General features: G+C 36.5%; 9 protein-coding genes and 3 long non-coding RNA genes across 64 annotated transcripts in view; 5 read left to right on the top strand and 7 right to left on the bottom strand.

Annotated features, from left to right (window-relative positions):
- The window catches only part of LOC127964104 (HLA class I histocompatibility antigen, alpha chain F-like), a 3,567-nt gene extending 950 nt beyond the window's left edge, over positions 1–2,617 (top strand). Inside the window, exons 1-5 of the mRNA XM_052564269.1 lie at positions 1–102; positions 299–586; positions 835–963; positions 2,207–2,254; positions 2,379–2,617. The exon at positions 1–102 is cut by the window's left edge and continues 950 nt beyond it. Of these exons, the coding sequence (XP_052420229.1) occupies positions 1–102; positions 299–586; positions 835–963; positions 2,207–2,254; positions 2,379–2,401 (590 nt within the window). The 3' untranslated portion in view covers positions 2,402–2,617. The remainder of the gene's footprint in view (positions 103–298; positions 587–834; positions 964–2,206; positions 2,255–2,378) is intronic.
- A 9,195-nt stretch (positions 2,618–11,812) lies between these two features.
- On the top strand, positions 11,813–13,359 carry LOC127964175 (major histocompatibility complex class I-related gene protein-like). The gene is made up of 5 exons (XM_052564327.1): positions 11,813–12,062; positions 12,285–12,557; positions 12,668–12,958; positions 13,081–13,279; positions 13,338–13,359. The coding sequence occupies exons 1-5, from the start codon at positions 11,819–11,821 to the stop codon at positions 13,357–13,359; spliced, it is 1,029 nt and encodes a 342-aa protein (XP_052420287.1). The 5' UTR covers positions 11,813–11,818.
- A 16,263-nt stretch (positions 13,360–29,622) lies between these two features.
- On the bottom strand, positions 29,623–34,682 carry LOC127964032 (major histocompatibility complex class I-related gene protein). Its single transcript, XM_052564170.1, has 8 exons — positions 34,524–34,682; positions 33,094–33,351; positions 32,588–32,866; positions 32,111–32,401; positions 31,860–31,969; positions 31,621–31,648; positions 31,368–31,418; positions 29,623–29,705 (listed from the first exon to the last, which is right to left on the bottom strand). Exons 1-7 carry the CDS (start codon positions 34,570–34,572, stop codon positions 31,402–31,404), a joined length of 1,032 nt encoding a protein of 343 aa, XP_052420130.1. The 5' UTR covers positions 34,573–34,682; the 3' UTR covers positions 29,623–29,705; positions 31,368–31,401.
- Positions 34,683–35,584: 902 nt separating this feature from the next.
- Positions 35,585–36,529, bottom strand: LOC127964174 (hereditary hemochromatosis protein homolog). Its single transcript, XM_052564326.1, has 2 exons — positions 35,928–36,529; positions 35,585–35,745 (listed from the first exon to the last, which is right to left on the bottom strand). Exons 1-2 carry the CDS (start codon positions 36,196–36,198, stop codon positions 35,585–35,587), a joined length of 432 nt encoding a protein of 143 aa, XP_052420286.1. The 5' UTR covers positions 36,199–36,529.
- Positions 36,530–37,107: 578 nt separating this feature from the next.
- Positions 37,108–46,202, bottom strand: LOC127964030 (gastrula zinc finger protein XlCGF26.1). 7 transcript variants are annotated; one of them, XR_008154985.1, is made up of 5 exons: positions 46,097–46,120; positions 45,552–45,677; positions 44,980–45,048; positions 44,815–44,878; positions 44,403–44,695 (listed from the first exon to the last, which is right to left on the bottom strand). XR_008154985.1 is itself a non-coding variant. In XM_052564167.1 (3 exons), the coding sequence occupies exons 2-3, from the start codon at positions 45,634–45,636 to the stop codon at positions 39,263–39,265; spliced, it is 1,827 nt and encodes a 608-aa protein (XP_052420127.1). In that variant the 5' UTR covers positions 45,637–45,677; positions 46,097–46,202; the 3' UTR covers positions 37,108–39,262. The 7 variants fall into 7 exon arrangements, 3 of the variants coding, with proteins under 3 accessions (XP_052420127.1, XP_052420129.1, XP_052420128.1); XR_008154986.1 differs by lacking the exon at positions 46,097–46,120 and adding an exon at positions 46,019–46,029; XR_008154984.1 differs by lacking the exon at positions 46,097–46,120 and adding an exon at positions 45,765–46,011.
- A 9,838-nt stretch (positions 46,203–56,040) lies between these two features.
- On the bottom strand, positions 56,041–69,767 carry LOC127963988 (uncharacterized). Its single transcript, XR_008154969.1, has 3 exons — positions 69,633–69,767; positions 56,575–56,666; positions 56,041–56,492 (listed from the first exon to the last, which is right to left on the bottom strand). It is a non-coding gene; the product is annotated as an uncharacterized LOC127963988 (long non-coding RNA).
- Positions 56,787–76,011, top strand: LOC127963982 (uncharacterized). Of its 47 annotated transcripts, none has more exons than XM_052564118.1 (6): positions 56,787–57,074; positions 73,440–73,559; positions 74,352–74,427; positions 74,599–74,667; positions 74,777–74,945; positions 75,025–76,011. In XM_052564118.1, the coding sequence occupies exons 1-6, from the start codon at positions 57,072–57,074 to the stop codon at positions 75,152–75,154; spliced, it is 567 nt and encodes a 188-aa protein (XP_052420078.1). In that variant the 5' UTR covers positions 56,787–57,071; the 3' UTR covers positions 75,155–76,011. The 47 variants fall into 47 exon arrangements, 24 of the variants coding, with proteins under 24 accessions (XP_052420078.1, XP_052420079.1, XP_052420080.1 ...); XM_052564119.1 differs by lacking the exon at positions 73,440–73,559 and adding an exon at positions 60,229–60,348; XM_052564120.1 differs by lacking the exons at positions 73,440–73,559; positions 74,352–74,427 and adding exons at positions 60,229–60,348; positions 61,141–61,216.
- Positions 69,006–69,584, bottom strand: LOC127963989 (uncharacterized). The gene is made up of 3 exons (XR_008154970.1): positions 69,541–69,584; positions 69,405–69,458; positions 69,006–69,209 (listed from the first exon to the last, which is right to left on the bottom strand). It is a non-coding gene; the product is annotated as an uncharacterized LOC127963989 (long non-coding RNA).
- Positions 76,012–80,282: 4,271 nt separating the features above from the next.
- Positions 80,283–84,757, top strand: LOC127963987 (uncharacterized). Its single transcript, XM_052564122.1, has 7 exons — positions 80,283–80,653; positions 80,762–81,106; positions 81,201–81,318; positions 81,397–81,488; positions 82,422–82,694; positions 82,859–83,035; positions 83,656–84,757. The coding sequence occupies exons 4-7, from the start codon at positions 81,431–81,433 to the stop codon at positions 83,859–83,861; spliced, it is 714 nt and encodes a 237-aa protein (XP_052420082.1). The 5' UTR covers positions 80,283–80,653; positions 80,762–81,106; positions 81,201–81,318; positions 81,397–81,430; the 3' UTR covers positions 83,862–84,757.
- Positions 84,758–111,872: 27,115 nt separating this feature from the next.
- LOC127963541 (uncharacterized) lies at positions 111,873–113,607 on the bottom strand. Its single transcript, XR_008154857.1, has 4 exons — positions 113,323–113,607; positions 113,169–113,234; positions 112,349–112,485; positions 111,873–112,230 (listed from the first exon to the last, which is right to left on the bottom strand). It is a non-coding gene; the product is annotated as an uncharacterized LOC127963541 (long non-coding RNA).
- Positions 113,608–124,867: 11,260 nt separating this feature from the next.
- On the bottom strand, positions 124,868–128,684 carry LOC127963539 (hereditary hemochromatosis protein homolog). The gene is made up of 6 exons (XM_052563507.1): positions 128,516–128,684; positions 126,901–127,158; positions 126,418–126,696; positions 125,909–126,199; positions 125,495–125,617; positions 124,868–125,019 (listed from the first exon to the last, which is right to left on the bottom strand). Exons 1-6 carry the CDS (start codon positions 128,562–128,564, stop codon positions 125,015–125,017), a joined length of 1,005 nt encoding a protein of 334 aa, XP_052419467.1. The 5' UTR covers positions 128,565–128,684; the 3' UTR covers positions 124,868–125,014.
- Positions 128,685–132,306: 3,622 nt separating this feature from the next.
- Positions 132,307–143,844, top strand: setd1bb (SET domain containing 1B, histone lysine methyltransferase b). The gene is made up of 18 exons (XM_052563481.1): positions 132,307–132,454; positions 132,588–132,733; positions 132,893–132,991; positions 133,514–133,778; positions 133,931–134,052; positions 134,169–136,181; positions 136,293–136,448; positions 136,598–136,685; positions 137,055–137,230; positions 137,351–137,441; positions 137,636–138,058; positions 138,908–139,126; positions 139,950–141,110; positions 141,270–141,436; positions 142,588–142,713; positions 142,866–142,985; positions 143,152–143,289; positions 143,404–143,844. Exons 1-18 carry the CDS (start codon positions 132,412–132,414, stop codon positions 143,575–143,577), a joined length of 5,727 nt encoding a protein of 1,908 aa, XP_052419441.1. The 5' UTR covers positions 132,307–132,411; the 3' UTR covers positions 143,578–143,844.
- Positions 143,845–144,179: the final 335 nt, after the last annotated feature.

The raw sequence follows: 144,179 nt of genomic DNA, 5'->3' as shown, positions 1-144,179 counted from the left end.
GGATTCATGTGAAGTTTCTGTATGAACATATTTATCATCCTGTTTGCATGAAGACTTTGCGGGCATTCCTGGAAAAAGAAAAGAACACTGTGATGCGAAGATGTAAGTTGGAAAATGCGAACAGCGCCGGATTGAAACTAGAAAACACACTTGTGCTGCGCCTTGCATTGCATTGTGCCGGGTGTATTATAGGGCCCTAAATGTTTAGGATATTTTACAAAGACTCTTATTACCAAAGAAATTATGCATATAATTTTGTCAAATAACTGTCTACTCTTTCTAACCTTCCTTTCCAAAGTGAAACCCAAGGTCAGACTCTTTAGAAAGCCTCTTACAGACTCTCAAGGGCTTCAGATCAGCTGTCTGGCCACTGGTTTTTACCCCCGGCACATTAACCTGACCCTGTTCAGAGATGGTCAGCCTGTGGATGATGATCAGATCACAGGAGGAGAGACTCTGCCCAACGGAGACGGAACATACCAGATGAGGAAGAGTTTGGTGATCAATGAAGAAGAACTACATGACACATATTACAAATGCACAGCAAACTACCTAGACCTGGACAACAAACTGGACATTGCTTTTGGTAAAGAAAACTAGCAAACAATCTAACTTTTTTTTTCATATATATACAATGTGGTCAGTTCACGTTTATTTGTATATTGCTCATCTGAGGTCCAACAACTAAGCTTTCTCCAGCTGTAACAGTGCAAATCTGTTTCTTCATATAAATTGTTTCCTCATGTAAGTCAAAATCTAAATCTCAAAAGTTTAAACTTTTATTTTCTGACTGATTTTCTTGTTTTTTTTTGTTTTGTTTTTTTTTTACCACAGATGAGGATCTAGAAAAAACTGACTTTGGATCCTCTGCTCTGTCTATAATTATCAGTGTGCTGCTGTCCATGTGTGTGGCTGTTCTCATCATAACTGCACTCATCCAGTGGAGGAAGAGACGAGCTGTTGGTAACTGATCTGTAGAAAGTTTTCATTCTTAAAGAGCAGGTCATATGGGTTTTTGAAAAATATCTCTATTGCGGTTTAGAATGTAGCTATCCTTAAATGAAAACAACCTGCAAAGTTTTTAATCAAGAAAGTGCATGATAAAGATATTTTCTCTCAAAAGAGATTGAGAGTTGTTTCTGAATCGCTTTGACGAGTTGTCCTATTTTCGAATCTTTTGCCTGTTACCGGTAAATGTCACTGGGACACATTTGTATAATCCCCACCTGTCCGCAAAATATGAACAGAGTCTGACCTTCCCACAAATACTTCCGTTATTAGTGTGTTTATATGATGTTGAGAAGACGCCGTGTTCAAGGATACCAAAGAAATACAATTACAACCTTTTGTTGTGTGCATGTCATTTTACCAAGAACTGCTTTTCTAATCTTGGCTTTTATCTTCGCTGATTTATAATCTTCTTTCTAAGATTGGACTAATACGTTATGTACATTTTCAACTGAGTGCTTTAAAAATGTTTTTGTGCTGATATGTGATGTATACCTAATGCAGCTTTAGGATTCCAGGCACGTCTAACTGAAGTAGTTCTGAAGTAGTAGTAAACCTATTCCTAAGAATGTGTTAATTATTGTAGACTGATGTTGTTCTAAGTACTTCTTTTAATAATAAAGAATGTAGTGTAGCACACAGACTTTATAATCATTGTGAAATCGGTATTTGTCAGTCGTTTATTATGTGTGACGTCACAAAGGCACCATTTTGAAGGTATCATTGCATTGAGCAATGAATTGAAAGTGTACCACTATATTGTAGCACTATATTATTGTTTTTTTAAGGTGTTTTGTCAATGGTAGCGATAGCTAACTGGCTCAATGACTCCTCTCTGTGCCAATCACAACAGGCTTGGCCAGCTGACCAATCAGAGCAGATTAAGTTACAGGAAGGGAGGGGTTTGCTCCAAACTTGCTTGGAACTAATCATCTCCTAATCATTAGCAAATGACTCTAATATTAAATGTATATTCTGAGAAAATGACAATGTTTTCTGACCTTAGATGATCTTAATCCTGTTGTAGGGGACTCCAACACAATATTAGGACACTTTAAAATACCATATGACCTGCTCTTTAATGCTTTTAGAGAAAAGCAACCTAAAGTTTATTGCACCTGGGAAAAAAATAACAGGCTATAGAAGATCAAATCAAATAAAAAAGTTAACCTTTATCATGGTGTAACTCTTCTTCAAGGACCAGTCTCCAGTACTTCACATCAAATTGGATATTCACCTACTTCAAGTAAGTTTCATAGTGTTTATTTGAAATGTATAAAAATAACTTAATACAATGTTATTTCTACATTTAGCAACAAAATAAATTAAAATCACATTATATCTGAACTTTAATTTGTTTCTCTTTTTAGTTTCAGAACAAGAAAAAAATTGAAAGATTTATGGCCTCAAATAAATATCTTGTACAGTTTTATTTCCTGCTACTGCCCATTCAGGTCTTGCAAATGGGTTGTCATTGCAAATGTCATTACAGCAACCATCTCGATATTTATTTCATTAGTACTGAAAGACTTTTTGAAATTTTCATGATTGCATTATGCATGTCTTATTATAATACAATTTCAAATAAATTTTTCTTTAAATTGTCAAATTTTACTTGCATGGATATCACTTGCATTCATCTCAGAAACCTGAAATTTTAACTGTGCATATAACCAACCACTGTTTTTTTTAGTATAACTTTATGCATAACTAACTCATGGCAAAAGAGAGATATATTAAATAATCTAATAATATTTATGTATATATATGATAATATTTAAATAATCTTGATTTCAGTCAATATTTCAGTAAATATGTCCATCATTGTGTGTGTATTTTGAGTGGTAGTTCCTTTCTGCAGGGTTATGGGGTGGCAAAGCATCTTCATAGGAATACACACACACACACACACTCACTCACACACAGAAAGGGCATATGGTGTCTAAAGGAACTGATGTTTGGTTTTCTCTTTTAAGTGAGCATTAAATTAAACGAATTGGACTTTAAAGAATATTTACCAGCAGCTTGTCTCTTCCTCCATATGATGAGAGCATGATGAAAACAAACAACACATATAAACACCAGCACACTGAAAACTACAGACTGACTGAAGGATCCTGGGTCAGATTCAGCCACATTGGAAATTGAGATGGGTAAAAAAATAAAATAAAAAAAGTAACATTAATAACCGGTAAATAAGTACTACAGACAGATTGGACAGTGGAACTGTGTTGGCTAAAAGGTCCCCTTCTTCGTGATCCCATGTTTTAAACTTTAGTTAGTGTGTAATGTTCTTGTTAGAGTATAAATAATATAAAGCCCAAAGTGCAATGCCAAGCGAGATATTTTATTTAACAGAATTCGCCTACAAAAAACGACCCGTTTGGACTACAGCCCTCTAGTTCCTGCAGTAATGACGTCACTAAAACAGTTTTTTTACTAACCTCCGCCCACATGAATTCACAAAAAGGGGGGCGTGGTCTTGTGCTCCGACGGAGAAGAAGGAAGAGCTGCGTTGAAACGCTGTTATTTTCATCTCAGAGTCCAATCATCTTTGTTTGGGCTTCCCAGGGATGCTGTACTTGGAGATTAATGGTTACAATTGATGTTTAACTCTGTTCCCGAAAATTATGATCCACATGTAAAACTATGTGCAGCACCTTTTGCTGAGGAAAACTTCCTCAATCTCAATCAGTTTAATGCCGGATTCGCACAAAGATTATTCTTGAAAGATGAAGCAGTTCTCTCTTTGTCTGGAGAAGGCGTTGTTTATGGACCACAACTGGTAAGTGTATATTATTATTTAAGTTGGTGCGTTTAACAGTTTCTGTAACTTATTACACAAAGGGCAACGCTGTTTAGCTTTGTTAACTAGATGTTAAAGGGCTGTGCAAAAAAAACGAATGCGATTTTCATGCGCATCTCGTCAGCAAAAATGCTCCTGTGATTATAAGTACATCTCCAGCACGTGTGTTCTAGTCCAATCACCTTTCCAGGAGGGCCGCGTGCTCTAAGCCGCTGTTGAATCACAACACAGGAACCGCTGGCCCAATCAGAAGTCGTTACGTATTTCTGAAGGAGGGACTTTATAGAACAAGGAAGTCATCAGCCCGTTTTTGACAGTGAAAACAGCGGTATACAGATAGGTTAATTATGTGAAAAATACTATGTTTTTTTACACGCGAAACATGAACACATGTTATATTGCACACTGTAAACACAATCAAAGCTTCAAAAAAGCGGGAATAATGGGACCTTTAATAAAGTAAGTAGTTTTGTTTTGCTATTAAAGGGGTCATATGATGCGATTTAAATTTTTCCTTTCTCTTTGGAGTGTTACAAGCTGTTGGTGCATAATGAAATTGTAAAGTTGCAAAGACTACAGTCTCAAGTCAAAGCAATATTCAAAGCAAAAGCACTTTATTTGCCCTTCAGAATGTAGATGCATTTAGGAAGCTTTAAAGGGATAGTTCACCAAAGAAATCATAATTATGTTATTAATAACTTACACTCATGTCGTTCCAAACCAGTAAGACCTCCGTTTATCTCCAGAACACAGTTTAAGATATTTTAGATTTAGTCCGAGAGCTCTCAGTCCCTCCACTGAAGCTGTGTACGGTATACTGTCCATGTCCAGAAAGGTAAGAAAAACATCATCAAAGTAGTCCATGTGACATCAGAGGGTCAGTTAGAATTTTTTGAAGCATCGAAAATACATTTTGGTCCAAAAATAGCAAAAACTATGACTTTATTCAGCATTGTCTTCTCTTCCGTGTCTGTTGTGTGAGAGAGTTCAAAACAAAGCAGTTTGTCGTATCCGGTTCGCGAACGAATCATTCGATGTAACCAGATCTTTTTGAACCAGTTCACCAAATCGAACTGAATTGTTTATACGGTTTGCATATCAAATACACATTAATTAATTAATACGCAGTTTTTTACACCGAGTACCTCCACAATGGCCGCGCATCCGGGTTACCGCCCAGAACGTGACGTCGGTGAAAACCCTCTATAAATATATTATAATTATATTAATTCTATTTTTATTAGCTAACACGCAATCCCTATCTACAGGCCTTGCTGTTCTCATATCATGTATAACTGTGATGTTCTACAAAACAACAAGATTTAAAAAAATTTTTACTTACTACTATAAATTAGATAATTTACTGAAATCCGTTTTCTCTCTCCATTACATCACCAGTGTAAGCTTCATGGTGAAAGCTTCTACATCAAAGCTTCTACATCACTCTTGCCAGCTAGTTAGGGGTGCTCCGATCACGATCGGCCGATCGTTATGCGCATCTCATCAGTAAAGCCGGTTTTCTAATCAGCGGTTAATTCCATCAGGTGCGTGATTTGACATAGAGCAGCTGTTACTACACAGAGCCGTTGTTAACTGAGAAGATGCGCAAATCCACTTCATTTTCAGCGTTTTTTTGGCGCATCTTCTCAGTTAACAATGGCTCTGTGTAGTAACAGCTGGGGCATGTTCAAGTTCAAAACGGTGCGCAACGTTTTACTATGGTTTCCGGATTGAACGTCATGTTTCCTGGAAACGGCGTGCACCGGTGTGCAACAGGGTTTGAGATGCGTTTTCTCTTGTTTGGGTGGGTGTGTCAGAACTGCAGTCCAATCAGCAGCAACATGTATATAAAGCACACGGTATTAAAGTGAACTCGCACAATGGCTTCAAGGAAAATAATGTACAAATGTGTTCGTTGCAGCTCGCAACAACTGAGGATATTAGAAGACATGTTTGTCGTAAGTTTTATTGTAAAAATATAGGATATCAACATAATGATGTAGTTGTTTATATTTTTAGCTTCAATGCAAGTGTATGACATTTGGTATAGAAATAAACAATGGTAATTAAGTACTTTTCCTAAAATGAGAAAGAAAATACAGAGTATTAAAACCATATGAACTACAAATAAAGTTAGTATGTGAGGCTAAATAGATGGCTCCGAAAATTCTTCACAAAGAAACCAAAGAATGGCCTTCTCAGCTGCCATAGTTGCAACTCTTGCCTCATCAGAACAGTGTGTTCAATGCATCACCGTTTCTGTTTAAAAAACGTTGTGCAACATTTGGTCGGGGCTGAACGCAGCCCTGCTCTATGTCAAATCACGCACCGGATGGAATTAACCGCTGATTAGATAACCGGCTTTACTGACGAGATGCGCATTAACGATCGGCCGATCTTGATCAGAGCACCCCTAAGCGTAGTCCAATAAACATTTATATTAAGTTTATCTTGTGGTTTATTTAGTGGTAAAAAGTAGGGGCCGTTTCATCCCACTCTACCCTATGTGTGAAAACAGATTTATTTTTATTTTTTTATGCCACTTATGTCTTATTTTAAGGTTGTTTATGTATTTTACTGATCAGAAATTTATTTGCAGTTCATGGAGAAAACATGTTGGCATATGAGCTCTTTCAACTGGTTTAATGCACACATGTATCAATGGACTTATTAATGAAATAAAAAGCAGTAAATTAACTTACCTGTATTGATAACTGTCAAGAATATACATATACAAGTATAAGCATCATTTCAGTGATTAATCCTGTTGTACAGACATTTTCTCTTAGCAAAACATTATTGCCTATTGTTCCTTAGCAGCAGTTCAAAGTTCATTTGGCACGTTTTCAGCAGGGAACAAATTGAAGTGTTTTTCACCTACATGTGGAAAGCAGTGGGACAAACTAGCCTGCTAAATGCAAATTTAACATACTGTATGTTCTTTGCAACTTACTAAGCTAGTATTTTCACAGTAAAGTGTCCAGAAAACACTCATCATCACAATAGCAAACCCTGAAACTTCAACATTCTGTAACAAAGGACCTTAATTACTAGGGTGTACTAACAGTAGGCGTTTTATCAGAACATTAAACAATTCGCCGCTTTTTCCACCTTGCTCCAGAAGACATAAAGTATTGCTTAATTTCAACATAGTTTACCCTTCCCATAAAGTCATCTGAAAGGCATGCTTATTTTCAGTTAATTGCAACAAAAATTATTTAAACAAATGGAGTAACTAAACATCCCTTTTGCACATTTAATGACAAAATATTAAAGAATTGAGTTAATTAGAAATAAGAATTATGTTTAGAAATGTAAGATGAGACACAGATACACATCTCAGTGTTTTTCCAGCATCTCACAACCCCTGTGAACTGCAAATCAGCTTTTCTTTCATGCGTTTTATCTTAAGGGGAGAGTGAAAACGGCTCAATAATTTTTTTTATTGAGCACTAAGGTGTGTCATGTTACACTAGGTGTGAAAAACACACATACAGCGTAATTACTTCTCCAAAAATGATGCACTTTAAATTTTCCCTTTCTCTTTGGAGTGTTACAAGCTTTTCATGCATACAGAAGATATGTAAAGTTGCAAAGACTACTGTAAAGTTGCAAAGACTACAGTGTCAAATCCAAAGAGATATTCTTTAAAAAATTTAAGACTTGTCCAAGCCCCCCTAAAATGGCTCATTTAAACATTCCCCCATGTATACGTCAGTATGTGGGAAGATTTGCATAATACTGCCCAAATGTTCACACAAATAAAGAAGTCATTACTTTGATTCTCACTGTATTATTGTTGCTGACGCCACCATGTTGTGGAGATGCTGTGTGTTTCATTGTAAATGTGAAACTACTTTGACCTTCCAAAATAGGACGATATCTGCTTTGTCATGCCTGGAGCTGATCCATGCTGGTCGCTGAGGATATACATCAACTTTGCACTGTGGTTCGCCAGATCGGCTTTCACTGTGGACTAAATGGAGTCCAGCTCGGGTCATCACATGTGGTTGCCACAAGCACACCAGCTGCTCCTTTGTCGAATCTGCTAGCTGCGCTGTTCTCAAGTCCGCCGGCCGTTCCTCACTAAAGGCCGCAGTCTGTGACACTGTGTGACACATTTTATGGAGGACTGTTTCCTGAAACTGCAGAGTAGCCTACAAAGAATCTGTACTCAAAGGCTGTTCTATAAAGTGGAGCAGTACCAACTTTGCAAGGACAGTGTGGTGCTTCTGACTCACAGCCTGTAATTACGCTTTTTATATTTAAAGAATTTGACATTGATTATTCAAACGCAAGTTTTAAGCAGTGTAGAGTAGCACTTGTAGTTTGACATTTCTCAGATCAAAAAAGCAAATATGGTTTTATGTTTACACGGGGCTAGCAACGCAATGCATAAAAAGACAATATAAGCCATTATATTCCGTAATTATGTCCCACTGGATGAAACAAATTCCTTGTTTGTAATGGGTTTTATTGGTTTTGCCTCATCGTGCTGGGAGACGGCATCTCAGTATGTTACTGTAAATAGCGTAATATTTCCATCTCACACTTGAGTTATTTAGCTAATCACAAGGCACTGGATAGCTGTCCAATCAGTGTATACATCGCTTTTCAGACAGATGAGCTTTGTAAAAATTTAGGCCTTTCAGAAAGACAGGGCATAGAGGAGCAACAAAAATGTACAGTATGTGGAAAATGTTAAGTGTTTTTTTAACCTTAAACCACATGAACACTTTGCATTACACCAAATACACCACATAATGTTATTTTTAGCAACGTTATATGACCCCTTAAAAGTCAAAGTGCAAACTTGATTAAACATTAACTCTTAACTTTTTTAACTCAAGCAACACTGTTAATGTTTAATTAGCCTACTATATTTTGATTGTTTACTTTTTGAATTTTGATTTTTTATGTAAATAACAAAAATAACACATACTTGACACAAATTGTGTAACTATAAGACATAATGTGTAAAACATTTCAACACACGTTCTGTGTTAGCAGGAACAACACGTTGGTTGAGTTAAAAGTAACATAGAATGCGTTTTCCTTATTTAGACAGAGATTTGTTAAAAACAAAGGTTGTATTGTTTTCATAATCCTTATCATAAGCCTAAACTTTCCTTGTCGTTTGACTGCATCATTTAGTTAATAAGTTATAGACTTCAGGGCTAGGTGTCAGAAACTGATTTGGGGAAGTACCACTTTTAATAATATGAAACTGAGCAGGCAGATTTGGTTACTTCAAAGACAATAAAAGGTGTTTCTGAAATAGGCGAGCCTAACTATATGAAAATATGCAATACTTTTTTGGAAAAAATGGATTAATTTACTCAGTTAATGTTTTTTGTGTGTGTCTGCTGACATGCTGTACAGTCACCAAAGCAGGTAAGAAGAATTAACAGTTATTTTCCTTTAGAGCATCAAATATATAACACTTTTCATTTTTAAATAATAATAAATAAAAAAATACAGTAATTAAACACTGAAAGCAATGCTTTTAAGTGTATATGTACATTTGACTACTTTAGTATAGCATTCCAAATGAAATTGAATTTAAGAGTAACCAGGGACCACGTGAAACTCGACTAATAGGCCTTTATTTTACATACACACACATATATATATATATATATATATATATATACACACAGTTTATTGGTTATGTAATGATTATTTTTTTGTGAACAATTATACACAAGTTTTATCAAACAATTGTTTTATTATATACAGTAATTATACAATAAATCTCACATGTTAGTGCTTTAGGAAGTTATAATATGAGGCTTTACTGTTATGATGATAGCTCTAAACTTCTTGAGGATAAAAGTTTGTTGTCACGCCCTTGGACTCATTATGTTGTGTTTTCCCTCCATGTGTTCCACGTCTCATGTTGATTGTCTCATTCCATGCACCTGTGTTTAGTAATTATCCCTAGTATTTAAGTACCTGCATTATTTATTGTACTTCTACATTGCATTATCTGGCTCTGTGTTCATCTTCAGTTCTCTCTTCACAGCAGTTCAGTCAGTGTACTGTTTGAGTGCATGAATTACTCTGGGATATTGGTTTGTTTGAACTCAGAGGGAGTGTCAGCCACATTAAAAAAGTTAACAGTTTAAGTCATTTGTGGATTATGCTTAATGGAGCCGCAAACTGTTTCAAACTATTCCGTTTGATTCGGTGAACTAGAAGATGATCCAGTTACATCGAGTGATTAGTTCGCGAACGGGATATGACTACACTGCAGTGAACGCGCTCATAACAGACCGGAAGAGAAGACAATGCTGAATGAAGTCGTAGTTTTTGCTATTTTTGTACCAAAATTAATTTTTGACGTTTCAAAATATTCTAACTGCACTATGATATCACATGGACTACTTTGAAGATGTTTTTATTACCTTTCTGGACATGGACAATATACCATACACACACTTTCAATGGAGGGACAGAAAGCTCTCTGACTAAATCTAAAACATCTTAAACTGTGTTCCGAAGATGAACCGAGGTCTTACAGGTTTGAAATGACTCTAGGGTGAGTCAATAATGACATAATTTTCATTTTTGGGTGAACTATACCTTTAAGAAGTAATTCGATACCACATTTATTTGCTTTAATACAGCATGTGTCAAACTGCGCTCCTGGATGGCCACTGTCCTCCAGAATGTAGCTTCAACCAGCTCTTATGGATCTGCATGAACATTTCTAGTAATCCTGAAGAACTTAGCAGTGTCTGAAATTGCCCCCTATACCTTGAAATAAGTCACTATTTGAGGGGACAGCCATTTGTAGTGGTATTACCCACAATTCTACAATGTACTGCAATTACAAGTGTACAACCAATGTATACACAATGGCTAGAGAATGCACATAAGGCACTGTGAGGACTTTGCTGAATGAATTTCCACATTTTGCTAGAGGATGGCACCTGCAGGTGATCCATTCATCCATTTTCCAAACCGATTGTCCAATGTGGGTACAGCGTAAAATCATACAGGTATACATTCCTTTTTTAACAATTATCAGAATATTTAATGAAGGTTTATACATGCTAGTTAATCTATGACAGAGATTAAAATAAACCTTTTAATTACTACCAGAGCTACCAGTTTCAAATGATTATTTAACAGCAAACATAAACTCTGTAAAAAACGGCAGCTCTTCCCATGCATTGAGTGCCAGAATTTGCTGAATAGGAGGTGATTTCAGACACAGCCCTTTATTAGCTGGATCAGGTGGTAAACCAAGAGGACAGTGGTTTTAATTCAAAATAATGTGTGGGTACAAGCATTCACTATGGGGTACTTCATTATCTTAATAAATATCCCCATCATTTGCATAAAGATTTTGAAACCCTTTACAAACACCCACCATCCACAGGGCTCGAAAACAACAACAATACAACACAAAAATAAGAAATATTCCCCGTTTACACAAATTCTTTAAAACTCCTTACAAACACCCAGCATAAACCCTAGATACGGCATATAAGGTGAAATTGTGCAGTTGTAATTCAACATACTGTTGTGTAGTTACAAAAATTTCCATCTTCAATCATAAAATTAACATAATGCATCAAATTAAATCAAAACCATGGCAATCTGTCTTCAAAATACAAAAAACATTAACAAAGTCAAATCACATACAGTACAACACATCCCAATCAGTTAACTTTCATTGGCATGGCCCAATGGTTAGATAGTCAGACTTTTAACCCAAAGGTTGTGGGTTTGAGTCTCTATTTCTATACTATTTAGATCTAGCAGATCTATTTAACGAAGACCAAACACATTAACATTGTCATGTACAATATGCCAAACCCTCTGAGAGTTGTCATGATTGAAATATATGTACAGTAAAGTGAAAGTGAAGTGACATTCAGCCAAGTATGGTGACCCATACTCAGAATTTGTGCTCTGCATTTAACCCATCCAAAGTGCACACACAGAGCAGTGAACACACAGTGTTTGTGTTTATCCACAGGTTCTCACTCACTGATGGCCTTTGCAACATATATTGTTGGACGAACACAATTTCCTGAGTTCAGTGCTGTGCTGATGTTGGATGATGTGCAAATAGGATATTATGACTCGATCACATGGAGTGTTGTACACCGCTGTCCGAGTGACTCAAAGTACCAAAATGAAGAGAAAAGTGATGCTGATGTTGTATTTCTCGATATGTATAACAGCATGAAAGCACGAACAGTTTATTTTAAGAAGAATCTAAATCAAACAAATGGTCAGTGCTGGCCAACACATATTATACATAACTTTGATAACAAACGCAGAGTTTGTACATCATATTTTGTTATTTCTTGAAGAGATTTTGATGTATAGGCAAGAAAAGTATTTACTAGAGATGGCTATGATTACAAGTATTTTCAATCTACATCTTGTGATTTTTGTCAGTGAAGACTAGTAAGTCTTTTAAGAAACGAATTATCTTTCTGTTCATTTGAAGATGTACATGTTCAACAGAGACTTGCTGGATGTGAACTGTTGGATGATGATAAACCAGGTCTACTGCAGAGATGGGATGCTTTTGATGGACAAGAAATAGGAGAATACACCTTTGACACAGAAAAAAATGTCCAGACAAAAATAATATGGGGACCATGGGGCCAAATAACAAGACTTCATATGAAGTTTCTGATTGAAAATATTTATCAACCTATTTGCATTAAAATTTTGCGTAGGTACTTGTACATGAAAAAGAACAGTGTAATGAGAAAAGGTGAGAGAATCAACCCAATTAATATCAGAATAATTACTTACTCATGCAATGAACCCAACATTTTAATGTTAACACCTAAGCAGTAACACTTCTCATTTTTCTCTGTATAGTGAAACCCAGAGTCAGACTCATGAGGAAGACACTCACCAACTCTCAAGGGCTTCAGATCAGCTGTTTGGCCACTGGTTTTTACCCCCGTCACATTAACCTGACCCTGTTCAGAGATGGTCAGCCTGTGGATGATGATCAGATCACAGGAGGACAGATTCTGCCCAACGGAGACGGAACGTACCAGATGAGGAAGAGTTTGGTGATCAGTGAAGAAGAGCTACGCCAGGAACATAAATACAACTGCACAATGAAGCATCTCAGTCTGGACAACAAACTGGACATTATTTTTGGTAAAGAAAAATGAATAAACAATCAAAATTGCAACAGGTTTAATAAAAAAAAAAAAAAAAAAACACCTATAACTGTCCATCATCTTACTATTTTTTTATTTATTTTTTCACCACATTGACAGATGTGGCTGAATATGAGCCCGGATCATCTACTCAGTTTGTAGTTTTCAGTGTGCTGGTGTTCATGTGTTTGGCTGTTCTCATAATAACTGCGCTCATCATATGGAGGAAGATACAAGCTGCTGGTAAATGTTCTGTTCAGTCCAGTTCATTCCTTGAGAGACCTGTTTCAAAGTTCACTGTATGCAGTTTCATGTTTCTGTATAGTGTTACTCTATATTCATCTTTTACATGGTTTAACTGTGTCTTTCTTATTCAGGATTCAAGAAGTCACAAAGTGATTACTCTCTTACTGCATGTGAGTACACTTTTTATGAAGTAATATGAATGCAGCATGTTGGTTTATTTTGGAAATTACTACCATTTTTTCCCCCTTCATTTCAGCTTCCACCCATGATTAAACATGACAAGTGAGTCTGTTGTCCTACGTTAAAGTCAAGACAACATGCAAAACTTTGCAACATAAAAATGGGCCTATGTGATCTGAAAGCATATTGTTTAAAGTGGCCCTATTATTAAATTTTTAAGATTCAGACCATCTTCTCGTTTGTTATTGACCATTATAAAATCTTTGATATTGTTGATATTTTATGAATTTTATCCGTTTTTATAAGGCTTTCTTTTGTATGGTGATGTGTCATGTTTTGTCTGTTCTGCAGCACTTTGGTCAGCACTCATTTTGCTTTTATGGTGCAATATAAATAAATAAACCTTACCTTGATACAAAACTATTGTATTCAATCACAGAGGACTGTGACTGACTGCAATGCATCGTAATTTGGAATTTTTTACAATTCTGTCATGCTTTTGTTCTATTGTACATATTCTTAAGATACCTTTCACAATGTTCTGCAAAAAGGAGTCAGACCTGATAGTACAGAAAGAAAAGGTTTGCATACTATCATAACATACAGATATGTTACACTGAATCAATTTTCTTAATAAATAATGAGTTGACTGTTCCTTTAACATTACAATTTATAGCTTTGCAATGAATGTGAATGCATCATACATATTAATGAACAATATCACAATATCGATATAAAAGGCACCCTCTATAGTGCATATTTACCTGTTAACCCGATGCTTTTGGCTAGAAACCTAAATGTTCTTACATTATTATAGTTTTACCAAGCTCTGCTATACTATTTAAGTAGTTTGAAATTTAAAAAGTATGAAATATTTGCAAACACAACACATCTTAGACATTTGAAAAATAACTGTATAACAGTGCTGTCTTTAGCCTGTGGACTGTACCCTTTCTGTTTTCTGTGTGGTGGCTTTTTATTTTCACTGTCAGGGAAAAATCAAGGAACCATGTTAGAACTGGACCAACTGGATGTCTAAGATCAGCAGCTGTATCCAGCTTATCTGATTGCATTCTTTTAATTGTAGAGGCAACATAATGATTAAATTGGCACACTTTATAATGGAAAAAAAAAGTACAGTACAGTGTTGGTAAGTGTCTCCTTTCTGAATCTTTCCACACTATGTCAGAAGAACACTGATATCCGAACAAATCAGACAATTTATGACTTGATCCGAACATTGTTGAAACATGAGAAGCCAAATTCCTCAAAGAGGCCTGAAGCAACATGGCTGATTGTAAATCTGACACTAGAGCCAGCCAGCCTAAAGCAAGCCTATCCAACCAACCAACTCTTTCACAGCTTTGACAGCTTGCAATATTAAAGGAGTCAAATGATGCGATTTCAAGTTTTCCTTTCTCTTTGAAGTGTTACAAGCTGATTGTGCATAGATAAGATCCCTGAAGTTGCAAAGACTAAAGTCTTGAAGACTCTGCCACACCCGCCAAAACAGCAAATTCAAGCAATGAATTCACGCAAAGTAAGAAGGTTTCAGTAACCCCAGTCTTGAAGCAGCCATGTCAGGGAGATGCTGTGTGTATCTAGGCAAAAGCAAAAGCACTTTATTTGGCCTTCCAAAAGTAGATGCATTTAGGAAGCTTTAAGATTACTTACAACAGAACAGCAACACATTTTATGGACGACCTTTTTGTGAACCTAGGAGAAATTTCTAAATTCTAAATCAGATTTAATTATTTTCTATTGACTGTTCAAATGCGGAGTTTTGTGCATTGTGTGTGTGTGTGCGCACATGTGTTTGTGTGTGTGTGCGTGTGTGAGAGAGAGAGAGAGAGAGAGAGAGAGAGAGAGAGAGAGATTGTCACATGAAAGTGGAGTCAGCTGTCTTAACCAGGGGGTAAAACTAAGGACATTTTTAAATGTCTTTACATTTATTTTGAAAGTTGAAGCTCAAGATTATGGAAAGGGTAGTTACATTTCCGACCATAGCGTGTGGTGTTCAGCCAATCACAATGAACTGGGTCAGTTGGCCAACCAGAGCTGACTGCACTTGTCGGAAGGAGGGAATTTCTTTTAGAAAACTTTGTGTTTGAGAGAGGCAGGGCATAGAGAACCTACAATAATGTACAGTATTTGAAAAATAATGTGTTTTTTTAAACATTAAAGCATGTCAACATATTGTTACACCAAATACACAAAATAATGATCTTTAAAAAAACATCATATGATCCCTTCAACACAAAAGAACACTTATTGATAAACCCAATTCAGGAAGGAGATTTACCATTTGGGTGAAAGTAGTGAGATTAAAGGATGAAGAGGACAAAGAACAGACTCCTTCTAGACCTTTTGACCTATGTTCCTCAGAACACCTTTTTATGTTCACAGAAGGACACAGAGACTGCCATTACATGTACAGGTCCTTCTAAAAAAAATAGCATATTGTGATAAAAGTTCATTATTTTCCATAATGTAATGATCAAAATTAAACTTTCATATATTTTAGATTCATTGCACACCAACTGAGGAGGCTGATTGCCTCCATGCCACACCACATTGAAACAGTCATTTCTGCAAAAGGATTCCCGACCAAGTATTGAGTGCATAACTGAACATAATTATTTGAAGGTTGACTTTTTTTTGTATTAAAAACACTTTTCTTTTATTGGTCGGATGAAATATGCTAATTTTTTGAGATAGGAATTTTGGGTTTTCATGAGTTGTATGCCAAAATCATCAGTATTAAAACAATAAAAGACCTGAAATATTTCAGTTGGTGTGCAATGAATCTAAAATATATGAAAGTTAAATTTTTATCATTACATTATGGAAAATAAGGAACTTTTATCACAATATGCTAATTTTTTTAGAAGGACCTGTATAAATGCACCAAAATGATGCTAAAAAAAGACTTATGAACAAATATAATTCCTTAACTCCATATCATGTATGCAATCCACACATTTGGCAATCATGTTCTAATCACTCATTGTATATGCCATTTTTAATAAATACTTAATAGTTGATAGGTTAACATTTAAGTATCTGTGTGTCTTAATATTCATGCTTAAAACACTTCTTCCGATCATTTCTTTTTAAACTGTATCAGATTCTTGTTATAGAAACCTTTGTCAAAAAATATACTCTACAAGAGCGTGAAAATGTGGACCATTTGATAAATAAGAAAACATGTTGATTTATGTATATTGGGAGGAGAACCATAGCAACACATCGAGCTAAGGCAGTGTCTGAATTTGTCAAGATGCAATTTGGGATGTGCCCAACGTCGAGTTTAAAAACTCAGGACACCAACAAATTTGGTTTCTTTTGCCACTGCTTTTTAGTACTCTGTGCTTTAACATACATGCCATTTGCTCCTCTACACAGTTGAATTGAGCTTTGCCTAAAAGACATGTCTCTGAGTCTAACTCCAGCTGTGAGCCAAAATTCCAATCAGCCCACTGACTCACCACCATTCATCAGCCAACATCCAAGACATCACTTCAAATGACTACCTAGCCTCCAGCCAGTCAACATCCTTGAGAAACCCCTTTTTGTAACAATGACAACAAAGGGAATTCCCGAGACAGGCAACAAGTACTGCCAGATTCTAGCTGAACTGATGCGTTTAATTTCTTTCTATCCTAATCTATGCAAAAGTTATTCTATTCCAACTGAAGGAAGGAATAATAGCATTTTTGTATAAAATTTTTGTCTAAATAAGTATGAAGTCATCTTTTGCACACTTGCAGTATGGAATAATGTGATCTCTGTATATTATTTGACAGAAAACACTCAGAAGTTACATAAAAAGCTGCTGTTTGTGACAAATAGTATTATTTATGTTGTTTCACATATGATGAACCATCTCAATACATTGTGCTTTTTTTGTGTGTGGGTTTTCTGAACAGTCTTTGAAAGAAAATAATTCATATTTCACAATAGCAGCATGCATAAAATTATAAAAAATATCTGGTCTATCACAATCTAAAATAGAATCCACAATCTCCAGATTCATATCGTTTCATTTATGTCTATTCTGCATCGTGTAGAGATTGAGAGACCTCGCCGTCTCTTTCATATTTCATATTTTGATTTTTTATCAGCGTGTATTTTGGTTTCGGTTTCTATATAACGTAAACAAGCTCCCCGAAGCTTTTGCGCGAACTTCGGAGCGTCAGCAAACTAATTTATGTTTATTCCCCCAGTACTGTACGGATTACTGTACATTCACTGAGATGCGGTCGAACACTGCACAGTTATGAAAATAAACATATTAGCTTATTGCTAGCGAAGCTTCCAAGCCTCAGAATAAAGAATCAAATGTATGAAAGCGAGTAGCACGCGTATAGGCTTACCAGATGCGCGTCCTGACCTCTCCACGGCGAAGGTGGCCACCCAGAACTTGTTTTATGAATATTATGCATTATAAATCCGTAGCGTCGGCCATTAGTAGTTTTTTCCTCGCGTGTCCTTTGTTTAGAAGCAGCCAAAGACTCAGTTTCCCAGAGACCATTGCGTCTCCACAAGCGGAAAAGAGTGGGCAGTCGCTGTCCAGTTCCAGCACCCCCGCGGTGCTGAATTCACACCTTCGATTGGAGGAACGACTTGTGAATGACAGCCATCATGACAAATAGCGCTTCACAAAAGAGGTCAGACGTCTATACCAGAAGAAAGGCTTTTAGACCCATCAATATGAGTAAGAGATCTTGTCAATCATACAGCTCTTGGAGCGCTTTTGCGCACTTGTACAAAACGCTTTATATCTCAGCAATGGAAGCACGCAGAAACGTAAAAATGGTCTTGTTTGAAAGAAGAGATTCTAATCTAAAAGATTATATCGAGTATATAGGTATGCGTGGCTGTTTGCGGCTGACTGAAGCGGTGCAAAATGTATAAATAATAAGGTGAGAAATTTTACATCGCGATTCTGTTGAAGATCATTCGATCTGTGATTGTCACACAATAAAATGATCTACATCATCAGATTCCTGAGAATGAGAGCTTTCTTGTGATATATGACTTGACTGTTTTGTGAAAAATATTTTAAATACACATTCTTACGAAAACGTATTCGCAATCGTTAGATGGAAATTTATGGGGGGGGAAAATATATTTCTTAGCTTAATTTGACTACTTTATGTATCATAAAACCCCAATTAATGGTATTCTTTGTAAAGAAAACACTCTAAGCTTTCAAATGAACCCATTTTTGGGCAAATGCCATATAAGGAAGGATATGCAAATGAGACACAAACATGTGGCATGCTATTTTCGGACCCGGTACCGGGTCTGCAGAGTTTAAGAGGTTAACATGGTGAGAACAGACAACGTTTATAATAAAGCATGTGAAGCTATGGTTAAAAACATTTGTTCCTGCCACCCGTACCTGACCAATTCAACCTTGAGGGAAAGTTAATATCATGTGATGTTGAACAGGTGACCTGCATTAACTCACAAAGTGCCCACTAGTGGTGAAATAATAATTTTTTTTTTTGGCTCCTACTTATTTTAAGAAACTGAAATAATTTTTTTTTTTAAGAAACTAAGCATGTTTCCTCAGAATGACTTGTTCTCCCATGTAAAAAGTTGACCAACTCACTTCAAAGATACAAGACAATTCCTGTTTCCTTTTTTGCTGTTAATTTAAAGGTCACCTATTATGCAAAAGTCACTTTTACATGTTGTTTGAACATAAATGTGTGTTGGCAGCGTGTATACAACCACCCTATAATGGTAAAACCACAAATTTTTTAATACCCATAAATCATAAGCAGTGTCTTAGAGCAAGCCGATCACAGAATCCATGAAAGATGACGTCACATTTTACAAGCCCCGCCCACAACTGTTAATCCAAGATGGCAGCATGTCCTTTGTTTGTTTGTTAGTTAGGAGTTTGTCTCTGTTTTGATGTTTTTAAAGGATTTTATAACATTTTGTTATTTTTTGAACACGGCAGTCAGTATTTCATGCATTGTTTGACAAACATATGTGGATTGTGGATGTTCCTGAAATTGGAAGATTATATCGCCTAGGGCTAACAGGCCTGAGCCTGAGCCTGCTGCAGCCTCTTGTAGCTAACCAGCCTGGAGTATCTGAGTATTCCAAACTGAGGATTTATGGATAAACTTCGGAGGGCCCTTCGTGCACGGAGACCGGTCTGTGAAGTCCGTGGCCTTCGAAGTTCTTCGGTGGATCTTCAGATCTGTGTCTGGTGAATGTGGAATCGAACAGGAGCTGCTATTCCTCAGAATATTCCATGGAACTGCTCATGCTCGGGAACTGAAGAAGCTCAACCGACAGCAGGTGCGCCGAGAGCGGCGGGAGCGTGTTTGTCCCACCGCTGTCTACTTCTCCCCCAGCGCGATACTATACAGCTCTGCTTTGCAGTCAACAGATTTCAACTGAAAACTGAGTAAAGCCTGTGCTGACGCTTGGGCCTGTTACATCGCACCGAGCCTGTGCTGACGCTTGAGCCTGCTACATCGCACCGAGTCTGTGCTGCTGCTGGAGTCTGCAGTGCTATTTTGGGCCTTGGATAAACTGAGATCTGTACGGTATGGAAACTGCCACTAAGGTCAGCATGTATCCGTCTATTTTTCCTCTTTTCCTCTTTTTGGCTGTACTATGTCCATGTGAGGTAGAAGTCAAACATGGATATCAAAGTTGTCCTTATGTTTTTTCTGCTTCTAAAGTCACTGACTGGGATCACTCTTTTTTTAATGAATTGATTTTTTATAGGAGTCCTGCAAACTATCTTTTACTGGTTACAGAAAATATTCTGACTGTGCACTCTTGTGTCTTGTATGAACCATACAACTGGTTACTGACTTTTTACAGTAGGTCCTCTATCTGGACGAAGCACAAGAAAATCAATTTTATGCCTGTACACAATTCTGTAAAGAAAAAGTGTGTTATTTTATTGCTGCTTTTACTGTCAGGGAATGTTGAATCCAACCCTGGTCCAGAACCTTCATGTTTGAGTACTCCTGATGATTTTAAAGCTAAGTGTGGCTTTGGAATTGCTCATCTAAATGTCAGAAGTCTTCTCCCTAAATTAGATTTGATAAAAATCTGGGTTGACAGATTGAACACTGATATTCTGGTTTTGTCTGAAACATGGCTGACAAAATCAATTACAGATAATGACATTGCTATCAGGGGTTACAATGTTTTTCGCTGTGACCGTCCCAGAAAAGGCGGTGGTGTTGCTCTTTACGTAAGGAACAGATTTTTGGTAACTGTTCTGTCATCGTTGTCTATTAGTAAAAAGCTTGAATGTCTTGCTTTGAAAGTAGAACTTTATGAGGGCCATTCTATCACAGTTGTAGGCTGTTACAGACCTCCTTCAGCAACAAATGATGCTTTGTCCTTATTGACTGAACAGCTAGCAATGTTAAATTTTAATGAGATTCTTCTTGTCGGGGATTTTAATCTGGATTGGCTTACGTCTGTTTCTGATCATTTCAAAGTAATTTGTGATTCTTTTAATCTTACACAGCTGATCAGTGATCCAACACGGCCAAATCTTAAACAGCCAAAAAAATCCTCCATCCTTGATCTAATTTTTACAAATGTTCCACATAAATATACTGCTGTGGGAATATTTGCCAATGATTTAAGTGACCATTGTGTTGTCACCACTGTCAGACAAACAAAACTTATTAAAAGAAGACCTCAAATTGTGTTTAAACGGGATTTTAAACATTTCTGTGAACAAGCTTTTTATCATGAATTGTGGATCTCTGACTGGAAAAAGATTTTTCTTATTAATGATGTAGAACTAGCTTGGAAATTTTTTTATGATGCCTTGTCTGAAATTATCAACAAACATGCACCGTTTCGCAAATTTAGAGTGAAGGGTCGCAACAATCCCTGGTTCTCTTGTGAGCTGTCTGAACTTTTGAAGGAAAGAGATCATGCTTGGGCTAAGGCCAGAAAAACAAAGTCTCAGGTTGACTGGCTGAGTTTTAGACAACTCAGAAATCGTTGTACTTCCCTTATTAAAAAGAGCAAATCTGAATATTACTTGTCTAAAACCACAAGTAATCTTAATGATCCCAAAAAATTTTGGAAAGTTATTAAATCATCCTACGGAAACATACAGACCAATGAACTCCCAACATGCATTATGGAAAATTCACTTATTCTCACAGATAAATCTGAAATACTTAATTGTTTTAACAAACATTTTGTTTCATCAGGTTGTCTATATGAGACATTGAATCCAACTACCAAAATTTTTGAACAAAAAGGGATTTCATCGCCCCCTCTATTAGCTTCCTCGATAGGCTCGTTTGTTTTCAGACCAGTGACTGAGGCAGAGGTCTACAGAGCTCTTAAAGAGCTGGAAACAGACAAATCTGCAGGTCCAGACAATCTTGATCCTTTTTTTCTTAAAATGTCAAAAGATTTTATAACTGAACCTTTGACATATCTTTTTAACTTAAGCCTTTTAAACAATGTCATCCCTATGGTCTGGAAGTCTGCTTTTGTTCTTCCCTTGTTGAAAGGAGGGGACTCGGCCAATCTTAACTATAGGCCAATATCAAAGTTATGTATCCTGGCAAAGGTCTTTGAGAAAATTGTTGCAGAACAGCTTAGAAAATTTATTGAGGCTCATGAAATTTTATCAAACAATCAATCTGGTTTTCGAAAATTACACAGTACAATAACTGCTGCAGTTAAAGTAGTTAATGATATCATTGATGCTCTTGATTGTAAAAAGTTCTGTACAGTGTTGTTTATTGACTTGTCAAAGGCCTTTGACACCGTCGATCATGTCACCCTGTTAAATCGGCTTCATAAAATTGGTCTGTCTGACAATGCTATTGGCTGGTTTTCTAACTATTTATCAGGTAGAACTCAGTGTGTACACCTAGTTGGCATGTCTTCCTCCTTTCTTTCAATAACTAAAGGAGTACCCCAGGGTTCTGTTCTGGGGCCATTGCTGTTTTCTATTTATGTGAATGATCTTGGTAAAAAGGTGTCAAATGCTTTTTTTCACTTTTATGCTGATGACACAGTTATCTATTGTTCGTCTCCTTCAATTGAACAAGCCTTTGATTTCTTACAGTCTGCGTTTGATGCTGTTCAGTCTCATCTAAATCAGCTGAGACTAGTGTTAAATGCGGACAAATCTAAAGCTATGGTTTTCTCAAACAGAAAACAGCTACCCTCTCAGCTTCCTAAAATAAAAACAGCTGATGGAAAAGAAATCCAAATGGTCTCTTCTTATAAGTATTTAGGCTTTGTTATTGATGAAAATTTGTCCTTTAAACAGCATATTGAGCATCTTGTACGTAAACTGAAGCTAAAGCTCAGTTTTCTTTTCAGAAATAAATCATGTTTCTCTGTTTATACAAGGAAACGTTTGATTTCTGCAACTTTTTTACCTTTATTGGATTACGGAGATCTCCTTTTTATGAATGCATCGGACCATCTTTTAAAAAAGCTGGATACTGTTTATCATTGTGCTTTACGTTTTATGACTGGCTGTGGAAATCGTGTTCACCATTGTACACTGTATGCTGCAGCTGAGTTTCCGTCCCTGTATGTTCGCAGGTGGTCTCATTTGTTGACTTTCTTTTATAAATGTATTCTTGGGCTCCTTCCATCTTACCTCTGCAAATACATGCGAAAAAACCAACAACAGTATGCTCTGCGTTCTCAGAGGAACATACATGGTGGTTCCCAGAGTGAGAACAGATTGGGTAAGGCAGCATTTCAGTACACTGCCCCCCGTGCATGGAATGAACTGCAAAAGGACCTAAATCTTTCTGAACTTGTGACATTGGGAGAATTTAAATCTATTCTAAAGAAGCGTGAACTCAATGAACTTGGAAAATGTAACTGTTTCTAAACTTGTACACATTGACTAAATATCATTTGTTTTTTTTTGATGTCATGTATGTTTTTAAATTGTATGTAAATGCTGTTGTCTTGGCCAGGTCACTCTTGAAAAAGAGATTTTTAATCTCAATGAGTTTTTTATCTGGTTAAATAAAGGTTAAATAAAAAAAAAAAAAAAATTTATTGACGCTGCTGTATATATGTAAACATCGAGTGATTTTCTGCTTTTATTAAATTTTTTGTATCATATTAACAGTGTAGAAAGTAGTATAAAAAATGTGGCGTTGTTTTTTTTTATTTTAAATTTCTGTGTTCAGCCTGTTGGGCCATTTTATTGGGCTGTTTCTAATATTTTTACCCAAGTGCTGGGTAGTTTTACCTGCACCCTAAAAATGCTGGGTTATTATTTTTTTATTTAATCCAGATGCTGGGTTCAACTTGTTGGGTTTTTTTGTATTGGGCTTTTTGTATACTTTACAGAAGAGAGTGAGTCTCAGCCCCACTGATTTGGAGAGGCATTATTCAGTTTGCTGTAAAGGCACAGCCCTGTTCCAGAAAAGGGGGCATGGAGCAGCAGCTCATTTGCATTTAAAAATATGTGGACGAAAACAGCATGTTTCTGATTCCATTCAAAATAGGCATTTTTAAAACGATATAATAAATTAAATCATGTAAAAAAGGGCATAATAGGTGCCCTTTAATAAATCGCCATTGCAACAACATTTAAGATATCACAAAAGGGTATGGAGCCAAAAGAGTATCAATAAAGATAAATGCACACACTACATTCACATATGCACACATAGGATTCATACATGCACACACATAATTCATAAATACACACACAGGGTACACAAATGCACACAAAATTCACAAATGCACACACAGAATTTAAAAAGCACAGAAGATTCACAAATGCTTACAAAATTCAGAAATGCACACAAAATTCAGAAATGCACACACAATTCAGAAATGCAAACAACATTTACAAATGCACTCAAGATTCACAAATGCACAGGACAAGATTCAGAAATGTATTTCTGATGCACACACACATATATCTTGATTTACAAACTGCTTGCGGTCTGTGAACTTCACTGCATTTGTGTGTGAATTTTGAGACTCCTCTGACTTGGCTCGACACACAAATGCCCTTTTTTAAACAGGGAATGATCTGCAACCAATCAGATATCTCCCTTGTTTGAGCCAATCACAAGAATGCACCCCACGTGGGGGATTGTTCACTTATAAGCCAATCAGCGAACGACTCACTTTCCTCAGGGAACAACTCACTTTCCTCAATCAGCGAACGACTCACATTCCTCAGCGAACGATTCCCTTTCCTCACGCAGCGAACGACTCGCTTTCCTTAGCGAACGACTCACGCAGCCGGCGACTCACTTTGCGCAGCCGGACACCCACTTTCCGCAGCCGGAGACTCACTTTCCTCTCGCAGCGAACGACTCACTTTCCTCACGCAGCGAACGACTCACTTTCCTCATGAGTCACGCAGCGAACGACTCACTTTCCTCACGAGTCACGCAGCGACGACTCACTTTCCTCAGCGAACGATTCACTTTCATCACCCAGCGAAGTTGAGCGAATGATTCCCTTTCCTCACGCAGCCGCCGACTCACTTTGCGCAGCTGGAGAGTCACTTTCCTCTCTCAGCGGACCACTGACTCTCTCTTCATGTAGGGACCGAATATTATAATTAAAGTGACTTCTATATTGCATCCAAAATAATATTTAGATATATTTAAAATATTCAAAAAGGTGTAAAAAAAATTTGTTTTACTTTCATTAAAATATTTCAATAAAATGAAATAATTGCCTATTGCAAATTTATGAATCCATGGTTAACTTTTTTTCTGCAGTCACAGTCTGGGCTATATGTATTGAGACATTTTTTTATTTATATTTTGTAAAAAAATAATAAAAAATAAACCTGAATTGTAATCTAAACATCTGTATTTCCATACAATTTCATAAATAAGTAGGCTATAATATGTCACACCACAGGCATACTCATGTGATTGGCTTATAAGTAAACAACCACGTGGAGTGCGTTCTTGTGATTGGCTAAAAGAAGGGAGACATCTGATTGGTTGCAGATCATTCCCTTTTAAAAAAAAAAGGCATTTGTGTGTAGAGCCAAGTCAGAGGAGTCTCAAAATTCACACACAAATGCAGTGAAGTTCACAGACCGCAAGCAGTTTGTAAATCAAGATATATGTGTGTGTGCATCAGAAATACATTTCTGAATCTTGTTCCGTGCATTTGTGAATCTTGAGTGCATTTGTAAATGTTGTTTGCATTTCTGAATTGTGTGTGTATTTCTCAATTGTGTGTGCATTTCTGAATTTTGTATGCATTTGTGAATCTTCTGTGCTTTTTACATTTTGTGTGTGCATTTGTAAATTTTGTGCACATTTGTGTATCCTGTGTGTGTATTTATGAATCATGCGTGTGCATGTATGAATCCTGTGTGTGCATATGTGAATGTAGTGTGTGCATTTATCTTTATTGAGACTCTTTTGGCTCCATAAAAGGGGACCTATTATGCAAAATTAACTTTACTTGGTGTTTGCATGTAAATGTGTCTTAACAGTGTGTTGACACAACCGCCCTACAATTATAAAAAAAATCCACCCACTCATCTGACCAATCATAACACTGAATTCATAATTTCTGTCCAACAAACAAGTCAGAAAGGAGAGTAGATTAATGTCAGTGGATATGAAAAATGGTATGTATTGATGTCTTTCCACTTTTGAAACAAGATACATTCTGATGTTCATTTATGTTTATTTCATGCTATGACTAGTAAAGAGGAAGAAAGAGGAGGAGGTGATCGGTTCACAAGCCGCTTAAACTGAGGAGCTACTAGGGGTGGGCGAATCGATCCTGAAGTATTGATATGTCAATATTGATGCGACTGTTGAAAGTATTGATACTCAAATAAAAAATATAGATATTAAGGTTCTTTTATTTATCAGTGATTTTGATTATTTTTTAACAAAAAAAGTATGTGTACAATAGTCCTATGCATTCAATTAGATGAATAACAAATAATTGTGTGGGAGGGATTTTCCTGCTCAGCTGAACACACGCAAATATTGCATAAACTCACTTCTAACAGATAGAGCTGTGTTTCTCAAGAGTAGCTATAATAAGAAAGCATTGATGTTTTTGGGAATGGCAGCCCTGAACAATGCAAAAACATATATGTTTGAGTTATTTAACAATAAACAAATATAAATTGTACCCTAGTTTGTGCAGCGCATTTATTTAAATTTGAATGTTAAACGTTTATATTGCTCACGTTCTATTCTGTATTCTTAATTTAAAATCATACACTCTCCGAATAAAAAGGTTGCATTGTATGCATGCGACAGCCTATTACTGGCAGTCCCTTATGACAATGAAGCATTGTTTACTAAAGTGACCATAGTTTAACTATAGCATTTGTAGATTTCCATGGTTACCACTACAGTAAACATATTTTGACCACGTTAAACAAAATATAACCTAATAAGTTGCAATCAAGGTGTATTGAATGTTAAAATCTGTTTCAAATATAAAGTTAAGCAGGTGTTATTACCCATTGTACTCTTAGTAATTTAATCGTTTAAAACATTTTTGCACTCAGACTGAAGTAGTTTAAGTCTTTGGTTCTTTTAATTGTGATGATTTGGCTAACATTTAACAAAAACCCACCAATTCACAATCTCAACAAATTAGAATATGGTGACATGCCAATCAGCTAATCAACTCAAAACACCTGCAGAGGTTTCCTGAGCCTTCAAAATGGTCTCTGACAATCATTGACACCCTTCACAAGGAGTGGAAGTCACAAAAAAGAATTGCCAATAAGCTGGCTGGTCACAAAGTGCTGTATCCAAGCATGTTAACAAAAAGTTGAGTGGAACAAAAAAGTTTGGAAGAAAAACATGCACCAATATCTGAGAGAACCGCAGCCTTATGAGGATTGTCAAGCAAACTGGATTCAAGAGTTTCAGAGAACTTCACAAAGAATGGACTGTGGCTGGGGTCAAGGCATTAAGAGCCACCACACACAGAAGTGTGAAGGAATTTGGCTCCAGTTGTCGTATGCCTCGCGTTAAGCCACTCCTGAAACAGACAACATCAGAGGTGTCTTACCTGGGCTAAGGAGAAGAACTGGACTTTTGCTCAGTGGTCCAAAGTCCTTTTTTCAGATGGTAGCAAGTTTTGTATTTCATTTGGAAACCAAGGTCCTAGAGTCTGGAGAAAGGGTGGAGAAGCTCATAGCCCAAGTAGCTTGAAGTCTAGTGTTAAGTTTCCACAGTCTGTGATGATTTGGGGTACATTGTCATCTGCTCATGTTGGTCCATTGTGTTTTTTGAAAACCAAAGTTACTGCACCCATGTACCAAGAAATCTTGGAGCGCTTCATGCTTCCTTCTGCTGACCAGCTTTTTGAAGATGATGATTTCATTTTCCAGCAGGATTTGGCTCCTGCCCACACTCCCAAAAGCACCAAAAGTTGGTTGAATGACCATGGTGTTGGTGTGCTTGATTGGCCAGCAAACTCACCAGACCTGTCAAGAGGAAAATGAAAAAACAAGAGACCAAACATCTCCACGCCACACTGAACTGAGGCAGTAATTAAAGCAAAAGGAGCCCCTACCAAGTATTGAGTACATGTACAGTAAATTACCATACTTTCAAGAAGGCCAACAATTCACTTTTGAGGCGTCTGCCTTTGCTAAGCAACCATGACGTGCTCTCTACATGAAGACGCAAAAATTTCAGCAAAGGATAAATGGATTTGCAGCTCTAAAAATCTCTTGCAGTAGCTCTGCTACAAAATTTATTTCAAAATGGCAATCCATATACAGCTATGATCAGCTGTTCCTTCATCTTGGCTGAGCTTTCAACGTTGTTACTGGAAAGGATGAAGCTGATTGGTTAGTTCTTGTCACATGACCTGCGGTGCGTTTGCGGCATTCTGAGAAGGTTGAGATGTTTTTAACTGGATGCGGTGCGGACGCACCTGGAAAAAACGGGCGCGTCGCACCACGTGCGCGTCGCTTCCATTATGAGCATTGGAAATAACTAACTTGAGCGCGCAAAAGACGCGATATGTGAATGGCCCCTTAAAGTAATAGTTCACACAAAAATGAAAAATCTGTCGTTGTTTTTCTCACCCTCAGTGCCACCTGTATTACCTTTAAAAGAAGACATTTAAAAGGAAATGTCTAAGTGTTTGAGAAAAAAAGAAGAAAACCAGTCATAGTAGTTTGGCAAGACATAAGGAGAGTTCAAGTATATTGAGGAAACCCACACTGTCAGGGAGAACATGAGAACTCCAGACAGAAATCCCACTCTCTCAAATGGAACTTCAGCAGAGGCATGAGTGCTCAACCCAATGCTACACACGGAGCCACTTGTGCCACCCAGTGCAAGCAAGCTTACAAGACAAATGAAATAAAAATAATAGTAAAGCAGTAAATTACCATACCTGCATTGATGACAGTCAAGAATGCTAAAAGCTACATCTCTATTAATTAATACTGGTGTCTTCCCTGAACATTATTGTATATTGCTTCTCTGCAATAATTCAAAGCTAATTTAGTGCAATTTCAGAACAGAAAACAAATCAACTACTTGGGGAAGACATATGACAGGCTGAGACAGAAAAAGCATTGCGGCCTAAACAATAAAATAAATAAATATATGAATAAATATAAAATAAATAAATAAAGACTTTGCCTGAACCTAATTAAACTGTTGACAGTAGGTCTTCCTGAATTGAGCAAAGGCCAGTAAATGAAATCAATCAAATCATTGTCACACTGTCACACTCACATTTTTATCACTTTGCTCCAGAAGATATAAAATATTGCCTTACTTCAACATAGTTTACCCTTCCCATAAAGTCCTGTGCAAGGCATGCTGGAACTAGCAATCTCATGTCCATTTTTATTTAAGGGCAACAAAACTTATTCACTTACAAACATAAATGGGTTAACTTATTATCTGTTTAGAAGTTGATCACAATTAAATTAGGATGTCAAAAAATATTAACAAATTGAGTGAACTAGGATTAAGAATTAGGTTTACATCTCTCATGTTTACATGTCTACACATCTCACTGTATCTCAAAACCCCAGTGAACTACAAATCATTAACTTTTCTGTGATGTGCTCTGTTTTACATAGAAAGTGAAAACAACCAACTTAAGAGTTTTTTTTATAGAGCAATAAGGGGTGTCACATTACACTAGAAGTGCCAGGTGTTTATAGTGCACCAACCCCCATGTCAAATGAATGTCTTTGAATGCCCACAAAACAGAAGATGTTTCTGATACAAATACAATGCAGTGGCTCAATTACAAATTTATTTATGTAGCTCTACTAATCAGAGTATAGTGCCAGCAATTTCCAAGCGTATCAGTTTGTTTTCCTGAAAAACACACATAATGGCAAAAAAAAAGTATACCTTAATATATACACACACATACATATATACAGTACAGACCAAAAGTTTGAACACACCTTCTCATTCAAAGAGTTTTCTTTATTTTCATGACTATGAAAATTGTAGATTCACACTGAAGGCATCAAAACTACGAATTAACACTTGTGGAATTTTATACATAACAAAAGTGTTAAACAACTGAAAATATGTCATATTCTAGGTTCTTCAAAGTAGCCACCTTTTGCTTTGATTACTGCTTTGCACACTCTTGGCATTCTCTTGATGAGCTTCAAGAGGTAGTCTCCTGAAATGGTCTGGTATTTTGAATAAATCCCCGGTCTGGTATTTTTAATAAATCCCCAACAGTGTCACCAGCAAAGAACCCCCACATCATCACACCGCCTCCTCCATGCTTCACGGTGGGAACCAGGCATGTAGAGTCCATCCGTTCACCTTTTCAGCGTCGCACAAAGACACAGTGGTTGGAACCAAAGATCTCAAATTTGGACTCATCAGACCAAAGCACACATTTCCACTGGTCTAATGTCCATTCCTTGTGTTCTTTAGCCCAAACAAGTCTCTTCTGCTTGTTGCCTTTCTTTAGAAGTGGTTTCCTAGCAGATATTATACCATGAAGGCCTGATTCACACAGTCTCCTCTTAACAGTTGTTCTAGAGATGTGTCTGCTGCTAGAACTCTGTGTGCCATTGACCTGGTCTCTAATCTGAGCTGCTGTTAACCTGCGATTTATGAGGCTGGTGACTCAGATGAACTTATCCTCCGCAGCAGAGGTGACTCTTGGTCTTCCTTTCCTGGGGCGGTTCGCATGTGAGCCAGTTTTGTAGCGCTTGATGGGTTTTGTGACTGCACTTGGGGACACTTTCCAAGTTTTCCAAATTTTTCGGACTGACTGACCTTCATTTCTTAAAGTAATGATGGTCACTCTTTTTCCTGTACTTAGCTGCATTTTTCTTGCCAGAATATGAATTCTAACAGTCTATTCAGTAGGACTATCAGCTGTGTATCCACCTGACTTCTGCACAACACAACTGATGGTCCCAACCCCATTTATAAGGCAAGAAATCACACTTATTAAACCTGACAGGGCACACCTGTGAAGTGAAGACCATTTCAGGAGACTACCTCTTGAAGCTCATCAAGAGAATGACTAGAGTGTGCAAAGCAGTAATCAAAGCAAAAGGTGGCTACTTTGAAGAACCTAGAATATGACATATTTTCAGTTGTTTAACACTTTTGTTATGTATATAATTCCACATGTATTAATTCATAGATTTGATGCCTTCAGTGTGACTTTACAATTTTCATAGTCATGAAAATAAAAAAAAACTCTTTGAATGAGAAGGTGTGTCCAAACTTTTGGTCTGTACTGATATATATATATATATATATATATATATATATATATATATATATATATATATACACACACACACACACACACATATATACACATACACACACACACATATATATACATATATAAACTCCTACATAATTGTGGTTCAATCAGCCTTATTTCTTATTTCAGCTTGATGAGCGTTCTCCTTGGTGCAACTTTCCAGTGTCTCATCAGGGACTCCGACATCCACAGGAAACAAGTGAGACCAAATACTGTGTGCATATTACCTCATCAGTTTCAGTTCATACAGGCTCATTTCTTTCAAGTTGAATCCCGCACTAAAGTAGAACAAATATAAAGACGTTACTACATAATGTAAAAGATTACACTTAAAAAAACATAAACAGAGATATAAATGCTATAATAATTATTGTATATGTTTTTGACGAAAAAAAAACAACGAAAATAAAACAATATTTACATTTTTTATTTCATCACTTACTAAAATAGTAAAAAAATTATATTAATATGTTTACTCACTTGGGGTCCGGATGTAATGAAACTGAACCTAAATGAGAATGAAGAAGGTACACACTTACACCATAATTAAGTTTAGAGCATCGCTAAACTACACTTAAGACCTAGATAGGGTGAACACAGATTAATTTTTCTTTTTCACTTAAGAACCAAGTATTTTCTGTTGCTTCACCAGTTTACTTGAACATCAGATAAATTGATCTTTAGTACCTTTCTAATCAACATTTACAAGCAACTCGTACCTTACTCCATATAATGAGTGCAGTTATGATGAGAACAACCACAAACACTAACACCAGCACAATGAAAACTACAGACTGCGTGGATGATCCTGGAACAGATTCAGCCACATCTGAAATTGGGGTGACAAAAAAAAAAAAAAAAACAGAAATCATTAAGCTACAGTCATATAAAGTTAGTTTTTGTTATTAAACCTAATGTCGAATTTAATTTCCAAAGAGGTTTTTTCCTTAATTCTTAATTTTTTATTTACCAAAGATAATGTGCAGTTTGTTGTCCAGACTGAGATGCTTCATTGTGCAGTTGTATTTATGTTCCTGGCGTAGCTCTTCTTCACTGATCACCAAACTCTTCCTCATCTGGTACGTTCCGTCTCCGTTGGGCAGAATCTGTCCTCCTGTGATCTGATCATCATCCACAGGCTGACCATCTCTGAACAGGGTCAGGTTAATGTGACGGGGGTAAAAACCAGTGGCCAGACAGCTAATCTGAAGCCCTTGAGAGTCTGAGAGCGTCTTCCTCATGAGTCTGACTCTGGGTTTCACTACAAAGAAGGTCGAGAAGTGTTACTGTTGCTAAGCTGTTGGGTTCATTGCATCAGTCATTAATTTATCATAAGCATGTTTCATATAGTTTTCAGAGTCACATTCTCTGTTAGCACAGCTGTCTGGGTTATATTTTTTTGCTTTTTTCTTAATTATATGTAAGTTGATAAAGTTGATCCTCTCACCTTTTCTCAGCACGTTGTTCTTCTCCATATTCAGGTACCTTCTCAAAGTTTTAATGCAAATAGGATGATAAACATTTTCATACATAAAGTTTTCATGAACCCGTTTTAATTGGTCCCATGTTATCACCCACGGCATCTTTATCTGGATAGCGTGTTTTCCTACATCAAATATAAACTCCTCCATATTTTGTCCACCAAAAGCATCCCAGTAATGAAGCTGACCTGGTTTATCGCTGGCCAACAGTTCACATCCAACAAGTCTCTGATGAACATGTACACCTTTAAATGAATTTAAAGAAAAAGTTAAGATGTATTGTTCTTCAATGCCATAGTACAATATAAGAAGTGACATAATAATAAAAGTGTAAAATGTAAAAGCAAAAAAGCTACATGTACTACAGAGTAAAATGACAAAAATTAGGTTATTGATTTTAATGGAAAAAAAAAAACTACATATGTCATTTAATGTTTTTTTTTTTATATATATATATGACTATAGCTCATACCATCTGTGTGATTTTGGTGCTCCTTAAGATAAAAGGCTCGATCTTTCATGTCATAATACATATCACGCAATACAACACCAGCATCACTTTGCTCCTCTTCATAATATTTTGAATCACTGTGAGATCGATAGACAGGTTTCCATGTGGTTGAGTCATAATACACTATTTGCACATCATCCAACATCACCACAACACTGAACTCAGGAAATTGTGTTTTTCCAACTATATATGTTGCCAAAGCCATCAGTGAGTGAGAACCTGCGGATACACAAGGACAAGCATATAGTATTAGTACAATGTCAAATTACATCACTACTCTAGATACAAATTTACATTCCTGCAAACCTCTACAGAAAGGGACACAGAGGCCAGAAACCATCAAGTTATTTTCATTTGTTTGGTTAGAAAAGCCAAATGCCGTGGTAAGAAAAAATTGCTTGACTTGTCAAAGGCTGTTTACATGAACTGCAATTCAAATCGACAAGAAGGCATTTATATTGAAAACTCAAAAAACGTGTCTCCCTTCTTGGACCATCAAGAGTACCTTTACTGATCCACAGGTTCAGTAGGAGTAGGTCTAAGGTTGATAGGGACAAATAAGGTACCTGCATGGCAACATCAATGTATTTTGGTAATAAAAATGATCATACACTGACTAAGTTGTTATTAGGTTTTTACTGTTTTATATTGTACTACAATACACTGAAGTGCAAATACTCTCATTAACACTAATTATAAAAAAAGCATCTAAACACTTTTTACACTTAATGGTTGCTATTTGCACTTCGTGTAAATAACATTAATGCAAACAGCTTCTGCAAAAAAAAAAAAAACTCAAGCATAAAAACAGCTGTAAGATGTTTAGGTAATGGAAGGTCAAATATCCACCTTTCTCTCACATTACAATAAATCTACGTTTTCTAAATAGCATCATATATCTGTAAATTTCTAAAATCACTTTTCTTGTCAGAATTATTATGAGAGCGCAGGACCTTTTATTTTGACAGCGATAGAACCCAGCGCAAGAGCAGATGCACAGTGACAAGCTCACTTTATCCGTCCATCAAGATAGAAGACAGAATAAAGTAAAATAAATAAAGTAAATAAAATGTGTGGTCAATGTTTTACTTCAACGCTAAAATATATTAAAAGTCACACATACTACTAAATAATTTGGCAAAAACTATTCGCATGACCTTACAAATTTTCCGAAGTCACAGCTTTTTAGATTAATTTGGCACTAAACAATAACCACTATTTTCCAAAAAGAAACATTCTCAAAACTAAACTATATTATTCCCCCCAAAAAGTTACAAGCAAAAACCAAGCTAGTATTTACAGCAAGATTTAGTGCAAAAGCATTCAAAAACTGATTAAGTGTCTGTCCTCACCATATGGTTGAAATATACAGGATAGAAGCACTAACATACCTGCGTTAACGACTGGCCAGAATGACAACAAACACACAAAAGTAAGCATTCTCTCAAATAATTAACACCGGTGGCTCGAAAAAAAGTGAGGTGTTCTTTTAAGAGTGTCCGTTATCAACAGTTTGTTGTTGTTCTTCTTCTTCGTTTTTAGCGTGTAACAAGGCAGTTACTGCCACCTGTCGGTATGCGTGAAGTGTCATGTCTTCAGTCTCAAATAATTTCACACCAATACCAGGGGGCGTCGCTAATGTGGTGAGAAAGGGTGATGGGCGTATGTTTTTGTCCTCAGCTGGTTGACTTTTAATACAGATGGTCTGCTATTGTTTTATTTGTGAAGCCAATTATTATGGGTAGATTTTGCATTCAGACACTGCATTTTGTTTGATTAGCAGAAACCAATCTTGTCAACTCTTCTATCAGCCCAAGAGCGCAAACAAAAGCAAGAAGCACGGTAAAAAAAAAGCAGAATTTATAGAATAAGAGTCGTCTTAATTTTCATTCTGAATTTGTCTGACCAGCACAATTATAACAAGTGTAATTATAAAAAAGCAAGGGCTATGGAAAATTACTGCCCCACAATGTTATCATATGATGTTAAAAACCTGGAGATGGAAACATTGTTTTATCTCTAACGTGTGATAAAAACACAGCACACAACAAAAGATTCTGATTACTTAAAACCATACACACAAACTTTTAATTTTCGTTGTTATCATAACATAACCCAAATGGCATCCACTAAACAAACGCTAAGATATTTTAGGTTTTGCATGTATTTCTTTTTTTTTTTCTTCCTCTTTTTTTTTATTCTAACATAGACTCACTTTTCATTAGAGGCTGAAAATAATAATGATAAAAAAATATAAGTTACAAGTTGCTGCTGAATGCCTATAACTTGTACATTTTTAATTGTAAATACTTAAAAAAACTATGTACACACATGGAGTAGGAAAGTATTTACTCTGTGATGTCTCAGATCCTCGTCCTGAACAAGAAAATAGACGAAGTTATGGTAAACACTACAGAAAAACAGAACTGTGTATGTGAATGTTTAAATAGAATTAGATGTAATGAACTGGATTGAACAGATTATTTACCAGCAGCTTGTATCTTCTTCCATATGATGAGAGCAGGATGATGAGAACAGCCAAACACATGAACACCAGCACACTGAAGACTACAGACTGTGCCGTAGATGATCCTGGCTCATATTCAGCCACATCTGAAATTAAGCTAAGATAAATGAAACTGGAGAAAAAATAATAGCCCATATAAAAAATATATATTTTTACCTATTCAAAGTAGACATGTTTTAATTCATTTTGATTACTAAATATACTGTTTGATTTGGTTTTAATGTACTCAAAAGCTGCATGGCTTGAATGTTTGTTAGTTTTTCATTACCAAATGTAAAGTCCAGTTTGTTGTCCAGACTGAGGTGCTTCATTGTGCAGTTGTATTTATGTTCCTCACGTAGCTCTTCTTCACTGATCACCAAACTCTTCCTCATCTGGTACGTTCCGTCTCCGTTGGGCAGAATCTCTCCTCCTGTGATCTGATCATCATCCACAGGCTGACCATCTCTGAACAGGGTCAGGTTAATGTGACGGGGGTAAAAACCAGTGGCCAGACAGCTGATCTGAAGCCCATGAGAGTCTGAGAGTGTCTTCCTCATGAGTCTGACTCTGGGATTCACTAAAGAGAAGGATATAGAAAAATACACAGTTTTACTGTCACACCAAGACACACTACAGCTTTGTGTATAAAGAACAATGTGGTTCTCTCATCTTTTCTCATCACATTGTTCTTTTTCATTTGCAGGTAATTCTGCAAAACTTTAATGCAGATAGGATGATATACATTTTTATATAAAAATTTCATATGAGCAAACTGTAAATTGTTCCACATTATCCATGTTAATTCAATTTGGAAATTATTTTTCTCCTTGTTGAAAATGAACTCCTCTTTATTTATTTTTTTTTATCAAAAGCATCCCATGTCTGAATTGGACCTTGTTTCAGTAATTCACATCCAGCAAGTCTCTGGTGAACATGTACACCTTTAAAAGGATAAAAACATACCCCACACATCCCAACACTTAGGATATTACATTTCTAAACTCATTTTTTTTCTTCTCTGACCTATGCTACAGTTTAGTATTGGTATTAATAAACGTGATTTGCATAACCATCCAAATTTATATGCATGTTAATGTTCTCACCGTCCGTGAAATTTAGGTGCTCTTGAAGATAAAATGCTCGACCTTTCATGACGTTGTACATATCACGAAATATTACACCAATCTCACCTTTCTCTGCATCGTAGTGTTTTGAAGCATCATGAAAGAGACGGACAGCTTGCCGTGTGATCGAATCACAGAACATAACTTGAAGATCATCCAGACCAGCATCACTACGGCACTGAAGTCTGGAAATGTTGTCTGTCCGGTTATATATATTGCGAAAGCAATCAGGGAGTGGGAACCTTTGGAAAGTATTAATGCATGTTTATTATGGGGTTTCACATGAAACATTTTGTGGTAAACGAGAATAAAGTCGGCAAATAAATTTTCGCTTTTTCGTAGTTTCACTTCCGAGAAGGCCTTTTTATTTGAATAAAACGACAAAATGAAAATAGATGAATGAAACACATCTTACAGCTATATTGTTGCACAAGTTGCAGTATTTTGTAATGAAATGGCTCTAAACGTTTTCTACTTTTAGTAGTTCATATAGCCTTTACTATTATCAACGGCAAATGGTTAAAAGCACATCTGTAAAAGCACAAGAACATCTGTAATCTGACTTACATAAAAATGACTGTAGCTATACATAAACTACCACTGTCTGTGTGTGCAGTGTGTGCTTGCTTCCCAAAACCACTAACACTAAGACCGCTGGGGGCACAATTGCCAAAACTCATCTAAAATATTACTGCATTTTTTTTCTTCATTGTTCTCACTTGTGTCATGTTTACAGTTCTCACTAATAGACATAGTCTATTCATTTTTAACCATTGTTTCAAAGTCGTGCAAATTCATGACTGAAATCCCAAGTCTTTTTTATTTTAAACTTGACATTTTCTGATTTGTCAGATTGAGTCCATACATAGCCTACAGTTTAGGTTATTCTGAATATCAGAGAAAAGTAGAAAAGGCAGAACATTGAAAAAAGTACATTATGAATAGTAGCATGCATATGCATAAATAGTAAAAAAAATAAAAAGTACATGAAACATTCTGATGGTAAAAAAAAACACTTAGGCCTTGTTTAGATGGAATGGAAAGCATTAAAAACATCATTCATATATACAGTTTCCTAGCTTGTCAAACAACACTATTTATTGTATCAACATGCATCACACACATAATAACTGGACACGTTTATAGAAATGATGAGAAGACACAAAAATAATGTGGGAAATGACTGACTCGACAGTGCAAAATTTGAATTAATATTATAAGCTTGCCACAGTGAATTGGGATAATGCATGAAGACGAATTGGGACACTTGTTTTTAATCACTGAACACATGCAGATACACTTTTGGAAGAGGTCTAGTATCCTTGTTTAATTCAGCCTGAAGGTGGCACTGTAATGTTTACTGACAGGCTATAAATCCACTAAAATGTTATGTGTTTGAATGCTGACTTAAAATGTTAGGAATTCAAGAGAGGAAAATGAAGCCATGAATAGTCAACAAACACAAAACAAACACAACAGAAGAGTTTAGAGGCTATTCATACAAGCACATTTAAATGAAAGGATTTACACTCACTAAATTGGTATGCTACTCCACACAGCCCCCTACCTACTCTTAAAGAAGAACTGGTTTACTAGTTGCTAAACTGATGCAGACTAAAATAAAGTCAAATGTGAGATTTTAATATATCCATCTCACTAGAAAGCTACTGAAATACATTAACGAGTTAAATGTAGAATTGATTATACTTATACAGTAGAGACCAAAAGCTTGGACACACCTTCTCATTCAGAGTTTTATTTATTTTCATGACTATGAAAATTGTAGAGTCATACTCAAGGCATCAAGGGCTATTTGACCAAGAAGGAAAGTGATGGGGTGCTGCGCCAGATGACCTGGCCTCCACAGTCACCGGACCTGAACCCAATCGAGATGGTTTAGGGGTGAGCTGGACCGCAGACAGAAGGCAAAAGTGCCAACAAGTGCTAAGCATCTCTCGGGGAACTCCTTCAAGACTGTTGGAAGACCATTTCAGGTGACTACCTCTTGAAGCTCATCAAGAGAATGCCAAGAGTGTGCAAACAGTAATCAAAGCAAAAGGTATTACATATTTAATATTACATATTTTCAGTTGTTTCACACTTTTGTGTTATGTATATAATTCCATATATAATTCCACGTGTTAATTCATAGTTTTGATGCCTTCAGTGTGAATCTACAATTTTCATAGTCATGAAAATAAAGAAAACTCTTTGAATGAGAAGGTGTGTCCAAACTTTTGGTCTGTACTGTGTATAAAGGGTCTATATTTTCAAGTGGATTAATGTTTTGCCCATACAAACAAGTACAACTGCAAAAAAATAAAAATAAAAATAAAAAAATAAAAGGAAAAAAAAAAACCTGGTGATACAGTATCTCCTCCATCCCCACTCATAACCCCACAACAGTATCAGAAATGTCCAGCCATGACACTTTGTAGCTCCAAAACATGACTTAAAACTGATCAAGGGCAGCGACTTTAACACAATTAAGGTGCCATCACGTGACCACCACTTTTATAGTGTCAGGTTTTTCTTCAGCATGGATTTGTTGTTTTCGTTTCAAGTAGGTTGCTTTGGAAATAGGTTTATGGATATGAAATCTCTTGTGCGATCTTAAATTGCACAGCCATTTAAATCTCTTTTTACACAAAGAACACAAATAGGGTCTCTTGTCTGCATGACTTTTCAGGTGTATCTCTAAGTGTGATTGCAAAATAAATTTTTTATTACATTGATCACAATTAAACGGCCTTAGTCCAGAGTGAATGCGCAGATGATTTTTGAAATTGCTTGTTTTTGCAAACTTCTTGCCACATTCAGAACACTGGGATTTCTCTCCAAAATGAGTTTGCAAATGACTTTTCAACTGTCTTAGATAGGCGAAACTCTTCTCACACTGAACACACATGTAAGGCCGGTCTCCAGTGTGAAGCCTCATGTGAGCAGTGAGGTTTCCTTTAAGTGCGAAACTTTTACCACAAGGACAGGAGAACGGCTTTTCTCCAGTGTGAATTCGCATGTGAATCTGAAGTTTAGATTTGCTTTCGCAAATCCTTCCACAGTGATGGCACGTAAAAGGCTTCTCATTGGTGTGAACACTTCTCATGTGACCATTAAGAAGTCCTTTATATCTGAAACTCATTCCACAATGATGGCAGCTGAAGGGCTTTTCTCCAGTGTGCAGCCTCATGTGATAATTAAGGAGACCTTTATGTATGAAACTCTTTCCACACTGAGGGCAAGAGAAAGGCTTTTCTCCTGTGTGAACTTGTATGTGAATCTTAAGGTTTGATTTGCTTTCACAAATCCTTCCACAGTAATGGCACACGAAAGGCTTCTCCTCAGTGTGAATGTATCTTATGTGACGACTAAGTTGTCCTTCAAGAATGAAACTCTTTCCACACTGAAGACAGGTGAAAGGCCTTTCTCCAGTGTGAAGTCTCATGTGGTAATTAAGGGATGTTTCGTGTTTTAGACACTTTCCACATTGATGGCACTTGAAAGGCTTTTCCTCGATGTGACATTTCATATGTGCCTTTAGATTGTTTTTTATTTGGAACCCCTTTCCACATTGCTGGCACTTGAAGGGCTTCTCTCCAGAGTGAATTATCACATGCCTGTTAAGGCGTTCTATGTCTTTGAAACTTTTTCCACACTGATGGCAAATAAAGTGGCTCTCTCTTAAGTGAATTTTCTTGTGTAAATTAAGGGTTACTTTATGTATGAAACTTTTTCCACACTGATCGCACTTAAAAGGCCTTTCTCCAGTGTGAATCCTCATGTGATCCTTTAAGGTTTTGCTTCGTATGTAACTCTTTCCACACTGATCACACTTAAAAGGCCTTTCTCCAGTGTGAATCCTCATGTGATCCTTTAAGGTCTTGCTTCTTGTGTAACTCTTTCCACACTGATTACATGTGAAAGGCTTCTCTCCAGTGTGAATTCTCATGTGGTTTTTAAGGCTTCCATTCGTAGTGAAAATGTTCCCACACTGTTGGCAGGTGAAAGGGCTCTGTACATTGTGCATTAACTCATGTTTTTTAAGGCTTTTTTCATAAGTGAAATTCCTGCCACATTGAGGGCAGATGTAACAGTTTTTAAAACTTTTCTTTCGATATTTGTTTTGAGAGGGCTCCTTTTCAGTCTGCAAGCAATTTTTTTCTCCGTGATGTTTACCGTATGGATCTTCCTCCTCCGTTTCATACAGTTCTTGACTTTCCACTTTCATCACCACCAGGTCTGAGATGGAAAAAAGAAACATACAAGTTAACTCTGTTAAATGGCACAAAGTAAATGACATCAAACTGATATTTATTCAGTGTACTGAAGGTTAATTCTCCCATTATCATATTAATAGCAAATAAGCAAGTCTAGATACCTGCAACAGTTATTTTCATGATAATTTAGATTCACTGATTTATAAGTGATTTTTGGATTCTAAATAGGGCTGTGCAAAAAATTGAATGCGATTTTCATGCACATCTCACCAGTAAAGACGCTCCTGTAATTAGATGTTTATCTCCAGCACGTGCGTTCGGATCAGGGTTGCCAGGTTTTCACAACAAATCCTGCCCAGTTGCTTCTCAAAACTAGTCCAAAACTAGCCCAATCGCGCTTCCAGGAGGTTCCCGCGATAAAAATTGCTTCCCGGGGTTAAAATATACGTTTTTTTTTGCAGGGTTGCCTTGGTAAATTTTGCATTTTAGGGGCTAGATATCACGTTATTTGACATGAAAAACAACAACAGACTTGGCAACACTGGTTGGCATTTACTATACCGAGCCGTAATTCACTGACAGTCTACACAAAATCGACGTTAAAATCACAGGTGATTCTTTGTCGATTTTGAAAACGATTTTGTGTTAGTTGTCGGTAGACTACGGCTCTGTGTAATAACTGCCGCTCCACCTGAACCAGTGTTGCCAAGTCAGCGATTGTTTTTCATGTCCGCGGTAGTTTTGGACTAGTTTTAAGAAGTAACTGGGCAGGATTTGTTGTGAAAACGTGGCAACCCTGATCTGAACGCACGTGCTGGAGATATACTTCTAATTAAAGGAGCATCTTTACTGATGAGATGCGCATGAAAATCGCATTTGATTTTTTGCACAACCCTAATTCTAAATAAATTGCTATTACTCGAAAGCATAATGTGCTATTATAAAAACCAAATAAGCCTTTTTCATATAAAGCTAAAGTGGTCTACAGCATAAATGTAAATATCTCTTGTTCATCATGTATGTAAACCCATATTCCAATGTCTGTGGTGAATTATATGAATCACTCATTGATATTGAATGTATGAACGAATGAGGCATTTACAGGTGCATCTCAATAAATTATAATGTTGTGGAAAAGTTCATTTATTTCAGTAATTCAACTCAAATTGTGAAACTCGTATATTAAATAAATTCAGGGCACACGGACTGAATTATTTAAGCCTTTGGTTCTTTTAATTGTGATGATTTTGGCTCACATTTAATAAAAACTCACCAATTCACTGTTTCTACAATTTAGAATATTGTGACATGCCAATCAACTAATCAACTCAAAAAACCTGCAAAGTTTTCCTGAGCCTCCAAAATGGTTTCTCAGTTTGGTTAACTAGACAGTTATCCATAAGACAATAATTGACACCCTTCACAAGGAGGGTAAGGAGGGTGCAAACATTCATTGCCAAAGAAGCTGGCTGTTCACAGAGTGCTGTATCCAAGCATGTTAACAGAAAGTTGAGTGGAAGGAAAAGGTGTGGAAGAAAAAGATGAACAACCAACTGAGAGAACCGCAGCTTTATGAGGATTGTCAAGCAAAATCGATTTAAGAATTTAATTGAACTTCACAAGGAATGGACTGAAGCTGGGGTCAAGGCATTGAGACGTGTTAAGGAATTTGGTTACAGTTGTCGTATTCCTCTCGTTAAGCCACTCCTGAACCACTCTGACAATGTCAGAGGCGTCTTACCTGGGCTAAGGAGAAGAAGAACTAGACTGTTGCTAAGTGGCCCAAAGTCCTCTTTTCAGATAAGAGCAAGTTTTGTATTTAATTTGGAAACCAAGGTCCTAGAGTCTGGAGGAAGGGTGGAGAAGCTCATAGCCCAAGTTGATTGAAGTCCAGTGTTAAGTTTCCATAGTCTGTGATGATTTGGGGTGCAAAGTCGCTGGTGTTGGTCCATTGTGTTTTTTGAAAACCACAGTCAACCCACCCGTTTATCAAGAAATTCTGGGGCATTTCATGCTTCCTTCTGCTGACCAGCTTTTTGAAGATGATGATTTCATTTTCCAGCAGGATTTGGCACCTGCCCACACTGCCAAAATCATCATAAGTTGGTTAAATGACCATGGTGTTGGTGTGCTTGACTGGCCAGCAAAATCTCCAGACCTTAACTCCATAGAGAATCTATGGGTTACTGTCAAGAGGAATGTGAGAAACAAGAGACCAAAAAATGCAGATGAGCTGAAGGCCACTGTCAAAGAAACCTGGGCTTCCATACCACCTCAGAAGTGCCACAATCTGATCACCTCCATGCCACGATGAATTGAGGCAGTAATTAAAGCTAAAGGAGCCCCTACCAAGTATTGAGTACATATACAGTAAATCAACATACTTTCCAGAAGGCCTACAATTCACTAAAAAAAATTTTTTTATTGATAATGAATTGGTGGGATTTTGTTAAATGATGGCCAAAATCATCACAATTAAAAGAACCAAACACTTAAACTACTTCAGTCTGTGTGCACTGAATTCATTTAATTCACAATTCGAATTAAATTACTGAAATAAATGAACTTTTCCACAACATTCTAATTTATTGAGATGCACCTGTATATAATGTGTAGCATCCATAGGACAATGGTGCCAGCATGCTCACCACAAACCAGCCACAAGTGGAGAGGAGAGAGAAAAATAGAGTCAATTCAATGGATGAGGATTATAAGGAGGCCATGATTGACAAAGGTCAGTGGACGGAATTTGGCTAGGACACCAGGGTTACACACCTACTCTTTTAGGAGTAGTGCCATGGGATTTTAAATGACCACAAAGAGACAGGACCTTGGTTTAACATCTCATCAAAAGGGTGGTGCTTTTTACTGTATAGTGTCCCAGTCACTATACTGGGGTATACAAAAGGGTGAGCACCCCCTGCTGGCCTCACTAACACCTCTTCCAACAGCAACATTGTTTTCCCAGGAGGTCTCCTGTCCAGGTACTGACCAGGCTCAACCCTGCTTAGCTTCAGTGGTCAGCCAGTATTGGGCTGCAGGGTGATATGGCTATGGCCATATATATTGAGCAGTCTGATTTGAAAGCTGTATTTAGTTGTAACAAACCATTTTGACTTGTAAGGCATACAAGTTAATTCTGCTAAGACAACAAATGCAATATGACAACACATAACCAGAGCTATGCACTTTTAACCATTTTTTTTTCTTTTTCTAAAGGGCACCAGATTAAGGTTCTGCAGCCATATTTGTCATGAAAACAATTGTAATAAGCTTGAATTCCTTTTAAATTATAGATTTATTAATATTAGTTTTTATTTATTAATATTATGAGTTTTTACCCCTCTATCTATCTCTATCTGAGGCCATTTATACATTGCATCCTCTTATTTAAAAAAAAAACCCCAAACATACAGCAAGTTATGTAAATTATGTTTTTTATTGACATGGGAAATTATAGCAAAAATGACAATGCTCTAAAAAGTCATTACATGAAAGCATAAAAATTACACTTGACATTTAAATGTAAATAAGTAAATGAAATATATTAGAACAAATAGACACACAAGTACAAAGAGAAACACAGGCAAAGTTCCAATTAAATCTTTCTGCAGTTGCCTGTGATCTCTTCACATTCATCAAAATGAATATTTTTGTAAAAATGAGTGGCAGTTGATCTTTGCAGATGATGAGTCTGTGGGGTGTGACAGCATCTGTTGGAGTAGAAATACTAAGTTGACTTTAGAAATCACACAGTTGTTTAAGTAAAAGTTTTTATGCCTAATTATGTCTCACAAACAATATGGACCATAAATTATGTTTTCTCACTTACCAGCTTAGTGGCGAATAGGAGATAAGTATCATCAGCTGAACAGAGCATGACACACTTACATGTGCTGTTAAAAAAAATTAAGAAAACAAAAACAAGGACAGTATACTGAAACAAGTTACAATTTGAAAATGAACATTAAGACATTTTGATAAGGATATAAAGTACCTGCTGAGAGTATGTTGACAGTCTTGTTTAGCTGGATGGCTTAACTCCAGATAATCGATAATTTGGTGGCTTTGAAAGATATATATTTTTTTTTTTTTTTGAGAGAGAGAGATTATTTCTTTTTCTAAACAATTATTCATTTTAGCATAAAATGGTTCTCCAAGATGATACGTTTCTAAATAAAACTATTCATATTTGTAAAAAACCTTTAAAGAACTATCTTTAAGTGCAATAACAAAGAACATTATATGGTAATTTTCCTGTCACCCTTCATGTTAGAAATTCCCCTAAAGAAAATAAAAGTTCAGCCAGCTGTGTACAGTAAACACCTGTAACATCTTGTAAGCAGTAAATCACCTGTAAGCAGCTTATTTAGTAACCCATTTTCACATGCTACACAAATGAAGCTGATGAAGCTGAATGCATTATGAGAATTTAAATGATTGCATCTTCTCTTCTCTCTCTCTTTCCTTTTCAAATTTATCATTCATTTTTTAAGGCCAACATTTAAAAAACAAAACAAAAAAACAAAACAAACAAATGATAAACAAACCAGTAACTAATAAACCAACCTGTGTCATCCTCTGCATCTTCATTTTTCACTCTAAATGTTTCTGAAATGCTCACGTCTTCAATCTCCTCTTTAATAGATGCCATCTTGAGAACAGCATATATTTCAGATGTTCTGTTTCTTGTTCCTGTATGTTTGGACATTTTGTATCGGTTAATATGAGGAAAACAATTAACAGAAAGAAATACAAATCCGACTCTAAAATGTTATTTACATAAGAATTAATGCGCTTTACTCAAACAACACTAATAGTGGGCCATTTACGAGATAAAACGAACAGGGTTTGTGTTATGCCTTAGTTCAGTTTTCAGACACAAAAATAGAATAATAAAAAGGGCTGTAATGTAACTGAAAGTCAAGATTTTGAAGATTAAAGGAGAGAACACGGTAGGCTAGTTGCCTGTTAACTGAAAACGTAAATGTAAAGCGTTACACGACAGCTCACGTAGTCCATTCATTTAACATTACTTGCAAAATCCACACATCGATTGATCGATTCGTATCGATTTCAACACCTCAAATACTTAGGCGTGATAAAACTCAAACCTTTGTTGAGCCAGAGGAGAGCGGTCCAGCCATGTGATGTCACTGACAGATCAAAATAAAAGTCCCGTTTACACGCTGCCTAAAATCATAGACAGTGCATGAAAATGTATACATTAAATAATAATAATAAAAACATACAAATTAAAACTGTCAATGAAATTCAGAGTAAAATTTAAAGTGTATGCTTGGTAAAATACATATATAAAACATGTTGTCCACTAATGTGTTGAAAGATCAGCCTAAAGCATCTGAAATGCAAGATGCTGTATAACTGAAGCATAAAAAAAAAAAAAAAAAAAAAAACCTGATGTTTCAGAAACCACGCACCGTTACAGGAACTTTATCAATAAATTATCTAAATTCTGCGATTCAGGTTTGGTCTAAACTTAAAGTCAATATAACACATGTTCTTATAACATAAAACATTTTTTTCATGCCATGTTTGCAGATCCACTAAGCATTATTCCAGTTTATGGTTAAAAATAAAAAATAAAGTTTACTGTAAATGTCTGCCTTTTTCTGAATGACCAGATGAGTCCACGTATGTCAGCTGTTCTCAATTCCAGTACTCACGCCCCCTGCTCTACACATTTTATTTATCTTATGGATTCAGACGTTTGTTTGATTCGAATTTAATTAAGTGCCCCTGTAAAAGAAAAAGTGGACATCACATGTTATATTGCCATGATTCCAGTGCAAAGCGTACGTAATATGTTCCATTCAAAGTGCTACACGTGAATTTAAATTGTATTTATTTACAGAGGTATATGATGTCACATTTGTCTGTCAACGTCAAGTCAGCACTTACAACCTCTCAGATCTGGCAGTACAAGTTGAAATCCTAGCGCTCGGACTTGCTACTCTTTTTGCAGTATTCCTGTTGCAAAACCATAAACTCACTTATTATGCACTTGTATATGAAGATTTGAGAGAGCAGAGCCAGGGGCGGGGCTCTGGTGCAAATTAAGACATTTTATTGGTCGATGCCCGTCCAATGAACAACGCCAGCCATCGCGACTTGCCAAGAAAGACATTTGTGTTTTATGCATATGTAACAGTTATTTGAAAAACACCGCATTCATTTTGTCCTTCAGGTATTATCTGGTAGACAAATAATGCAATATATTTTATATGTATATCCCACTGTATATCACTCAACTTTTTTTTTTTTTTTTTTTGTAAAAATAATTAAAAATTTCACTGGGTTAAACTCCTTATTTGCTTGTCAGTAATAAACCTTTTTAAATGAAACTTTTGTTTATTTATTTATGAAGTCTTTAATAATGTCTAAATGTACATTAAACAGCAAAACCTACAAGATAAGCAGTTATGACCAGAAATACTGTTCTGAGCAACTAGTCGATCTAAATACATGCATTTATTAAACATCAATAAGGCCATCTAGTGGTTAAACATATGAAAATTATCTTTCTGGCCAGCAAATTCCTCTAATTTCAAGCGTGCCTCTTTGCACTGGAATTTAAACCTAAATACTACAGTTATTGTAATATAAATAATAACCATACTAGAAAATGTTATATTTCAAATGGTCATTCATGGATCATAATTATTGCGCATATTATTAGTACTATGGTCTCTTCAAATCAACTAAACATGACTGAGCTAAAATGTAGTACAGTTATTTTAGTGGTTAAAAGTTACACTTAATGTGTTTGTTCACATTTGACTGTCAAGGAAGAGAATGAAAATATAATGCTGTTTCACTCATCAGAGAAAGATTCTATTGTAGTCAGCGTAGTTATCCATGCACAATAAATGTACATTATGTGTTAATATTGTGAAACTGCTGTCTGTCCCGATTAATCCCATTCAAGAATATTGACAGCGTGATTAGTTCAGTATTATTGATAGCTCCATGAACCCCGTGACCGCAAGTTTATTCTGCAATATGCAGTGGGATATACATATACAATATGTTGCATTATTTGTCTACCAGATAATACCTGAATGGCAAAATGAATGCAGTGTCTTGAAATCCTGTCAAAACTAAGGAGTGAAAACAGTTCGCAGTGTTTTTCAAATACATATGAATAACATCTTCCGTGAATAGGGTTCCGTGAATAGGGAACGAGATGCTGCGGTGACGTCACCGTATGGGAACACCCTTCGGTGTGACGAATGTCTGAAGCCCTATACCATCCCTCCAATCCTATTGGCCAAATAGCGCTTGGCACCACCCCACGCATGTGTACGCATCGTATACCTGGGTGCCGCACGCTATTTCGCTCAGATTTCATGAACTGAAAAAGAAGAATGCTATCAAGGTATGGAACGGCCGGGACCGCAGCATCTCGTTCCCTATTCAGGGAACCGTAGTTACATACGTAACCGAGATGTTCCCTTTCATAGGTCACTTCGATGCTGCGGTGACGTCACCGTATGGGAACCCTATACCATAACGCCTGACGTACCTGATAGCTAGGATCCAAGGAAGCATCTGCTCAAGCGGAGAGAACCCGGGAGCCAGAAGCCATCCTCACATCCAAACTGTAAAACTTGATAAAAGTACTCGGTGAAGACCATCCTGCCGCAGCACAGATATCATCCATAGAAGATCCACTGAGAAAAGCTTGTGAAGAAGCCACTGCTCTCGTGGAATGAGCTCTAACTGCTAAGGGCAAAGCGAGTCCGTGCCTCATAGGCTAAAGATATTGCCTCCACCAGCCAATGGGAAATGCGCTGTTTTGTGACAGCATGGCCTTTATTCTTGTGTCCGAAAAAGACATACAGCTGGTCAGACTCACGCCATGGGGCTGTTCGATTAACATAAGTCTTTAGCACTCTGACAGGGCAAAGACTCAGATCTCCTGACTCCACCTCTGTAGGGGGTAAAGCTTCCAAGACCACTTGTTGAAAACGAAAAGTTTTAGAGGCGACCTTAGGGACATAATTAGGCCTCGGTCGCAGCAAAACCCTTCACCTGAGCAGTTCATGACAGCCGATCAGCAGATTCGAGAAGTACTGGAGAGCTAGAAAAAACGCCAGTAATTCCAATCTGTTTATATGCCAACTGCGTTGTGTGGCCGTCCAAACTCCGTGAGCTGGGGGCCCTTGACAAACAGCTCCCCAACCGGTCAAAGACGCGTCCGTCATGACAGTCTCTCGGGAAGCACAAATCCCCAGCCGAACTCCGGCTAAAAGGAATTCGGTTGACATCCACTGTTTTATTGACATAACACACCTCAGTGTCACAAAAATCGTCCGATGCAGAAGACAACGGGGTTAAATGTTCTGACTTTTCGTCCACCACTAAAAGGGGCGCATATGAAGTAATCCCAGATGGATTACAGGGGATGCCGCTGCCATGAGGATCCTGTTTGTGGACTTCAGTTCGGCCTTCAACACGATCATCCCAAACCTCCTCCTGCCCAAACTAACTCAGCTCTCCGTGCCCACCTCCGTCTGTCAGTGGATCAACAGCTTCCTGACAGACAGGCAGCAGCTAGTGAGGCTGGGAAAATACACATCCAGCACCCGTACAATCAGCACCGGAGCTCCCCAGGGCTGTGTTCTCTCCCCTCTGCTCTTCTCCCTGTACACCAACGATTGCACATCTAAGGACCCCTCTGTCAAGCTCCTGAAGTTTGCAGATGACACCACACTCATCGGCCTCATTCAGGACGGTGACGAGTCTGCTTACAGACAGGAGGTAAAAGAGCTGGCTGTCTGGTGCACTCTCAACAACCTGGAGCTTAACACGCTCAAAACAGTGGAGATGATCGTGGACTTCAGGAGAGACCCCCCTGCACTCCCCCCACTCACCATCATGAACAGCACTGTGACTGCAGTGGAGTCATTCAGGTTCCTGGGAACCACCATCTCTCAGGACCTGAAGTGGGACAATCACATTGACTCCATCGTAAAAAAGGCCCAGCAGAGGTTGTACTTTCTCCGCCAGCTGAGGAAGTTTAACCTGCCACAGGAGCTGCTGAAACAGTTCTACTCCACCATCATTGAATCCATCCTCTGCACTTCAGTAACTGTCTGGTTCAGCTCAGCTTCTAAATCTGACCTCAGAAGACTACAGAGAGTAGTCCGGACTGCTGAGCGAATCATCGGTTCAACTCTCCCATCTATTCAAGAACTGTACTTATCCAGAGTGAGAAAAAGGGCTGTCAAAATCACTCTGGACCCCTCACATCCAGCACACTCCCTCTTTGAACTGTTGCCATCTGGTCGACGCTACAGAGCACTGAGCACTAGAACGACCAGATACAGGACCAGTTTCTTCCCTCAGGCAATCCATCTTATGAACAGCTGACAATAATGGCGAACACACTACACTTTATATTTATATACACACACACTTTATTTATCTAACACACATACTTAGTATACACTTAAATTTTGCACACAATATATATGTACATACATAACTTCACTTTGTAATATACCTGCCTACAATTGTCATTTGTATATTGTCATTCACTGTCTACATATTTGTATTTTTTATTCTTTTATTATGTGTTTTATGTTCTGTCGCTGTCATTCTGTTGTACTGCGGAGCTTCTGTCACGAAAACAAATTCCTCGTATGTGTAAACATACCTGGCAATAAAGCTCATTCTGATTCTGATTCTGATTCTGATTCTGATTAGACCTAAAAGTCTGATGGCACAAGCTCACAGTCACTGTGCGACCCGCTTTGAAGTGACGCACGCATGAAGCGATAGACTGAGCACGGGAGAGATAGTTTTGCTGTGTAAAACAGATGTAAAAACCTTAGGACCCCAATCCTTGCGGGGGGGGGCGCCAAAGGCGAAGGCTCTTCTCATGAGGCAACTCGTTGGCGGTGAGAGGAGGATTAGCGAGAATGTGCGGGCGCCTGCTAGCGTTCAACCTCCCTTGGCCTGCGAGGAATCAACTAGCGGAAGACAGCTGATTGCTGTTTCGCTGCTCTAAATTTATCCACCACCGAAGTGACCGCCTCTCCAAACCGTCTCCAAGAAACAGGAGCGTCCATAAGAAAAGGAAATATTCTTTAATATCAGTGAGATTTAGCCAGAGGTGGCACTCGACTGTAATCAATCCAGCCATAGAACGGCCCTCTGCTCGAGCAGTATGTTTGATAGCGTGTAGCGCCAAATCCGTTGCTCGCCGTGGCTCTTTCACGGCCTCGGGTGTAATACCCTCCCTTTCATTGAGTTCCTACAAGAGCTCCGCTTGGTAGGCCGGAAGGACCGCCATAAAGTGGAGTGAAGACCAGCCAGGGGCCATGTAGGATTTCCCGACAAGGCTAGACGTGACTCGACATGCCTTAGAAGGAAGGAGGGGGCGAGACTTCCATGCCGTGGCCGAATTAGGCGCGAGATGTTCGGCGAGAGTCTCTTCCACCGGAGGCATCGCTGCATAGCGGTGGATAAAATGTCGTTGTCGTAACGTCCACAACCAAAGGAGATAGCATCGTATGCTTCCGGGGTGGGCAGTAAATCCTCGTTTGAGAAAACGTCTGGTTCGATAAAGCTCTTTTCCTGCACCAGGGTAGGGGAAAGCAAGCGGCGTGGAGTAAATTCCAGCACAGCGCTGTCCTCATAATCCATGTTGCACGTGTCTCCCCAAGCTAAGCGATGCCCGTGCATGATTTAAGACTAAGCACACTACGCACCTTTCATGGGAGTCTCCCTTCGTGATGAACCTGGTACACGGATCCTTACATTTGCGAAAATTCATTGCGTCCGCGAATAGGAGTTTAACACTGCTCGGAGAAACCGCTGAGAACACGAGATGATTCCTAGGGCACAGATGATTCGCTTCCCTGAAGGGATCGACCAATAAAAATTCTTAATTTGCACCAAAGCCCCGCCCCCCGCTCTGTTCTCTCACTTCTCCATATATAAAAGTGCACAAGTGAGTTTTAAAACAGGAATACTGCAAAAAAAAAAAAAAAAAAAAAATTATAAATATATATATATATATATATATATATATATAACAAAAAAAAGTAGCAAAAGTCAGAGCGCTAGGATTTGACCTTGTACTGCCAGATCGGAGAGGTTGTAAGTGCTTACTTGACGAAGCTGAAGTAAAGTGCAAAAGTAAATATGTGGTAAACATTTGTGTACAGTATATCATTTTCTTAGTGTGGATGCCATTCTACACATTTGTAGCTATTAATCTACAACTTCAAATTCAAAACACGGGTGTTTTGATCATTGTCTGTGTGTGCAAATTGAAATCTGCTTTTCACATCAGAGCTGTGAGTTTAAATTTTAACTTAACAAATAAAAAACTTTTAATATGACAAGTTCTCACATTCAGATCTTCAACCTCTCAAGTTTAGCTACTGATTTACCTCCATAAGTTAACTTCAGCAGATTTATCCTGTTTAGGGAGTAGGGAGCAATGAACACTGTGTTGGGACCATGTCAGTGGGAACACATATGCTCGGAGGTCACTTCTAACGAGCTAATTATCTGAATCAGGAGTGTCAAACAGAGACATGCAAAAATTGCATAGCTGGGGTTCGCGAGGACTGAAATTGAGAACCGCTGACATAGGCTACGTACAGTTTTCCGGTGGATGAAGTATCCTACCTGAAAGCCACACTTAAAGGGATAGTTCACCCAAATAGCAAAATTATGTCATTAATAACTCTATAAAATTATAACATTAATAACCCTCATGTTGTTCCAAACCCGTAAGACCTCCGTTTATCTTTGTAACACAGTTTAAGATATTTTAGATTTAGTCCACCTATCTCTCTAAACCACAAACGCCTTCTTTAATCACTTTTGTTGCTCTCTTCTCTTTAACTTTTGACAGAACTCTAAATGTTTTTAACCGATGAGACCGATTAGTACAGATCAAAACTCGACACTTTTTTTAGCTGCATTAATCAGTCAAATTTGCGAGTCCGTTCAGTGGCATTTTTTATGTTCAGTGCCTCCAACGTGGCCGACTTCCGGATTGATAACGTGTCCGTGAAAACCCTCTATTGAAGCTGTGTGAACGGTATAGTGTCCATGTCCAGAAAGGTAAGAAAAACATCATCAAAGTAGTCCATGTGACATAAGAGGGTCAGTTAGAATATTTTGAAGCATCGAAAATACATTTTGGTCCAAAAATAGCAAAAACTACGACTTTATTCAGCATTGTCTTCTCTTCTGTGTCTGTTGTGAGAGAGAGTTCAAAACAAAGCAGTTTGTGATATCTGGTTCACGAACGAATCATTCGATGTAACCACATCTTTTTGAACCAGTTCACCAAATCGAACTGAATCGTTTTAAATGGTTCATGTCTCCAATACACATTATTCCACAAATGATTTAAGCGGTTAACTTTTTTAATGTGGCTGAATCTCCCTCTGAGTTCAAACAAACCAATATCCCGGAGTAATTCATGTAGTCAAACAGTACACTGACTGAACTGCTGTGAAGAGAGAACTGAAGATGAACACAGAGCCGAGCCAGATAACGAACAACAGCCTGACCATTGATACCTTGGAAGAATTACATTTGGTTTTATAGGATTATGTTGAAATTATGGTTTCCTTTTAATCTGCGATTAAGAGTATATGGCTAGCTATCCTTTTTTTTTTACAGCCAGCTTTCCCCTTACCTTTTGGCATGCCCCCTACCTTTCGTTTCGCCAATGAGAAACCTTTTGGAATGCCCCCCACCTTTTGCCAAACCCCCACCGTTTGGCACACCCATTGCTCCAGGCTGCAGCTACCCCTACTTGGGATGAGACAAAACCAATAATATCCATTACAAACAAGGGATTTGTTGCATTTGTTGCAGAGGGGAAATAATAACTTTTTCTTACACATTGCGTATCGTGCCTTGTAAACATAATACTATGTCTGCATTTGTGATCAGATAAACAATACACATCAAGTGCTACTCTACATTGCTCAAATCTCGCGTTTGAATCATGGAAAATTCTTTAAATAAAAAAACGCTCTTACAGACTGTGAGTCAGAAGCGCCAGACTGTCCAAAGAGTGAGGAACAGCCGGGGGCTTGAGTGAGGAACGGCCGAGGAATGTGAGAATGGCACAACCGGCAGATTCAACAAAGGACACGTTATGACCCCGGGCTGGTCTTCGCTTCGTCTGTGGTGAAATTCCAGTCAAAGTCTTTGGACCAAGATACTTACAGTGATTCTCACCAGCCTTCCTATCCATTTCCAAGTCCTGCAATAAACTTTGTTATCCTCTTTTGGAAGGCCAAACAAAGTAATTTTGCTTTTACCAATGAAACACACAGCATCTCCACAACATGGCACAACACAGCAGCAGGAACAATACAAAGGCGAGAATAAAAGTTACACCTTTCTTTGCATGAACATTTGCCGGTGTTATGCAAATCTTTGCACACTGTGACAAGGACAAAGGACAAGAGCTTGTAACACTCCAAAGAGAAAGGAAAATTTTTAATCGCATCATATGACCCCTTTAATGAGGGAGACATTGAGATTCAACCGATTGATTGAAACTGATTCATTTAGGAACAAAGTACTTCACTGAATCATTCATTCGACCGATTCATTCAAAAGGCTGATGAAACTGAAGAAGGAAACACATTATATGTCCTGGGTGTTGCTCAAAGACATTAAACAGTGCTGTGATCTTTGTTTGGAACTGTTTTTTTGACAATATTGAGAAACAACTGATAATATTGTGTCTAAAATGTAAGTTACTTAAAGCTAACTTTAAACTTGTGTAAAATCAATATTACATTTGTTATCATGCTGACATTTGGAGAAAAACCGCACTCTTCATAAATAGAGATTAACTAAATGCTATAAATATAAAAGGCATACAGAGGCATTTTTGTATTGGAGTATATGTATACATTTCAATAGGAAGCATTATTACTTTGTTATTACACACTACAGTTTTCATTATTTTGGTCAGATATTAAAGAAAAGTAACAAAGAAAAGGCAGTGCATTGAGGGAAAAAAAACATTACATTACGAATAGTTGCCTGTCAACACGGTCTCACTCCCAACTCGTCACATATGGACGCTTGGTCAGGACCCCTTGGCGTCACATTTTAACGCACTGGGTATCCCTTTGGCGTTATTTTTCAACGAGCAGGGCAGTCCAATTGACTTCTATGGAACCCTGAACCCGAGCCTGAGGCGCCGAAATTTGACGTTTTGGGTAAGCACGCGCAGCCCTTTGTTTGCTGTGGATGAAAAAAAAAAAAAAAAAAAAAAAAGTTCGCTGTGGATGGATCTAGACTACAATAAATACGAATAGATAGGAATAGGCTACAATAAATGATCTATGCTGAGGCTGGTTAAATGGTGTCCCCCATATCATCTTTATCTGGCCACACAACTACACTGTAAAAAAAAAACATGAAAAAAAACGAGCAAATGCATGGCAGCACAGGGTGCCAAACGTTTGCCATTAATGAAAATAACGGTAAAACCTCATGAACTGAAGTAACATGCTTACACAGCAACAGGAAAAAAGAACATTGACCATACAGTACTATAAAATGTTTAAAACGTAATCTGAAATAACATATTTTGTCTGTATAATTGCAAATACATGCATAGACCATTAAATGTAATGGCATTATTTGACTGTAAGTTCACGTAACATGTTTAAACCCTTATTTAATAAAACATGTTTTAACTGTAAATGTAAAAACTTGGTGTAGCAGTTGTTTAACTAAACATGATTTGAATGTAGATATAAATGACATGTTGACAACATTACTTTATAAAGCATGTTTTGACTGTAAACTGAAATCATGTTTTGATCATTATTTAACAGTTTGACTGTAAATTGAAATAACATGTGTTGACCGTTATTTGAAAAAATGAACTGTGATGGACCATAATTTTGAAAGGGATGTACAGCATTTTGATTTTGATTATGGCTCACAGATAATTTTATATGTAGTTCATGAAATGTATGTTATATGTCACAAAAAGTAATTAGAGAACATAATTTGTATTTTTCCCTCTTTATTTTCTTCTGTTACAGTAGTTTCCATTGTAAATAACAACAATATTAAAAACTTTAAACAGTGCTACAGTACCATCATCTGAACATCGCTTATATGCTTAAAATACAACATTGACAATTCAAATTAATTTCATCATTGCATCTTCCACAAACTACAATTCGAACAGAACAATGGTCTCCAATTCAATCTCCATGTTGATGCCTTTAAAAAATAAGAGAGAAAATGGTTATATATCATACATCACATATCTATATTCATTATCATGTATGATCATGTTACTCTTTTTATATGTTCTTGAGTTTCGTACATAAAAAAAAATATTGTTTTTTTACTTCAAAAATGTTTTTGTTCATTAAATATGTAATGCACATTTTATGATGGTCCATGACACCTTACTTCTTCAGACAGTTTAGTGATGTGACCTCACCCACTGACAAGGCCAAGGGTGCACTGCAACAGCAGAAACAACGTAAATACAGTAACACTTGTTGATTACAATTTTATATTTAAAATTACATGCCAGCATATTTACCCAGTATGATGACCTCACAATGTCGCAGGAAATTTCCCCTTTTGCTTTCTATGGTAGACAATTTTTGGTGTGCGTTTCTGCACTGTTTTGACCTTTCTTGTTAAGTCCCGCCTTACGCACGCCATTGGTCAAACTGCTTCTCAATCATTGGCCTCGGCCCAACGGCATCAGCCAAGAGACAAAGCAGCAGCCTGTTAACTGCAAGTGGCACATCATGGCTCCAAAACAGCGTACAAATACCTCAAGGAAAAAATCTCTGTGTTTTTGTTTTGGTCGGGAAACGTGCTCATTGACATGGCAAATAAGCTAAAACACGGAGCGGAGTTGGGTTCGCTGGAATATTTACAGGCGTCAGTTTGTTTTCAAAAATCGTAAGTGACTTTGTTAAGTAGCTTTGTGAGTAAACGTGACCGTTTAGGCAACATATTCTGCTGTATGCATGCAATATATAACAGAATGTCAACAAAACAATCATGGACCTCGATGTCGAGTGGTGAATGGTAAGTGTTAAAAAAATCTGTTGACGTATCATCCAACGTAATTTAAAAGTTAATTGGCAACAGGTGAATACAATTACAATGGCTAATCACATACGTTTTGAAATCTTATTCTTAATGTTTGACGCAAGTTGCATTAAAAAGTATAAATAGGTTTCAGAATTGTGTTGTTGTTTTAGAACGTTGCTTTCACGATCATTTAAGAGCACTTATATACATGGACAACGGATTTCATCTTATGAGGTGTGTTACCTTTAACCATATGGATGATGATGTATTTGTGCAAATTTTGTGATTGCTCTCTGAAGACAGTTAAGGGATATGTTAATCATCAAATCGTACACAGACATGAAGCAAATGCTCAGTTTCCATGTTGCTTCCCAGAATGCAAATGTAAATTCTCAAAATACAATGCTCTCAAAGCTCATGTTTATCGCCATCACAAAAGACCACATACTCATTTTGATGATTCGACGGGCACGTTTGTTTGCAACAATACAGACTGTCAACAACAATTTACAGACATGAACAATGTCCTTTCTCATCTCAGGTCACATTTAGCCAAGGGAGAGGTGGTGTGTTGTCCTTTTGAAAAATGTGACAAAAAATTCAGTTTAAGATCAAGTTTCACTGCCCATGTTTCACGAAAGAATTATATCTGTTATCAGTACACACAGAAGATGTTCAGGGAAATACTCAAGTCAAAAACGGCCCTCTCACAATGTGAGATTGAATCTGTGGTGCAGACTTTGCAAGGCCAAGATTTACATTCAGCTTGTAATTCATTACTTTCCACAGAATACCAAAGAAGACAGTATTATCAGAAAAATTTTTCGTACGTGCATCCACAAAGTATGTGTCTTGGTCGTGATGAGAACCGAAACCAACGTTATGCACAGTATATTCCATTGAAGAACACTTTAAAAACCATGTTAATAGACCCAGTGGTGTGGGAGCAGTGTGCCAGACATCAGCATGTACACTCTTCTGTGTTCTCTGACATCTGTGATGGCTCTGTATTCAAATCCAATGACTTGTTTAAGCAGCCTGAGATTACACTCCAACTTATCTTGTACCAGGATGCCTTTGAGATTGTGAATCCCCTTGGGTCAGCTAAAAAAAGACACAAAATGATTGGAGTGTATTTTACACTTGGCAACTTTGAGCCATTTTACAGATCATGCATTGATAACATTCAGTTATCACTTTTGTGTTATGAGAGAGACTTTAACTATTTTGGTCAAACCAAGATTTTTGCTAAGTTGTTGGCAGATGTCAAAGAACTTGAAGAGCATGGATTTGTGACATCTTCAGGTGACATAGTACGTGCAACAATAGTGGCTATTATCGGTGATAATTTGGGGTCCCACTGCATCGGTGGGTACTCACAGAACTTCAGTACTGCCAAGCATTGCTGTAGGTATTGCTTGGTATCTCGCAGTGAACTTCAGAATGTGTGTGTAGACTTTCCCAATCGCACAGTTGAGTCCTATAAGGCGGCAGTGGAAACTCTAAGGACGACCGAAGAAAATGTTGTTAATGGGTTGAAGTTTGACTCCATTTTCAACTCTCTCAAGTATTTTCATGTTGCTCAGCCTGGCCTTCCCCCATGCCTTGGGCACGATTTGTTTGAAGGCGTTGTAGTTATTGATCTTGGCATTTTCTTGGAATACTTTGTAAAAAGGAAGTGGTTTTCATACACACAGCTGAACAGGAGACTTGCACAATTCAAATATGTGGGTTCTGATGCTGGTTCTGCCCCCTCCCAGATATGTGAAAAAGGCAGAAAGTTAGGTGGTCAAGCAGCTGAGAACTGGTGTCTCCTCAGATTTCTTCCTGTCATAATTGGAGACCGAGTAGAGTCACAAGACCCTGTATGGCAACTGACTGTTAAGTTGAAAGAACTGGTTGAGCTAGTGTGTGCTCCCAAGATTACCACAGCACAGATTGCATATCTCAATGTCTTAATACCAGAATATCTGGAAACAAGAAAGGAGCTGTTTCCTGGTGAAAATTTGAAACCAAAACATCATTACATGCTTCACTATACGTCACTCATTTTAAGTCTTGGACCTTTAATTCGTTTGTGGTCATTGAGATTTGAAAGCAAACATTCCTACTTCAAAAGAAGTGTGAGAAGAACACAGAACTTCAAAAATGTATGCAAGACATTGTCACACAACCATCAACTTCTTCAAGCATATCTTCACTCACGGTCCTTTTTTTCACCAAAGCTTAAAAGTGTTGACTTGGCCACATACTCTCCTCATTTGTACAGTGATGCTGTGTGCAAAGCTGTTGAGACAAGCTTGCTTAATGAACCAGACTTTGTTTCCACACGTGTAGAATACAAGGGTACCCTGTACAGGAAAGGAAACTTAATTTGCCTTAAATGTGAAGAGGAGTATTCTATTTTACAGTTTGGACAGATTGAGCTGATTTTCGTGAAAGATGATGAGGTGACTTTCCTTGTGACTCCCCGCCCCTCAGTGTATTTGCATGATTATGGACTTTATGAGATTTTGTCTGCGACAAAGGAATTAATTTGTGTAAAAGCTGAGGAATGTCTGGATTATTATCCCTTAAATGAGTACAGTTTTATGGGACTGAAGGTCATTACTCTGAAGCACAGCGTTGTTCATCTGTAAAAAGGATAAACCGTCCTCTCCCAACAGAAATGGATGCATTGTTGACTTTTATTGAGAATGTGTTCCCAAACCCTATAACTTCAAAGCTAGCCATAGAGGGTTTGAACAGCCTAGGTGTGGAGACCATAGATGACCTACAGTTTTTGAAAGATGATGATCTAGGTGGCTTTCTGAGACCGATTGAAGCAAGAAAACTAATAGCTCAAATCCCAAGTAAGTTTTCAAATCAATGGTTGTTTTTACATATACACTAGTCAACATTTGAAGCGGATCAAAAAGTTCATTAAGTTCACAAGAACAGGTATTGGTTTTAAGACAACTATTATGAAAGGTTTGATCCACTTGAAATGTTGACTTGTGTACATGCATATAATTAGATGAAACAACACCCCAGTCTCTTTCATTCTGTACTTTGTTAGCTGTACTCTTTACTTGTATTACAGTATGTCAATGTGTTTCTTGTTTCTGCAGTATGGTTTTTAATGCAGTTTTTTATTTATGCAATGTAGATATTGCCTCCACTCTGCAAAACACTGCCAATGATTTGTCTGCTGAATACAATTCTAATGCATCAGGTTCACCTGCTCCTGGATGCTCAGTTTCACCATCCAGCTCTTCAAGTGGAAGACGTGAGTAAAACGCTGATACAACATTAAACAACCCACAAAGCCCCATGCCATCTCTGTTTGTCCGTTATTAAACTTCAATAAATCTGCAGCTTGGGAATAGGCAATTTTGCCAAAAAATTACAGCTGCATGAAAAGTGTTTATCCTGTAACCTGTGGACATTGGCTTATCTTCTAGGTGACAGTAGCTGTGAAACTTCGTTTTATGACCATGACTTGCATTATAGTTTTGATGTTCCATGGCAAAAAATGCCAGCAAGTTTTATGGGAAAGTTGCAAAATGGCGAAAGGCCAAGTTGCTCTGAGAGAAGACAGTTGGTCCGCATTGTTGCTTCTGAGATCCTGGAAGTCAGCAAATGTCCAGCAAAAAAACATGTATCAGAAATAGCCCGACAAATGGTGATTGCATACCCAAAGTCTTTCAGAGATGAGATTAATTCCCAGGTTGTAGGAAGTGGATATGATTCTCTCCTCAAACAACTGGTGTGTAGAATTGACAATTTGAAAAGAGCAAAAGCTATTAGTATACCACTTTGTGGTACTCTAGAAGTATCAACAAAGAAACGAAAATTGTTATATGGTTGTATAAATTCTGATCCACAACTGCTAGTTGGAGAAACATCCGAATTGCAGCAGGAAAAGAAAGAGAAGTTGGTAGTAATGTTTCAAAATAATGAAAGTGATGTAAAGACAATCTATGACTTAATGACTTCTACATACACCCCTCAAAGAAACAGCATCCAATCTGGAAAGGAAACCAAAGATTTACTTGATGAGTGGCCATATCTTTTTCAGCCAGCAGGAATGAAAGCACACTTTAAAGAGCTCACTGGCATTGACATAAACAACAGCTTTGAAGAATCTGCTTCCAGTAAGTTCAGAAGAATATTGGACTACTTTCAATTTCAGTGCACAGAAAGAGCAAGCAGAGCAGGGAGAATCCTCACAAAGTATAGAGCTGGAGGGGATCATGTTTGTGGGGCCGTGATGTTGCTGCTAACCCATTTCAAAAATGACCAAGACCACTTTCTTGTGATGGTAGAAGACACCTCTGTTCCAAGTGATATATGCTCAGAACAGCTTCCAGCAACACCATGTATAGTAGTGTGTGGTGGGTATTATTTACTATGATCTTGCAACACAATAATTCCTGGTTTTGGGTGATCAGAACTCACATTCTGTTAAATATTATGTCTTACTGATTTTGTGTTTGTTCAAAGGAGAGAACCCACTGACAGCCAGTGTGTACATGGTAGCAGTAGACCAGATGATTGTAAATGACCATCTCTTGAGTTTTACAGAAGCCCTGTATCTGATGTTCTCTCTTTACTATATATTGAACATCAGTTACCCTGTAGAACTGGGAGCCACACTAGAATTCTTGCAAAGGTATTTCATAGACTGCATTCCTTTGGTTAAGAAGCATACAACAATTATTTAAGGATATTGTTTGTGTTGTGTTTTAAAGGTGCATCTTTAGGATAAATCCTCATAAAGGTACCAAGGTGGAAAAGAGAGAGAAAAAGAGAGCGTACTCTGTCAACCCCAGAGTATTGAGTCTGACATCAAAAATTGCTGCATTTGATTGGGGAGAGTAACCGGTATAGAAGCTCTGTTGTCTTGTATAGTAGTGGTAGACTACATCTTCTGTGTTTATCATTCATCGATGATAAAGTGGACCAAAGGACAATCATTTTTAGAATTAACTCCAATAAATGTGATTTAATTGTCTGTGGCCAAAACTGAGAGTATTTGGTTAAGGCTTGTTGCTGTCTCTGCTCTTCTTTTGGTTTGGGTTTTAATTGTAACTGTTTGTGTCCCCACAGATGTGGTCTTTCAGAAGATTGACATTTCGCTGAAGAACAGGACAGACCGACTTTTTGTACTTCAGTGCAGCGCTTTGTTGCTTAAATCATTTTTATTACCTTGTGACGTGATTAGGATTTAGTTTAAATTTATTTATTTATTTGATTGGGACAGTGCATGTTAATGAACAAACATGGAATACATGCATGTAAACATGCTGGATTGTAGCCAAAGGCTAATTTCCATCCGTAGTCCCACGGGCTAAAATCACACTGGTCACAAAACATTACATAATAAAATTTACATCTACAGTTAGTACATTGTTTATCAATAAATTAGCTAAAGCCCCATATACAATATTCACATAATACTTGAAAATTCATTCAACTTCAAAATTATCAGAATCCAGGCCCAGTGTTTTTGTTTCTTTTAAACTGAACACATTTGTGTTCTGAAACATGCTTTATCCATTTTCTCCATGTGACATGTTCAGGATTATCAGAATTAATGTCGATTATTTATTTATTTATTTATTTTTTTTTAAATTGAACAAATTTGTTTTCTAAAACATGACTTTTGCTGGGAAGTGTTTTTCCATTGTTTGATCTTGAAGGTTTGCTATATAATAAAAAGCTGAAGTTGTTTACAGCAATACTCTGGCTACCATAATTTATTGTATAACATTTTACAAAAATTTGTGTTTCAAGAGTATTTTTAATTAGTTTTTAGCATTACTTCTGTCACACAGTATACAAAGATGTCCCTCTACATTTGGTTTAAATAAATAAATTCACTAGAAAAAGATTATGGCATGAAAACATGTAAGCCCAGATTTGCTAACTATTTGTGGCAGTGCACACTTTCTGAATGTGTCAGGGTTTTCAGAAGACATGATAGAAAGGCATGTACAGTGATTAATGCATCTTTATTGGATATGCATTTGTAGGAAATTTCCTTTATGAAAGCGTCCCTTAACCCTTTTTGTGCCTGACCTGCCAGTAATGGTTGCTAATTGCACTTATTTTTTATTTGGTCATTATGGAAGGGAGCTGCTGCAATTCTGTTCTTGCACATTGATAGTTTACTCGTAGAAAACATTCAAATTCATCCTGAAGTTAGTTGTATTTTCTCTGCCAAAAACAATATTAGCACATTTTAAGTTAAGATGCTTGCTATTTACCTTTAATGTGATAAAACTGAAAATCTGTCTTGTACTCTCAGGTTGTATAACTTTCTTTGTGGTTAGCAGAACAAATTAATTTATTTTGACTAATGTACACCGAGGAAGTTTAAGAACCACTGGCTTATAGATTTGGCTTTTTTGTGATAAAAAAAAGCCATTTATTTGCAATGAAAATTTAGAAAATGTTTGAAAAGTGGAAATAAAGTGCTTTATTAAGAGAAGAGTGTTTATTAAAAATAAAGTATTAATTGGGTAGGCTTAGGGGTCGGTGTAGAAGGGCTTTTATTCTCACAACAATGTAGCATCCATTTAACAATTTTAATAAATATAATCATTTGCACTCTGATAATTATTGGATCCTGTTAATCTACAAAAATAGTAAGGTGCAACTATCTGCCGATATAGATAGCATCTAATTACTATTTACACTTACTGCAAATTTGATAATTATATTTATTAAATGAAAATTATTTACACCTAATGTAAATAGCATTACGTAAAAATTAATTGGGTTGTAGCTCGTTGTCTAGGTGACTGTGATTTTAAATAGGTGTCGTTTGTGTTTTAACGTTTAGCTCAAGAATAGGGAAGTTCGAATAGCCTATGTGAATATTACCAACTTCACTAAACTCCTTCTTGAGTTAAGAACTGACCACATTTCTTTATATTTGAGTCCAAGTTCAAACACTATGAAACGCTCCATTAACGTATACGGAGCTCTGAAACACTGCCAGCGGGACATTAAACAGGAAGTGTCTGTCCGAGCTCAAAACAGGTTTTACGTGGGAACGCTAAGTTTCTCGGGGGAAGGCAAAAGATTTGCAAAAAAATTTCCACCACCACGTCCCTTTGAGGGCTCCGTAGTAAATAGCATCTACTTCTGGTTATTTCGGATTTTGATATGGAATTCATGACAATTAGCTTACCTTAACAATATATGGTTTTCCAAAAGTGGTGTAACAAGTGGGTTGGACAGGAGTGTGTGTTTGGATGGGGATACCAATAAGTAAAACGCATACTCGAAATGTGACCTCTTTAACCCATCCCAGTGTGTGGTGAGCACACACAGTGCAGGGAGCAATTAGGATAAATCGCAACACGCTGGCCGTGAGACTCGAACCGGCAACTCTTGGGTTACAAGCCCGACTCTCTAACCACTAAGCTACAACTGACCCCACAGTAATAAAATGCTCTAACAGCCACAAGAGAAAACTGATGCCTTTCACCATTAACCACAGCGGCAAAAAAAAAAAAAAAAAAAAAAAAAAACAGGTTTTATAAACAACACACGACCATTAACAAACGAACGATATGTATGATATGCATAACAACAATAGTAGGCTAAATGCTGACTATAAATCAAGGAAACAACATCACGAATGGATCACCAATAAAGTTTAGAAAAGATGCGCAATTTAACCTAATGTCTTCAGTGGCACGGGCACTAATGTGGAAGCTTCGTTTATTTGATGCTTGTTTCAAAGTCCTTGGTTCGAATCTGTATTTTATACCTTTTGGTATCACAAATCACATCGAAAAGGCATTTATTTTCAACAAAAATGAAGTAGAAATAAAGTGTCTAACGAGTGTTTAATAAAACACTTTATACTATTATTGCATCCTGTTAATGTACACAATTACTGAGATGCAAACAGAATCTGCCAAAATATAGAATATAGCATCTAATTACTATTTACACTTATTGCAAACTTTCGTGACATTTACATGATGTAAATAGAATATATAGATATTTGTTTTTAATGTAAATCACAACTGTTGCTTTTTGCACTTAGTGCATAGTCACTGCCTAATTCAACTGGGAAAATGTAGGCTATATTTGGTGTTAATGTATGCATTTTTAGTGGAATTTCACCGTTCTGATGAAAATGAGAAATGACTGTGAAATTCTACTGGGTTTCTCTGTAAAACTAAATTTTTTTCAACTCTGACCAAAACATATACAGGAATGTTTTTTTAAGGACATGTCAGGATAACAATAGACAACAATTACTGTTATTTAAAGGAAAATGTAATTTTTTTGCAGTAACAAATTTAAATAGTTAAAAAACAGGGAAAATGTATGTTAGATGTAAAAGTTAGCATTTTTATGGAATTTCACAGTTCTGGTCAAAATGTCATAATACTGTTAAATTCTACCGTTTTTTTCTGTAAAAATACATTTATTTTTTACAGTGTAGGTTTTAATGTTAAGAAATCCCTCGCTGTCTGATATCAAAGCGCCCTCTGAGAAATAGGGGGAGCGTTCGTCGTGCTGTTTAACAGCATTCAGCGGTGAGTTTAACAACGCTCTACTGCAGGTAGAACAGCATCCAGATGTGAGTTTAACCAAAACAACGATCAACTGCAGGTAAAACACTATTCAGAGGTGAGTTTAACAACGCTCTACTGCAGGTAGAATAGCCTCCAGATGTGAGTTTACCAAAACAACGCTCAACTGCAGGTAAAACACTATTCAGAGATGAGTTTAACAACGCTCCGCGGTGCGTGCAGTAAGCAGTTTAAGCGTTTTCTGCCAGGTCACAGGGTAAGTGACTAATTATAGGTGATGCATGCTGGATAATGTTTATTTTTATTTTTATAGGAGTCTGGTATTGATAAATAAATGCACATATGCTTGTGTTCGATTAATCAATGTCTTGTTTATTTATTTATTTATTAAATATCCTCTAAATTAATAACTCTGACGTCATTGTATGGCGCGATCGTGATCCCGAGGTTCATTGCGTTTTTCCCTTTCCACTCGGTAAGTATAAATTAATTAATAGAGATCGAGACTATTCTTAAATTTACACAATAAAACTGTAGAATCAGGACAAGTTGTGTTTAGAACTTTTAGACGTGTAAGGCAGCAATTTATTAGGACGGTTAATGATAGAAAATTAAATATATATATATTTAAATTACTTGCTGCACCACATGTGCAGTAGGCTAGCAAAGTTAGCTAATTAAATTCAAAGTTAATTTTTTTTCGCGTATAATCATGAAGGTGCAATCATGGGGAATACAAGATTTTCAGTACTGATGTGTTTCCAGTTACCTATTTTATATAGCTCAAACTATTAAGCCATTTTAGCTAACATTATAAATGGTCAGGCCAGTAATTGTTTAAAATCCACGGATAATTTGATAATAAATGCCTAAATATTATCTATAAAAAACAGTAGAAACAAATTCATAACAACAACAGTATTGTGTCTCAGCACAATTTCTCACTATAGAATAAAACCATGTGTATAATTAATGTAATAATAAATGATGTTGTCATAAGTTATTGATTGATTCATGTACTTTTTTACAGTGAGTTCTGCTGTGGTTTTGTTTGGAACTATTTTTGTTGGCGAAATAGAGCAAAACTTACATTATTAACAATCACAATCAATTAACAATTAATAAAATCAATTTTACATACATTCAAGCCCAATCTGACAACACAGGTGAAGAGAATACTGGTGTAAAATGTTAAATTCTGTTTTTTTTGTTTTGTTTGTCTGTTTGTATGTTTTTTCTTTATCATTAGGTCCCTCAAATTTGCCAGCAAAAATTATCTTTATTCTAACACTCCACCACATACACACACACACACACACACACACACACACACACACACAAATAAATAACAAAGGCACTTTTAAGAGTCACGTTCGTCTTGTTCACCTTTACCCATCACCTGTACTCTCTTCAGCTCTCTTTCTCGCTCCCCTCTCCTCTCTTTGTCTCTCTTTGTCCCCCCTCCCTGTATATTTATTTATTTGTCCATCTCTTTGTTGTGAGTCTTTCTGTCTGTTTGTTTTTCTGTCCATCACTATGTCCATGAGTGATTCAGAAATCCAAGAAAATCTAATGGTCTTGGATAACTTGGTTGATCATCAAGAACTGAAGGATGAGCTCCAAAGTCTTGATGACTTTCTTGGTGAGCTGCAAGAAGAGGAGGCGGCAGCAGCACCATCAAAGACACCTGAGCCAAGGCAACCAAAGGTGCACTGGAGAAAAAGAGACGTGCATGGAAATATTGTCTATGCAAGGCCGAGATCAAGCAGGGATCAGTCAAAAAAGGGTCAGTATTGTTTTTTTTCATTAAAGATTTTTTGAGAAATCACATTGTTTAGGACCTTAATTTTGTAATAAAGCAATTAAGAAAATGAAGGAATACATGTTTAGCTTGATATTTCAGGGAAACAATCAAACCAGAACTAGTGATTTGATTTCTGACATAAAAAGTAGATTTATTAAAGATGTCACTAGTCTTAAGTGAAAGTGAAAAATTAAGTGAAAGTGGGGCATTAATGTTAATATTAAATATTTTTGTAAAGCAGTATGAACTACAAAATTAGCACATAAAAATTTTTTTATTTGTGGGCTGTTATGACATTTTAGGAAATCTTGTCAATATTATGGTTATGCAGTAAAATGTGCCTGCCTGGTTACCATCATAATAAATCGCTTGCAAGTTATTGGTCTTGGTTATTGGTTATTACTGGTCTTTTCGTAATTTATTCACCCTCAAATTGTTTCAAACCTGTATTCATTTATTTGTTCTGCTGAACACAAAGGAATATATTTTGATGAATATGGGTAACCAAACAGTTGTGGGACACCGGTGACTTCCTTAGTATGGAGAAAGAAATACTATGGAAGTCAGTGGGGTCCACCAACTGTTTGGTTACATACAATCTTCAAAATATCTTCCTTTTTGTTCAGCTGACCAAAGAAATTAATACAGGTTTAGAACTCTTTAAGGGTGAGTAAATGATGACAGAATTAAAAATTTTGGGTGAACTATCCCACTAAACAGTGAGCTTGTGCCATTTAAGTCTGGTAATTTCAGTTGTAAATTTGAATAATATATGTAAATGTTGATTTGTGTTGTTTTTATCCTCTACAGCTGATCACATTCAGAACACTGATCCTACCTTCAATGCTCCTGACACTAACTGTGAGGTGGCCTTTGCTCCAGAGACTGTTGGTGTGTACTTCATTGTACACCATTTTCATTGTTTCCATTTATATCTGACAGTGCACTGTAAAAAAAAAACATGGAAAAAAACGAGCAAATGCATGGCAGCACAGGGTGCCAAACGTTTGCCATTAATGGAAATAACGGTAAAACCTCATGAACTGAAGTAACATGCTTACACAGCAACAGGAAAAAAGAACATTGACCATACAGTACTATAAAATGTTTAAAACGTAATCTGAAATAACATATTTTGTATGTATAATTGCAAATACATGCATAGACCATAAAATGTAATGGCATTATTTGACTGTAAGTTCACGTAACATGTTTAAACCCTTATTTAATAAAACATGTTTTAACTGTAAATGTAAAAACTTGGTGTAGCAGTTGTTTAACTAAACATGATTTGAATGTAGATATAAATGACATGTTGACAACATTACTTTATAAAGCATGTTTTGACTGTAAACTGAAATCATGTTTTGATCATTATTTAACAGTTTGACTGTAAATTGAAATAACATGTGTTGACCGTTATTTGAAAAAATGAACTGTGATGGACCATAATTTTGAAAGGGATGTACAGCATTTTGATTTTGATTATGGCTCACAGATAATTTTATATGTAGTTCATGAAATGTATGTTATACGTCACAAAAAGTAATTAGAGAAAATAATTTGTATTTTTCCCTCTTTATTTTCTTCTGTTACAGTAGTTTCCATTGTAAATAACAACAATATTAAAAACTTTAAACAGTGCTACAGTACCATCATCTGAACATCGCTTATATGCTTAAAATACAACATTGACAATTCAAATTAATTTCATCATTGCATCTTCCACAAACTACAATTCGAACAGAACAATGGTCTCCAATTCAATCTCCATGTTGATGCCTTTAAAAAATAAGAGAGAAAATGGTTATATATCATACATCACATATCTATATTCATTATCATGTATGATCATGTTACTCTTTTTATATGTTCTTGAGTTTCGTACATAAAAAAAAATATTGTTTTTTTACTTCAAAAATTTTTTTGTTCATTAAATATGTAATGCACATTTTATGATGGTCCACGACACCTTACTTCTTCAGACAGTTTAGTGATGTGACCTCACCCACTGACAAGGCCAAGGGTGCACTGCAACAGCAGAAACAACGTAAATACAGTAACACTTGTTGATTACAATTTTATATTTAATATTACATGCCAGCATATTTACCCAGTATGATGACCTCACAATGTCGCAGGAAATTTCCCCTTTTGCTTTCTATGGTAGACAATTTTTGGTGTGCGTTTCTGAACTGTATTGACCTTTCTTGTTAAGTCCCGCCTTACGCACGCCATTGGTCAAACTGCTTCTCAATCATTGGCCTCGGCCCAACGGCATCAGCCAAGAGACAAAGCAGCAGCCTGTTAACTGCAGGTGGCACATCATGGCTCCAAAACAGCGTACAAATACCTCAAGGAAAAAATCTCTGTGTTTTTGTTTTGGTCGGGAAACGTGCTCATTGACATGGCAAATAAGCTAAAACACGGAGCGGAGTTGGGTTCGCTGGAATATTTACAGGCGTCAGTTTGTTTTCAAAAATCGTAAGTGACTTTGTTAAGTAGCTTTGTGAGTAAACGTGACCGTTTAGGCAACATATTCTGCTGTATGCATGCAATATATAACAGAATGTCAACAAAACAATCACGGACCTCGATGTCGAGTGGTGAATGGTAAGTGTTAAAAAAAAATCTGTTGACGTATCATCCAACGTAATTTAAAAGTTAATTGGCAACAGGTGAATACAATTACAATGGCTAATCACATACGTTTTGAAATCTTATTCTTAATGTTTGACGCAAGTTGCATTAAAAAGTATAAATAGGTTTCAGAATTGTGTTGTTGTTTTAGAACGTTGCTTTCACGATCATTTAAGAGCACTTATATACATGGACAACGGATTTCATCTTATGAGGTGTGTTACCTTTAACCATATGGATGATGATGTATTTGTGCAAATTTTGTGATTGCTCTCTGAAGACAGTTAAGGGATATGTTAATCATCAAATCGTACACAGACATGAAGCAAATGCTCAGTTTCCATGTTGCTTCCCAGAATGCAAATGTAAATTCTCAAAATACAATGCTCTCAAAGCTCATGTTTATCGCCATCACAAAAGACCACATACTCATTTTGATGATTCGACGGGCACGTTTGTTTGCAACAATACAGACTGTCAACAACAATTTACAGACATGAACAATGTCCTTTCTCATCTCAGGTCACATTTAGCCAAGGGAGAGGTGGTGTGTTGTCCTTTTGAAAAATGTGACAAAAAATTCAGTTTAAGATCAAGTTTCACTGCCCATGTTTCACGAAAGCACAGGACTTCTACATTTGCACAATTACGGATTATGGATACTTTATCTGAGCAACCTTCTTCAGCATTTTTTGATGTTACTGAGGAGGAGGTTGATGAAAGTGAATTCACAGACTCCCTGACGAAATGTAACGCAAAGTCATTGTACATGAAAAATCTCTGCCTGTTTTATATGCAGCTACAAGCAAAATACCTGGTGCCATCGTCAACCATTCAGATGATTGTGGAGGAATTCAGTGGTTTAAATTATATCTGTTATCAGTACACACAGAAGATGTTCAGGGAAATACTCAAGTCAAAAACGGCCCTCTCACAATGTGAGATTGAATCTGTGGTGCAGACTTTGCAAGGCCAAGATTTACATTCAGCTTGTAATTCATTACTTTCCACAGAATACCAAAGAAGACAGTATTATCAGAAAAATTTTTCGTACGTGCAACCACAAAGTATGTGTCTTGGTCGTGATGAGAACCGAAACCAACGTTATGCACAGTATATTCCATTGAAGAACACTTTAAAAACCATGTTAATAGACCCAGTGGTGTGGGAGCAGTGTGCCAGACATCAGCATGTACACTCTTCTGTGTTCTCTGACATCTGTGATGGCTCTGTATTCAAATCCAATGACTTGTTTAAGCAGCCTGAGATTACACTCCAACTTATCTTGTACCAGGATGCCTTTGAGATTGTGAATCCCCTTGGGTCAGCTAAAAAAAGACACAAAATGATTGGAGTGTATTTTACACTTGGCAACTTTGAGCCATTTTACAGATCATGCATTGATAACATTCAGTTATCACTTTTGTGTTATGAGAGAGACTTTAACTATTTTGGTCAAACCAAGATTTTTGCTAAGTTGTTGGCAGATGTCAAAGAACTTGAAGAGCATGGATTTGTGACATCTTCAGGTGACATAGTACGTGCAACAATAGTGACTATTATCGGTGATAATTTGGGGTCCCACTGCATCGGTGGGTACTCACAGAACTTCAGTACTGCCAAGCATTGCTGTAGGTATTGCTTGGTATCTCGCAGTGAACTTCAGAATGTGTGTGTAGACTTTCCCAATCGCACAGTTGAGTCCTATAAGGCGGCAGTGGAAACTCTAAGGACGACCGAAGAAAATGTTGTTAATGGGTTGAAGTTTGACTCCATTTTCAACTCTCTCAAGTATTTTCATGTTGCTCAGCCTGGCCTTCCCCCATGCCTTGGCCACGATTTGTTTGAAGGCGTTGTAGTTATTGATCTTGGCATTTTCTTGGAATACTTTGTAAAAAGGAAGTGGTTTTCATATACACAGCTGAACAGGAGACTTGCACAATTCAAATATGTGGGTTCTGATGCTGGTTCTGCCCCCTCCCAGATATGTGAAAAAGGCAGAAAGTTAGGTGGTCAAGCAGCTGAGAACTGGTGTCTCCTCAGATTTCTTCCTGTCATAATTGGAGACCGAGTAGAGTCACAAGACCCTGTATGGCAACTGACTGTTAAGTTGAAAGAACTGGTTGAGCTAGTGTGTGCTCCCAAGATTACCACAGCACAGATTGCATATCTCAATGTCTTAATACCAGAATATCTGGAAACAAGAAAGGAGCTGTTTCCTGGTGAAAATTTGAAACCAAAACATCATTACATGCTTCACTATACGTCACTCATTTTAAGTCTTGGACCTTTAATTCGTTTGTGGTCATTGAGATTTGAAAGCAAACATTCCTACTTCAAAAGAAGTGTGAGAAGAACACAGAACTTCAAAAATGTATGCAAGACATTGTCACACAACCATCAACTTCTTCAAGCATATCTTCACTCACGGTCCTTTTTTTCACCAAAGCTTAAAAGTGTTGACTTGGCCACATACTCTCCTCATTTGTACAGTGATGCTGTGTGCAAAGCTGTTGAGACAAGCTTGCTTAATGAACCAGACTTTGTTTCCACACGTGTAGAATACAAGGGTACCCTGTACAGGAAAGGAAACTTAATTTGCCTTAAATGTGAAGAGGAGTATTCTATTTTACAGTTTGGACAGATTGAGCTGATTTTCGTGAAAGATGATGAGGTGACTTTCCTTGTGACTCCCCGCCCCTCAGTGTATTTGCATGATTATGGACTTTATGAGATTTTGTCTGCGACAAAGGAATTAATTTGTGTAAAAGCTGAGGAATGTCTGGATTATTATCCCTTAAATGAGTACAGTTTTATGGGACTGAAGGTCATTACTCTGAAGCACAGCGTTGTTCATCTGTAAAAAGGATAAACCGTCCTCTCCCAACAGAAATGGATGCATTGTTGACTTTTATTGAGAATGTGTTCCCAAACCCTATAACTTCAAAGCTAGCCATAGAGGGTTTGAACAGACTAGGTGTGGAGACCATAGATGACCTACAGTTTTTGAAAGATGATGATCTAGGTGGCTTTCTGAGACCGATTGAAGCAAGAAAACTAATAGCTCAAATCCCAAGTAAGTTTTCAAATCAATGGTTGTTTTTACATATACACTAGTCAACATTTGAAGCGGATCAAAAAGTTCATTAAGTTCACAAGAACAGGTATTGGTTTTAAGACAACTATTATGAAAGGTTTGATCCACTTGAAATGTTGACTTGTGTACATGCATATAATTAGATGAAACAACACCCCAGTCTCTTTCATTCTGTACTTTGTTAGCTGTACTCTTTACTTGTATTACAGTATGTCAATGTGTTTCTTGTTTCTGCAGTATGGTTTTTAATGCAGTTTTTTGTTTATGCCATGTAGATATTGCCTCCACTCTGCAAAACACTGCCAATGATTTGTCTGCTGAATACAATTCTAATGCATCAGGTTCACCTGCTCCTGGATGCTCAGTTTCACCATCCAGCTCTTCAAGTGGAAGACGTGAGTAAAACGCTGATACAACATTAAACAACCCACAAAGCCCCATGCCATCTCTGTTTGTCCATTATTAAACTTCAATAAATCTGCAGCTTGGGAATAGGCAATTTTGCCAAAAAATTACAGCTGCATGAAAAGTGTTTATCCTGTAACCTGTGGACATTGGCTTATCTTCTAGGTGACAGTAGCTGTGAAACTTCGTTTTATGACCATGACTGGCATTATAGTTTTGATGTTCCATGGCAAAAAATGCCAGCAAGTTTTATGGGAAAGTTGCAAAATGGCGAAAGGCCAAGTTGCTCTGAGAGAAGACAGTTGGTCCGCATTGTTGCTTCTGAGATCCTGGAAGTCAGCAAATGTCCAGCAAAAAAACATGTATCACAAATAGCCCGACAAATGGTGATTGCATACCCAAAGTCTTTCAGAGATGAGATTAATTCCCAGGTTGTAGGAAGTGGATATGATTCTCTCCTCAAACAACTGGTGTGTAGAATTGACAATTTGAAAAGAGCAAAAGCTATTAGTATACCACTTTGTGGTACTCTAGAAGTATCAACAAAGAAACGAAAATTGTTATATGGTTGTATAAATTCTGATCCACAACTGCTAGTTGGAGAAACATCCGAATTGCAGCAGGAAAAGAAAGAGAAGTTGGTAGTAATGTTTCAAAATAATGAAAGTGATGTAAAGACAATCTATGACTTAATGACTTCTACATACACCCCTCAAAGAAACAGCATCCAATCTGGAAAGGAAACCAAAGATTTACTTGATGAGTGGCCATATCTTTTTCAGCCAGCAGGAATGAAAGCACACTTTAAAGAGCTCACTGGCATTGACATAAACAACAGCTTTGAAGAATCTGCTTCCAGTAAGTTCAGAAGAATATTGGACTACTTTCAATTTCAGTGCACAGAAAGAGCAAGCAGAGCAGGGAGAATCCTCACAAAGTATAGAGCTGGAGGGGATCATGTTTGTGGGGCCGTGATGTTGCTGCTAACCCATTTCAAAAATGACCAAGACCACTTTCTTGTGATGGTAGAAGACACCTCTGTTCCAAGTGATATATGCTCAGAACAGCTTCCAGCAACACCATGTATAGTAGTGTGTGGTGGGTATTATTTACTATGATCTTGCAACACAATAATTCCTGGTTTTGGGTGATCAGAACTCACATTCTGTTAAATATTATGTCTTACTGATTTTGTGTTTGTTCAAAGGAGAGAACCCACTGACAGCCAGTGTGTACATGGTAGCAGTAGACCAGATGATTGTAAATGACCATCTCTTGAGTTTTACAGAAGCCCTGTATCTGATGTTCTCTCTTTACTATATATTGAACATCAGTTACCCTGTAGAACTGGGAGCCACACTAGAATTCTTGCAAAGGTATTTCATAGACTGCATTCCTTTGGTTAAGAAGCATACAACAATTATTTAAGGATATTGTTTGTGTTGTGTTTTAAAGGTGCATCTTTAGGATAAATCCTCATAAAGGTACCAAGGTGGAAAAGAGAGAGAAAAAGAGAGCGTACTCTGTCAACCCCAGAGTATTGAGTCTGACATCAAAAATTGCTGCATTTGATTGGGGAGAGTAACCGGTATAGAAGCTCTGTTGTCTTGTATAGTAGTGGTAGACTACATCTTCTGTGTTTATCATTCATCGATGATAAAGTGGACCAAAGGACAATCATTTTTAGAATTAACTCCAATAAATGTGATTTAATTGTCTGTGGCCAAAACTGAGAGTATTTGGTTAAGGCTTGTTGCTGTCTCTGCTCTTCTTTTGGTTTGGGTTTTAATTGTAACTGTTTGTGTCCCCACAGATGTGGTCTTTCAGAAGATTGACATTTCGCTGAAGAACAGGACAGACCGACTTTTTGTACTTCAGTGCAGCGCTTTGTTGCTTAAATCATTTTTATTACCTTGTGACGTGATTAGGATTTAGTTTAAATTTATTTATTTATTTGATTGGGACAGTGCATGTTAATGAACAAACATGGAATACATGCATGTAAACATGCTGGATTGTAGCCAAAGGCTAATTTCCATCCGTAGTCCCACGGGCTAAAATCACACTGGTCACAAAACATTACATAATAAAATTTACATCTACAGTTAGTACATCGTTTATCAATAAATTAGCTAAAGCCCCATATACAATATTCACATAATACTTGAAAATTCATTCAACTTCAAAATTATCAGAATCCAGGCCCAGTGTTTTTGTTTCTTTTAAACTGAACACATTTGTGTTCTGAAACATGCTTTATCCATTTTCTCCATGTGACATGTTCAGGATTATCAGAATTAATGTCGATTATTTTTTTTTTTATATTTATTTTTTTTTTTTTTTTATTGAACAAATTTGTTTTCTAAAACATGACTTTTGCTGGGAAGTGTTTTTCCATTGTTTGATCTTGAAGGTTTGCTATATAATAAAAAGCTGAAGTTACTCTGGCTACCATAATTTATTGTATAACATTTTACAAAAATTTGTGTTTCAAGAGTATTTTTAATTAGTTTTTAGCATTACTTCTGTCACACAGTATACAAAGATGTCCCTCTACATTTGGTTTAAATGAATAAATTCACTAGAAAAAGATTATGGCATGAAAACATGTAAGCCCAGATTTGCTAACTATTTGTGGCAGTGCACACTTTCTGAATGTGTCAGGGTTTTCAGAAGACATGATAGAAAGGCATGTACAGTGATTAATGCATCTTTATTGGATATGCATTTGTAGGAAATTTCCTTTATGAAAGCGTCCCTTAACCCTTTTTGTGCCTGACCTGCCAGTAATGGTTGCTAATTGCACTTATTTTTTATTTGGTCATTATGGAAGGGAGCTGCTGCAATTCTGTTCTTGCACATTGATAGTTTACTCGTAGAAAACATTCAAATTCATCCTGAAGTTAGTTGTATTTTCTCTGCCAAAAACAATATTAGCACATTTTAAGTTAAAATGCTTGCTATTTACCTTTAATGTGATAAAACTGAAAATCTGTCTTGTACTCTCAGGTTGTATAACTTTCTTTGTGGTTAGCAGAACAAATTAATTTATTTTGACTAATGTACACCGAGGAAGTTTAAGAACCACTGGCTTATAGATTTGGCTTTTTTGTGATAAAAAAAAGCCATTTATTTGCAATGAAAATTTAGAAAATGTTTGAAAAGTGGAAATAAAGTGCTTTATTAAGAGAAGAGTGTTTATTAAAAATAAAGTATTTATTGGGTAGGCTTAGGGGTCGGTGTAGAAGGGCTTTTATTCTCACAACAATGTAGCATCCATTTAACAATTTTAATAAATATAATCATTTGCACTCTGATAATTATTGGATCCTGCTAATCTACAAAAATAGTAAGGTGCAACTATCTGCCGATATAGATAGCATCTAATTAGTATTTACACTTACTGCAAATTTGATAATTATATTTATTAAATGAAAATTATTTACACCTAATGTAAATAGCATTACGTAAAAATTAATTGGGTTGTAGCTCGTTGTCTAGGTGACTGTGATTTTAAATAGGTGTCGTTTGTGTTTTAACGTTTAGCTCAAGAATAGGGAAGTTCGAATAGCCTATGTGAATATTACCAACTTCACTAAACTCCTTCTTGAGTTAAGAACTGACCACATTTCTTTATATTTGAGTCCAAGTTCAAACACTATGAAACGCTCCATTAACGTATACGGAGCTCTGAAACACTGCCAGCGGGACATTAAACAGGAAGTGTCTGTCCGAGCTCAAAACAGGTTTTACGTGGGAACGCAAAGTTTCTCGGGGGAAGGCAAAAGATTTGCAAAAAAATTTCCACCACCACGTCCCTTTGAGGGCTCCGTAGTAAATAGCATCTACTGCTGGTTATTTCGGATTTTGATATGGAAATCATGACAATTAGCTTACCTTAACAATAAATGGTTTTCCAAAAGTGGTGTAACAAGTGGGTTGGACAGGAGTGTGTGTTTGGATGGGGATACCAATAAGTTAAACGCATACTCGAAATGTGACCTCTTTAACCCATCCCAGTGAGTGGTGAGCACACACAGTGCAGGGAGCAATTAGGATAAATCGCAACACGCTGGCCGTGAGACTCGAACCGGCAACTCTTGGGTTACAAGCCCGACTCTCTAACCACTAAGCTACAACTGACCCCACAGTAATAAAATGCTCTAACAGCCACAAGAGAAAACTGATGCCTTTCACCATTAACCACAGCGGCAAAAAAACAACAAAAAAAAAAACAACAGGTTTTATAAACAACACACGAACATTAACAAACGAACGATATGTATGATATGCATAACAACAATAGTAGACAATAGTAGGCTAAATGCTGACTATAAATCAAGGAAACAACATCACCAATGGATCACCAATAAAGTTTAGAAAAGATGCGCAATCTAACCTAATGTCTTCAGTGGCACGGGCACTAATGTGGAAGCCTCGTTTATTTGACGTTTGTTTCAAAGTCCTTGGTTCGAATCTGTATTTTATACCTTTTGGTATCACAAATCACATCGAAAAGGCATTTATTTTCAACAAAAATGAAGTAGAAATAAAGTGTCTAACGAGTGTTTAATAAAACACTTTATACTATTATTGCATCCTGTTAATGTACACAATTACTGAGATGCAAACAGAATCTGCCAAAATATAGAATATAGCATCTAATTACTATTTACACTTATTGCAAACTTTCGCGACATTTACATGATGTAAATAGAATATATAGCTATTTGTTTTTAGTGTAAATCACAACTGTTGCTTTTTGCACTTAGTGCATAGTCACTGCCTAATTCAACTGGAAAAATGTAGGCTATATTTGGTGTTAATGTATGCATTTTTAGTGGAATTTCACCATTCTGATGAAAATGAGAAATGACTGTGAAATTCTACTGGTTTTCTCTGTAAAACTAAATTTTTTTCAACTCTGACCAAAACATATACAGGAATGTTTTTTTAAGGACATGTCAGGATAACAATAGACAACAATTACTGTTATTTAAAGGAAAATGTAATTTTTTTGCAGTAACAAATTTAAATAGTTAAAAAACAGGGAAAATGTATGTTAGATGTAAAAGTTAGCATTTTTATGGAATTTCACAGTTCTGGTCAAAATGTCATAATACTGTTAAATTCTACCGTTTTTTTCTGTAAAAATACATTTATTTTTTACAGTGTGGGTTAGAATGTTAATAAATGTTTGTATTTTTAAATTTGCTATTTTAACAGAGTGTTTTCTACAAGATCTCCAGCACTCACTGAGCGATTCCTCAGGTGATGAGGCATCACCTCTTGGAACCCCAAGAGATCCTCTTCTGGCATCCTCGAACTGGGGCATTCGTCAGAGTCTCTTTTCAGAGAGGTGGAGGGCAGAGAGACCCCGTCTGGTAAACACGGCTGCAGCAAAAGAAAGTGTGGCAACACACATCTGCCAGCAGTGTTGGAGCAGTCCAGCAGTTATCCGGTGCAGTGACTGTCGACCACACCCCTTCTTCTGTGCTGAATGTGACATCAGCATGCACACCAGACATGTCCTCCACAATAGAGATGCCATGACTGCTGGCTTCTTCCAGCAATTGCCTCCAACAACTGTCGTGGTCGATAAGGCTCTTTCCCAATGTGGTAAGTTTTGGTTTGTGTTTGTACAACATATCTCATTTTCAGAATAGTTAAGCTCATAAGTTTTATTTTTTAAATGATCACTTTTTTCTCTTTTTGATTGAGCTTGAATTTATGTAGATACCCTGTGTCAATCGGCTTTTTGAGCATATCTTGTGTTCTTTTTCAGCAATGTGCTTCAATAACATTGATCCATTACAATCTTATATTACTCAGTCAATACAAATTATGTTAATTCACATGTACTGTGTGATCTTTTTCAGTGCGGCTTGTACCTGTGGAAATGCCTGACAAAATCTGTGGTTGTTCACCAGAGTCATTGAGGGTCAGTCCAGGAAAGACTGTTGCTGTGGTCACAATGAATGGTAAGAATGTGAAGAACTTCATTTTGTCCTGTTTGATAAGCATCTTATGAAGTATACAAAGTAATGTATAAATTATATTAAGAACCCAAACCCTGACTGACCCAGCAAAGGATTGCATTACAGTGGATGTGTTTTTGATTTTTCTAGGACGATATGATCTAAGCATGCCCGAGTTATTTTGTGAGGCATGCCAAGCCACTTGGACTGCTGCAGTGGCCGACCTTAACAGCAGTGACTACTGGCCGGCAACTCTTCAGTTTGCCACAATTTATACTACCGATATATTTTTCTCATTTGAGGAAATGAAGATGGTGGCACCAGGACTGTCCTGTCAAGCATTTTTAAGAATGCTGGATCAGCGAACTGTTCGCTTTGGTCGTGTGAGTACTGAATGTATAAATCCTGCAGTATCATTAATGTATTCGAATTGTGGGCTGAAAACCTGTTTGATGTTAATGTATTTGTTGTACATTTATAAGCTTTTGGTTTCTTTATTTTTAATAGACTGGCAAGATCTCTGCAGACAGTTTTCAGAAAAGTTTTTTTGAGTGGGAGGCTGTGCGATTTGAGGTGGACAGTATATGCAAGGAAGAGCCCTTCATCTGCCCTGCATGCTCCCCAAATATGCTCGCCGTTTCCGTAGATGGAAACCGCAAGCATTACTTCAAACTGTGTGTCACAGTGTTCTTACATATTAATAAGATAACATGGCTCTTTATTATGCACTAAGTAATCTTACATTATAAGTTATAGAGTTGTCGAAAATACTGACTTATAAAAATTGACGCTTTTAGCGCTGATCATTTAAAGCCATTCTCAGACATATCCAATGAGTGTGTGAACACAATGGCCAATCAGAGGTGTTTATGAATCCGCTCAACAGCGCTCAAAGCATTACGTTTTTTAAATTTCAGACTGGTACTGAAGTTGGTACTTATGACAACTCTAATAAGTTATCATAAACTGTTTTGTACCTTTGTTGTTGTTTTTGTTGTTGTTGTTTTTTTAGATCTGAGGAACAGGCCATCTTTGAAGGCATCTTTATAGCCAAAGATGAAGATGTTACAAGATTTGTGGACCACATTCACAGCACAACCAAACATGTAAAAAGTGTATATGATGATAAATAAAACTACAATACTACAGTAACCTCTTACTGAAGAGTTTGTTTAGAAGAGTCTTGTTTTCATTGACCATTATCCATGTTGTAGGTCAGTGGGAGAGGTGTTTGTGGAGGGGAGTGGTCAGCAGCCAGAGAGACCTCACAAAGATCTGCCAGCAAGGTAGACGAAGAGGGATTGGAGGTTGCGGTTTGTCGGCACGGAGTGCTTCTCTGTGCTTTAAATATGTACAGGGGTGAAATTTTTGCCTATCCCCTGTACCTTCAAGAAAAGTTGGCCAGTAGGCAAGTCACTTTTTTTTGTATGGATGTGACCTGCAAATATTGGCCCTACCTGCAAAGAGTTACAAAAAGCTGCCCAGAGCTCCAGCACCTCCTTAACATGAGACCATTCCTTTCGGTATTTCATGCCAAAGCCCATGATTTTAAATGTGAGGTAAGAAAATGTTGCTATGTGACAGAACCACATTATCTTAAACCAAACATCTGCAAACTTCTTGTTCTTTGTTTATTTATGTTTTCTTACTCAGGTGAAATGGAGTGGGTCGTATCAGGATGGGGCTGGACTAACACTAGGGGAGGAGGTGGAACAGTGCAATGCCTTCCTCTCTAGGATTGCAGTGACAACAAAACATATGTCAAAAGCAGGTAAGATGACCACATAGTGCTCTAGTTACATAATCACATAATAACATATTTTATGCATCATATCTTTTGTGTTTGCAGGACGCACAGACATGCTGACTCTCATGGCCATGCGATGGAATCAGCAAAAGTTCCGAAATTTGGCAGTTTCACTGACTCGCCGATATCAGAAGGTAATGACAACTGTAGAATTGGTTTTACATGGTCAGTATTGTGTGTTTGCAGTGTATGAAGCTGTGCATTGAACATTTGGTTCTTGTTTCTTGGTTCTGTGATTGCTTGTCATTGTAGACCAGAAAAGCTCTGCAAAGCCAGTTACAAAACCTAGAGTCCTTGAAAGCCCAATTGGCAGTGACAGAGAGCTAACTGGAAGACTGGGTCAGTGATGTAAAGGAGTGGGCAGGCGGTGAGGAAATGATTACTGTTAAACCTCAAGTTCAGAATACTTAAAACATTTAGGTAAACTAATTTTTCAAGTTCAGAATCACAGACACCCCATCACTCCCACAGTTATCAGCCTTACCCCACTCGTCATAGTGTTAATTGCAAACAGCTAATTTACATAAACATCACATTCAGATCTTGTTTCAATGTTTGATGGCAAATAACACATGCTAATATAACTATAAAAGAGACTGTCATTATATGTATATAATCAAACAACATACAGTACATGTGGTTTCAAAAGTTTAGCAGCCCATCCTCAACCAAAACACATGCTCTACTCTTCACCACAGTAGTAACCCTACAAAACTAACTTAACAGAACCTCCTGTAAATCCCAGAATAAAACAATATTAAAGAATAGCCTATGATAATCTGCAAAAACACACAAAATAACACTTAATTTCAACATTTATTTATACTGTCTAACACAAAGAATGCAGGAAATTAGAAATGTGCTGCAATTAAACTGCTTACTACAATTAAATTTTGAGTTCCAAATACTTTTTTTTTTCTATTAAATACAGAGAACTTCCATTATTATTTGAGTGAAACTAACTCATTTCATTTAATTAATTACACTGTTTGGTCTTACAGTGCACAAATAATTGTAATTGTTACTTTTATTTTAATTTAAACTGCAAACTACCTATTTCTTCTCAGCAGCAAGAGTAACAACCACAAATGATGCTGATGGCTTGGCCAGCAGAATTGAGGTCCTGGTAGCGAGTATCAAGAGACGTTCCCATCGGCTCTACAAAGATACCGATGGGAACAAAGGTCGTGCCAGAATCCGCCGCAAGATCAGGGAGGAGAAGGGCATCCTGACATCTGTTGTGGAGAAATACAACAGAATGGTTCCAAGCACAGAAAGTCTTTGCATGGAAACCATTCTGTCTGGTGAGACAGCTTGGCCATGGCAGCTACCACACAGTGGTGTGTACACTAGTCTGTTGACTGCTTCTGACAAATCTGATATACACATTATGACACATTACCCACAATGCTTCAAATGTCATTCTGTGACTTTTTTTCTGTGATTCTTTAAAGGTTGATGTTTGATACATATGAATTAAGTCTTTCTCATAAATGCATTCCAGACTCTTTCGATCTAAGGACAAAAAGAAGAGCGTTTGACATCATCATGTCAGTAAGAAGACTTGAGGAGGAGCTGAAGATTCTTGTGGCAGAGATGGACCACCACTGGAAATCTCTTTCAACTCGTGCTGATACCCTCAGAGAGCTGTCCCACATGTTTGCCAGTGAGACAATGAGAAGTATGTATTGTATTTGTACAAAAAATGGCATAAACATTTAGGGTTGCTATGACCATAGATTTCCAACTGTCAGAATATTTTTTTTATACAGTTAGTAAGAGTGATCTGTTAACTAAAATCTACTAAAGTGCATATTCCCATAACTACATATAGGACATGTCCTCTCTAATCATTAAAGTAAGTAGCCTAGTAATTAAAAAAATATATATATATTATTGAACGATAAGTGGCTTTTAGCTCTATAAGTCATTACACTTGGCCTAATTCTCCACTCCACTCCAACTGGTAGCTGAAATTAGAGAATGATGCTTTCTTGTCCTTGATGCCCTCGCAATGCTCAAACTTTGAATTTCCTTCATGACATTTACTATCTAGTGAAAATGAGGACCAGCCGTTTAATCCATAATAGCTGTCCGTGACTGTCTGATTATTACCAAGACCTATGGCTATGTTTGGTTGTGTTGTTTGCAGGAAAAACAATTATTTGTCCAACTATGGTCATTCTGACTGACTAACAATTAGTTGACTTTTTGGGGCAGCCCTAATACATATACATAACTATGATGTATGTTTATAAAGTTTCTAAAGCATGCTTAATGTTATTTTGTTCCTCTTTTAAGATTCACCATGTGGCTTAAGTGAAGAGGGTTTGAAAGGTCTGCAGAGCGTCATCCTGAGAAAGCAACATAAAGTCAGAGAAATGAAGGTGCAAGCAAGAGACTGTTACCTGCAAGTTTTGTCTGGAGAAGGCAACATCAACTTTTTGTACAGTGCTTCAGCTGATGAGTATGACAGTGACTGTGAAATGTCTGATGACGGACTGTAATCCACAAGACTGTGACACCTTTCATCGTTCTGGACAATGACCTTAACTCTGTATATAAAGAATGTAATAAAATCTGCTTTTCATCACCTTTATAAATGGAACCAAAAGTGTTGCCTCTTCTTTCACATACATAGAAATGTGTGCATGCATGCCTCTAGAACCAGTATGTGGTGGAAATTAAGTGCATTAATTGAAGTATTGTATGGTACTTAGAGATTTGAGGTAAGAGTTTCTTCTCATCCAAACTTTACTTATACTCCACTGCAATTCAGAGAGAGAAAAAATGCACTTGACAGCACATGGAGAGCTTTTAAATGACATTTTGTTGCAAAAGAAACTTCTCAACAGTACAATTAGTTGATTGGCAGAAAATGAATTGCCAAATATTTTTCACGCAAAAACATTTAATGGTTCCAGCATGTATTTTTTTAATTTGAGGTTTGAACTGTTCACAGCTTTTATCAATGCATCTTTTTGGGGTTTTGTGTAATTGTGTCTGTTTTTCTCATTTTCATACTTGCTCACAAACAAAACTCTTCATTTGTTGAGAAATAAATAGCAGATTTATTTATGAAAATAATCATTAGTGTACGTTGTGTACAAAATAATGAATAATAATCTTGCATGAGTAATAATAATCTAAGGTTATATGATTCACAGGGGGAATGAAATATTAGAACACAGCTTGTGGCTGTGGAAGTGTAGAGTGTATTTCAAATATAACAACTGAAACCTTTTTAGAGACAGAAGAAGCTAATTATGAGGAAGAAAAGCATTATGATAAGGAGGAATCATTATTTCCCAGTTTAATATTACATCTGCTTATGTGTCATCTAGTAAAAGTATTGGAGTCAACTGATTTGATTTTGTGGTGCTCAAAACATTTCACCACTTGTGTAGCTTCATCAGCTGTGACCTGATAAACAGCATGATGATAGCACTTTTTAAGTCTATTTTTATTTCTAATGAATCCAATTTGTCTTTATACTATTTTATAAAGTATCTTTATTCTATTTTGTAGTCTACAATAAAATGATTTACATGGTGTATTGTATAGTACATTTTGTTAATTGTTTTGGAAATAAAAAATGCACTATATCATCTTATGAGTTTGTTAAATTTCATGATTTTGTAAAAAAATAAAATAAAACAACTGTAATTACTTACCATGCTTCTTTTACATACACATTTTTAGTCATATTAATGGAATTTGAGACAATAATGAACTATTGTTGTCTTTTATACCCTGATTCTTTTTATTGTGCACCATCCTGTGCCTATGTTACTGTATTCAGAGTCTCACAATATCAGCAAAACATAACACAAGCATGATGTAAATATAGAAAATGGGGAAAAGAATACAATATTCAGATATAAATGTGAATCAACAGTTTGTTGTTCATAATGAAGAGAGCATATCTGTGCAATTTTTACTGTCTTACCTCCCCCAGGGACCCGGTAGCGCCCCCTGGAAGAGCCAAAAAATGCACATTTCAAATGGCTGTAACTCAAAATCTGGTAAGCATATCGAAGAGAAAATTGGTAGAAAAACTATTTATGCTATGTTTACTAAATGATGTTGAACAGAGATTTCTGACATGCATGGAAAAGCGTTATAAAAGCATTTTAAAAAGTGCTCACAGTACAATACCAAATTTCATTCTGACTCTCAAATATGTCATAGAGGTTTATACACTGAACATATTTTGATGCCCCTTTGCTCATTAAAGATTGTATTTATTTAATTTAATTACTAAATGTTTTTAAACTGCATTACCCATACGCCTCTGTAATTCTATCAATGGAACGGAAAACAATGGCGCAGTAAATTGTAGTTCATTGAAATTACACTAGGGTTAGGTTTAGGATCTCTGTAAAAGGGTAATTTCTTTTAACATAGCAATACCTCATTGATAAATGACAGTATGACTTACGTAATAAAGATATCAAAACATAGTTTGCAACATTAATCGCTTTTTATTTTGGCCTTAAAGTTACTCCAATCACAGCGTGTCCTGTTAGAGCTGTGTCACGTCATACTTGTCCATATATGGTAATTACAGTACAGCTACGGCCGGAAGTGATGCAACGTTTCAGGGTAAATAACGGTGAAATAAACTTGTTACTTATCAAATTGTGTTTTATTAACACCAACCCCTACCCCAAACTTACCATTACAATACTGCAAATACAGTTATCAAATTAATTAAATAAATATTAAATGACGCAATATTGATGTGCGCATGTCCAGTTGCCGTAGCTATATCCCATTCCGTTCTAGTCTTTCTTGTCGAGTTGACTTGCGGGTATTATGGAATTACGTGTGATTGGCAGGTCTACAGGGCCCTTTTGTTTCTTTACTATGTAGTAGAATATTAAAAATAATTATTATATAATTTATATATAAATATAAAATTCACTGAAACAGATTACAGTGAAACATTTTTTCCAAGTCCATTGGTTTCCATAGCATGAAGCAGAGGGTAACTAATATTAAATAATTTTTGCAGCTGTGCACTGTATGTGAATTAAATAATTCAATATATCAAAATATTTCATTTTTTATTACAAAATGAAAATTACTGTCATAGTTATTCTAGCATGCAGTAATTTTTATAAGAGGTATGTTAATCTATTAAACATAAAATACTTATGTAACATTTGCAGGTATGTGACCCAACAGGCTTTAAATAAAAAACTTTTTAAAGCCTACCTCTCTTTTTTTTACAAACCAGGAGATGCAAGTCTGCCATCAGGAAACATATTATTTTCTTCCCTTTAAAGAAGCACCCCCCCCCCCCCCCCCCCCCAAAAAAAAGACTAAATGCAAGGAAACTTATAATAAATTGGCAATTACAATTATGACTATAAATAATAAAGTAATTCATATCTATTATTGTAATCAAACACTTCAAACATGACTACAAAACTTGAGTGACAATTTAGTAGCTTTTGGAGTATTATTTGGTATTTATGAGCTTATGCTCACGGACAAGAAACTTAAGATCTCGCAAGGTACACTGTTAAGCAGTTCAAGACCAATGCAAAAAAAAATTTAAAAAGACAACTGTAAGAGACTAAACACTAAAAGAGACTGGGTACTGTGCAAAAACTTTACTGAAGAACAAACAGCAAGAAAAAACACTCAAAAATAAACTGCATTGAAGGGTGCTTGATGAGTCCAGGTGTCTATGGTGACTATGTTGTCATGCTGAAAGCTGGTTGGGATGTGGGGACTTTGGCACAATGTGTTGGAATTCACTCGCAGGCTCCCATGTGTCATCCCAGGTTTTGCCACTGTAAAACATCATAAGTGCACATAATGTTATTAGAACACAGAGCAAAAATCAAGATCACTGTCAGGTTTATGATTAATGTCTGGCATATTTTCATTTTACACAGTTTTATACTTCTATAACGTTACATCTCTTTTTTCTCAAGTACAAGGTCTGGCAGCTTTATTTACTAGTGTTACTAGTTACTTTTAATATTACAATTTTCCATACAGTTCTTGTACACTGAAAGCAATGTACTTAAAAATTTAGTGATTTCAAATTGTTTCTGATAAACTGAGGGATTAAGTTATATTAGTGGGTTGAGGAAAATCTCCTATTTGTTAGGAGAAAAAACACTCTTGGATTAGTTGAAAAGTGGCTACTTCTGACGTGCAGAGGCAGAATAAGTTTAGAAATTTCAACGTTATCATATTGTGTTCCAAGCAGATTTGGCAGTTCTACCAACTCTGGATAAGGGTAGTGGTTTGTTTTTGTGAATTGTGGGGACATTTTATAGGCGTAATGTTTTTACACTGTACAAACTGTATATTCTACATTAGCAAACTGTATATTCTGCCTCTATAGCCAGGGACACACTTAACAACTAGCTGAAACATTCTGAGTTCAACACACAAAGACAGTTTTCTTTGACTAAAGCACATTTAACAAGTAATTTAAATGCGACTGTAAACACTGACTAAACGCAACTGGCTATGACTTGACACACTTGGGCATGATCAGTCGTAAGTATTAAATTACAGTCATAACAAGCCTTACAATCCTTAAGTGTGTGCCTGGCTTAAACCTACCCATCACAGGAAACTGTCAGCATTTTTTAATTAAAAAAAAACAAAAAAACACTGTTTAGTGTGTCCTCATAAACCATGTTTATATTGTAATACCCATGTCATTACACACATTTGTGTCCTTGTATACAACCATGTATACAAGAACGCACACACAAACACACTTTACATACTATAACTCTTTTTTTATGTGAATGGCACCCGCACCAATCCCTTTATTTGTTTTTTCTGTCTGATCCTCAGGACTGCAGATCTAGCTCTTCCCAATGCCTCTAGCTCATCGCTATTTAAATCAGAGTACTGACCATCGACCTCACACCAGTTTTTCTACAGGCTACCTCAGAGGATTATTTACTGCCAAAATCTGGGAGCTTATAACAAAAAAATCGAAGTTACTTTTTCACATTTATTGACTGACAGCTTTCCTGTCCTAATGTTGAGAGAAATAAAGTGCTAAAGAGGTGTTGTGTGCGCTGTGTTAACATGATGGTTGTTGTAGCTCTCAGTCCTGCAGAGTTTAGCTCGATACTTGATTGTATTGGGTCATGGAATGGACTAATCCATTGCATTGAAATGGATTCACATGTGAGGAGATATGCAGTCTTTTCCATTCGTGTCAAAGTGAATTTGTTCCTGTTTTTGTCAATCAAGCAAAATGTACAGGATTGGTTTCCCAACGCCCTTGGACATTGGCCACTAACACAGAGCTAAATAAATATGTAAATAACAAAATACTGTGAACTGGCTATCAATGATGAAGTCAGCTTTGACTGGGAGCAATTTTATTAATAGTGTGAAGTTGTACCATGCAAAAAGTTACCTTTTCTTCTGTTCTTTACCAGTGGCACCTCCTGACTCAAAGGCTTGGAAATGGAAGAGGCAGATGGATATGGAGGAGAGACAGGGGTGGTAGAGTTTGACGCGGTAAAGGTGTTTAACCTTCTTTTCCTCTGCCGCAGTGGAGGTGGAAGAGGGGAAGAAAGTGAGGGAAGAACAGTTGTAGAAGTAGCAGAGAAAGGAGGACAGAGAGAGGTTGGAGAGAGCGAGCAAGGCACAGGAACAAGATTGAGAACAAATACAGTTTCAGGCTGCTTGGTGAGGCTCTCCGGCTGCTCCGCGGCGACGCTCTCCGGCCGCTCTGCGGGGACGCTCTCCGGCCGCTCCGCGGCGACGCTCTCCGGCCGCTCTGCGGGGACGCTCTCCGGCCGCTCCGCGGCGACGCTCTCCGGCCGCTCCGCGGGGATGCTCTCCGGCCGCTCCGCGGCGACGCTCTCCGGCCGCTCCGCTGTGGAGGTTGCTAAAATACAAATTTAATATGTACATAGTAACAAAGAAATATACATGTATTCTAAACAAAAACATTACTCTTACCTTTTGTTAAGATAAACTCATAAGCCCTCCGCATCTTCTCCAAAAACACTTTGGTGACAGGAGTGGGGTGCAGATGTCCTGTTTTTTGTCCTGTTTCCCAATAAATAAAATTGGCTTGTATCCGACAGCCTCAAGTTTCAGCACCTGAAATGAACAAAAGCAGTTATTAAACTTCATTAGTTATTACACACATTAATTATTTACAGTACACCCACTGATGTATTAGAAACAATAAATTTCATTTAATGAAAAACAATGCAAGAAAATGAGCCATAACCCGTTTCATTAAGATTATTTTAGAAGACACATTACTCTTGAACTGTATACAATCGATCATCAATATAAGGTAAGGACAGAGGTACTGCTAGTTTCTGCCATTGCCATCATGACTTATTTAATACTTGACACAGAATACAATTTAGTAACTCTTTAACAAAATGTATAAGTAAAGATGGATTCTTCCATGTATGAAATAAGATGTATGTAAATATGTTTGTAAAGGCCAGATCATATTAGTATGATATTTAGTATGTCAAAAACATGGCCTTTCGGTTTCACTTCACAATAATGTATGAAATATGAACTTTTAACTTACTGCAATACGGGCAGAATCAATTATACGCCCAGCATTTCTGCTTTTAAGGACAGATTTCCCCCACTGGCTATCCAGTGATGCCACTTTTTCTTTTATTTTGTTTTTGGTGGACAGGCTTCCAAAGCAGACATGACAAGTTTTCCTGCTTGCCTGATTGGGAGTCTGGCAAGAAGGGCAGGGCCTGAATTTGGGCCTTGTCATGACTAGACAAGAAATATACACAAAAACAAACAACAGATGGACAAACTGTTACGATAAAGAGGATTTTTAGGAACTATTAAGAGAACTGGAAGGATGGTCAAATAAAACAAATAAAGATGAAAATAGAGATAAAGATATAGAGAGAGCTAAAAAGAGAGTGACAAGTAAACTACAGCACAGACAGGTAAACAGGACAGACGTGGCTCTTAAAAGTGCCTTTATTGTGTGTGAGTGAGTGAGTGTGTTTGTCTGTATGTGTGGTCGAGGTTTGGAATAAAGAGCAGGCAAATTTGAAAGACCTGATGAGAGAGAAAAAAAATATATTAATAATTGAACACCTTACACCAGAGGTGTCAAACTCAGTTCCTGAAGGGGCTCAGCCCTGCTCCAGGAAACATACCTTTAACTTTCAAATAAACCTTAAGGACTCGATTAGCTGAGTAAGGTGCATTTAATTAGGGTTGGAACTAAACTCTACAGGGCTGCGACCCTCCGGGAATTGAGTTTGACACCTATGCCTTACACTTTACACCAGTATTCTTCATTAATGTTACCAGATTTAACAGTTTTTCCACCCATTTGGTTGATTTTGGGTTGCACCATGTGTGAATAAATGAGCTTGGGAAGGTGGAATTTTGTTATTTTAATACAAAAGAAAGAAATAGAAAAATTGCAATGTTCAACATAGCCTCCTATATAACCTCTGAAAGAACATTTAAATTATTTATTTTATAGTGAGAAATTGTGCTGAGACACAAAACTGTTGTTGTTATGAATTTGTTTCTACTGATTATTATAGATAATATTTAGGCATTTATTATCAAATTATCCGTGGATTTTAAACAATTACTGGCCTGACCATTTATAATGTTAGCTAAAATGGCTTAATAGTTTGAGCTATATAAAATAGGTAACTGGAAACACATCAGTACTGAAAATCTTGTATTCCCCATGATTGCACCTTCATGATTATACGCGAAAAAAAATTAACTTTGAATTTAATTAGCTAACTTTGCTAGCCTACTGCACATGTGGTGCAGCAAGTAATTTAAATATATATATATTTAATTTTCTATCATTAACCGTCCTAATAAATTGCTGCCTTACACGTCTAAAAGTTCTAAACACAACTTGTCCTGATTCTACAGTTTTATTGTGTAAATTTAAGAATAGTCTCGATCTCTATTAATTAATTTATACTTACCGAGTGGAAAGGGAAAAACGCAATGAACCTCGGGATCACGATCGCGCCATACAATGACGTCAGAGTTATTAATTTAGAGGATATTTAATAAATAAATAAATAAACAAGACATTGATTAATCGAACACAAGCATATGTGCATTTATTTATCAATACCAGACTCCTATAAAAATAAAAATAAACATTATCCAGCATGCATCACCTATAATTAGTCACTTACCCTGTGACCTGGCAGAAAACGCTTAAACTGCTTACTGCACGCACCGCGGAGCGTTGTTAAACTCATCTCTGAATAGTGTTTTACCTGCAGTTGAGCGTTGTTTTGGTAAACTCACATCTGGAGGCTATTCTACCTGCAGTAGAGCGTTGTTAAACTCACCTCTGAATAGTGTTTTACCTGCAGTTGATCGTTGTTTTGGTTAAACTCACATCTGGATGCTGTTCTACCTGCAGTAGAGCGTTGTTAAACTCACCGCTGAATGCTGTTAAACAGCACGACGAACGCTCCCCCTATTTCTCAGAGGGCGCTTTGATATCAGACAGCGAGGGATTTCTTAACATTAAAACCTAGTTGTGTGGCCAGATAAAGATGATATGGGGGACACCATTTAACCAGCCTCAGCATAGATCATTTATTGTAGCCTATTCCTATCTATTCGTATTTATTGTAGTCTAGATCCATCCACAGCAAACTTTTTTTTTTTTTTTTTTTTTTTTCATCCACAGCAAACAAAGGGCTGCGCGTGCTTACCCAAAACGTCAAATTTCGGCGCCTCAGGCTCGGGTTCAGGGTTCCATAGAAGTCAATTGGACTGCCCTGCTCGTTGAAAAATAACGCCAAAGGGATACCCAGTGCGTTAAAATGTGACGCCAAGGGGTCCTGACCAAGCGTCCATATGTGACGAGTTGGGAGTGAGACCATGTTGCACACACACATAGGTTGCATCTGAAAACTGAAAAATGCTGCCTTCGGAGGTCGCATTCCAAGGTAGGAAGGCATCAAGGCACATCCGAAATCAATGTCAGCTTTATTTCCTGTCTCCTGAGATGCATTCATCTGGCCAGTTTTTGAAGGCAGCTTAGATGCATCCTTCGCTGCCTTTGATATCCCACAATCCTGTGCGTTCCATTCTGTGACAGTTAAGCCAAAAAATAAAGATGGCGTCTGAAAGTTGCGGTCGGTGGTCAGTTTGTGTGTAAATGTATGTTTCTGAATAACGTTTTCCACTTTTTTATGTAATTTCTACCGAGAAATTAATATTACAGTAATGAAATATCCACTTAGTTACCACCAAAGCTCTCTATATATTGCTGTAGATCATTAAACCATTACACCGCCTCAGAAGCCTTTCCGAAATCCATTTCATGAGGTGCCTTCGGGCAAAAACGCTGCCTGCAAGTCATTGCCTGACTAGACAGCAAGGCAGCAAGTCACCTGCCTAAGTTTTCGGATGCAGCCATACACAATAATGTAAGAACAGAATTTCCTGATTTTTATTAATGTTTATCACAGTGACTTGGGACAAGAAACAAAAAGCAGCAGCTTTGCATAACACAATTAACGCAACATCACATGACCACCCCAGGTCCCCTTTCATGAGGCCATGGGTGTAGGTTTGGTCTCAGCTTTGGTGGGGACACCCCGGGAACCCCCCCCCCCCACCGGAATATCACAATACAGAAGTGACTCTACTTCATCTCATTATATTGTATCCTGACCCCGATATACCATCCTGTATAGTGTCCCTAAGGAGCTAGTATAACTGTATAATCTCAAAAATGCACTCTCAAAAAATAAAAACCTGAGACTGTGTAATGCTGAACAACCAAACCGTTTTATTAACATAAATTATTATGTACATTAGTATTTACACTAACAAAAAATACTCTGCCACAAGGAAACACATCTAAATAAATAAATATAATAACCCTTTTCTATTATAAACACTATTTACCCTCCAGTACACTTACGATTATGTTGAATGCAAGATTCCAAGTCAAGGTACAGGCTTATTGACATTTAGTTACTTGCTAACGTAGCATTCTCTCATCCTGGGTAACACATACTATCACCAGTTATTACTATTTTCCACAGTAGAATAGTATTTATTTTTTTTTTTTACTGGCCTTTGTAGGTGGCACAGAGACAGCCCTGGTAACTTACCGTCGGCAGTCATCAACATGTTGCGTGCGCGCACACACACACCACCCGCTCGCTGCTAGTGCAAGCACAAAAGTAGTCCCGGCCCGCGCGTGTAGCCTGTCAGATACCCCGGCGCCAATCAAATTACAGCGTTTCTTGTACTGTCGTCGTGGCTGTTAGAATCAATCCAAATAGCAGTGCAAAGATACAAATAGCAGTTCAAAGGAGCTTGCTAAATATTGGTGGGGACAAATTTGTCATCTCAAAATACTGATACGGACTAGTACGTAGCGTTAACCCTAAACCTACACCCATGCATGAGGCTAAAACTTATCAAGCTTTTTTCCAGTAGGTTTCACATGGCTATGAAATCTCTTGTGCAATCTCAAATTACAGAGCCATTTAAATTGATTTCCACATACAGAACACACATAGAGTCTCTTGACTGTGTGCCTTTTCAGGTGTATCTTCAAGTGTGATGACAAAGTAATTTTTTTATTACATTGATCACAACTAAACGCCCTTAGTCCAGAGTAAATGCAGACATGATTTTTGAAATTTATATTTTCTGTAAACCTCTTACCACATTCAGAACACTGTAGTTTCTCTCCAGAATGAGTTTGAAAATGACTTTTCAGCTGTCCTAGATAAATGAAATGCTCCTTACAGTGAAGGCATGTGTACAGCTTCACTCCAGTGTGAATTCTCAAGTGAGTCTTAAGGTTTCCACTAATTGTGAAACTCTCTACACAATGAGGGCAGGAGAAAGGCTTCTCCCCAGTGTGAATTTGCAAGTGAACCTTAAGGTTTGCTTTGCATGTACAAATCCTTCCACAGTGATGGCATGTGAAAGGCTTCTTGCTTTTGTGAATAATTACATTACTTTTAAGATGTATCTTGTCTGTGAAACTCTTTCCACATAGTTGGCACTTACAATCTTTGTCTCTTTCGTGAATTTCCATGTGACTATTAAGGTGTCCTTTATGTATTTAACCCTTTCCACATTGAGAACAAGTACAAGGTTTCTGTTCAATGTGAGATCTCATGAGTCTTAAGGTTTCCTTTAAGTGTGTAACTCTTTCCACACTGAGAGCAGGAGAAATAATTATTATGTGAATTATCACATGCTTGTTAAGGTCTTCTAAAGACATGAAACGTTTTCTAAACTGATGACATAAAAAGCAGTTCTCTCTTGAGTGAATTCTCATGAGATCCTTTAAAGTCTTGCTTCGAGGGTAACTCTTTCCACACTGATTGCACTTAAAAGGCCTTTCTCCAGTGTGAATCCACATGTGATCCTTTAAGGTCTTGATTCGAGTATAACTCTTTCCACACTGATCACATGTGAAAGGATTTTCTCCAGTGTGAATTCGTATGTGGACTTTAAGGCTTCCTACAAAACAACAGAAATCAAGGATTATATTTGCAATGTTAGAAGTGTTTAACAGTGGCTAAGTTTACATGCACACTTTTTGGTTCAATCGGACAATTCATTCCGATTGATGAATCTGATTGTAGTGTTTACATGAATGCTAAATAAAGTGATCCGGTTGATGCGTGCGTTTATGTCACAAGCTTCAAATCGGAATAGATTTTTTTAGACATGAGCATACTGCTCAAATAGTGAAAGTAAAAAGTGAAAGTCACATATAGATAATATTGAGTTTTTCACTGTTTGCACATAATAGCCACTCTCCTATTAGAAACTGATTATTTGGTGCATGTAAACATAGCCAGTGTAGCCACAGACATTTATAACCAACAAATTATTGAAGACATTGTAAATAAGAGATACGTTATGGAATCCAGACATATTTTTTATTATAACATGACTTTTGTTTGTCAGTGAGCTTGTGTTGACATGAATTGACTGATAGATTTTGTCGTTTTCGGTATATAACCCATTCACAATTTGAAGTTATTTTTCATGCTGCTAAGTAGTACACACTTCAAAGTTTTGGGAGTGATAACCATATTTAAGTTTGGATTTAATTTGAATTGCAATAAGTAAGGTAACAGCTGAAGAAACAGATGGGACAAAAAATTAAATAAAAATAGATATGTGCATTAAGAGTGGATTTTGATTATTTAAAATGAACAATTTAAAAAAGAGATTACTTGAGAAATTATAAAAAAAAACAATAACAAAAAATTATTTTTAATGTAGAAAAACCAATAAGCCAATATAATGTAGGGGAATTTACAGTTAAAACCCAAGGACCAGATATGTCGCAATGAAGACCAGGACTCAGAGATGAGTTCAATTAATAATAATAATTTTACTTGAAGAAAATAGTTTGCAATTTCATCAGCAGAAGTCAGCTTCAACACTCTCGAAGGAGTTCGCAGGCCGCCCCCCGTACAATACAAAATCAACCACAGTTATACCCTGACAGAGGATACTAATTGCGTCAATACATGAGTCAACAAAATTCTGATTGGTTCCAAAACCTAGATAAAACTCTCCAAAGACGTATATCTGATATGCTGGACACTGGCAGTTGATCATTTGTCCTGGGACTGTCTGAGCTTCTCCCTGTACAGACAGATACTAACACACATACACAGAGAACTTATCTAAAATTCAAGGCTTTCTAGCACTGGCGAGTGTCTTATCATTACGGTTGGACACACACACATAATATGTGGACATTAATCTTGAGGAAAAGAAATACAGCACACATAAGGTTACAAATTTCACTCTTGCTATAACTTGATTAATAGTCAAACAAGAAATCATGTAATAATATAATATAATATCAGTATGAAGGATATGGCAACTCGGCATCCACTCCTTCAGTCCCCCGTTTTAGATCAATGTGGGGTCTAATACCCCACATCTGGTCTAATAAATGAGGTCAGGTGTCGTTGTGATGCATGCTAAGAATGCAGACTGTTGGTCAACTTAAACATGTGCATACTTAAAATCTCTGGTACTGGCTGACATTTCTAGTAATAAACACATTATTTTGTACAAAATACTTCCCATATACATTCTTATTTCCCATATACATTAATCTACTTACTTAATCCCACAATATCGGCACTTGCACTAGTCTTTCTTCACATAATGTCTTTTCCAGTGAATCATTCTGTGTGTCCCTCTACCTGGAAAAGTGTCCTCACTTTCATCAACATATCTTTGTAAATACCTCTCTTCCTACTACAGCTACTTCACACTTACCCTCTAAAACCAAACATTTATCCAACAGCCTTAAGACTAAATTTGCATATTCATTAACCAGATTTAACAAATCATTAAAGAAAAACGCATACACTATAACCAATTCAAAAAAAAAATTTAACCCTTAAGAAGGATATTTGTCTTATTTGTTTTCTTTTAACATGTCTTATACAACTATGATGAATTTTAGTTAATTTGGTCATATAGTAAAATAAACTCATTACAATAAACGTATATATATTATTCTCTGGAAGCCGGGCTAAATGAATAACCACTGTTATTGCATTCCTGACATATGTCAGACCCTCAGTCACCTCACAGATACCAAATACAGACATTGCTTATAACCTAAATCCCAGTAAAGATACCCTTATTTTATGAAAATCTATCATTTTCCCGATCAATGGTACAATTATAGAGATTGAATATCCATTTTACCCTTTCATTCCAAACTTGGTGTTAAAAACACAAAAATAAACAAACCAAAAATAAGTAAGATCAATATTGAGCCATCTTTAAAAATAAAAATAATCATAATCATTATTTCCTCGAAAACCTAGAGCAGTTCCTAGTTTATTACTTAATAGCCCTTTTATTAAGCTTTACTTTCACCACAAATCCATTTGCAGTCATCATAGTTCACATGCTGTTTAAACATACATGAACCATTAACCTTGTCATTGTTAACACATTTGGTTAAAATTACATTTTAAGTATCGAAGTGTCTAACTTTTAAAATACAACTAACCTATCCACTTATTGTCATGCATGTATTTATTTTATACCATGACATTACTGTTAACCATACTCATTGCCTTATTATTACCTTTTTTTTTAAATGCAAATCTTGTCAATTATCATACCATATTACTCAGACTATATTAGCGACACATTCAGAAGCAAATCCTCAATACTTAGTATAAAGTCAATTTAGTTCTCACTGTTTTGTCAGTGATAAATGCTTACAGGTCAGCTACTTGATCAATGTCTTAAAAACCCTCGTTCATGTTTGTCATTTGGCAGTAATATTAATTTACTCAAAATTATTATAAACTGAAAAAGAGCAGACAGATTTCCCAATATTATTACTAAATGAACAATACTATTACTTAGTTCTAAACAGCCAAATATTTATTAAAGAGACATCCTCAGTTTCTGTAAATCTGTATTGAAACAGTATACATTATCAAAAAGACCTGTCAGTGTTCACAATATTAATTTGACTTGACAAGTGTTCATAAGCAGCTCCATAGAGCCTATTACAATTGTGTTGTTTAAACAAAATTTATTATTATAATTTTTTTTTTGCTGTGCTATTTCAATTAATTCAAACCTCTTGTTATGGATTTGCTCCATTAAGGGGCTATCCACACGTTTTTGTTCAACTTATCTCTGTTCTACATAAACCACTACATAAAGCTTTTGCACTATATTACACAAGCAGGATTCACTCCTTTGTTTTCCCACCAGGCTTCTTTATGTGAGGGTGCTCTCTGGATAATTTGGTTAGTGACTTGGCCAATTTGTCACTGTTTTTCTGCCGTCAAGTCTAAAATATTTACCTTCACCATTCAAACAACAAAGTGTTAACTTGTTAAAATTTAGACCCTCATTTAAATTTAGGCATGGATTTTAAACCCATTTTGGACGGCAAACTTAAATTTCACAAATCCAATCATATAAACACTCTTTAACATATTAATCCAGAGAGTGATTTAAATCAGTATTATAAAAGACCAAATAAGTCATTATTACCAGTAGCAGACAGAGCTGGATAACCAATCCTCTTAAAGCTCGTCCCATGTTTGGCATTGTCTTTTCATTAGTTTCACTCAGAATTATCGACTTCTGTAAAGTAATTTCACTCAACACATCTGTAATGATAAAACACTCTTTCCAGAGGTTAGTAACTCAATTGAAACAAAACAGGAACAGAATTGTCCCCCAAAAATTTATAGTAGCCATCCTTGTGCATGCACATACTTAACACATTAATATTTTAACAGCTCATATTTAAGGTTTGCTTTTGCAATTAAATCAGAAGGATTTAAACTTAAACATTGTCTGTGCATTTTACCTAGTTTGAACCTAGTCTCTTATCTAATCTCAAAGTTTGCCTGTTCATTAATGATTTTTATTTAGAGTAAAATCAGCTTGGTTGTTTTGGTCTTCAAATCATTGCTCTGTCTTGGTTACTCTGACTTAGCAGGCCAATAAAAGAAGAAGAGCACCATCCCTGCCTCCACTCAAGCACTCTCTCTCTCTCTTACTGTGCAAAATATTATTTATTTATTTTGACAATTTTTGCCAAACTTTAACTTAGACTATAATATCAAATTCATTACAACATATAACCCTAAATCATTCAAATAGGTTAAAAATGTCAAAGTTTCTATATCTCAAATCTCAGTTTAAACTGTTTAAAATACATAATGCTAGGAAAATTTCTTTAAAATTATTTTTACCTTACATGCTTAATTCCCTTAACCTTTATCTAAACCATCTCTTGATTAAGCAGAAGCAGTCTTCATTTTTAGCCACCACCATATCTTGTAATCATCTTATGCCATGCCTAATGACCTGCATGAGTAAAGACTATGATATAGACATATTAGTTCAATATAATTTTAGCCTCATAAGAAATTTTGTCTCAAAATAATGACTGTCATCACATGGTCTCAGATGGTTCTTGACAGCCCATTGCCATTAACTCTTTATAAATAAGCCTCTTTTCCTCAGGGTGTGATCCCCTGGCATAGTTGCATCAAGTTGTGGACGCTTGTCACAACAATCAGTCAAGGAATGCGGTTGCTGGTGATCAGGTCTGGAGGAGCTCACATTTTGAGGCAGATTGCTGTACTTCATACAGTTCCCCTCTTAATGATGCTCTAGGCCTATCAAGCATCTGCTCAACTCCACTACCATCTCACATATAACACCTCCCTTCAGGGCAGGTGCCCAGTGGCGGTGACCCCCTGCCTTAGGTTGTCCCCTATTGGCCAGAAGAGGATCTTACCCGTCATTGAGAAATCACCTCATGCACACTGGTAACCACTTTTTCCCGTTGCAACATCCTCGACAGTCTTCTTCCAGAATCCAGTATTTCCTGCAGCTTAGGAAAGGTGCACTCAAGAACCATGAGAGCCATTGACAGCACCTACTAGTGTTAAAACATTGAAAAAGGTTAATCAAACTAATATTTAATCGCTAAACTAAATTGGATACCTCCAAACTATCATGCTGAGATTACTCAGTGAATTTATTTTTCACACCCGTCCATTCATTGTAATTTTCTGTTGCTTCTGTAGCTGCAGCCATCAGGCCCTGTATGATGGTGAAGACTAAAAATAAGACAGATAAGTTACTGGTCATAGAACAAATAGCAATACAACTGTTTAACTATTCAAAATTATTTACATCTATAGCTCAGGGTCTGTATTATGATTTTAAAGACCTCATGTCTCTTCAACAATTGCTCCTAAATTGTTATTCATTATTTTTATAATCTCTTATTTCTTACATGCATTGGGCAGTTGAACATTTAACTACCAATTGCCCTCTTAATGCATTAAATCTGAACTCTTTTTATCATGTCCTTTAGCATCTCAGTGCATATGATTTGACTGAAACACTGTGCTGTACTATAAATATCTTACCACTTAAACACAGGCTCAGATAATGGCATTTTAGCTTACTTTGAATGAGAGAGAGAGAGAACTCTGAGGGATTCAGGACTCGTAACAATGCATTTTCATTCATTTTTAACCTAATTTCATCATACTATCATTTTACAAAACTTGACAGAAATTATATGCATTTTAAAAATAAACATCTTTATATTTGTATTTTTACTTTATTTTCGCAACTCAAATGTTTCTCAAAGTTCTTTGCAGTCATTGTCATTACTTTTACATCAACTTGTATTTATTCATTCACTTAATTCTGGCCATGGCTTCTGAATTTCAACATTGGTTTTAAATCTGTCAGAGGTTATCTGACCCAGGTATATTACTTTGGGTCTTGCTAGCATGCTGTCTTCAAAGTTACTTTGAAACCCCCGTTTATGTTACTTGTTTACAACTTTATCATCTCATAAACAAACAATAATTTTCTTTTCTCTTCATTTTATTTTATTTTATTTTATTTTTATGATGCTGCGTGGCTGCAATTTTGCAATCCAACAATAAAATTAATCTTTTGGCCAAACATTAGTTAATACAGTATAGGAATTACAAATTTTCCACTCAGAACATGTCTCTGGTACTTTTACAGCTTAAGCCAGAATCATGGTGGGGGCCAGCATGAGATAAAACAATGGCTTCATTGTAGTCAAAGCAATTTTATCTTTTAAAGCAAAACATAAGCTTCTAAGTTTTTCCAAAATGCCACTGCCAATTTGTGTGCCTTCAGTTTTTTTTTTTTTTTTTTTTTTTTTTTTTTCACTAACCCAGAACTCTGTTCAGTATGCCTTGTCAGAACTTTCAACAATTATATAAGAACTGGAACAGATCTTATGATATCATTCTTTGTCATCTGAACCTTCTATGCACAGAGAATCAGATTAAATCATCACTCAGTTACTTCTGGGATTGTTTTTAACAAATCGGCACATACATTTATAAATGTTTATTTCTCTGGTTCTGTCTTTGTTTAAAGCCAATAAATTTTTTAGTTTTAACTTTCCAATCAGAATCAAAGCTCAGACTGACCATTATTTCAATGAATTCAGAGAATATTTTTAAAGTCAGAGCTTCAGAGCCAAACTGTTTACAGCATTTGCTCTCTTCTGTTTCATTATTTCTATCAGGGCTTACCAGGTTACCTAATTTGTCAGTCATATTTCTATCATAAACCAAAAACATATTGAGGCGGCGATCTTACCAACAGCCCTTGACTTCTGCGTGATGGAACTGCAAAGTATATTCCAGAATTTCCATATACTGGTCCAATCCAATCAGGGTCATGAAAACTACATTTTAGCTCTTTTGGGGTTGTTCCTGAGGCATCCCAGATCAATCAATACTTTCCCTTTGCATATATCCCTGTATTTTTTATAGGTGCACATATGAATTATCACTATTTATTTTTAAACACTAATTTTGGATACTCTTTTCCCTAACCACTGACCTGGCCTATTTCTAAGCTCGGGGCGCCCCCGTCTGTAATGGTGGGTGATCGAGAGTTGGAAGAGCGAGATACGACTAGAACCCCCGTCTAGCGTCTTACATTCTTCTCGGGATTTCCCATACCCCTACTTTGGCTTCCCTGGCCGTAAATCCACTGCCCTTTATGGCCTCTCGTGCTTTTCGGCTTTCTGTGCTTGACCCAGCACTGCCTATTTACGGCTCTATGTGTCCCTTGTCCCTCGGTGCTTGACCCAGCACTGCCCTTTACTGGTTCACATGCCTGTTAAGAATGCGTTTTTGTCCCCCCCTGGACTGTGCACACCTAGAAAATTTTTACGTCTCTCTCTAAGACCTATAGGTGTGCACCTGTTCCCTCTGTAACTGTACACATCTCTAAATATCTTATATCAAGACCTACCGATGTGTACTTGTACCCCTTATACTCACAAGGTTACTTATTTACAGGTATATTGTGACACCAATTTACCTTACTCCACCCTGGAGCTGGTGTCTACCCCCTCACGTCTGAGTGAGTCTATCGTTCCTCCTTCTCTCGACCCCCTCCACTTACAGACAGTCCCTAACCAATAATATTAAATCTAAAATCTTTCCTACCTTGGTTTGATGATTGATCAGGGATGTCAACAAAGAACTATTGCCCGCCGATCCTCCACCATTAACTGTAGGGGAATTTACAGTTAAAACCCAAGGACCAGATATGTCGCAATGAAGACCAGGACTCAGAGATGAGTTCAATTAATAATAATAATTTTACTTGAAGAAAATAGTTTGCAATTTCATCAGCAGAAGTCAGCTTCAACACTCTCGAAGGAGTTCGCAGGCCGCCCCCCGTACAATACAAAATCAACCACAGTTATACCCTGACAGAGGATACTAATTGCGTCAATACATGAGTCAACAAAATTCTGATTGGTTCCAAAACCTAGATAAAACTCTCCAAAGACGTATATCTGATATGCTGGACACTGGCAGTTGATCATTTGTCCTGGGACTGTCTGAGCTTCTCCCTGTACAGACAGATACTAACACACATACACAGAGAACTTATCTAAAATTCAAGGCTTTCTAGCACTGGCGAGTGTCTTATCATTACGGTTGGACACACACACATAATATGTGGACATTAATCTTGAGGAAAAGAAATACAGCACACATAAGGTTACAAATTTCACTCTTGCTATAACTTGATTAATAGTCAAACAAGAAATCATGTAATAATATAATATAATATCAGTATGAAGGATATGGCAACTCGGCATCCACTCCTTCAATAACAAAATAACCCAGCATGTATTCTGTCCAATATTTACTGAATTGGCAAATAATGCTTCGGTTACTTAACATAATGTCGGTTCCCTGAGATAAGGGAACAAGCATTATGTGTGGGAAAACTAATTTTTTTCCTTTCTACTGAAGCCTGATTTGTTCATGTTTGTGTAGCTGCACAAACCAATGGCGCTTCAGCCTGCCAAAAGAGGCTGGGTTGGCCGCTATATAAGTCGGCCCATAGCGCCATTCATAAGATCAATTGACTGAAGCGATCATCATTGATTCATGCAGCTTGTAGTGCGGCAAATGACATAACACTCATTCCTTTATCTCAGGGAACTGTTCCCTTTCGAACGTTCACTCTCGTTATGTGTGGGAACAAATCCAATCACACCGCACTATGAGGAACAATTACATGCTGCTCTGCAAGCCCAGTATTAGAGCACTAATAAGGGCCCTATGTGACCTAAGGGCATTATTTCGCCCCAAACTTAGCTGAGGGCATGAGAAACTACTACCCACATGGGAGGTTTAAACAGATAAAATCTGTGCTTGAAGGGCAGAGATGTCTTAGTTATAGGATCTGGCAAAAGTGGACAGCGACTGTGGGCGGCCACACAGATCTCACTGATAGATATGCCCATGAGGAGGCCATTCCTCTTGTAGATTGGGCTCTCACACCAATAGGGCATTCCAGTCTTAACAGGGCACAGAGCATTCAGTCCCTGCTCGCCATCTGCAGCGGCAAGCACCAATAGGGATATTACTTGTGCTCTAAAGGTAGTAGAGAGCACTTTAGGAACATAACTGTGTCTCAGTTTCAAAATGACCTTTCAGTCATTGAGCCCAGACTCAACTCATCTGACCGACAGCGCTTGTAAGCCACCCATGCGCTTAACTGATGCTAAAGCAAGCAGAAGGGCCTTTTTAAGCGATAAGGGCTGCAAGTCAGCTGAACTGAGCAGCTCAAATGGGGGCCTTTTTAGGGCCTCGAGAGAATGATCCGCAGCGATGGCTGCCACATATACCTTGAGTGCGGATGGGGTGCGCCCCTTATCCAGCAGCTCTTGCAGAAAAGTCACCACCCAGGACACGTCACGTGAGAACAGTTCCACTTGGCATGCAGAGCACCAATTGAGTAATACTGACAATTTTTGGCCATAGAGCCGTATCATGGATGGTGCCCTTGCCTAAAGAATGGTGTTCCTTACTCTCACTGGGAGCCTGTCAGACTCCCGTCGAGGCATCAGACATGCAGGCTCCACAACTCTGGGCGGGGATGCCAAATCATGCCTGTAGGGAGGCCGACCAGTTGGAGTGGAAAAGGGAAATGACGTGCTGTACAAAAAGTTGATGCAAATCCAAAAACGTTGTTTTATTGGAAGGTGCTAAAATATTTGCAGTGCAAAAGAGAAAACAAAAATAAACAAAAACTGTACAAAAAGAAAAGAAAACAGCAACAATGTGCTAATTTTAGCTAAACTAAACGGCCCAAGTTTGCAACACTTCTCAGCATTAGAGTCCACAATCAGAACTGAACTTCTTCTTCTTCTTCTTCTTCTGAATTTTTATGGCGGTTGGCAAACCAGCTTATGGTGCATTACCGCCACCTACCAAACTGGAGTGTGGAGCTCAGACAAGCAATGAAATGAAAAAAAAAAATAAAAATAAAATAAAATTATCCCGTATAACCCTATGTCTTTAATAAATTTAATAATGGCTCTATACTTCTTCCATTGCTCAACTGAACTTCTTTCAGCCATACAGCCTATTTATAGGCTGAAACCCCGCCTATAGAGCATACCAACTAGGTACAAACGTTTTAGTTTTTGATTGATCAAATTAAATAATATAAACACTCAACACAACAATTAAACCTTGCAAACAGGTAAAACAACAACCATTAACAGAGACAGAGCTTAACAACTAATCAAATGGCAAAAGAAGATTTTGCTAAATCCCATCCCCCTCTGACATCACACCAAAATGGTATCTTCCACAGGAAGTGATGTGGCTATTGCTTTAAAAAGACAGATTGACCTGGATTATGGGTTTGGTCATACAGAGTGTGAACCTGGAAGTTTAACTGCAAAAAGGTTTGTGGAAAATATGTGAAAAAATAAAGGTAATTATTAAATGTCCTGGCATTCTGTTATTTTTAGAAAAATAATAGCAAACTTTAAGGAAAACTATCAAAAGTTGAAAACTATGACTAACACAGATGCAACAAACTTTAGACTTAATAAAACAACAACTCCATAAAACTTTCCTGAGGTGTACACAGATGTTAATAATGCCGGCAATGCACAGTATCAGTGAAATGGGTGTATGTTTTAAAGTCCAAGTTTATACAGTCACCAGGCTAACCTGTGACAATGCCGCTGACAGGAACCAATCGGAACCATTCGTCCAATAGGCCATGGACGGGCTCATCCGGAGCTGACCACACAAGGCCAAGATCCTCCGTGGCCTTTGCAAAGACGTGGAGTAGCTCAGTGTCTGGCTTTGTACTTGGCACCTGGGGGGGAGGGGCTGCCCGGGCCCATTGGAATAGATCTGCTGCCCCTCTGATGCTTGCTTCACTGCTTTGGCTTCTCCACGGCGGTGAGCAGAGCTTGAGCTTCTTAAAGGCTTCTTGCATGCAGAATAGTCATTGAAGAGTTTATCCTCGTCACTGAAGGAGAATGATCTGATGAATGGCGCTACGGGACGATTTATATAGCGGCCGGCCCAGCCCCTTTTGGCCTGCTGAAGGTTGGTTTGTGCAGCTACACAAATGTGAACAAATCAGGCTTCAGCAGAAAGGAAAAAAGGAGTTTTCCCATACATAAGGAGAGTGAACATTCGAAAGGGAACCCAGCATTTTTAGAGCACACTTATTCTATTACATGTCATTCTTTGTTCTAGTTATCATTGACTATTCACATGACTTTCATGTTTATTTAATTTAAAATAATTAAAGGCTACATGTTACTTTTTTAATGTTTTCATTACTTAAATTATCATCAAAAATACTCATTTAGTTTTAATCTTCAAAAAGTTAAAATAATAAAACCGTGTAAGAGTTCAGATAGTTTTGTTTTAAACTGAATCTATTACTGAGAACAGTGACATTTTACTGCTATTAGTAGCAACTACTTAAATTTGGTATTGGGACAACACAATCTTGTAAAAAAACATGTAACCCTGTATTACTCTTTGCCCATGGTGAACGATTATGGCAGTATTGCACTATTATTTTCGACCATCTTTACATGAATTTACATGACATTTTGATGTCATGATTTTAGTTAAGAACAACTTATATTTGTGAAAATTAAAACATTTACATAATTCACATTTGGGAACAAACCTGTTTGTTCCTCAGTATCTTCACTTTTCACTCGGAATGGCTCTGAAATGCTCACTCTCTTCTTTAATAAACACCATCTTAATAACAGATGACAGCTGATCTCAGTTGTTTCAGCAACAATTGCTTTCTCCCCTGTATGTTTGGACATTATGTCATTTTTAGAATGAGGAAAACAAATAATAAAAAGAAATATGATTCCATACAATTAAATTGCATAAAAAAACAAAACACGCAGTAAGCATTAGGGTTTATGTAACGCTTCATATTTTTTTTTAACCCGTATCAATACAAATGTAAAAACATGTTAAATGTTTGACATAATAAAGAAAATAACATGTTTGTAAAGATGTGAGTTTGAGTAAATGAGTTATATATATATATATATATATATATATATATATATATATATACATACATACATACATACATATATATATATATATATATATACATATATTATATATAATTTTTGCCTTTGTATTATGATGTAACCGTAAAGCGGCACACGGACAAGCACTTCACATAACATTTAACTGGTTGATTTAATATTACCTGTAAACTACTATAAATAGAATCTGTTGTGCCAGATGAAAGCGGCGCTGCATTATGACGTCTTAATGCCAGGCCAAAATAAAAGTCCTGTCTACTCCTGTTCTCAATCGGAAGGCTGTTTTTGTATATATTAATTTCTTTAGGCATCTATAAGATATGCTTACATAAGACCAGATTTGAACATGTGTTTCCTTGCACAAAACATGAATGATATTGTTATTTTTAAACTACAGTCCCTTTACTGTTCTTTACTGTATCTGTGCAATCATTTGCAATCAAGTCAACAATATTACTGTAAATGAACATTGGCATACTTAACAGTAGGAACAACAATTAACAGAATGGAATAAATAACAATTATATATATATATGACTATTTATATGATATATAAACTATATGACTTTATAAAATAAAATATATAACTATTTATAAACTATATGAAAATATGACAAAAAAATGGAAAGATCTGAAAACTGTATAACACCTTTTGGGTTATTGTGTTTTGCAAATTCTGTATAAAAGATGGACTAATATGTCAATTGAACAGTTCTTGAAACATAAATTAAGAAATTGTTATCCTAGTGAAATTCTTAACTTATTAATTAAAAGTTTGAAAATACGCAGTTTTGTCATTTCAGCAGAACTAGTGGGGTAGTAGTTTGAACCACTGCAATAGTGACACAGAAAAAAATAAATGTCCTGTCCTGTATTTAATAAAAATTGTTTAATTTAATTTAATTTAATTATACATTTCTACACATCAAAGTGCAATGCCATTGTATGAACAAATTTTAAAATTTTCTAAAATATTTTCTGCATGTATAGTGCAAAATAGCAGGACAATAATAATAATATATATATATATAAAAAAGGTTCTCCTTGGACCAAAAACAAACCAACAACAAAAACAGTGATTACAGGAGATAATGTCGGCCTATAATGTCTTATATGGGCCCATAGACTTTGCCCAAAGATGAAACAGTCTTTTAGTTTCATTTCTGAACTCTCGGTTGTTTAACCCAAAACTTGCTTACTCAAGGTATGCTGGTCCCAAAATTATTGTAAGTTCACGGTAAAATCATAATACTTCATAGTCAACTCAGAATAATGTTCACGGTTAACATACAAGACATTCTCATCAAAGTGATTAATTACTGGAAATGCCACCATGGAAATGGGCCTCAGGAAGAAGTGTGTCATGCTTTCTTCTTCTTTTGTTTAATGGCGAGTTACATCATTATATTACATTCTCTAGCAATCCTTGTGTTAATGTGCAGTTCCCTTTTGTTTATTTATTAAAAGTTTATGCTGTTTAAAGTCGTCTCCTAGATTATATGATGCACCGTGACATGTGCTTGCAAGATAACAGTTGTATACATTTATAGTTTTATGTTTAACTATTCTGCTTCCACATTTGTTATAAGGTGAAATGTATTTCTATAATAAAACATACATATGTGATACATTTTATAAAAAAACAACTGTTACAAAAATGGAAATAAACAAACATAAATGCATTTATAAATGGCAAATCCACTAATAAATTACAGTACAAAAAAAAAACAGTTTTATTTTATAAAAGGGCTTTATTAAGAATTTAAGAAATAGATACATATAGGCAATTAAAATATATATATAACTATCTAATATTTAAAGGGGGGGTGAAATGCTATTTCATGCATACTGAGTTTTTGACACTGTTAAAGAGTTGGATTCCCATGCTAAACATGGACAAAGTTTCAAAAATTAAGTTGTACGTTTGAAGGAGTATTTTTGTTCCCAAAATACTCCTTCCGGTTTGTCACAAGTTTCGGAAAGTTTTTTTTCGAGTATGGCTCTGTGTGACGTTAGATGGAGCGGAATTTCCTTATATGGGTCCTAAGGGCATTTCTGTCGGAAGAGCGCACGCTCACGTATAGCACAGCGCTGAGAGCACAACAGACTTCACTGGTCAGAGCGAGAGCGTCGCGAAAAGTCACAAAAGAAGTGTTTTTGGTTGCCAGGGCGAGACAACCCTGCACAGATTACCAAAAAAAAAATAGCATTAAGGGACCAGTGGATGGAGTTTATTTTTACAGAGCATCAATGGAGTTGTGCAAGTGTTTTTGTTTGTTCCCTGAATTTCGAAGATGCTTGTTTTACAAACAAGTCCCAGTTTGACGACGGATTTGCGTATCGTTTATTTCTTAAGGATGATGCAATCCCAACGAAAAAGGGTCACGATCGTGTGTTGGAACCGCAGGCGATGAGTAAAACTGCTTAAAATATCTCTGCGTTCTTGTTAGTGCCTCCCCTCCCATCGGAGACCCGGGTTCGAGCCCCGCTCGGAGCGAGTCGTTGCTGCTGCTGCTCTCGTTCAGTTTCAGCCTCTGGATCTGATTCTGGATCATAAATAAACGGCTGAATCTGACTGTTAGCCATGGTTTGTTTTGGATGATGGTTTTCCCTCACGGTAATGTCACAGCTTCCACATGCTCTCTCAACCCAAAAGCCTACTGGCGCTCGTGATTCTTTAGCTCCGCCCACATGTCACGCTTCCAGCCGGTCGTGTTTTTCCGGGAAAAATCGGTACAGACTATCTTTCTCTTATGAATATAATAAAACTAAAGACTTTTTGGAGTTATGAAGGATGCAGTACTACTCTATAGGTACTCAAGATTAACAGGATATTGAGTGAAAACGAGCATTTCACCCCCCCCCCCCCCCCTTTAATATTGTTCAGAAATCTGCCATGTATGGAAGCATATGGGTAGCATTATTCAATTTGGGATGTAATATGCAAAATGACAATGCAATATGTAAAATGGCAATGCATTTCTGTATTTACATTTACATTTTCCAATACATTTGTGCAACGTTTGGTGCAAAATGAAAATGAAAATTAAATTACATAATTTTAATTTGCCATTTACTACACCAGTTTTAATATGTAAAATGAATATTAATTTTAACGCTTTATAAGTTGCAAAATTAAAATGAGAATGTATTACAGAAATGATTAGATATGTCTAACATGTTAAAGCAAAAACTGTGGCAAAATGATCATTTAAATGCTATTTTTCTTAAATGCATTAACACTCACAGTCAAGACACTTACGATTGCATTTTCATTCGGTGTCCCGCAATGAATGTAGCAAAATTCAATGTGCACATTGAAAATGCATTCCGAGCCGATCACGTGTCCCCGCCCTCGCGCCACGTCAATCATTGTGTGAACAAGGCGGGGCTTACAGAAGGTCAGAGACTCAAATCTCAAGGAGCGGATTCAAGTGAGACAAGATGGACAAGACAGTTGGTCCGTGTATGTTTTGATCATTTCGGTTTATGGCTTCAATATTTCATTCGCACTTGTGGGCGGAGCTGAAACGCTGCTTTCATCTGATTGGTCGAATCGGATCGGTTTTCATCTGACAGCCTTCAGCTCTGTCTTTTCATTCTTTCAGACAGAATTAGAGTCAGTGCGAGTGAAGCACTGTAATGTCTGAAACCACCGCTCACTGTTAATTAGCATAATATTTGAATCAGATGTAGCTGGGCACATAATTCGTGCTGCTGAGACCTGCAAATTATTTCTAGGTCGTAGTATTGTATGAATATTGTCCCACTGATAAATACAGTGCAAATAGTTCTGTCCCTTTGGATAACAGTGAAGTGGAAATAAATATAGTTAAATTTATGAAATAAAATTAAATAGGATTTTTTGGGAAGGTAAGTCTGGCCAGTTATACAAGCAACACTAGTCAGACGAGTCTAAAGATATGAGCTGAATTGGGTGAAACATTAAATTTCTAGTCTGTGTCAATTACTCTCATAATAAATAATAATAATAATGTTACCTGTATTTTTCGGTATAAGTTACATCAGTCCAAAAATACGTCATGACGAGGAAAAAAACATACATAAATCTCACTGGACTATAAGTCGCATTTATTCAGGACCAAGAGAAAACATTACCGTCTACAGCCGCGAGAGGGCGCTCTGGGGTAGGCTACAGGAGCACTGAGCCAAGTATCCCAGAGTGCAGTCTGGACGATGGGGCGGGGCACATCAGCGGTTATTGGTTTATGATTAAGATGAGCTTATTGGTGTAGAGATGAGTGACGATTTTACAGCTTATTGGTATAGAGAATTATGACGCTATTAGCAGGATTGGAATGCGGAAGTAGACACTCAGATGAATAAACTTTTAATATAAATTAAAAAGTGAATATAAATGTTGTGTTTTTGCATTTATTGTTGCATTTCCACAACATCCCGTATAAATACAAAGAGTTTTGGATTACGACGAACAGAATAGAAATAAATGGTCTACTCCCTCAATGGCTGTAGTGTAGATGCTACCTCGGCATTACTGGCTGGTTTGAAAATGACACGGCAATATTATGCGAAGTATGGTTATGTAGATAGTCATGGAGTACCTTGATTTATATATTCAAATTATATATATATATATATATATATATATATATATATATGTGTGTGTGTGTGTGTGTGTGTGTGTAACAAATTGTCACCAGTCTCTGAACGTCACCAATAATATTCTGAACATTCCCTTGGCCCCTACGAAAATTTACCATGGTTCTGCTACAGTAACTATAGTAAAACTATGGTGTTTTTATAATTACAGCTCACAGTAATTAATATGCCAACAAATATTTTTACTACAATAAATCCATGGTTACTTTTTGCAAGGAAGGAACTATACAGGTTCTAAAGAACTTGCCCAAAAACACTTGTTACTTTCTGTTATTTGTTTTCTGAACTGCACTACTGAAAACCTCATTAATCCTCACAATCCTGTCACAACTAAATTAAGAATCCATTATGAGCAATGCATAGCAAATGATGTTATCATCAAATATGAGAAACCTTAAAGAATGATAGACTGATGTAAATGACCGAAACCTGTTGCCATGCACGTGTTTTCCATAGCTTTTTTATTAAAACATTATACACTGCAAAGTTTAACTTTAAATGACATCAATTAATACATCAAAACCAGTTGATCTCAGTCCATTCTCTATTTCCCTTCAATGAACTTAACACACAAATGTGTTTCATGCCGCTAAAAAAAAAAAAAAAAAACAGTCCTTGGAACAAAATCCTGTGTAAACAAAAGCCCAGAAGATCACCACGCCGGCCTCTTCCCTGTACCCTGGTGGGTTAAACTTGAAAAGGGCTCTGCACTGCAAGCATTCCCTGATGCTGTACATCCGTCTGAACTCGTTCCGGTCAGGAGACAGGAGGACAATTCTTCCAGTTGGCCACAACTGATAGTGTAAAGACAAAATACATGAAAGATAATAATAATAATAATACAAAAAAAGTTTAACAGCCTTCTACTACAAAATTCAATTGGAGAATGAGCATTAAACGGGGAAATCTTACTGTCTAGCCAGGCAAACTGTGCCGCTTTCCGAAAAACTTCGGAGCACATCCCTAAACCATCTGCAAACCAGAGAAAGTGTCAAATATGCAGAGTCACCCGCCGACAAAATAACTTCACTGAAGATTTCCAGGGGAAGCTGTTGAATCAAAAACATACATAGGTTTATTTATACATGTATATAAAAGTTATTAAAAATTATATAAACACTGAATACAGACAACCATGCTTTAAAACTCTCATTAAAAACTCTATAGATTGTTGTCACAACTGCATACTCATTCTTTTATAATAACACTAATAAAATGTTAATATATACAGTACTGTGCAGAAGTATTAGGCATGTTAGTATTTTCACATTGAAAAAAAAAACTGTTTTAAGACAATTATTTATATATTTTGCTGTTGTGTGTCAGTAGGATATATTAGTTTACATTTCCACACATTCATTTTGCCATTAATTGTAATAATCCAGTGAGATATTTGTATATATTTGTATGCATTATCCACATGAAGATCTTTTACATTGAATATAAATATTTCTGTCTTATATGGTGAACAAAATCCACATTAGATCGCAAACAGAAGTTATTTAAAAAACTCGCTGAAAATGAATTAAGCTGAAATGTTTTTAAATGTCTTTGATGCTGATGTTAACTGATAGCTATATATTAAATAATCCACAGTGCTGACCAATATAGTACTTGTACATAATACCAATTTCACATCTGAACAACTATGTAGCTGTAATAACTAAAATACCTCTGCATGTACACACATATGTAATTATTAGTTCTTAATGAATGTATGTGCACAAATAACCTGCTTTGCTCGACTCTGCCTGAAGACATGGTGAATGGTGAAGTTCCTCCTCTCAGTGGTTGAGCTCTAAAAGAACAAATGTCAAGAGGTAGGTATATTGCTAGATATAGTACAGAGTAATGTTTCATGTAGCAACATTCAAACAGCTACATACATTTGCGGAGTAAAGCTGTCCAGGAGAACAGAACACCACCACCTCCTGATCATGTCATCCTGAAAAATAATAATAATAATAATAATAATAATAATAATATACACACAAAAATCATGCATGTCTGTTCAAATAACTTGACAAATGTGATGCCATACCTCTGTAAAATCGAACCTATGAACTAAAGCCATGTACAGAGTGTACTGTTACAATCCACAAAGAACAATAAAATGAGCAATTTATAACAATTATTAACAATAATTATTCCGATTGAACGTACCATGGATAAATAAATGATCGAACATCGCATTTCATATTATAAGATATTTACACAACCACCTTTACTTGACTCAAGCAATCAACGGAACTCTGCTGCTGTAGTTGCCACCGTTCTGTTTGTTTCAACGCAAACTGCCCCCTGCTGGCTCGGAGGAAAATGTCAAAGGCGGGGAAAACAAATATGGGCGGGGCGACACGTGTCGCTCCGCCTCGAAGTGTCGCCCCGCCCCATCGTCCAGACTGCACTCTGGGGTTACTCCACTGAGCAGCATAGAGCTAATTTTACTATTTTTATTTAGAAATGTAACTATATTCATTTTTACAATTATTTATTAATGTCACACACACACACATACACACACACACATACCTAGTGCCTTATGACTTAAAAGATGAGAGTGGTAAATGTTACAGACATGGAACTCTTCAGTCTATTGTTGATTTTTATTTCCACTTCACTGTTATCCAAAGGGACATAACTATTTGCACTGTATTTATCAGTGGGACAATATTCATACAATACTACAACCTAGAAAATAATTTACAGGTCTCAGCAGCACGAATTATGTGCCCAGCTACATCTGATTCAAATATTATGCTAATTAACAGTGAGCGGTGGTTTCAGACATTACAGTGCTTCACTCGCACTGACTCTAATTCTGTCTGAAAGAATGAAAAGACAGAGCTGAAGGCTGTCAGATGAAAACCGATCCGATTCGACCAATCAGATGAAAGCAGCGTTTCAGCTCCGCCCACAAGTGCGAATGAAATATTGAAGCCATAAACCGAAATGATCAAAACATACACGGACCAACTGTCTTGTCCATCTTGTCTCACTTGAATCCGCTCCTTGAGATTTGAGTCTCTGACCTTCTGTAAGCCCCGCCTTGTTCACACAATGATTGACGTGGCGCGAGGGCGGGGACACGTGATCGGCTCGGAATGCATTTTCAATGTGCACATTGAATTTTGCTACATTCATTGCGGGACACCGAATGAAAATGCAATCGTAAGTGTCTTGACTGTGAGTGTTAATGCATTTAAGAAAAATAGCATTTAAATTATCATTTTGCCACAGTTTTTGCTTTAACATGTTAGACATATCTAATCATTTCTGTAATACATTTTCATTTTAATTTTGCAACTTATAAAGCGTTAAAATTAATATTCATTTTACATATTAAAACTGGTGTAGTAAATGGCAAATTAAAATTATGTAATTTAATTTTCATTTTCATTTTGCACCAAACGTTGCACAAATGTATTGGAAAATGTAAATGTAAATACAGAAATGCATTGCCATTTTACATATTGCATTGTCATTTTGCATATTACATCCCAAATTGAATAATGCTACCCATATGCTTCCATAGCCATGCTCACTAGAGTTTCATTAATACTGTAGATCAAGCTGATTGCTTACTGAACTAACAATAACCTGCTCTGGAGCAGGCTTTCTAGTGGATATCATATGATTCATGCTCACATACTTATTGATATGAAACTTGATATGATTTAAAGATAAGTCAGGCAATTCCTGTATACAGAGAAATACAGACACAGTATGTTAAAAACACATTTTCGTTCATAGTCATGGTGTTCCAAAATAGCACATATGAGTACAGTTAGTTGATCTTAAGTTTATCTTAAGAAGTACTAAATAATCATTTTTAGTAAATTAATTACAGAATTAGTGCTAAAAAATAAAGCACTTTAACTACATTATGGAATCTTTCAAACAGCAGACAGGAATATGTGCTTAAAGATTTTGAAGATAAAGATAAAAGAAATAAAGATATATGACATATGATATATGATAAAAAAAGAAAAAAAATATTTCCCCCTTCCTCCTATAGCTAAAGAGTTGAGCTTCAAGATTCAGGATTGTTTATCCTAACAAATGAATTTGTAAGATTGAAGTTTCATTTTCATTTTTTTCAAGTTTCCGATATCACCCAAAAGCCACAAGCCAATAAAAATAAAAATAAAATAAAAAGCCAATTTGAATCATTACTTTACACATTTGTAATAGCAAAGAATACCCAAGACATGTCACTCGTGTAGTTTTAATTGGGGAAAAATAGATAGTGACTGACAACATATTGCTTTGTTTCATAATACTCAATTCATTGTTGTAAATTGAGATTGGTGTCTTTAGAAGATGTATATGTGCTGAATTCTACATAAATAATTCACAACAATGCCGTCCTATGGGCACAGCCATTGATAGAGGCTGCAGCGGAAATTCTTTTACGCTACTATTTGAATCTTCCACTTTTCAAACGCAGAAGTGTGATAAAGGCCTATAGAAACAGTCAGCGTTCTGGTCGATCTAGTCTGAGAAATAAGCTTTTTATAACGCTATTTGAACAAAAGTAACAACATTTACAACACAGTTGTTGTCAGATTTCTTTGGTGATTTCAAATATGAAATGTAATCCTAAACTTAGTGAACAGTTTTGTAGAATTTGATGTTTTCCCATTCAAAGAGAAAGGAGTTGCACTTGGATGCCCGAGAGGCGTTTCAAAGATGGCCGCCGAGTGACATGACTTGTCTTAAAGAGACTTTGGTAAAAGACTTTAAAACATTTGTAATGTCAAATCTGTTTTAAACTATTTAAATACAGAGACCTTAAATACTGACTACTGAAGCATATTACTGCATATTATTAACTCAGATTAAAATGTTTTATAGAGGTTATATTGAGTGTTTAATTTATGTTCAATGTAGCATTTGTTAGGTCTTTAAGTACACTTAATTAGAGACAGACATGGAATTCACCTGCAGCATTCTGTGTTTCTATGGTGCTGTTTAGGAGTATTTTTAGATATGTGTTTGAGGTTTTTGTTCGCTACTTGGCCAGGATGGAGATATCTCAGGGGACACTGCGGTATAGGATATCACAGTGAATCAGACAGTTATAATGTGATCAGAACTTTCCTAAAACTGACCAAGCTGCAAGAATTCCAGAGTGGGCCCCCAAGATGCATGACCATAAATCTGTCTGGGATCCTAGAGCCAACAATTCTGGAGTAACCAAACCAACTCTTTCACAGCTTCAACATATAATCCTCAGGAAGAAGATGTGGATTCATGTGGGTAACCAAGATTAAAGGTCAAAAAGAAAATGCATCATGACTATCACGAGTAATACCACGAAGAAAATCATGAGTTAGGAATTCACTGGTTTGGTTTTCCTCACTCAGTACAGACAGTAGTATCAGGCTCCTTCTAGATATTTAACCCACGCATATGACTATATCATGTTCTAATCACTTACTGTTTGTCTTTTTGAATAATTATTGAATAGTTTATAGGTTTATATTCTATATTGTTATGTATGTATTTGATAGTTTGTGACTCAAATGTTTCTATTAATTCTTGGTAAAATGCATTATTTGTGTTATATAAAAAATAGCTAAATTATATAAGACAACATGCTGATTTATGTATAGGGATGAGAAACCTAGCAACACTCTGAGCTAAGACTGTGTTTAATTGGTCAAGACACTAGGGATGTGTCCAACAGCCAAGTTTAAAAACACGACAAACACAATTTGGCTTAAGGCTTTTTGCTTTTAAGATTTGCATTCATAAGTGCTCTTTCAGCATGAATGTCGGCCTGCATCTTTGCTGTTCCTTTGACATCATTGTGAGGTTAGCCTCTAGCCTCATCTGCACTTTTCTTCTTTCTTTCTTTTACTTTCATATCTTTTCTTGTCCATTGAGTGTTTTGTGTTCTACAAGGTGGGAAACCCCTTTCAGCAGTACATACAAAAGGGATTCTCCTAACACAACCAATGCAAGTAAACCTCCAGATTCTGAATTGGTGCATTTGATATAAAGTTTCATAGCCTTACGGAAAACTCAGTCCGAAGGTTAAATTAAATGACTGACGGCTATTCAGGTCTAAGCTATTCCATAAATTGCTTCGAACATTTTCACTCTCTTAAAACTCATTATTTCCCCACTTTCTCTCTTTCTACAACTTATGTGAATGTGTGAGTGCATGCGATTATGAGATTCATTTATATGTCTTAAATTTGTACAATAAAGTCTTGTTCATATTTAAAAAATTGTACAAGTTGTGTCTTGTGTTTACAAATGAATGTCTTAAACTGCCGATCTTGTTACCATGCTAATAAATAGTGTGTTCTATATACTTTGAAAATCTGTTGCACAGTTTATGTTATATGGCCCATTCAACTGAACACTGGCAGATTCAGTTGTTCAGGGGTAAAACAGCTATTCTGTCCAAAATCCGTGTGAATATCAAAATGAATTCCCTTTGACCTAATTTTACGTTTCCCTTGCAGTGGAGAGCAATAATCTGTGAGAGGAGCAGAAAGGAAAGAGGAACTGAACTTCAGAAACAAAAAAGAGGCAGCAATGAAAAAAGTGGAATGCACAGTCTTTAAGATAAAAGAAAAAAGAGAGGTGTGAAAAAATGAGAATCCAAACAAAAGAAAAACTCAAAAGAAAGATTTGGGTTGTCTAGAGAAGATGATCTGGAGGCATAGATGATAAACCCAATTTTACAACATGTGTCAAACCTCTGCCAGCACAAGCAGCCAGATCTTCTTTATTGATGCAAGTAGATGCAGAATCATGGAAAACATGTGGCCTAGGGCTTGCCACGTGTGGTTGCAGCAGGAAAGCATTTAAGCAGGATCTATTGTAGCAGTTGCACTTTATTAACAATAAACAATAAACTCTAAATAATAAACTTACAAAAACAGAGCAACATCCAAATAAACATAAGAATGGTCAAGAGGCTAAACTAAATAGGGAGTTCAGTCTTCACCTCTCCCAGTCAATAAACCATTCTTCAGTATCCAGCTTCACTAATACCCTCTCTGCTACTGAAGGTATCACACCCCTGGTCAGACTAACTGTGGGGCTTGGGCTCCAGGGGATGGTTGGCTCAGTCCAACTCTCTGGTACTGACTCTCTAGGTCACACTAGGGCCTAGTCCAACACATACAGTACATGGGTAATTTTATAAACTAAAAAAAAAATCTTGTCCACATGAAAATGCAAAAAACACGCAATAAAGTATTTTTGTATGGAATGTCAAGAGTATGCCAAACCAACGGTTGGCGATAAAACCTTAACCGTAAAGCCATGTTGGCCAATCACAGATCGCCTCATGTAAAGAATGGAGATAGCGGGGCACAATCTGACATCAAACAAAGGAGATAGCAGCGTGCACTCAGAAGCCAAAATCTGCAGTTATACAACACTGCAACCAGAGTTTCTGACAATTTTCACACCAGAAGGAGTTTTCAAAAAGATTTGCATGTGGACTAAATGATAAACCGCAAAAGGCTGTGGTTTTAAAATACCCATGTTTGTGTGAACAGGGTCTAGTTCAACTAAGGAAGACAAGAACTACTCAAAACTAAATGAAAACAAAACAGACACATGACAGAGCCCTTTCTAGTTCTTCTTCTCTTCTGTGTTCTGTTTAACCATAAAATGTGTGCCAGTAAAAGGCAGGGGAAAAAAAAAACATTACAGAAACTTCCCCAAAATGTCTAACATAACTTAACATTAAACACTAACAGGTCTGAAGAATGTGTAAAATAACACTTCATCCCTAAATTTACTCTCCTAATGCAATCCCTTTCAAAGCATGCAGGGAACTACAGATCCACTACCCAGTTAGTTATGTCAACAAAAATGATTCATGTAGTTTTACATGAACTTTAGGATGACCATGTCAGCAAACAGGTCAGAAACACAGAGATAAGTATGTTAAACAGCAGTTTCCATTCTTTGACAGTCAAGCTAAAAAATAAAGATGGCATATAAAATTTGCGGTCAGTGGTCAGTTTTTTTATGTAATTTCTAGCAAGAAATTAATATTGCATTAATGAATTATTCACTTGGTTTTCACCAAAGCTCTCTATATTAAAGAGCCACACAGATGGGAAATCAAAAATTACCTGTATTACAGTGTATGATGTAGCTGTCCATCAGTGTAAACAATGTGCAAAGTAATTAAACCAAAAAGTACACAATTTATAAAGTTATTGGCTTCTAAAGTAAGGAGTCGACTCTGAATCGCTGAAACGAGTCTTTATAGATTTCAAATCTTTTGCCCATCTCTATGTACGTCACTAGGAGCACTTTGCATAATAATCTCCGCCTACCGTCTTGAGAGAAACGAAGCTCTGACCTGCCCCACCCCCCCACACAGACGCTCTGGTTGGTGTGATAGCATCATGTCGAGGAGACAGTGTGTTTTTAATTGTAAAGGCAAGTTTGTTTTATTTTCACTGCCAAAGAATGAAGATCAATGGCTTAAATTAATTTTTACCACAATACCAGAGCAGTACAACAAATCCCTTTTGTTGTGTTCACAACATTTCACTGATGACTGCTTTTCTAATCTCGGAGTTCAAAGCGGGATTTTCAAAGCATTTGGCCATAAAAGAGGGTTCATTACCAACTTTATTTAGACCAACAAGCATCTCCGAATCATGAGATCAATGACATGAGAGAGATATCTATAGAAAGTTTGACATGTCTTCTTTAAAACTAAACAAGTGCTGCTAACAGATATTCTGTGATAAAGTAATCCATATGAAAACAACGCAATGTCCGTTTTTCACGTCTCCCTTCATTATATCTAATGTGACCAGGCCCCCGCGCTGATTCAAACTGAAGCGTGTGGTTTGAATACACCCACAAAGAAGAAAAAGCAACAAGTTTTTTATTTTACTGTTTGCTTCGCGGGGAGAGGAATAAGACATAATTCACCCCAAAAAGATGCTAACCCATTGTTTACCGTGAAGCTGTTTGCGGAAAAACCAATAAAAAGTGACTATGTCAGTTGACCAATCAGAACAAAGTATGCTACCGAAAGGTGGGGTTTAAGGAAACTGAATCTTTTGAACAGCTTTGCGCGAACTGTTTGGGAATCTCAGAGAATTGAGGTAATTTTAAAATGATATTTTGACAAAATGACAATGTTTTTTAACCTTGGATGGATTTAAACCTATTGTACAGGACTTATAAACAGTGATAGGAATTTTCCTCTTACTGGCTCTTTAAGCTGTAGATCATAAACTTTTACAGTGCCTCAGAAGCCAGTCCGAAACCAGTTTCACAACATGCCTTCATGCAAAAACTCTGCCTGCAAAGTCATTGCATCAAGACAGCAAGCTTATATGGAGCTTATAATATGACAAAACAAATTTAATTTGTATTGTGTAAATTTGAATCATCAGAATATTATGTGGCATTTAACATAGTTCTGATATATTTTCAACATTTTAAATTTAAATGAGTTTTAAAGACATGTATTTTCAAAAAACAATTTTTTGGGTTCTGAAATTTTAGACTGCAAATATCCAGTTTTTAAAAATACAGCTTCAAGTTTTTTTGCCGTGAGCATGTGCACTCAAAAAAATGTACTTTCACCTTTGCTAATTTTACTTAATCCGTTCATGTTATGATTACTTAAAAAAAATTATTTAACAATGTGAACTTGATTTAATCTAGTTCATTCAACAAAAAAGTGTGTATTGTCAGCTTTACTTAAAAATTATTTGTTCAGCCAACATAACATTTTTGCATAAAGGTAACATATTAGTGAAACCAACACAGACTTGCATCTCATTGGCTGAGGATTTCTGCAGTGTATTATGGGTAATTGTTATTCTGTCACCCTCTTGGAGAAGTGTAGCACCATTAGATATGTAGATGAGTAATACAATTTATAGCAACTAAGTTGTTCTAATAAGTTTTAGAACAAAACAAACAAAGAAACAAACTTTTAAAATGTTGCTTTGTAATATAAATATGTTTGTAGTATGCTTGATAAGCTGTAATTATAGAAAGGTCTGAATGAAAAGTAATATCAATCAGCTGCTCATGATCCTAATGCAAGGGGGTGGCATTCCTAAAATGGCATTATTCAAATTTTATGTCATTGTTATTTAACATTTTCAGGTACAATTAACTCATTTGTTGTTTGTTGACTCTATTAAGGGTTGTTAAGTTTACTTAAACTTATTTTGTAAAATGAACTTAATTATTAAAAAAATTGTCCAAAACATTGCAGATTAGTTGGGCTGACACTATTAAATTAAGCTTTGCCCAACCATAGTAAATAAGTTGAATCAACCTTAATAAATTAAGTTGACCCAATGTAAGTACATTAAATTGGAGTAACAGAATTGCATAATGCTGAAATAAAGCAAATTAATCATGTGGAAATCCTTTCCATGATTTTTTTATGTTCGTTCAAAGAGTTATTTTTTTGAGTGTGGTTTAAGATCTATCCGATCATGAATCGCCCAGAGGTAGCCTAAGTGATTCTTAAACATTTATGGTTTATATACTTATATGTCAGCTTAGCATTCTCAGAATGTGGAACATTTGTCTAAGCCAGTGGTTCTCAACCATTTTTTTACTCCAAGGACCCTCTCCTCTCTAAGGTGCCCCTAAGGTTACTTAATGGGTTTACTTTTGTCGTGGCCACGACATAATAACTCACGGGAACGTGATAATATGTCGTGGCCATGATATATTAATTTGTGGGAACGTCATATTAACTCGTGGGAATGTGTATCGATATCCTAAGCACAAACCATAACGCACTGGATAGTTTTCCATATCTGCAATAAAATGCAATTGATACAGCTGTAAGTGAGGGTGCTTTTGATTTAATTTGAGGGTTCTTAGCACCCCCGTAAAACAGGGCCTGCCTCTGGCACCATGTTGTGGAGACTCTGTTTCGTTGTGAAAGCAAAAACACTTTGTTTGGTCTTTCAAAATAGGACACAACTAAAAAATCAGTGGTTAAGTTGTATTTATAACACTTGTTCTAGAACAGTTCAACCCAAATATTTAGCGTGCAGCACATTTTATGGTGGACTGTTTCCTGATCCTGGGAGAGGAGACTACAATGCCGGCTGTTCTGAATCACAGTCTGTAAGTACGTTTACATATTTAAAGGATTTGCAAACATGATTCAAACGTGAGTTTGAGCAGTGTAGTGTGGCAGTTCTCAATTCCAGTCCTCACGCCCCACTGCTCTACACATTCTGTATGTTTCTCTTAAGGCTTCAGGCGTTTGTTCTATTTGAACGTAAGTGCCCTGCGAAGTGGACATCACAGGATATTCAGCCAGAATTCCAGTTCGAAGCAAACATATATGTCCCATTCAAAGTGCATTGAAGTGAGATGTGAATTAAAATTGTATTTATTAACAGAGGTATATAATGTTACACTTGTACACTTGTGTGTGTGAAGACATTGTGCAGCGCAAATCCTTGAATGAATGTTACGAAGTGAAGTTAACTTCAACAGATTTCCCCTGCTCAGGAAGTAGGGAGCAATGAACACTGTGTAAGGACCATGTCAGTGGGTACACATATTCTCTGAATCAGGAGTGTTAACACAGAGAGATGTGCAAAATATGCAGTGCTGGGGGGAGTGAGTACAGGAATTGAGAACTGCTGGGGTAGAGTATAGCTTTTTGTTTGTTGTATTTCCCCCGAACAAAGACACAGTTTTATGTTTAGGCGGCCCAAGGCAACATGTAAAAACAAAGTGAAAGTCATTATAATACGTTATGTCCCCACTGGATCCAACAAATGGCTCAATTGTAATGGGTTTTATTGTTTTTGTCTCGCAGTTGTTCTGTTCTGCATCACAGTATGGCAAGGGGTGTAATATTTCCATCACATGCTTGAGGTATTCAGCCAATCACAAAGCACTGGATAGCTGGCCAATCAGATTACACCTCGCTTTTCAGACTGATGAGCTTTGTAAAAAACGATGCGTTTCAGAAAGGCGAGGCATAGAGTAGAAACAATAATGTACAGTATGTGGAAAATAATGTGTTTTTTTTTAACCTTAAACCACATAAACACATTCAATTACACCAAATACACAAAATACTGTCATTTTAAGCATCATCATATGACCCCTTTAAGTTCTCTATTTCCTTCTGTAATATTCACATGATCAATATTTTGCATTCCAATGATAGAATGATTAATTTTATGCATTAATTTAAAATGTTTTGCTATAGGATATTCTTCGTTACCCCTCCTAATGGCATATTTATGTTCAGCCAAATCCTGATATAAACTATTTTAAGGACATTCAAGTCTATAAACAACATAGTAGTTTGACAATTAATAAACAGAATATATCTTAATTATATTTTGATCTAAAAATGTTTTACCTTGCACAGCATTATCGCAATGATTACATTGAGGACATTTAAAGCAACCCTTATGTTTATCCACTAACCCTTAACAGGTATGGAGTAAATAGCTATACAAATTTAACCCCTAAATTTATAAATAAAAAAAAATATATATAAATAAAAAACCTTATCATTGGAGGATCTGGAAATACTGTTTTCTCCCCCTCAACAATTCATCACTCTGTAAACTGCCCAAATTTTTAAAATAATTTTGCTTCATCTGTTTCAGCATTTGGATTTTTTTAACTTTTTTTTTTTTTTACAAAGTAGACCTTATTAGAATTTCCTGCTGTTGTTTATCTTGTTAACAAATTGGCCCTTATCGTAATTTTGGCATGTACCTTTTTTTATATATATAATTTCAAACTTGTGCCCTTTATATATATATTTTAGCTTTATCCTAAAAACTTGCTCAGCACAAATCCTACGTAATCTTTGAAATTTCCCAAAAGGTATCTATTTATCGACAGCAAGAGGCATTGAGAAGCATGGAGCATTGTATTTCTGTCAGTGAGCTTTATAAATATACATTTTTGTAAAAATATGATTTAATGTATGATTTCATACAGGTTAATTTTTTGTCACAAACTCCGTCTAGGCGGAAACGAGGAATGAGGAAACGCTGACGATAACACAAATAATTCTTTAATAATCCAACAAGTAGACCTGACAAACAAGAACTGAAAGGACTAGGACATTTAAATGCAGTAAAATTGGGGGAGGAATGAGGCACACCTGGAATAAAAATAACACAATCAACATGAGGAAAAAAACTGGGTCACAGGGGGCAAAAACAGGACCAGCGGAGACGATGGAAAGAGGAGAGGGGGCAGTTCGATCTCCAAATCAGACTCCCAGTCTTTGAGGTTCCCCTCCTTGTTTAGACCCTTTCGCCCCGCCATACTCAGCTCACCCTCAGCCGTGGTGCAGGGGATGAAGCTCCTCTCTGCGCTCACACCATCTGTGGCTTTTCTCCCCCGTGGCAGGTTTTCATGTTTCATTTTTCATGTTTCCATCTAAAGCAGATGCTGAAATGAAAATAAATAAATAAATAAAAAAGTATTTTTTGTCCTCATATAAAAGTTTTTTTAATCTGAAAATGAGCATGTTGATGAATTTATATTGCTGGATAAAACTGTGTACTCACATTGAGTAGGGGAGTATATAATCTGTGATGTTCCAGATCCTCATCCTGAAAAAGAATGAGTTAAACCATAATTAATAAAGAGTATCACAGAAACATAAAACTACATATGGTGAACTTTGAAAGAGTGTCTTTAAAATCTCAAAATTCATCATTTGAAACACATTTTAAAATCAAACATTGCATTACCATGAAAATGGTACATCAAAATTATGTTACAAAATTTTTTCAGTCATGAATTATAAAAATGTTGGTTTGGATCATGCTAAAAAAATATGAGTGACTGTTAAGAGGATAAGAATGACATGCTGGTGTTGCGAGATACACAGGGACTGTTTTTATAGGCTTTATACAGTATACAGATAAGTTGAGTGTGACTTTTGAAGGCAGCATCATATCCTGTTGTTCTACCCTTTTAAGAATTTATCTTCAAGAAAATAATTATGCCTAATAATTCCATCCACTATATTTTTCTAACTGACCATTAGATCATATAATGAACTGGACTGAACAGATCATTTACCAGCAGCTCGTCTCTTCCTCCGTATGATGAGTGCAGTTATTATGAGAACAGCCACACACATGAACACCAGCACACTGAAAACTACAGACTGACTGAAGAATCCTGGGTCAGATTCAGCCACATCTGAAAGTGTGGTGAGGATAATAAGATGAACAACAGAAAAAGACATTTGTAAGCTACAGACAGATAGTGGAATAGTGACAAATGATTTGCAGCACAAAAAAAAAAAAAAAAAATCAATAAATTTATAATAATAATGTTATTTAATGTAATTTTGTAATATATTGCCATTTTTTCTTAGCTGCTACTCGCAAAATTTTATTGTATTGTATATAATGACAGTAAAGTATATTGAAACTGCTTTGTTGTTCGGTGAATTTTTGTTCTTTTAATGGTTTGTTAGTTTTTCTTTACCAAATGTAAAGTCCAGTTTGTTGTCCAGACTGAGATGCTTCATTGTGCAGTTGTATTTATGTTCCTCACGTAGCTCTTCTTCACTGATCACCAAACTCTTCCTCATCTGGTACGTTCCGTCTCCGTTGGGCAGAATCTGTCCTCCTGTGATCTGATCATCATCCACAGGCTGACCATCTCTGAACAGGGTCAGGTTAATGTGACGGGGGTAAAAACCAGTGGCCAGACAGCTGATCTGAAGCCCTTGAGAGTCTGAGATTGTCTTCTTTATGAGTCTGACTCTGGGTTTCACTATAAAGAGGAGAATAAGTAGTGTTACTGTTGTTAAACTGTTGGGTTCATTGCATCAGCTATTAATTTATAGTAATCATAAAACAATGCATTAAAAGGCATAGGTATTTTCCGTCAGTGTCTCAGCCATTTTTATCAAATGTTTTTATTTATTTATTTATTTATTTATTTATTTATTTTTTAACTTATACTGAAGTTAATCAGGTTGATTCTCTCACCTTTTCTCATCAAATTGCTCTTTTCCATATTCAGGTACCTTTGCAAAACTTTAATGCAAGTAGGATGATACAAATTTTCATACATAAACTTTACTTTATTTAGTTTTGTTTGGTCCCATGATATCATCCATGGCTTTTTTATCTGGATATCTTTTTTTTGTGTGTCAAAAATTAACTCCTCCATATTTTGCCCTCCAAAAGCATCCCAGAAATGAACTGGACCTGGTTTATAATCATTCAACAATTCACACCCAGCAAGTCTCTGTTGAACATATACACCTTCAAATGAAGGAAAGAAATAAAGATTTATTAGTCCTCACTGACACAGCACAACATAAAATGTATTGAACCGAAAATTAATATACTGGACTGATCACTCACTCTGTCTTACATCCGTACATTTTAAGGAAATTACAAAAATCATATGACAACTACAGTACATGTTTCATGTGGTAATACTGATATGTAGCCTATAGGTCTCACCAGCTGTGTGATTTTGGAGTTTTTTAAGATAAAATACTCGATTTTTCATGCCAGTGTACATATCACCAAACACAAGACCAGCATCACTTTGCTCTTCTTCGAAGTATTTTGCATCACTATGAATGCGATACACAGGTTTCCATGTAACTGAGTCATAATATCCTATTTGCAAATCATCCAGCATCACCACAACACTGAACTCAGGAAATTGTGTTTGTCCATCTATGTATGTAACCAAAGTCATCAGTGAGTGAGAACCTGTGGATGCACAAAAACAAGCATATAATATCAATGCAATATCAATTTAGATCATTACGTACAACTACGCATGATCACTAAAGAGACAAAGAAACAGTAAGGCCATTTTTATTTGATTAGTGCTTTTGTTTAGTGAACAAGCCAAAGAAGACTGTGAAAAGAAAACTCTAGTGGAAAGAAAAAACAAACCAGGCCAATGAATGTACATTAACAGCGTGCAGCGGTGATCCAAAGTGTGGGGTAAAGTCCGTTTAAAAAAAAAAATCTCATGTTCCAGTTAAACTTAATGTTGCCACATTTTTCAGATGAGATAAAAAAAACAATACGCATATTTTCAAGAAAACAATAACTTATATAAATCGATAAAAAACAACAATACAAATTGATAACATATAATTAATTTTCTATTTATTAAAAGTAATATAACATGGTGGTCAGCTATTATTTTTAACAGTCAATTTATTTTCAGATCATCAGTAATCAAAGTTAACAACCATTGTACCATTCAAATCTTGACTGGTACAATGGTTCAGTGATGACATGACACTTTCCAATGACTTGCATAATTTTTAGATGTTTCCCATTAACATTAATTACTATGGAAGACCAACGGTTAAATTGAATAAAACTCAAGCAGTCAGAATAAACAAATTTCACCATATAAAAAACGAGGTTGTTACACTTTTTACAGATGTTACCTTTTTTAAATGAATTTACAAGCTATACTAACAATATCGACTGAAATGTTTATTGTGATATATAAATATATATATATTTTTTTTGCTATGTCACAGCCTTATCTAGGCTATATCACTCGCTAGAACATGCAGATTAAGTAATAGTAAAAAGTTTTTGTCATGTTCTAAGTCATTTAAAACCACAATTGCGGTCTGGTTTCTACAAGTTTCACTTAGAAGCAAAAATCTTGTTTTCCTCAAATTTTGTGTATAAATTATGTGTAAATATTCCCAAATTCTCTGACAGTGATATTTTATGCGATACGTGATTGCTAGGTTTCTGATTACTATAGGAAAAAAAAAAAATCTTACGTATTAATTACTATTACTAAGTAATTATAATGTAAAAAAACATTTATGTGAGGAAGAGTAGCCTAAATGATGACGGAATTTGCTATATCCCTGATAAATTGCCTTCTTATAGTCATACAGTAAACAATTTCTATATATATATATATAGGCCTATATATATATATATATATATATATATATATATATATATATATATATATATATATATATATATATATTTTTTTTTTTTTTTTGACCACCCACATCAAATAGACATTTTACATTAAATCAAATTAAAAAGGCTACAGGAAAGTTATAAATGAACTTACCTGCACTGACGACTTTCCAGCATGACAACATATACACAAACATGAACATTTTGTCAATTACTTAAGGAAAACAAGTAGCCTACTCTTCTACAATGTTTAAAACTGTTTCCAAGTTTTTTCCACTGTCAGAGAAGACGAAAGTTTTTGCAATCGATATGAAGTGCTTTTGTTCCTCTTTAGGCTACTAGCCTGAAAGTTTCACTTCTACAGACCACATAGTTAGATCTCTGTTGACGTCAGCTTAGACGCTGAATAGGACAGTTAGCCTCATAGCCTAAATAAAAAATAAATAAATAAATAAAAATAACAAAAGTACAAGGTAAAATTGAAAAATACAAAACGGAAGCCCCATGCAAGCATTATTACAATTTTTATTTCTTGTTTTCACACGATGATGACGGCTTAATTTCCACGTAGTCTTAACCTAATCACTTTGTGTGTGTTTAAATGGTCTAACAGAACATTCAACACTGCCTTCTGAAAGATGCAGATCAGCTAACTAAAAATCTTTTAGGCTTAGGCAGTGTCATTTTTATAGAATGTTTGGTTGGCTTATTTTATTTTGATAAAATACAATTTTCAGTTTTTCTTTCGTTTTGGTAATCTGTGAATTACATCATATATATATTTCGTGAATAGTGCTATTTATTCAAATGAATGTGCTTTTGTAAAGGTGTTCTCCATTCATAGCGTACTATATTTATGCTATTTTATTTTAGCTTTATTTCAATTAGCCTAATGTTTTTAATAGTTTTGGTTCATTTTAAAACTAGACTGGCAAAACATCCATATAACTGCACACAGCACACTTTCAATTTTCCAGCTGTTTCAAGAAACAAAAATGCTGTCTTGTGTTTGTCGGGGGCTACTTGGACGGGAGAGGTGGGAGAAACAAAAGTTTGTCCCAGTGTCTAGTTGGTGTGCCTATGTATAGCCACCAGAGGGCACTTTTCTGAGTTATCGTTTGTTTCTTCTTCTGAACTTCAGTTCCCATCACCCTTTGCCTGGACTGTCAAATCTCATTCATTACTTTCAGCATCTTCTCGTTTACGTGGTTAACTCTTCCTGATATATACCTGGTTTCCTCTGTCTTTTGTTGCTGGTTTATTACTTTCTGTTACATGTTTTCCCTTTTTGTGTATTACTTTGTATATGTGCATGTGCAATGCTGAATGTGCAGTTTGATCTTCTTATTTAGGAGCATTCTGTGACAGAATAAACCAGCCACTTCAAGATCCAGCAATTTACTTTGTTTGTTTTTGGACTATGGATATCTGGATATCTCCTTCTGCCACTATATGATTTTAAATACAATAGGACAAAGGGGGTAGACAGGACAGAAAGACAGTGGATTGAGGAAGAAATAAAGCATAACATGAGGAGAGGGGAGGAGAAAAAAACAACCCCCAGACTATGCTCCTCTGTAAGGATCTTTAAACGATACCGATATTTACCGATATTGAATTTCAAAGCCAATATCGGCCAATAATATCAAGCATCCCTAGTTGTCTAAATATGTGTTTCTGCCCCAAGGGACAGGCGTCTGGGACTGGGCTATTATTTGAAGTGTTACAGAATGCCTGCAACCTTTCTGAGAGTCACTAATCAGCATAATTCAACACAGCGTAAACTTTGAACTATTTTGATGTTTTTTTTTTAATTTTTGGGAAGTTACGTTTTTCATTTTCTGCACGACTAACAAAAATGACTGATGGATTGTTTTGGCAAAAGATCTACATGTATGCAATGTTTGTTCTTTGGTGGCTAGCGTGACTTGAAATGTGAGTTACAATTACTCAATCTCAACATACTTGATTAACCTCCATGTAGAGTTACTACAAGTTACTAAAAATTGTACAGTAAGTAATTACATAACTCAATAGGCCTACATACTTACTTTGCACCTCTGCCATGCAGGACCCATGTGTTCCCAGTTCAAACCCAACTTAGCACATAAATATGCCTTGCAGGACCCATATATGTGTTCCCAGATCAAACCCATGCCCACTTAGCCCATAAATATGCTATGCAGGACCCATATATGTTTTCTCAGTTCAAACCCATGCCCAATTGGCCCATGCCTGTCCCTTATGGGGCCCATGTAATCAGCTCATATGGGCTACATATGTGGGACTCATATTACAAAACCTACATGGGACCTGCTGATTTCACCCAGCCAAAGCCCATGCCCTCACAGTAACCATGGAACCCGTACTTAACCCATCTGAGCCCCACATGTCATTGCATATGTGCATAATGTGCATATATGCACATATATATATATATATATATATATATATATATATATATATATATATATATATACACACACGGGCGTAGATTACGCTATTTATCATCACGGAACTTCGTCCCCCACACTTTTTCGGGCAGGTGTGTTCGTGTAGATGTTTTCAAGAGCTGGTGTGAATAAATATAGATTTAAACTCAAAGAGACAAGATAGTCTGCGAATGACCTGATGTTTTTTTCGGACCCAGAAGGCGAAATGAACATCACGGAACGCTAAACACTCCTGCAGTGTGTGTGTGTGTTTCACACTCTCGCATAGAAAGTCATACCACGAAACTCCTAATATGGACAACAGCGTCCAGCTCTCTCTGTATGAAAACAGTTGTTTTCGGTTTTGTTTTTTCCAAGTCCAAAAAAATCTCCAGCAGGTGATAAATAAAGTATATGAACAATGCAGTGCTAATTGACATAGCATTTATTACAGTATATAAACTATTCTGCCTTATTATGTGATAAAAAGTGTTTGTAGTATATAAACAAATCATTATTATTTGTCATTGTCCAGCAGTTATATATTTCTAAGCCAATTAAAAAAAAGAACATTTTAAGTTGCCTATAGTATCCATTACCAGTCAAAGGTTTTTGAACAGTAAGCTTGTTAATGTTTTTTTTAAGAAGTCTCTTCTGTTCATCAAGCCTGCAAATCAGTGAAATTTTGAAATATTTGTACTAGCCTATTTAAAATAGCTGTTTTCTATTTGAATATATTTCAAATGTAATGTTGAAAACAGCTGAGTATAATTTTTTGACAGTTTAGAAGAGCAGCATTTAACTGAAATAGAAATATCTTGTGAAATTATGTCTTTATCAGCACTTTTGATCAATTTAAAGAATCCTTGCTAAATAAAAGTACAATGTACTGTACAATGTAGTCTATATATATATATATATATATATATATATATAACAAATTTAATCTTATATGAGAGTTCAGTATGTTGCATGTGCTGGAAAGTACCCACATTTCGCTGTCCAAGTATAATTTATTCTTATTAAATTACATTGAAATAAGCTAAATCAGCAGATTTGTTTATTTAGATATACAGTAGTAATTGTGTTGTTTTGTCTGATATGTTTTTAATCTCTCATTTATGTATTTGTTGAGTAATTTCCATAACGTAAAATTCTGTTAAAAAAAAAAAAGTTTCCTAATTTTACATCCAACTCCACTCCGTTACAACCCACCTTGATCGCAGAGTAGGTTAAACATGTTTAGAGATAATTATATTTTATAACTTTTATTTGGGATTAGCGACTATAATGACGACGATGATGATGATAATAATAATAATAATAATGTCACGTTTATTTATTCTAGCAGATATTTCGTTGTAAATATTCGCTAATGTTTATCTATAGTATTTGATTTGTGATCTTCGGTCTTCTCTCAGTCTGGTGACAGTGCGGGTGTGGCGCAGGTTCCTCCCACCTGTTGTGTTGTGCAGCAGTGATGCTCTGCTCCTCTTGGGAGACACGTAAGACCTTCAGTGTACTCCTGACAACAGTCTGCTCAAATTTACAGGAAATATCGTTTTAATCATCGTCTTATAACGAGTTATTTACTATCATTGTACAATGACTGCGAATCATGAACGAAAGCGTCGAAAAGGAGGATCAACGGAAAGATAACGGTAAGAAATAAACCTGTAGCCTATCAAAAATATCTCATAGTACTAGGCCTACTTAGTGTATTCATGACTCAGAGCTTCCGTCGTGTGCAAACGCTACTTAGTTTTCACTGTGTGCTTTGATTCTTAATTTTAGATGCATTAGTCAACAACACCGATAGTTGTGATCCCCTGAAAGAGGCAATTCCAAACTGGACTTGTTATAAACTGATTTTTGATCCGGTTTTGATCGGCGGAAGTCAGAAACTGTACCGCTATGATGGACAGCACTTCAGCGCACCGGTGAGTTCATCTTGTTATAAGCAGAACAATTTTTTTTTTTTTACAAAATTAGTTATTAGTTATCCAACTTAATGAGATTTAATCATACTGTATTTATTTACACTGTCTAGTTGTATTCTGCACTGTATATATGAAGCTTACGTAATTGTTGTCCGCCAGCATCCTGAATGTTTCCCTGTGGATGTTATACGAGATCCTAGAATTGCATGTTTTTGGACAAAATTCAAGGAAGCAGATCTTCCAGTACCAAAATTCAAGGTAAGTAGGCTATTATGTTAATTAAAGGCAAACTTTCAAAATTAATAATCATGTAACTCTCATGTTTAATTGGTATTGACTTTCTTGGTGTTTGGGTTAACGCTGAGAAAATAAAATTTGTAAAAATATTTTTTAATGTTTTTATCTATCTATCTATCTATCTATCTATCTATCTATCTATCTATCTATCTATCTATCTTAACATTGTTATTTTTTTAAGAAAGTTGATTGTGTCTTTTTTTGGGATCAATCCAACCCCAACACAACTAATTCTAGAAAAATCAATACAGCAATTTTAAGATGTAAAGATTGATTCAATAAAATATAATTGTTTTATTCATGAGGTCTCTGAGATCCCAAACAAGTCATTTAACATCATCTGTAGTATTATCAAACTTAAAGTAATTTCTCAAAAGTATCAAACAGTTGTTAATGTATGCTAATTAACATTTCCTTTGGGTTTCTCACATCCAAAACACAACAACAAAAATAATGCCATATGTCAATAACATTTGTTTTTAGGTTGATGAGAATTATGTTGGAGCACCTAAGGAGCTGACATTTGCAAGGCTTAATGACAACATTAGAGATGGATTCCTATCTGAAATGTGTAAAAACTTTGGAGAGGTTCAAGATTTGAAAGTTGTATACAATCCAAAGAATAAGAAGCATTTAGGAATAGCAAAAGTTGTTTTTGAATCTGTAAAGGCAGCAAATAATGCAGTTAAAAACCTCCACAACACTTCTGTAATGGGAAACAACATCCATGTAGAGTTTGACCCAAAAGGTAAGTACACATCTACCTCAATTTCTTTCTATTATACCTTATCTGTATCTTCTAAATGAAATATTTCATGAACATGTCTGTGCAGTCTGTTTTAATTATAGCATTTACTGTATTTGCATGCATTACATGATTCATGATCTTCATTGTTTTAGGTGTGAAGAGGAACCGATACTTCAAGATGCTTGTTAGTGGTTTATATACACCTTTCACACTCCCTGTTGGAGAAGAGTCCTGGGGACCCCAGTCACCATCCTCATTCATCGACTCTTTAACTGTGAGTACAATACCATAAGCGTTGCTAATTTTTTATTTTTATTATTATTAAATTTCTTTGTTGAAACCTTGGATTTATTGTTTTAGTTCACTTGTAAATATCTTTCCTCATTCCAGGAGTGTGAAACACTGAAGAAACTGGCATACACATTATCATCATCATCATCCTCAATATGTAATGGTTCCCCTTCGTTGGATTGTTCTACTCCTTTATCCATGGACACCGCCTACTCCAGCATGCATCAGGACACACCTAGTAGCTTCTGGCAGACCCCTCAATACCAAGATACCCCCTGCACCCCTTCTCTGACCCTCAGTAGACCAGGCACACCATCTCAATGTGAGGAGACCCCAAATGAATCAACACTGATAAACAGTGCCTCCAATGTCCCTTTTATTCAGTCCATCCCAAACATCTCACAGCTTCAGCCTGATCATGCGACCCAACCACCCTTAAGTAAACCTAGCATTATTCAAGGTGCTGTGCAAAACTTTTGGAAGTTAGGTGGAGCGCCTTGTCAAAATGGCAGTTTTTCAAATAGGCAGAGAACTCCAGCACGCAATCCTCATTTTATTAACCATGTTCGTAGAGGACACCAGGTCAGACCTCAGGAGAGCAAGTACCAAAATGCATATAACCGTAGGCCACAGCACCACTATATACATAGACCTGTATATAGGGGAGCTCACTACCGCTCTGGATCTGCAGCCAATCAACTGCCTTTTAGAAAATTTCAGGATGCTCCAACCACACTGTCACATTCAGATAAGCTCACAGGCAAAAACTTTACTGGCTCAGTCAACGACCTCAGTGTTAATCACAGATCTGTTGGTGAAGATCCTCCTTCACTTCCTAATTTACATATACTGCCTCAAAAGGCTATTGGAGTGGATGTTGGTCACATTATTCTTGATAAACATAGAAATGTAAATAAGTCAAAAAATTATTTCAGTGGTACTCAAGTACCTTTTAAGACAACCCATGAGGTGAACCAAAATCATTGTCCACCACAAGGCCAGTCTTCTCACACTTATGCCCCAAACCCACGTTCTTTCTCTGAAACCGCAGAAGATCTTTCAGAGCCTACAGGGCACAGTCCTTCTCCTGAATCTGAACTTCCTGCTCTGGAATCAAAGCCTGACAGCCTGGACTCTCGCATCCAAATGCTTCTTAGTGGTGGAAGTCCAGTTCTGCTTCTTCTGAACCAAGAAATTTCAGACTCCGAGTTATCAGCTACTGAAGAGCATGGTCCAGACTATAATCCTCAACCTTCTCCCAAAGCTCCCAGCCCCTCTCCTTCTTGTTCCACAGAGGTTGTCCTAAACTGTGACCAAACATCATCTACTGGGAGTAATAATGGCTCTCATCCAAGAGAATGTTTATCTGGTATTGAGGATGTGAGTTTCACTTCAGTCTGTGATGTGGGAAAAGAAGACCATGAACTTCAGTCAGCTAAGAAGTCCAAGGTCATCCCAAATGAAGTTGAAGATGCTTCAGATCAGCCGTGTAGTATACCAGTAATCTGCAGTAACAGGAGCTCTCCTCCGACAATTCCTCAGATGCTACCACCTCCAATCCCTATATCTCCATCTGCTCACTTTCCCTGCCTTCCATCTCCTAATTTACCCTCAAAACTGGGTCCTCCTCCACCAATGGCTCCATTGTTACCTGGATACACTCTGCCTAGTTCGTCTTGCTCATTGTACCCTCCTCCAAAGATCCAGCAAGTTTGTAGGCCACCCAACTGGAAGGGTAGCCAAGTACCTCTTCCCATTCCTACTAGAATAACACAAGGGCAAACCTCATTCACACCTCCCTTCCTCCCTCCAACCTTCAATTTCATGACTCATCGCCCACCATACCCTTCCGCTGGATGTTTATCTACAATGTTGAGGTACAGACCACCTTGGCCTCCACCCCCCATGCCCAGGTTTGATCCCTTAGTACCTCCACCGGGTTATGTACCTATGAATGAATCACCCCACAAGGCAACGGTGGATGGAGTTCTAGCTGTTGTCGCTTCAGAGCTACGGGCTATCGTGAAGAAAGACATACATCGCAGAATGATTGAGATTGTTGCATTCAAAGCGTTTGATCAGTGGTGGGATGATAAAGAACAGACGGCTAAGGTGGGATTTATTTTTTTATTTCAGCTGTAGTGACAGAGCGAGTAGTGTCAATCTGTATTTCCATTAACATTTCAACATTGTTTTCATAAATATCATATTGTGCACCTCCAGGTATCCACCCCAACTGTTAAATCGGGAGGACCTAAAGATACAATGCTCAGAGCAATGGAGCACAGCTTAAAAATGGGGAATGCAGGGGTTGAAGGCTCTGTATTGGGCACAGGAAAAATAAGTCTGCATGGTGGCATCAAACTACCATCTTTTAAGGTACAAACTTGGCACTTCAGTAAATTTTAAGCTATACTGTACCACAGTAGAGCTGATCTAGTATGTATTATGCACTTCCGTATTGTCTGCACTATCATATATTTCAGATCAAAAAAGTATTATGAGTTTTGATTTGTGTTTATGCTCAGTTAAAGAGGAAGGATCCATTAACTGAGGCCTCCGGTGATGTCAAAAGGATCTGCCCTTCTCCTGGTCTTGAGCATTTGGAGGATGAAGGTTAGTTTGGAATGCTGTTTCACTTGGTTTTAAAAAACCCATGATGTGAGCATGGGAAATTATTTATTTTCTATGGAATCCTACCTTACTACCTTAGAGATAAAAGATGACTGTGACTTTATATAGTATCTTCCGATCGTGGGGCCACAATGGAGCTTTATTTCTAAATCATACTTTTATTTCACAATAAAATTGTTTATCTTGTATTGCGAGGTGGAAACATACTCCCATATCTTTTTTCATATTCAGAAATGTACTGCATGGAGTTTAAATTGCCCTTTTGCACATGTGTTCACCTGAATTTGCATTCTACTTACATTTAAAGTAATCTTGCACAATTACAAAATTTGGTCAACCTTTATTTTGTAGAATCAGAGCAGCAAACAGCCCTAGAAATTACTGAAGAGGACACAACCAAAAATTCCAGTGAGGACACAATGGTCAAACGCAGGCATTCCAGACCTCTGGCATTAGATAGTGAGGAAGAAGAAGATGAAGAGGTTTCTAAAAAAGCAGAGAATCCAAAATCTCATGTGTCAGCTCAGGTATTGTTTCACTTCTATGAACAAAATGTACTTGTGTAAAAAGTAATATTTAGACTGAAATTGTGATCAATTCCCTGTCACAAATGGGCATGAGTTTCATGTTGTCATTGTGTTTTTCAGGAGGGTGATGAGATGAAAGTTGATGAAGTACGTCAAGATGAGAAGAGTGATCCTAGTGGTATCACAGAGGATGAAGATCTCTCAGATACAGGTATTGATTGAAAACTGGAGTAATGATCCTGAAAATTTTGCTTTGCTAAATATATTGAAGTAATATATATATATATATATATATATATATATATATATATATATATATATATATATATATATATATATATATAATTATATTTTCTCCATCTTGTATGACAAATGTATTGTATGTGTTTTTTTTATATCTTTCAGATACTATCAGTCACACAAGTTTAAACTCATCTGCTTCTAAAAGCCAAGGATACGACTCCTTAGACTCTCCCAGAACTGTCCCTGACTCCTCAGATTCTTCTCCATCTGGTATTGACTCCTCAGTGTCCTCTGTATCTGTCTTTGACTCCTCAGATGACAGCAGCGATGATTCCTCAGACTCTCTGTCTTCTGGGGAGGACGATCAGTTGGATGGTGAACATTATTTTCCTGAAACTCCACGTGAGGACAGAACAATAGAAGAGACTATATGGATTTCTTCAGATGAGAATGAAAATGAAAATCAGGAGATCATTCACACTCCTGTTTACTCGTCTTTTACACAATGGGAAGAAGATCTTGACCCCCCTGTGACCCCTTCTGCTCCAGATTTAATAGAAAGTGATGATGACCATGAATTGTTCGGTTAGTTTATAGATTTTCTGTTTTCACATAAAGCACAAATCAACCCCCATGTTTCCAAAATGAAAATAAAGTATATATATATATATATATATATATATATATATATATATATATATTTAGATAGATAGATATAGATATAGATATAGATATAGATATAGATATATAGATACAGATATAGATATATAGATATAGATATATATTAGTGCTGTCAAACAATTAATCGCATTTAAACGCATCCCAAATAAACGTTTTTGTTTACGTAATATATGTGTGCTGTGTATATTTATTATGTATATATAAATACACAAACATGCATATATATATTTCAGAAAAACAGGTTATGTTTATATATTAAATATATTTATTTATAATATATATAATAATTATATGAATATAAATATAGACATGTAAATGCATGTAAATAGTTTCAAAATATATAATAAATGTGTGTGTATTTATATATACATGATAAATATACACAGAACACACACGTATTATAGAAAACACATTTTTTGTATTTTGGATGTGATTAATCGTGATTAATCTCGATTATTCACTTTACAGCACTAATATCTCCACTAGAGGTCACTGTTTAAACAAGCCGTGCATTTTTTCTTTATCTGCGTTGTGTTTTTTAACTGATTTTTGTTGTTGTATCATTAACATTATTTTAAAAGGAGAATGTTACAGTGTTCAGTTATCTGCCCATCAGTTGTTTTTTGAGAATTCTTAATATATTCTTATAGTTATATCAGAGCTAGTTTTCTAATCCAACTGGTGTAGCAAAGCATTTAGAAATATTTTAATCATCATTGTGGTCAAATGTAACTTGTGGTTCGGCTCTTGCAGATTTGGATACAGCTACCACAGAAGACCCAGAGGAGGAACTGAGCGTAACAGTTTATATGCAAGGTCTGAAACTACCTGAGCCTCTCAGATACACCTTACAGGACCCAGTCAAACACTGTTTAACAAACAAACTAAAGCTCCCAGACCCCGCCATATTCTTCTCAGACCAGGAGTCAGAGCTGCCAAGCCCACCATCTCCAACATACAGAGGATTGTCAGGTATGGTTTACTCTTCACTGATCCATTTCACATTTCTATTAGTATGAATTTTTTTTTTTTTTTACATATCTTTCATAACTTCTTATAATACACTTTTGTCAACATTAAGTTTACACAAAATAGCAAAATTTAGCTAATAAAAGGAAAAGAAAAGGAACATAGTGCCTTACAACCCCACAGTGAACAAGCCGAAAGCCACATATTTTGTCATTCATATGACATTTGATTTTGATTTTCTAGTTTGTACATATCTAAGTACAAAAATGTACAAACACATGCTCATACATTTACATGTAAATATGATCATTTTACCATTTTCTTTTTATTGTAAATGATTTAACATTTGTCTGACTATTGCTAAAGCGTCTGTATCTAAATAATAATTATGTTATTATATATTAAATAATATATATATTTCTATATTTTTTATATATTTTTACATGCAATAATATATACGAAACTTATAGGGCTGCCATTAGATACATCCTATATATGTATAATAATAGTCAAAAACTAATCAGGTTTTTGCACCAACAACGAAGTAAAAACACATCTACATGCAAAATATTTACAATACAGTATATGGTGTTACATTTTGATAATGTTACTTTTCATTATACATTATTACTGTGATGTTGGATAATTCAGCTATGTTTAACTTTTTTTGTATACAATTGTTTTGTAATTTTATATTTTAAACCATTTTTGCATTATATAGACTGTATATTTGCTTATTTGTAAAAAAAAAAAAGATAATCAAATAAATAATCAACAGTTAATCAAGTAGTTGTTAGTTGCAGAATCTGTATCTTTCTGCTTTCAGATGATTTGGAGACACAATACACTTGCGATTCAGAGGACCAGAGAGTCATTACAGAAACACTGGAGGATTCTGAGAACCTCAGACCCATCACACCCACCGGATCCTTGTCTGACACAGACTCTGACATGGAGCTGGGACGCCGATTTTCACCTCTTACTATTGATGAGGTGGAGCTGCCTCACACACCTGGGGGATGTCTGGAAATGGAGGAGACCGAGGATCATATTCTACTTCCGGGACCCCCTACACCCCTACCACCTCCTCCCTCTCCCACAGGCGTCCAGGAACTTTCCTCCTCACCCATTTACCACTGTCCTCCTCTCGCTTCCTCATACCCCACGTATGAGGAAATACCAAAAACACCAGGTCGGGTCAATGGAGCACGCCACGTTTATCACTCTGAGGGAATAACACCAGCGGGATTACTGCAGGAGACCTCACTGAGAATGGGAAGCCCCTGTAACCCCGTCCTGTCTCCATGTGCTGACAGCGGGATCCCAAGGACTCCAGGGAGAGACATGTCTCTATCTCCACCTGTCCGAACCCATAGAGAGCTGTGGGCTAGTGCACTCCATCATCACAACTCAGAGGTGCAAACGAATCATTCCAGTATAAAAAGTAGTCGTGCACCTCATGACTGTCATGTCTCCTCGCGTCGAACGGCTTGTTTAGACACGGCACGCTTGAAAAGGCGGCGAGAGCGGCTTAAAATGAGAAGACGAATGATTGAATTACAACGCACAAGACAATCCACAAATCTAAATATTAATTCGCCCTTACGAGTGAACAATGCGACAACAAAATCTTCTTCAAATCGGGTTTTGGGGCCTTTGGATTGTGTCTCAGACATTAGGGACGAACAATTACCACCAGAAGCCCATCGGGAGAAGTGTTCAGTAGTAGACAAACGCCAACAGAACGAGAATCAAAGGCTTCAGGTTTCGTCTTATGTGTGGAGAAGGTGGAGAGAACCATCATCTACACGTCGCCTCCTCTTCTCTCCTCGTTCTGAGAGAAGAGAGAAGTTGGTCCTCCATGCTGTGTGGACTAAAGGGGTGAATGAGGAGGAGATCAATCACCTGAAGGCCACTTATGAGAGGCTTGTGGTGGAGGATAAAGAATGTGATTGGTTGAACAGCACACGCTGGGTCCCACATCCTCATATCCTTAGACACATAACACGCGTCATAGTCACAGTACTTGATAATGTATATATTTTTTTGTGGACTAAAACGTTTGAAAATATATGTTAAAGTATATTTTCAAATCTATTTTCAATATGCATATTGCTCTGTTGTTTGTTCCTTGACTCTGTTGCACCAACCAGCACTGCTGACGACAGGTCAAGAAGATGGCGGGATGGCGTCAGGAATCATGTGACAGGTTGTGCACGCAGTGAGGGTTATTACTTCATCAGCAAGAGGGAAAAGCTGCGATATCTCAGGGATGAACTTTCCGCTTCAGAAGAGTTTGTTTCAGATAAGCAGGTGAGAAAGAAACAGGGTTGTTATCGTTCACTAAAACCTTAACAAAAGGTTTTAGGCAATTGAAATAAAGCTGAAATAAAATCAAATATAAACATTATATGAAAAACTTCAACAAAAATGATGCTGGATTGGAGCTACACGAAATAAGTTGCAGTTGAAATACTAAAATGACTGGAACTGAAATTAAAATTTAATCAAAGCTATATAAACCCACCAAAACTAAGAAAAAAACAAAAGCACATAAAACTCATTAAAGTGACAATGAAAAGTGAAACTTGAATAAGTAAAAACTAATAAAAAATATGGTCCCACTTTATATTAGGTGGCCTTAACTACTATGTACTTACATAAAAAATAAGTACAATGTACTTATTGTGTTCATATTGTATTGTAAAACACTTTTGCTGCTATTGAGGTGGGATAGGGGTAAGGTTAGGGAGAGGGTTGGAGGTATGGGTAAGTTTGGGTATGGGTCAACAGTGTAATTATAAATGTAATTACAGAAATTAAATACAGATGTAATTACATGTACATTTTTTAAATATAAGTACAATGTAAAAACATTTATGTACACAATAAGTACATTGTACTAAATTATTAATTAAAATGTAAGTACATAGTAGTTAAGGCCACTTAATATAAAGTGGGTCCAAAAATATGAATAAACAGTTAGTAATCTAAAAATAATGCTGGAAAGAAAATTATGCTTTATTTATTTGTCTGTCATGATTACCATTCATTTTTAAATAATTATATAATCATGTTTAAAGACTTTAAAAAACAATCGTTATTTCTCTGCATCATGTCTGCGAGTTAAAGATGCACTTAGTCATTTTCTCACTTCAAAATATTTTTACTCCTAAAGAAATTGCAAGTATAACTCACATGAAATGAAAACACACAAAAAAACTAGACTACAAAAAATATTTGTATTCTACCATAGCCGACATGTTATGACATAATCATGCATGTTTTCCACTTGACCAATTTACCGTCATGAACAAAAACTTGATGCATCCACACCAGTATGTGTCAGTATAAAGTCTAAGACCAAGATGTTTTCTTGAATATGTCATATCTTGAAACTCATGACTCCGTGCAACTTTAAAAGTAGTTTACAGTAATTTGAGATTATGTGCTGATCTCTGCAGGGGAAAAGTGTGCCAGCTCAGATTCCATCTTCATCCAGATCAGGATCAGAACTCCGAGCAGAACAGCGTCGCCTGTTGTCCTCCTTCAGCTGTGACAGTGACCTCCTCAAATTCAACCAACTCAAGGTGAGGCCAGCCATCTTAAAAACAGCATAACACAATTTAAGAGATTCTGGAATCACCAGAAACGCCCAAATCTATTTTACTACTTCCTTTTTTTTGGCATTTTTATTTTCTATTTGGTCCACAAGGAATGTAAAAATTTTCCCTCTTCACAGTTCCGTAAGAAGAAGCTGCGTTTTGGCAGGAGTCGTATTCATGACTGGGGGCTGTTTGCAGAGGAGCCCATTGCTGCAGATGAAATGATAATTGAATATGTAGGCCAGAGCATTCGACAGGTGAGATACACAGTACACAAAACTGAACTTAAAACACATATATAGAGATTTTAGCACTTATTTCTGATTTAAAACAGTGAGATCTTTTTCTTAAGCTATACATGTAAATGTCAAGTTCCAGAATATATTTTTTATTTTATTATTATATCCCAAATTCTGCTTGTAGGTGATCGCAGACATGCGTGAAGGGCGCTATGAAAAGGAAGGTATTGGAAGCAGTTATCTGTTCCGGGTCGACCAGGACACTATCATTGATGCAACCAAGTGCGGTAACCTGGCAAGATTCATCAATCACAGTTGCAATGTAAGATCAAACTGATGTTTTTATAATACATTGTTGTTTAGTGTTTAGTAAGACTGTAATTAATTATTTTAACATTTTATGTTTACTGTCTTTATGTGTTTTTTTTTTTCATAGCCAAACTGCTATGCCAAAATCGTCACTGTCGAAGCTCAAAAGAAGATAGTCATCTACTCTCGGCAACCTATTAATGTAAATGAAGAGATCACGTACGATTACAAATTCCCTATTGAGGATGAGAAGATCCCCTGCCTGTGTGCGGCGGACAACTGTAGAGGAACCCTCAATTAGACAAGGACTCATCCTGCACACTCAAAGTATTAGCAGTAAACATGATTCATTAACTTTAAGTCTGTGAGGATTAAGGGTTTTAAATATATTCACATAAATTCGGAAAATGTCCAGAGCAAAACCTTCAGGGCATATTTGAAGTTCTCTGGCAAAATGTGATTCTCATCATGTTAATTATTAGATTGTTTAGATTAAAGTTAAATATGCTTTCATGAGTTTTATTGTGAAATATAAATGAAAATAAAGTATATGTATTTTTCCAAATAAGTGATTTTTTGTTTGTTTATTTTGCATGCTATCAAACTTTAATTCACTGTTTAGTATTACACTTGGCAATGAATGATTGAACATATACCTTCATTACAATAATTCAAACGAGATTTGATTACCTTATTTTGCTTACTTCCATATACATGGCATAAAGGCAAAAAAGGATAAAAAAGGATTCACAAAGTTGACTAACTAGTGTTGTCAAATAATTTTCAGTTGCTAAAGGAAGGCTGATTTGTTACTAAAAGTTGGTAAATGATGTTGTGATGTCATTGCGTGATGAATTTATTGCTAACACAAAATTGCATCACAACATAAAATCAGAAAAGTAT

This window comes from Carassius gibelio, chromosome B8 (genome assembly GCF_023724105.1).
Source record: "Carassius gibelio isolate Cgi1373 ecotype wild population from Czech Republic chromosome B8, carGib1.2-hapl.c, whole genome shotgun sequence".
NCBI classification, from domain to species: domain Eukaryota; kingdom Metazoa; phylum Chordata; class Actinopteri; order Cypriniformes; family Cyprinidae; genus Carassius; species Carassius gibelio.
This window is presented reverse-complemented; position numbering and strand designations above follow the sequence as displayed.

Coding starts and splice junctions, on each gene's coding strand:
- LOC127963539 (XM_052563507.1), bottom strand. CDS start 128,564: ATGTTCATGTTTGTGTATATGTTGTCATGCTGGAAAGTCGTCAGTGCA. Junction 126,200..126,417: donor GAGCAATTTGATGAGAAAAG/GTGAGAGAATCA, acceptor TCCTCTTTATAG/TGAAACCCAGAGTCAGACTC. Junction 125,618..125,908: donor CAAACTGGACTTTACATTTG/GTAAAGAAAAAC, acceptor CCACACTTTCAG/ATGTGGCTGAATCTGACCCA.
- LOC127963987 (XM_052564122.1), top strand. CDS start 81,431: ATGGAATCAGCAAAAGTTCCGAAATTTGGCAGTTTCACTGACTCGCCG. Junction 81,489..82,421: donor TGACTCGCCGATATCAGAAG/GTAATGACAACT, acceptor ATTTCTTCTCAG/CAGCAAGAGTAACAACCACA. Junction 83,036..83,655: donor TGCCAGTGAGACAATGAGAA/GTATGTATTGTA, acceptor TCCTCTTTTAAG/ATTCACCATGTGGCTTAAGT.
- LOC127963982 (XM_052564099.1), top strand. CDS start 59,749: ATGGATGCATTGTTGACTTTTATTGAGAATGTGTTCCCAAACCCTATA. Junction 59,933..73,439: donor ACTAATAGCTCAAATCCCAA/GTAAGTTTTCAA, acceptor TATGCCATGTAG/ATATTGCCTCCACTCTGCAA. Junction 73,560..73,734: donor CAGCTCTTCAAGTGGAAGAC/GTGAGTAAAACG, acceptor CTTATCTTCTAG/GTGACAGTAGCTGTGAAACT.
- LOC127964030 (XM_052564167.1), bottom strand. CDS start 45,636: ATGGCATCTATTAAAGAGGAGATTGAAGACGTGAGCATTTCAGAAACA. Junction 41,005..45,551: donor AGATGCAGAGGATGACACAG/GTTGGTTTATTA, acceptor TTTCCATCTCAG/ACCTGGTGGTGATGAAAGTG.
- setd1bb (XM_052563481.1), top strand. CDS start 132,412: ATGAACGAAAGCGTCGAAAAGGAGGATCAACGGAAAGATAACG. Junction 132,455..132,587: donor GGATCAACGGAAAGATAACG/GTAAGAAATAAA, acceptor TCTTAATTTTAG/ATGCATTAGTCAACAACACC. Junction 137,442..137,635: donor TGAAGATCTCTCAGATACAG/GTATTGATTGAA, acceptor TATATCTTTCAG/ATACTATCAGTCACACAAGT.
- LOC127964174 (XM_052564326.1), bottom strand. CDS start 36,198: ATGAGGAAGACACTCTCAGACTCTCATGGGCTTCAGATCAGCTGTCTG. Junction 35,746..35,927: donor CAAACTGGACTTTACATTTG/GTAATGAAAAAC, acceptor GCTTAATTTCAG/ATGTGGCTGAATATGAGCCA.
- LOC127964032 (XM_052564170.1), bottom strand. CDS start 34,572: ATGCTTACTTTTGTGTGTTTGTTGTCATTCTGGCCAGTCGTTAACGCA. Junction 33,352..34,523: donor CTGGCCAGTCGTTAACGCAG/GTATGTTAGTGC, acceptor GTGTATCCGCAG/GTTCTCACTCACTGATGGCT. Junction 31,970..32,110: donor CAAACTGCACATTATCTTTG/GTAAATAAAAAA, acceptor CCCCAATTTCAG/ATGTGGCTGAATCTGTTCCA.
- LOC127964175 (XM_052564327.1), top strand. CDS start 11,819: ATGGCCTTTGCAACATATATTGTTGGACGAACACAATTTCCTGAGTTC. Junction 12,063..12,284: donor GAATCTAAATCAAACAAATG/GTCAGTGCTGGC, acceptor GTTCATTTGAAG/ATGTACATGTTCAACAGAGA. Junction 12,558..12,667: donor GAACAGTGTAATGAGAAAAG/GTGAGAGAATCA, acceptor TTCTCTGTATAG/TGAAACCCAGAGTCAGACTC.